General features: G+C 37.5%; 2 protein-coding genes and 1 pseudogene across 3 annotated transcripts; all 3 read right to left on the reverse strand.

The window, feature by feature from the left end:
• Positions 1 to 16,264: 16,264 nt before the first annotated feature.
• On the reverse strand, positions 16,265 to 47,650 carry HPRT1 (hypoxanthine phosphoribosyltransferase 1). The gene is made up of 9 exons (XM_024566785.4): positions 47,471 to 47,650; positions 34,734 to 34,840; positions 33,281 to 33,464; positions 24,579 to 24,644; positions 21,365 to 21,382; positions 19,250 to 19,332; positions 17,755 to 17,801; positions 17,525 to 17,601; positions 16,265 to 16,986 (listed from the first exon to the last, which is right to left on the reverse strand). Exons 1-9 carry the CDS (start codon positions 47,495 to 47,497, stop codon positions 16,939 to 16,941), a joined length of 657 nt encoding a protein of 218 aa, XP_024422553.2. The 5' UTR covers positions 47,498 to 47,650; the 3' UTR covers positions 16,265 to 16,938.
• LOC112310427 (ubiquinol-cytochrome c reductase complex assembly factor 6 pseudogene) lies at positions 38,577 to 38,830 on the reverse strand (annotated as a pseudogene).
• An 18,363-nt stretch (positions 47,651 to 66,013) lies between the features above and the next one.
• Positions 66,014 to 116,434, reverse strand: PHF6 (PHD finger protein 6). Of its 2 annotated transcripts, none has more exons than XM_024567030.3 (11): positions 116,274 to 116,434; positions 112,214 to 112,399; positions 111,881 to 111,982; positions 97,386 to 97,519; positions 97,068 to 97,111; positions 81,980 to 82,146; positions 81,669 to 81,812; positions 80,457 to 80,561; positions 77,593 to 77,726; positions 69,494 to 69,623; positions 66,014 to 69,169 (listed from the first exon to the last, which is right to left on the reverse strand). In XM_024567030.3, exons 2-10 carry the CDS (start codon positions 112,349 to 112,351, stop codon positions 69,494 to 69,496), a joined length of 1,098 nt encoding a protein of 365 aa, XP_024422798.1. In that variant the 5' UTR covers positions 112,352 to 112,399; positions 116,274 to 116,434; the 3' UTR covers positions 66,014 to 69,169. The 2 variants fall into 2 exon arrangements, with proteins under 2 accessions (XP_024422798.1, XP_045056841.1); XM_045200906.2 differs by having other exon boundaries at positions 81,980 to 82,149.
• Positions 116,435 to 144,179: the final 27,745 nt, after the last annotated feature.

The raw sequence follows: 144,179 nt of genomic DNA on the forward strand, positions 1-144,179 counted from the left end.
CAATAGTGATGAGAAGGAAACTGGGACTCAAATCAATGGTATGGACCAGAAGGAAGAAACAAACATCCAACCAGAAAAGAATGAAAAAACAAGAACTTGGAAAAATGAGGAGAGGCTTAGGAACCTCCAGGACACCTTGAAATGTTCCAACATCCGAATTATAGGGGTGCCAGAAGGAGAAGAGGAAGAACAAAAAACTGAAAACTTATTTGAACAAATAAGGGAGAACTTCCCCGATCTGGCAAAGGAAATAGACTTCCGGGAAGTCCAGGAAGCTCAGAGAGTCCCAAAGAAGCTGGACCCAAGGAGGAACACAACAAGGCACATCATAATTACATTACCCAAGATTAAACGCAAGGACCTACATCCAAGATTACTGTATCCAGCAAAGCTATCATTTAGAATGGAAGGGAGGGTAAAGTGCTTCTCAGATAAGGTCAAGTTGAAGAGGCTCATCATCACCAAGCCCTTATTATATGAAATGTTAAAGGGAGTTACCTAAGAAAAAGAAGATCAAAAAATAGGAACAGTAAAAATGACAGCAAACTCACAGTTATTAACGACCATACATAAAACAAAAACGAGAGCAAACTTGGCAAACAACTAGAACATGAGGGTTGTCAATAAGGGAGTGGGAGCGGGAGAGGGGGGTAAAGGTAGAGAGAATAAGTAGCATAGATGATAGGTGGAAAATAGACAGGGGGAGGGTAAAAATAGTGTAGGAAATGTAGAAGCCAAAGAACTTATAAGTATGACCCATGGACATGAACTATGGGGGGGGAATGTGGGAGGGAGGGGGGTGGGCAGGATGGAGTGGAGTGGGGGGGAAATGGGACAACTGTAATAGCATAATCAATAAATATATTAAAAAAAAAAAAAGAAGGTGAAGAAAATGATTTTAAAATATCTTTAAAAGCATAAAATACTTAAGACAATGAGAAAATAGTGGGAAAAAAAAAAAAATCCAGGAGAGGACAAAAACCCAGAGAGATGTGTCCAGATATTCAGGCCACTTTAGCTCAGGGAGATGTTTCCAATCAGGGAGAGGAAGCAGAGAGATCCAGGGCTTCTACTGGCCTCCCACTGATAGGGAGCAAAAGTCAGAGTCAGCTCAAAACAAAGACTCGTAAACCATTGCCTTCCTTGGGCTATTATCCTGAAAAGCTGTACCCTAGAAGAAACGATGGCACGGAAATCATCCAGCTCTCACACACATTGCGGCCTGCCTTCCATTCACCTGAGTAACTTAGAAAATGCCATACCCTAACATTTTATTAAGTTTCTTTCAGATAGCTAGTAGCCACAGGCATCTGGGGAAAATAAACCAAAATCTTGTTTGGAGGAATATAATATCCCAGGCTTCAATTATTTCTTTAAATTAAAATCTACTGTGCAACACATAATCAAAGATAATCAAATGCATAAAGATTTAAGACATAATGAGCAAGAAAGACTAGAAATGACAGCCCGTAGAAATAAGTACAGAGCTCCAAATATCAGAATTTTCCAGCATGACTGTGAAACAATATTGCTTATTCTTTTCAAGTAGAAAATGCCAAGTTTTACAAATGTGACAGGAAGCAGAAAACTACAAAATGAGACACAAGATTTTGCGGGGGGGAACCCAAAATGTTATGGTAAACCAATTAAGAGAAAGATATGGGATCCAACAAATAGGAAATACAACACAGGAAAGATACAAAGGAAATTCCCAAGATGATAGTGAAAGGAAGATGCCAGCATGAAACCAGTGCCCTAGACCTTGAGAGAGAGCTACCAGGACAGATTAGAGCAGGGGGTGGAAGGCCTCAAAAAGGTTGTTTTCCAGGAGGGAAAAAAAGTGAAACAGATAGATAAACTAATGTGTTGCCCAGATGAGAAACTCAGTCAGCCCTGGCTGGTGTGGCTCAGTGGTTGAGTGCTAGCCTGCGAATCAAAGGGTCACCAGTTCGATTCCCAGTGACGGCACATGCCTGGGTTGTGGGCCAGGTCCCCAGTAGAGGGTGAACCAGAGACAACCACACATTGATGTTTCTCTCCTTCTCTTTCTTCCTCCCTTCCCTTCTCTAAAAATAAATTAAAACCTTTAAGAAAAAGAAAAAATGGGTGAAAAGTTGTGTTACAAAGTTATTAGACATTGTGAATAAACTTAGGCAAGGATTTAAAGAAATCAGGAAGGGGGAGGGGCAAGAAAACAAAGAAAAACAAAACATTTCGCATAAAAGATATGCAACCACTCAGCAGTAAATAATATTTACATAGTCATAATAGTTAAAACAAATATGAATTAATCAAAATTTGTCAACGTGTCATTGACAGGATAGAGGGAGCTTAAATGTAATCCTCATCTTTATAGTAGATAGTCGATGGAAAATATTTAAAATTGTAAAATCAGGCCCTGGCTAGTGTGGCTCAGTGGATTGAGCACCGGACTGTGAAGCAAAGGGTCACCGGTTTGATTCCTAGTCAGGGCACAGGCCTGGGTTGCAGGCCAGGTCCCCAGTGGGGGGTGCATGAGGGGCAACCACACATTGATGTTTCTCTCCCTCTTTAAAAAAAAAAAAGAGAAAAAAAATTGTAAAATCAGGAAAGAGCAGCATAAGCACAGCATTTTATTGTTTACAAATCTAATTTCTCACATAATATCTCCTTTGATACATGGGTTATTTAAAAGTGTGTTAATTCACTAACATTTGGGAATGTCCTTCCTTCTTTAAGGTTAATACAATATTTTTAGTGAGACATGTTATTTCTTCTATTGTTTTCTTAGGTATACCTTTTTGTAAATTTTTTAGCAGTTGCTCTAGGGTTAACAATATGCATCCTGAACTTCTATAGAGTCTATTTAGAGTGAACATTGTATCTCTCACACTTCATGCCTGAAGCATCACACTTCCATTTATTGACTACCTACCCCATGTTGGAAATGGACTCCCAGCAGAAACTGGGTTCAGAGAGGTTAAGAGCCTTCCTCAGACTCCATGGGCAGGAAAGCAGTGAAGGTGAGGACAGGAATCCATTTCTGTCAGTAGATACATGTTGGCTTCTTGGGCAACGGCCTGGAAATGTGTGTAACACACAAAGCTAAGCAGAAAAAAATGTGCGATCATATATAAATTATGACTACAATTAGAGTAAGAAATACTGTACTTATGCTTGTGTTTGGATAACTTACTTCCTAGCTTCCTATATTTTCCACATTTTTAGAAATCAGAGAGCATTAAAAATCATAGGAGCACAAATTGGGAATTTCTTCTTGGTGCAATCAGAATGATTGAAAAAGAAGTAAAAAGAGAAAAAAAAGTCAGAGAACATTAGCTTCATTTTAAAATTACTTTCTTCTTTCTCTGTTTTGTACAATAAAGTTTCATTTTTCTCTGAATGTGGGTGTCTGTGTTCAAGAACCAACCAACCTTATTTAAAAATGGACTAATGACTTGCGTAGACATTTCTCCAGAGAAGATATACAAATAGCCACTAAGCACATGGAAAGTTGCTCAACACCGCTAATCGTTAAGGAAATATGAAGTAAAGCCACAATGAGATATCGAGAAAACAGACAGTAACAAGTGTTGGTGAGGATGGAGAAATATTGGAACCCTTGTGCGCTGCTGCTGGGAACATAAAATGGTGCACTCAGTGAGGAAAACAGTATGACAATACCTAAAAAAATTAAACTTGGAATTATCATATGTACCAGCATTTTCATTGATGAATATATACCCAAAATCATAGAAAGCAGGGATTCAAACAGATATTTGTATATCCATGTTCATAGAAGCATTATTCACAATAGCCAAAACGTGAAAGGAAGCAAACCAAGTCTTGTATGATTCAAGGTGCCCTAACAAAATACTGCAGGCTGGGTGGCTTAAATAACAGAAATTTTTCTCACAGTTCTGGAGGCTAGAAGTCCAAAGTCAAGGTTGGTCAAGCCAGCATGGTTGGTTTCTCCTGAGACCTCTCTTGGCTTGTAGATGGCCGCCTTTCTTGCTGGGTCCTCATTAGGCCTTTTCATACATCCTTGGTGTGTCTTCCTTTACTTATAAGGATACCAGTCCTGTTGGAGTAGGGCCCCATCCTTAGCACTTCATTTAAACTGAGTTACCTCTTCAAAGGTCCTGTCTCCAAATATAGTCACATTGGGGGTTAGGGTTTCACATATGAATTTGGGGGAGGACACAATTCAGTCCATAACAGCAAATGTCCATCAATGGATAAATAATTAAACAAAATGCAGCATATCCATATAATGGAATATTATTCAGTCTTAAATAAGGAGATTTTGACACATGCTACATAAGGATGAACCTTGCAAACATTATGCTAAGTGAAAGAAGCCAGTAACAGAAGGACAAATTTTGTATGATTCAACTTATATGAGGTGACTAGAGTAGTGAAATTTATAGAGACAGAAAGTAGACGGGTGGTTGCCAGGGGCTGTAGTGAAGGGTTACTGGAAAATTATTTTTAATGGCTACAGAGTTTCAGTTTTGGAAGATGAAAAAGTTTTAGAGACCGACAGTGCTGATGGTTGTACAACAGTGTGAATGTAATTAATGCAAATGAATTGCATATTTAAAAATGGTTAAATGTAATTTTTATGTATGTTACCACAATAAAAAAGTACAAGAACCTCCAAGAAATAATAATCACTAAAATTTTAGAGACTGATCTTCTCATGCATTTGTCTACATTTAGGTATACACATATTACATGCTTTTCTTTTTGTCCTAGTAGAAGTCCTATTCATTGTTTTAAAAATATTTTCATTATGATATTTCAAACAAAATATAATCACAATGCAGATGCCCATGTAATCAGCACGCAACTTCAACAAAATTTTAACATTTTGCCATGCTTGCTTGAGTCCTTATATAAAAGTTGTTTTTATTATATAATATTCAGTTCCTATAATAGTATATAATGAATGTGGATATAAATTAAAATGCATACTTGAAAACCCACCACAATACCCAGCATCAGAACTAGGCCATTATGGATACCTTTGACTCTACCCGTGTTCTTCCGCATCTCATCCCCCTGCCTGTACCTCCCTCTTCCCCCAAACACTATCCTGACTTTTGTGTTTATTATTCCTTGTTTAAAACAACAAGTTCTCACATATGTATATATACCTCTGTTCTTGCTGGCTGAAACACTACCTCAAAAGTTAGTGACTAAAAGCATCAATCATTATGTCTCATGATTCTGTGGGTCAGGAATTCAGGCAGGATTCAGCTGGGTGATTCTCCTATTTGTGTGGCAGAGGGGCCAGTCTAGAAGGTCCATGTGGGCCCCACTCAAGTCAGGAGCCTTGATGGTAATGAGTAGAACACTGAGTTAACTGGGACTGTTTACTGCAGCATAGCCACCAGAACGACAGACACTGGGTAGTCAAACTTCTCACATGGTAGCTTAGGACTTCCAGAGTGTCCCAAAAGAGCCAACAAAACTATAAGCCTTCCTATGACTCAGCCTCAGAAGTCCTGGAATGTCACTTCTGCTGCAGCCTATTGGTCAAGCAAGTCTCTAAGGCCAGACTGTATTCAAGAGGAGGGAAATTTGTTCTACATCTTAATGGCAGGATTGGAAAAGACGTTTTGGCTACCTTTAATGGAATTTTTGGCCATCACAGCCCCTAGAAAATATGGTTCTTAAGGCTTTCTTTTTTTAATGCCACATGGTAGCAGGGGCCCTGTACATGCTGAGCATTCCACAGCAAATGTCACCTTCTCAATAAGGCTTATCCTAATATCTTGTTTTTCATCCTTTCTTTAAAAAAACATGATGGAAAATTTCAAACATATAAAAAGGCGGAATATACCACCCAGCATCAATAATTATCAGCTCATGTCCAACTTTGCAGCCATATCCCCACCTATTTTCCCCCATTCCTGTATTATTTTGAAACAAATCCCAGACATTAGCCATTTTCATCTGCAAATAATTTAGTATATATTTTTAAAAGATAGGACTTTAGAAAACATAACCACTATGTTATATCACATTTTAAAAGCCACAATAATTCCTTGATGTCAATGTATATTCAAGTCAAATGTCCATGTCTCATAAGTATCAAAAAACATGTGTGTGTCTTAGTTTGTTTATTTGAATTGGGATACAAATGAGGTCCATCCATCACTACAGGTTGATATTTCTTGAAGTCTCTTTTAATCTATAGGTTCCGCCTTCATGCCTTTTTTCCTTGTAATTTTTAAATTGATTTGAGAGAGAGGCATCGATTTCTTGTCTCATTTATGCATTCACTGCTTGATTCTTGCACGTGTCGTGTCCGGGACCCAACCACAACCTGGGCATATTGGGACAACAATCTAACCAATTCAGCTACCCAGCCAGTGCCTTTTTTCCTTGTAATTTACTTGTTGAAGAAACCAGGCTGTTGTCTTGTAGACAAACAACTGAAAGCATCTTAGATGCAATGAAACAGGAATATCTTGGGTTTATTAAACCTAAAATTTTTTCATGTTGCCCATTTTTCACTTAACTAGCACAATACTGCACTTTCCTGGCACTTGAGGCCACAGAGGTCACTGTTGGCGCCTCCACTGCACCAATTCCCTGCTTCTTCTTTCTTCATTGAATCCAGATTTTATTCAATGTGTCTCAAGGGAAATTAACTCTAATCTCAGCTCGCACTGTGGGTCTGACTGGGTGAAGGGCAATCCCACCCCCAATTGCCAGTTACTGGTTAAGAATTGGACATCTCAGCCCATTCAGGCTAATGAAATTTAAAGAGATTTTTCACCACTTCTAAGAGAGAATTTACACAGAAAGCCTTTCTTGAGGAAGCCGGATGACTGTTGGCAGCCCTCACCTGACCACAAGAAGGACCAGCCTTAGGATGAAACTGGCACTGCAGGCAGCATAGTAGTGGGATGGAAACCACGTGGCAGAGATAATGGAGCAGAGGATCAAAAGGATCCGGCCTGAGCTATCTCTGGACTTTCCAATTATGTAGTTAATAAACCTTATTGAGCTGGGCAAACTGACTGGAAGCCTAAAACATCTTAACTGATACAGAGGCCCTTAAGATGACCCCAATCTACCTCTTTGGCTTTTCTCTAATCAGTGTCCTCTACATCCTCATTGCCACACCCAAAATAGACTAGTCATCATTTCCCATACTGCCCTGTGCTTGCTTTCTTTACCCACACCTTTGCCTAAGCGGACCTTTTGGCTGAAACGTTTTTTCCCCAGCCTTCCTTCCTCTATATCTACCTATGCAAACCTTTCCTATTCTCCAAGTTCCATTTTAAATGCTGCTTCTCTCTGAAGCTTCTCCCAGAATGTCCCCACCTTTCCCCTTCCCGCCCCCCACTTCTGAGTTTCCTCTCTGAATTCCCATTCCATTAGTTGTACCCCCCTCTTTTAGCACTTGCTTGCCTTGCATTGTAATCACTTGTATACTTGACCACTCTCCCCCACTAGACCTTAAGACCCTGGACAGCAGGGACAATTTTCATTCATCTTATCCTCCAAGCACCTAGAAGAGCCTACAACCCAGGAAGGCCTTATAATTCTGAATTGAACAGCAACAATGATGAATGTGACCCCAATTGTTTTCTTGAAGGCTCTGTGACCTTTCAAAGAAATTGTTATGTCTCCAAATTACAAGTAACACATGTACATAGTTTTGTAATAGGGTGGGCAGAATCTACTGAAGGTGACATCTTCCCCTGGGTTCTAACCAAAGGCCAGGTGGCCCCTTGTGGATCTTGTTTAATCACATCTGAATAACTAGAACAAGGGTCCCAACAGCTATGTATTCAGAAAGGTGACTTGGGAGGGCTGGGCTTCAGGAAGAGCCAGACTGAGGCAGAACCAGACAATTTTAAGAAAGGGGTGGTTCGAACACAGGCCCTGGCGTCACATTCTGGTTTGAGTATGGTTATGTTCCAGATATGTCATACTGGACAAATTCCTTAGGCTCTCTGGGGCTCTGCTCCCTCATCTAATAAAATGAGGATAATAATAGTACCTATCTCAAGGGGTTGTTGTGAACTCTGAATGAAGCAATGTGTGCAAAGTGCATATCTGTAGTATGCACTCGATAAAGATGTAACCTCCATTAAAAACAAGAAAGATGGCCCTGGCTGGTGTGGCTCAGTGGTTGAGTGCCGGCCTGTGAATCAAAGGGTCACTGGTTCGATTCCCAGTGTGGGGCACTTGGGAGGCAACCACATACTGATGTTTCTCTCCCTCTCTTTCTCTCTCCCTTCCCCTCTCTAAAAAATAAAATGAATGAAATCTTAAAAAAATAAAAAACAAGAAAGATGATGCTTACAGGGTAGGTGGGAAAAAAGTGGAAAGTAGGAGTAGTGGAAATAGGATAGTGAGAATGGGGAGGGAACAAAATATCTCAGAGCAGACCTTTTTATATACTGTATTTTTCGGACTATATGACACACCAGATCATAAGACGCACCTAGGTTTTAGAGGAAAATAGGAAAAAAAATTTTGAAGCAAAAAATGTAGTCCTGCTCCTGCCTCCTGTGACCCTGCTCCAGCACCCCCACCCCCAACGAGCCAGGTAAAGCTACATTTGGACTATAAGACGCACCCCCATTTTCCTACCAAATTTGGGGGAGGAAAGTGCGTCTTATAGTTCAAAAAATATGGTAGCTCTTTTAGTGTGTTTCACTATAATAATTAATTACAACTATGAAATGGAAACTGGAGTCTAAATGGAATACGAACACTAACAAACAAATCAAACTGCACTACAGATGAATAACACAGCCACACTGAAAGGGATGGAGAAGAAAATAACTAATAAAGTTTATGACAAAAAAAGATCTGTCCACAAACACTAGACTCTAGCTGATAAATCTGTTACAGGCATATGTAACTACTTTATGATACTAGGGTGAACAAATAAATGAATGAAGCCACATTCTTACTGTCAAAGAAAAAAGTTTAACAATAAGGAAAAGGGCCTCTGACTGGTGTGGCTCAGTGGATTGAGTGCCAGCCCATGAACCCAGGGTCAGTGGGTTTGATTCCCAGTCAGGGCACATGCCTGGGTTGCAGGCCAGATCCCCAGTATGCGCGGTTGCATGAGAGGCAACCACACACTGATGTTTCTATCCCTCTCTTTCTCTCTCCCTTCCCCTTCCCCTAAAAACAAGTAAATAAAATCTTTAAGAAAAATAAGGAAAAGGGGTCCTGGCCGGTGTGGCTCAATTGGTTGGGCATCTTCCTGCAAACCAACAGGTCTGGGCACATGCCTGGGTTGTGGGTTGTTTCTAGTTGTGGTATGCAAGAGGCAACAGATCGATGTTTCTCTCCCTCTCTTTCTCCCTCCCTTCTCCTCTCTTTAGAATCAATAAAAGAAAAAACATTTTAAATAAGGAAACAGGAAAGGCTAGTGAGGATCTTGTGGTGTGGATTAAAGTGGAAAATCATTGTTTATTTTTGTGTGTATACAGATAGATAGAAATAAAGGTGTGTGTGCGCATGGGTTAGTATGCTTGATTATATTGCATAGAGCTGTCCACTGGGAGGACCTAGAAGCAAACACCCCAATAATAAGCACACTTAGCTCCCAGATCCTGGTTTCTAATACCATTCTTCAAGAAAGGAACCAGGGCTCCGTGGAGTCACGGCTGTTTATGGGCCAGACCAGGGCAAATAGAAGGTGAACCTGTAGTATCTTGTGGTGCCAGAAAATTGTGAAGTGCTTGAAAAAGGATGGAGGCCTGACAAGAGGACATGGGAGCTACGGGAAGATGTGCGGGAAGTGCTTCAGAGGAAGCCACGCGCAATATAACTGAACCTTTGATGTATGTTCAGAGCCCTCAAAATATTGTCAAAATGAAAGGAATAGAAAAAAAGGTTGGGAAAGGAAGTTCTACTGAAAAATTACCAAGTTTGAAAGTCACTTCAGTCATTAATCATAACATGGAAGCTCATTATGAAGCACACCCATATTGTTTAAAGAGAAAACTTGAAACTTAATTTGGCAGTTTTTATCAGTTAGTGCTTGAAGTTACAAATAATAACGAAAAACCATTAGAAAATCATTACTCTTTCAAGTGGTTTGAAGTATCTATAAAATTCACATTTAAAAATGGCAAAGAGCACATACAATCCTTCACGCCAGAAAGATATTTTGTCTGAAGCTGCCCACAGAATCATAAAAAGAAGCCAGCAGAAAAATTTAAAGATCACATTGGAGGAACTTTGTAATTATCTTTGAAAATGTTTCCTAATGCCAAAGGCAGAGAGTTTACATTCTTAAAAATTATCTGTGACCTCAAAAAGCTGTTTTATGTACAAGTCATTTGGAAGTATTACCTTCAAAGAGCTTAGTATTTTCCTCTATGCTGTCAGTGTACTTGTTTCCACACAAGAGCTGGGAACTAAAGGTTAAGTGGCAATGAAATAAGAGGGTAGGTTCTGGAATAAGATTGCCTGGTTCAAGCACACCTACCACTTTCTAGCTATGTGACTCTGGGCAAATAATGCAACTTCTTTTGGACCAAATTTCCTCATGTATAATATTGGAATTTAAAACAACTCGACCTCACTGGAGTTATCATAAAAAGTTGAAAGTGCATAGTACAGTTCCATTGCATATGGTAATAATTGAACAAATGTTTGCTATTATTAATAAATAGGGGTTTCTTTGCTCAACCTGAAAAATATAAGCTTTGCTTCTAATAGTAGGTAATTCAGATATAATCTCAAAATCTTATTTTGTTTTAAACTATCATTTATCCAACAAGTATGTATTGAGCGCTATAATTTGCAGGCACTCTTGTAGGTGCTGGGGACATGGCAGTGAACAAGACCGGCAAGGTCCTGCCCTCCTGGAGCTGAGTCTACGAGGGGAGACAGACAAAAAGTAGAGAAATTAAAGGAAAAGGTCAATTTGGTGGGTGCTTTTAAGGGAACAACTCTCCCATGGATGTCTTCACATAAGGCCACACACACAAGGTCAACTGCAGTCTGACCCAGGTCTCAGAGGAATACCCTGTGACCCTCCCGGGAGCATGGCAACGTAAGCAGCCTTGCGAGGAGCTGTCCCAAAGCCACTTGTCACCCACCTCCCAAATTGTAGGAGCCACCATAAGGCAATTTCTCACCTGTCTCCCTGGTGCTGGTGAGGCATGAGACTTTCAAACTTGCCTCCCTGCTTAAGGTAGAGCTGCAGGCTGTAAAATCATTTAGCTGGAATATGGATCCAGCTCCTCCACAATAGGACAATCCACCACTTGCGTCATCTGTCCTTTCTGGTTTGGTGTCATCCTGTGGGACTGGGGATGAGGGGAGCTAACATCATGATCTTGCTTATACTAAGTAATAAACTATCTGTATTCACTTGGGCCCTTTCCTTCCCTGCACAATTGATGGCAAAGTAGCCAGTCCAACCTCGCCACTGTAGTAGTTGCCATTTAAGGACTGCTTGACCAGGAGGAAACTAAAACAGAGGTAATGTAATGAAGAGTAAGTTTGAGGCAGTTAAGAAAGGCAGATCAGAGAAACATTCACCAAGGTGATATGTGAGCCAGCCAGGCTGATCTGGGGTAATCGAGTGATAGGCAGGAGGAGCAGCAGTTACAGGAGGCTCTAAGGCAAGGGGGAGACGAAGGGCAGGCTTGAGGAACTGAAGGAACAGCAGTGTGGTTGAAGTGAGCAAGGCGGGGGATACATTTAGACACATGAGCAGTGGCCAGTTTACAGATGGGCCAAATGATAGAGTTTTCGAGTGTTAAGCAGGCAAGTGATATAATCTGAAATATATTTTTCAAATATCATCATCCAAAAAAAGGGAAGAGAAAAAAAGAACGATTTTTAAAAACCCTAACTGCAGGGTGGGGGCAAGAGCAGAGGCAGGGAGAGCAGCTGGGAGGGTTTGGCAGCAGTCTCAGCGCTCTCGCAAATAGTTAAGGTGGTGGCGCACACAGAAGGGGAGTGATTCTGGAGCTTGCTCAGCATGCTTGTGGTGCAGTGGCAGCCAGGGTGCTTGAAGCACTGAGGTGGGGAAGAGTAGATTATCCACCATTGTAAGGACTTTGGCTTTCACTCCAAAATAGGGAGCCAAAGAGTGACTCATTCTGACTAATGTTTTAGTTAGGATCACTTTGCCTGCTGCGTGTTAAGACTGTGTGTGTGTCAGGCAGGGGAAGGGGGGCAAGGATGGAACTGGAGATCTGGTCAGAGGCTACTGCAATAACCCAGAAAAGAAATGCTGGCCAATTTGTCCATAGTAGCCTTCCCTCCACTAATTTGGCCATTGAACCTCTAAAATGGTCTCTTCTGTGAAATGTGCTGCGAATCAATAAAAATAATGTATAGAAGTAAAATAATGTATATAAAGCACTTAGCACATCTGACACACATTAAAAGTATTAAATAGTGGCTACTTCTGGCATTGCCAGTTTTATTTCTGAAGCCCCTGCACCTACTTGTAGAACAGTTTAGAGGTTCTTATGCCTTTAAAAATGTAAATAAAATCTTTTCATTCCCTAATTTATTTTATTTCAATTTTAGTAAATTTATTTCCATAAATTCTGGTTTTCTTTTAATTTAGTATTTAAGGTTTTTTATTAAATTTAGGGGGGTGGCATGGGTTAATAAAATTGTATGTTTCAAGTATACGATTCCATCATGCATCTGCATTGCATCTGCTATATAACTGCATTGTGTGTTCACCACCCACAGGCAGATCTCCTTCTGTCACCAATCATTTGACTCCCTTTACTATCCCTCCAACACCCTTTCCTTCTGGTAACCACCATACTGTTGTCTGTGTCTATGAGGGTTGGGTTTTTTTTTGGGTATTGTTTGTTCATTTGTTGCTTTCAGTTTTATATCCCACATATGAGTGAAATCATATGGTTCTTGACTTTTTCCATCTGACTTATTCCACTTAGCATACCACCCTGAAAGTGCCCTATCTCCTCACTCCCTACACTAAGTCTCAGTGCCTTCCCATAGCAGAATGCTGAAAATCCATACACCTTGCCACAGCCTGCCAGATTGTCCATGGTTTGGCCCTGGCCTTCCTCTCCAATCTCAGGTCCTACTGCTCTCTTTAATTGCAGACACTGGCCTTCCTTCTTTCCCTCCAACACCTCACATATTTTGCCATGTCAAACACTAATAAAAAAAAGCCCTGGCTGGTGTGGCTCAGTGGATTGAGTGAGTGCCAGCCTGAGAACCAAAGGGTCACCAGTTCAATTCCCAGTCAGGGCACATGCCTGGGTTGCGGGTCAGGTTGGGCCTCCAGTAGACAACCACACATTGATGTTTCTCTCCCTTTCTCCCTCCCTTCCCCTCTCTCTCAAAATAAATAAATAAAATATTTAAAATAATAATAATAAGGAAAAAAAGACCACTGAAATGGAGCTGGGGTTGCCGTTGCAGAACTGCCTTGCACATCTCATTCTCAAACCTTTGGAATGTTAAAACAGGGCAAAATGACCTTAAGACTGGGCCTAAAGCAAGCTTGTGTCTCAAAGAACTGTTTGCAAAGATGGGCAGAAAGCAGGTATGACTACAGGACCCATGACTACCGTACTGAAAATTAAAAACAGTGTTTAGAATTAACATCACCATGTTCATGTTGTCTATGTCTATGGAAATACCTTCCTTCTATTGATATAATTGTTCCTTTTCATGAATATCCATTGTCTTTGTCTCCTGATTGGAACATTATTTGGGCTTCTGCCTAAATCAGTGCTTCCCAAATGGCTCTTATTTGATCTCAAATAAATGCTTGTTGCTTCCCACTTTGAACTGCCTTTTTATTTTTAGGTTAACAGTCACCATCTCAGCACCTTTGGATTTGCTATTCCTACTGGAAGAACTGTCTACACCGAGCCCTTCATGCGGCTGGTTTCTTTTCTATTTAGTTGAAGCTCTAACACACGGTACCCAGACCTCATTCCAGCCCCAGCACATTGCTGTTCCAGGTTCTTCACAGCCTGCCACTATTTGCAATTATCTTGTTTACTGTCCCCCTTTGCCCAGAAATGCCTAGAATGAAATCTTCATGAAATCAGGAATCTTGCCCTGTCTTCCCCAGTACCTGGTCCACAGAGGGTGCTCAGTGGACCAGTTTCCAAAACCTGAAATATAGGGAAGGACATTAATTGATTAACTTTCCAAGCTATTAGAGTAGTAGCCAAGTTATTTATAAATCTTTTATACATGGAATTAAAATGGAGACCTACCTATATTTATAGGTATGATACACAGATAATCTAAGCATTCACAACACAGGAAAACATGATGGGTTCAACACATGAATTTTCCGGGTCATTACCTCTTCTTTAAGTAAGTACCAACTCCACTTGGATGGTAATACTTGTATTCCTAAAACAGATCCCATGCTTCCCTATCTCCTGTAAACAAGCAAATAAAGTTTCATTTTCTTTTCCTTATGAAGGTCCCTTATTATACAGGGTTGTAATGAAAGTGCAGTCTTTAGGGATTACTGAGGTGTGACATTTATGACCATTTGCTCCTATACTAAATGACTAAATGACCCCAAGAGGCTACACCTTATGTCTTATTAATACTTTTTTTGACTTTGGACAGACTGTTAACCTAAAAATTACTGCTGCTCCTATCAGCATCACCCTTTCCCTATATTATAAATGGACTATGTCTAATCTGTTGAAAATCGATTAAATAAATTATTAGAATTGTATGCCCAAAAAGCAGGTTAAAGAAGGTCTGAGGAATATTCTTATCAGAAAAGTACATGAGCTTCAGGAGGTTCCTTCCTAGGTGTTACCTAGGTTTCTTGTTGGGTTTGCCAACCAGCTAAAACATTACTTAACTACAAACTGAAGACTTTTGGTGAGTCAGAAGGAGAAACAGTTCAGCTTCTTCATGATATTGTAGCAAGAATCAGTCAGATTTTGGGTTCAAGCTTTGCCTCTTACTAGCCATGCACCTAACTTCTCAAACCATTCACTGTTTGAAGTAGCAACTAATGTTTAAGGAGCACTCGGTATGTCCCAGGCCACTGTCCTATTTTACCTGTGCTATCGCATCTAGTTATTTCTTACAATAAGCCTATGAAGGAGACAGCATTATCCCCATTAGTCAGTTGGGTAAACAAGTTCCAAAGTTATGTAACTCAATGTCATATAGCTATATAAGCCAAGGTCAGGACAGTCTAACCCCAAGTTCTTAGCTATTCATTCATTCAACAACAATCTGAGCTCCTATTATCTTTGAGGCACTAAAAACACACATCAGTGAACAAGACAGATAAAAATTCTCGCCTTCCTTATGGAGCTTACGTTTTAAGATGTGGAGAGGAGAGTCAGTGAGCAATAAATCCAAATGTAAATTATACCACCTATTATTAGGTTACAACACTCAAAATTGCCAATAGCCAACTACTTTTACCTATAAAAAATGGTAGTTGCATAGGGGAGAGTAATGGAGGAGAAATGGGGACAACAGTTAATTGAACAATAAAAACAAGAAAAGAAATGGTGATTTCATATGGATCAACCTAATAAAATGGTTAAGTGCAACTGAAAAGAGATGGGTTAGGAGGGTCAGCAGTGGCAGAGAGGTTGCAGTTATAAATTACCTCAGTGAGGTGACATATTGGGGCGGGGGTGGGGAGGAATCAGGAGTTATCTTGGGCACTCAGGGTTATGAAGATCAGATAAGATTAAAAAAATGAAAATTTTTATAAACTAGACAGTTCTAGTACTATAACAAATTATTATTTAAAGTTCCCTACTTTGCTGCTGGGAATTGCAATAAATATTTAAGGCATAAATATAGCTAGATGGCTCACAAGATTGCTAGTTCACACCTTAGTTGGAACAAAGAAAGAATTAACAGGGCGGGGGTTTGGTTTAAAACTTTTCTTCCCGCTCCCAGAAAACAAAAGGTTTTGTTGTTGTTCTTTAGTCAATAAAGTATTATCTACACAAAGAAGGTAACAGTACATGTCTGGAAACAAATTGTTGTGACGCAGATGAGGTTGTAATCCAAACAATTTCCAACAGATTTCCAAGAGAAAGTCATGTTATTTTAGCATAGTAAAATGTCATAAAGTATACCATGTGTCTGAAATTTAACATGTCTGAAGAGGGTAAGAATTTCACTAGCTCCACCAATCCATTCTACCAGATAATCATTATTCGCCATGCTTGGGAAAGATTACAGTTAAACTAGCTACTAAAACTTAACAGACAAGGAAAAAGTAACCAAAAGAAAACTATACTAGGTTAATCTGTAGAGAAGTGATAGGTATGCATAGTTTCTTTTAAAGAGACAGCCTTTATTTTAAGGATTTTTACATTGAAGAATTCAAAAGGTGGTAAAGTTTTTTTTTTAATTTATTGATTTGTATTTAAAAGGAACTGTTGACAAAGAGTCACTGAAAATAATCTGAACAAGCAGGAAAATACAGTTAGTAATACTGAAACACTACTAAAATAACTCCAGAACATATGGTTTATCTGCTGTAACGATATCTCTTAGATGCTCTCATTGATACAAAACCTGACTGCTGTTTTACTTTTCTCAACACACAGTGGTATAATGAACAATATTCAATCACTTCTGTACTTTCCTGAATATATAAAAATTAAAATACCTATTAAAAACTAATATATCTTCTCTTTAAATTTTTCTTACAGATACAATTACAATATTTCCATTCAATAGTGGTGTGGTTTAAGAGATTTTTCATTCACAAGTCAAATAACAATCCACCCAAAGGGAACCGATAGTCTTTAGGCTCATAGTGCAAATAAAGAGCTCAAGAATGCAGCAACTGACATTTCTAAAATACAAAACAGATAAAATTCTTAGAAGATACATGCAACAAGCTCTACTAAGCAGCTGGCCACAGAACTAGAACATTTGATAACTTTACTGGTGATTTCAATAGGATTCCAGATGTTTCCAAACTCAACTTGAACTCTCATCTTAGGCTTTGTATTTTGCTTTTCCAGTTTCACTAATAACACAAACATGCTAAAAAATAAAAATCCAGAAATTCGCATTAGAAAAGTGTATTCTGAAATGGAAGGCAAGAACAGAACTTTGCATATCTTATGTGAATAGTATTAGGCTGCAGGGTTTGTTTATTTTTTTTTTACTAAACAAACTGAAGTTTGCGCAGTCTTCTCAATCTTCTTCACTTATGTTTATAAATGCATTCTCAGGACTCCTGCCTCCAGTGAAGGAGGCAGGCATTTGAAGGACAGTGAAATAAAAGACTTAAACTAGTTCATTTATTTCTTACTTATGACCACATCTATCATCTGAAATAATAATGGGACAGTTAGTGTATATGAAAGCTGTTCGACTATTTCAGCCAGCGAGAAGTGTCACCGTAGCCTGGCCAAGTTCCAGATCTAAGGACGTCTTTACTTGACTACAGCTTTATGTGACTAATGGGAACCATCAGTCTGCTCAAATTATGAGGTGCTGGAAAGAGAAAACAATTCTCTTTCATAAATTTTTATATGGGTTCTGAAAAATGAGAGTGAGAAAAATAAGTTTTACTTACATTCAAATCCCTGAAGTATTCATTATAGTCAAGGGCATATCCTACAACAAACTTGTCTGGAATTTCAAATCCAACAACTAAAAAGAATCATAATTCATCATTTAGATATGGAAAACATCACTTTCAAATCACATGTACCTTCTCTAAAGTAATTCTAAACCATTTCATTTATAAAACTTGTTTGGATTAAAGATGATGGTTAAATGATTGACGAGAAGTAATTCACTTACAGTCTGGTCTATATCCAACACTTCGAGGGGTCCTTTTTACCAGCAAGCTGTTAATTTAAAAATGTGATATGTGACATATTTAAACACTATAGGGCATTACAAAAGAGAACATAAATGTTCTGAAACCGGGTTTCATCTGCATTTAGCACACCATGGTCAGTTTTAACATACCCAAAGAAAGACCATGAAACCGTGTCTAAATAAATCACAGGGATCACTGGGCAAGGGCAGCAATGAGTTCACACTACAGATGAAGCCCTTGATTGATCTCCACCTGGAACATGATGGAGTGTTCTGAGAACTACACCCGACTACCCACGCACCCACTGAAGGACAGCTAATCAGGATACACAGGGGGGGAGTGCCAATGACCAAAGAAAAGAGCGCCCAGTCCAGAATCCCTGGAAATACTATCCCTTAGCCACAAAGGGTGTGGGAGAGGTGAGCATCACCTTTCAAGAGTTTTAATACTTTGCTTACAAAGAGGAACTTTAGGTTAAAAAGTAACTACCATGCTAAAGGAGCTAGTATTTATGTTTGAGAGGAAAAACTACAGGCGGGATGAGTGAATTCTAACAAAAGCTAATTTCATAACTCAAGTGCTGCCTGTTAAAATTTTTTAGCCATTAAAAAAGCTGTAGAGTGATGGTGCTTTGAAAGCCTTGCTATGTGTTAAAGGCAGTCCCAGTAAAACTTATGATTTCATACCTTCCTAGATAAATATACTTAAAGAGCTGGAAATGACCTAAAAGTGATTCTCAGCCTTAACTGCACATGAAGATCATCTGAGAACTTTAAAATAAATAAAACAACACTCAGATACCCAGGCCATACCCCTAACCAATGACATCAGAATCACTAGGGATGGGACACAGACAGAGATTTTTTTTAAAACTCTCAGGTAATTCCAATGTGCAGCTGAAGTTGAGAACCACTGGCCTAAGTCCTAGCCCCCAAGGGATCATCTGATCAAGTCCTTCATGATTCTCTCCCAGTAATTAAATAGATGATACACTTGGAGTGAATTTCCATTTAGAAAGAAAAACAACAAACTACTCACAGCAAAACCCATCCTTCTACCTTCACTCACTGAGGAACACTCCAGAAAAGATATCGTCAAACTCAGTGCAAGATTTAGTATGGGTTCAGGGGAACTCGGCACTTCACATGCCTATAGATCTGAATGTTTAATAAAGCTCCATCTGTAAGGCAAGATGGTAACTCATTTTCTAAGCAATTTCAATACTTTCAGTGGATAACCACTCCAAAGATATACAAATGGTCAATAAGCAGATGAAAAGAATCTCAAGATCACTGTGCATCAGAGAAATGCACAATCATTTACAAAGGATCCTACTAAGTTTTATTTGAGATCACATTGCTTTTTGAAGATAAAACAACCACTGAGAATATTTACCCTTACAAAGGAGTAATTACTTAATCCCCTTGCAAATGAAGAAAATATCCTGTGACAAAATGTTATATATATATATACCTTGCGACCTTCACCATCTTCGGATTATACTGCTTGACCAAGGCAAGCAAGGTTTGCATTGTTTTGCCAGTGTCAATTATATCCTTTAAAAGAAGACATTTAAATGGTAAATAAACCCATCAAAACTTTAAATTCAGAGTCATTATATGAGCACAAAATACCCAAGCCTCATGTATAACTGGAATAATGCCATTTTTTCTCAGTACATTTACCTCAGTACAGTAATCCTTATCACAATTCATACACTAGATATTCTAGAATCTGTAAATCATCTGGCTCTCAGCAAGCAGTAGGAATGCTGGTCCTCCAGACTGGATTTCAGTAGGCACCAAGAGGTCAATGACAGCTAATTTAAATATATGTTTATTTAAACATATAAAATATATTTAAGGCTTAAATATATGTTTATTATTTTTACATATATTTATTAAAATATATTTAAATACATAGCTATTGTATATTATATATTGCTTAATATATATTTATTAAATACTGTTTATTACCTAATATATTTATTGTTATTTATTATATATAATTATTAAATATATATTATTTAAATGTATTTATTCAGAACAAACCCATCTCTCATTGGGAAAATATTTCTTAAACCATAACCCTAATGCTCTTCAATGAAAATACTCTCTACAAATGGTATAAAGCAGTGCTTCACAAAGTGGGGTCTATGAGTCATCAGAAACAGCAGGACTGGAGACTTGTGAAAAATGTAGATTTTGGGGCCGTGGCAGACAGAATTCTGATGGCTTCCAAGACACTCCTGCCCTCTGGTGTACACACCAGGAAAAATTCTCTCCTGCTGAGGATGAAGACGGAACTGTGAAAAAGATGGGATGTTCACTCCTGTGACGATTAGGTTATATTGTGCAAGATAGTTGTAACAGACTGGAGAGAGATTCTCTGGCTGGTTTTGAAGAAGTCAGCTGCGATGTGCAATAGCCATGTGACACAGCATGAGGACAGCCTTTAGGAGCTGAGAGCAACTCCTGGCTCTCAGTCCTGCACCCACAAGAACTAAATTCTGCCAACAACCTGAATGAATTCGGAAGAGGCCCATGGGCCACAGGTGAGATTGGAGCCCCAGTTTTGAATCAGCGTGATGAGACCCAGAGCAGAGGACCCAGCTAACCTGTACTTGAGCTCTCGACCCATGGAAACTGAGATAATAAATCTGTTGTTTTAAGCTGCTAATTTAGGCATTACCCCAGGAAAAATGAATCAGTCTGAAGTGGAATTAATGAAGCTACATTTTAAGAAAGCAACACATTCCCAGGGATAGTCATATACATAAAACCTTTGAAAAGAGTATTATTTGTTTATTTTTTAAATCTACAAGCTAAAGTTTCTAAAAACAACAAAAATTAATTCAAGGTTACTGTTGCTCTTAAGCCTTAAACCATTTTACATAAGAGAATGAGAATTTATTCCATTGGTGGGAGTATAAAGTATACACCACTTTGGTAAGTCATTTGGCAATAATAGTAAAATTGAAAATGTACAAATTCTACAACCCAGTCATTCTACTTCTAAGTGCCGATATTTAGAAGGAATTCATATAAATGCACTTCAGGACATGAAAGGAAGGCTCTTAGCAGACCTGCTGTAGTAGGAAAAATTGTAAGCAAACTCCTTATTTGTAGGGTATAAATTGGTTGATTCATACACTGCAAAGCTATACGGCATTTTAAGGCCAACTGACTCTATATGTGTCAACAGGAATAACCTCAAAACCAATTTTGAGTGACAATAACAAGCTGCAAGAGAGAATATATATAGTGTGGCACTGTATCAATTTTTAAATCAAAATATATTGTGTATATGGATACATATATGCAACAGAACCAATAAAAACATGCATGTGAATAATACACATTAACTTTAAAAGAAAAAATTTCAAGCCAAAAAGAGGAGTAAGAAATGTTCCAAAATTTTTTCCATTATCCAATACAAATAAAGTACTTTTGACAACCTCACTCTCTTATAACACGAGCTCACCATTAAAATTGAGTAAGAGGAATTTCTTTTCCTAGCTTACCTCTATGACTGTGCATACTAAGTTAGAACATCATAAACACTATATTAAAAGTATGGAGAACTTACTTCAACAATCAAGACATTCTAGAAGAAAAAGAGAAATGAAAATCAGTACAATGAATCAGACAGTGTTTCTAATTATAACTCAAATCATAACATAACAAATTCCATCTGTTGGGATTTGGAACTCTTTAATATGAAATTTTCACTGCAATGGAATTTTTAAAAATAAAATTTGACCCATATGTTCATTTTTAAAAGTTTTTATTACTTAAACAGAGGTCTAATCTTGGACAAGACATAAAATTTCTCTGAGCCTCAGTTTCCCATGAGTAAAATGAGGGACTTGAATGAATATGTGTCCTCAACTCTAAAAGTCAATAACTATAATTTAGACAATAATTCCAAAATCATGCATTTAACGTACCATATGGAATCTAATTCAAAACCCATTTACTCATTAGACTGAAATTGTTCTGTATTTTCTGCACGTGTTCATATTCTTAGACTCAAGAAAGATACCAATCTTTGCTTCCTCCCACCATAAACCCTCACCCTAATTTCTACCTCTCAGAATTTTATAGCTGGAAGAACCCTTAGAGAAAATACTATTGAACTACCTTCAAAGTAGAGAAGAATCCTATTTATTCTTATATTAGTTATAGAAATAAAGTAGCATTTCACATACTGGTATAATCACTAGCGTGAGATTCATACTACATTGTTTATTTTAGATCTCATTTCTCTGTCATGTACACATAACATCAAAATTTTAATGTTCTATATATTCTTCTAAGTCAGTGGTTACCAACGGAGGGCACACAAGATCCATTTAGTTGTAAGAAAGGAAAATTAGAACTTTCTAAAAACCTCGATTTGCATAATCTATAATGTTGCATGTACTTTACAATATACATAATATTACTACCACAGTTCATATATAATTTACTCCTCTCTTCATATCACAACTAATTTATCTTTCAAGAGATACTGCAATCTAAATCTTTAGTAAAACTGAATATAGTAATTAACACACCAATAATTTTTTTCACCACTTACTATGTGGTTCTTTCTCAACGTTCTCTACCCTAGCTAGCACATCTGAAGGATAACATTTTGCTGTCAGTAACTGTGGCTCATTCCTGCAGCGATGTGCACCATGGGATGATGTTATAGTTTGAAAACACTGAATTAGTAGAAAGAAAAACTGGATTCTAGTCTTGGCTCTAATACAAGTACCTGCATAAGCTTGATTACCAGTAAGTCATAATCATAGACTTTTGGTGGTATGAGACAGTTTATACAAATCAAAGTCCAAAGACATTAATACTGTTTTAAAAAAATAAAAGAACGAGAATTGCTACCGTTGTTGAGAGCTTGTTTTTTGTCAAATAGCTATATCATTACTTAATAAATGAAAAAAATTGAAGCTCAGAGGTCTGTGACTTGCCTAAAGTCACAAAAATAGCCAAGCAATAAATAGAGATTTGAAGAGGTGTTTTTACATATTTTTATCCATTAACTTCAAAAAGAGTGAGGTGGGGGGGATATTTATATACAAACGTATATGCATACACAGTGTCCCAAAAAGATTAATATAAACTCTAAATAATCCATAATCTAACCAGCAAGAAATAACTTCATCCAATTTATGTCTTGATTTTTTTCCATAATAAATTGGGCTTTACTATGACTAACATGAAAAGAAAGTTATTTTAGAAACAGAGATCTTTTAAGATCATAGAGCTACATAAGGGAAAAGAGCCATTAGGTGAGAAAGGCAAGGTCAAATAAAATCATAGAAGGTGAAGTCTAGGCCCCCTCCAGCACTAAAAACTGACTGTAAGAATAAGATTTTCAAATGACTTCAAAATATGGGCAAAGCATGCTGAAAGGGAAGGAGGACAGGTCTGGCAGTGGTGTATAGGATGGACAGGGAGGGAAAAGAATCCATAGATTATAATTTCTCCTTTAAAACTTTTCCAGAGATGTTGAGGAGGACAACATTAGTTTAGCATGACTCTGATATGGGATCACAGAGTTTGACAGAAGCGATGCTAAAATGTCCTTACAGATACTAAGTCAAATAAGCTGTAAACATTAACATGTAAAAAGCCAGGTCTGGAGCCTGACGGACCTAGATTCACAAACAAGCTCTACCACTTACTGGCAGGATGACAGAGTAAGTCCTTCAACCTGGCTGAGTCTTACTTTACTGATCTATAAAATGGGAATAGTATCCACCTCACAGAACTCTTTTGAAAATTTAAAATTATGCCTTTATATTTTGGCACAGAGTCTATAAGTAAAAAAATAATGGGCCACTTAAAAATGTACCATTCTATCATTTATCATTGGTTACTCAAAAAACATTTCATTGTATCAGAAGAAAAATATTCAAACATCTTAATATCTATATTAGTTCAGCCAATTGTCTATACTGGAAGAATTTTGATGTTTTTTAAATTTTTGAAATCTCTTAAAATAATCATATGTTTGAATTTACTAAGTGTTCTAACTATCAAAAACTGTTGTAAGAACTCTACGTGGAGCCCTGGCTGGTGTGGCTCAGTGGATTGAGTGCTGGCCTGCGAACCAAAGGGTCACCAGTTCAATTCCCAGTCTAGGGCACATGCCTGCGTTGCAGGCCAGGTCCCCAGAGGGGGGCATGTGAGAGGCAACCACATATTGATATTTCCCTCCCTCTCTTCTCCTTTCTCTAAAAATATATAAAATCTTTTTCCTTTTTAAAAGAACTCTACATGCATCGTTTCACTTAATCTTCTCAACTGTATGAGGGGAATGTCATTATCACCCCCACCTTACATATGGGAGACAGAGAGGTTAAATAAACCGACCACGGTCACACATTAGGAAGTAATAAGCCAGGCTTTGAATCAAAGCTGTCCAGCTGCAGAACCCACACTTTCAGCCACTACACTATACTGTTTCTCTATCTTTTAAGAAATTATGTGTGATTCTATTTTTAAAAAGAAGACTGTCTTTCTCCCCACATATATACTTTTGAAGGATCTGAAATTAGGTCCCCACAGAGGCAGAGGGAACATGGACTTTTAAATTTAATATTGGATTCTGCTGCCTTGTGGCTATTTGGCCTAAAGAAAGATACCTAACCTAGATTGCTTCCAAGGGTTAAATAACCCTGATTTATGTGCATAAGTAACTATGTAAACTGCCTCTTAGTGACTGATTGACCACACAGTGTTACTAATTGACTCTTGGTAGAAAGGGCTATTTTCTTCCCCTTCAAGATACATACCTTTCCAGTTAAAGTTGAGAGATCATCTCCACCAATTACTTTTATGTCCCCTGTCGATTGATCATTCTAGTAAAAAAAAAGATATAAGTATATATGCACATCCTTGTGTATACACACACATTCACATTTCATATTATCAAACAGGACCTAGAAGATTTAAGAAGTTAGCTATCTAATGTCACAGCATTATGAACATGTAAGAATTATGTTTCTAGAAATGAATGACTAGGTAACTTTCAACTAGAGATTAGTAAAAATTAAAAAGTCCTAATTAGCTATTACTGACTTGATGCTTTAGGAGTCCTAAAAATAGGGTGCAACCATTTTCAAGTGGGCAGTATTATAGCAGCCACCCATTTTCATTCACAGTAATTTCTGAACCACGGCGGAAGTTATTAGTATGGTAGGTGTCTGGTTCTGGCCCTAGACCATTCTCATGAGTCAAGCAAGTTGAAGGGTCTGGTGTACAACACACTCAACCCCAAAGATATTTCCCTGAAAAGTCTAGCCCGGGTCCAGTTCATCTTTAGCAGAGTCTGGGAAAGGAGGTCTCATCAGTAGTCCTTTAAGGCATACCTCTTACGTTCCCAGTTTTCCGGTATCACAGAATCCAGTCGAAACTCTGATAGGAGTTTCAAAGGAGAATGCTCCACACCCACTGTAGCGGGTGATGATAATGATCATAATTTGGCTGCACTGGATTCAAGACAGAAAACTGGGGTGAAAGAACAGGTAAACAAAAGAGCCTGGACTTGCCCTTTCAGAGAAGAAACCATATCAAAGCTACAGCAATTACAATAGTGATGTACCAGCACAGTAACAGACAAAGAAATCGAGGAACAAAATAGAGCCCAGAAACAGATCCAGAAAAATCTATGAGGACTTAGTATATGATAAAGATGGTATTTCAAGTCAGTAAGTAGAAGATTAATTATTTAATAAATGATGTTTGATCAACTAGTTATCCACTTGGGAAAAAAGTAAAGTATGATCCCTACCTCACAGCATACACAAAAACAAATTCCAGATGGATTAAAATCTAAATGTAAAAAATAAAGCCATAAGCAGAATGTAAGAAAATAGAGTATTTTCACATTCTTAGAAAGGATGAAAACCTAGGCATGATATGAACCCAAACTGAAAGAAAAGATCTATAACAAATATTCCCATTGGGTTCTAAAAATAACAACCCAATAGGAAAACAAACACAAACAGGCAATTCACAGAAGAGAAGGCCATAACATATAAAATTAGATCTATCTGAGAAACAAATGCTGAAACAATGTGATTCTACTGCTCGCCTATTCACAGTGGCAAAACTTAAGCCTCATGATACATGTGGGCAAAAGTGAGAGAAAAAAAGCACTCCTGTTGCTGAGAGTACCAATTTATATTGGTACAACTTCTTTTGAAAACATTATAGCAATACCTATTAAAATTGTAAACATACATGCCATTTGCCCCAGCAATCCACTTTCAGGAACCGATGCTACAAAAACACTCATAAGTATGCAAATGTACATACAAGGAAGTTCACTGTATCAATTGTTTATAAAAAAGAAGTTCTGGAGACAACCATGTCTTTTAATAGACAACTGTTTAAATTAAGTCCATCCACGTAAGTAAATACCATGCACCTACTGCAAAGAATCTGAAAATCTATCCAAACTGACATGGAACAATGATAATTAAAAACATCTAACAGTACAGCAACATGTTGCCCATAAAGCCACTTTTGTTCAGCATTTTTAAAAAGTTTGTAACAGCAATTACGTCTAAATGGTGAGGATGGTAATAACAAAATTTTTTACTTTTATTTATTTTTATTTTTGTCATATGCTTCTATATACATGTTCAATTTTTATGGAATAGGTTTTTTTTTTTTGAAAAACACAAATGGGCCAAAACTGTTAAGTGTTACAAACTAAACAGAAGATGTAAGTATGGCTTCTGATATAAAAAATAGCTCATATTACTTCTAATTTTAAGGAAATTAAGGCCCTGGCTGGTGTAGCTCAGTGGATTGAGCACGGGCCTGTGAACCAAAGCGTTGCTGGTTTGATTCCCAGTCAGGGCACATGCCTGGGTTGCAGGCCAGGTCCCCAATACGGGGTAAACTAGAGACAACCATACATTGATGTTTCTCTCCCAGTCTTTCTCCCTCCCTTCCCTCTCTCTAAAAATAAATAAATAAAATCTTTTTAAAATTTATTTTATTTTTATATATTTTTTCTGGCCTGCAACCCGGTTGGTTTGCAGGCTGATATTCAATCCACTGAGCCACTAAATAAATAAAATCTTTTTTAAAAAAGGAAATTATGCATGCCCTTTATGCTAACTAACTTAGAACCTAGATTTTCAAATACAGAGAACTGATAAACAGAAAAAAAGTGTACAAAACCTGTAGCTTTCAATGAGAGTGACTCATACTAAATGATTTACACTGTAAATCAAGGTAAACAGTGACATCTTCTGTAGAAATTTGGTACTACAGTCCAACTTCAATTGACCCTCTTTTACAGAGAAAAGAAGTAGTAAAGATCTGAGAACTAAAAAGTATGGAGACAGAGAAAACCCCCAGTGATCCAAAGGCTATGGCAATAAGGTAAGAGACGAGGGAACTCTAAGCATTCAAGACACTGCTGATCCATTAGCCTCCCAAATCTCCATATTCCTGTTTGGCCAAAGGTTTTTAAGTTACACCAATTCTCTTCTGAGGCTTTTTTCATGGAAACAATGCCATCTTTTAAATGGAGGCTAATAAAGAAGATTCATTTAAGAAAAATGGGGCATCCCAATGTGCTAGAATACAGGTAGCAAGTGCCCAGATTGCGTATAAATGGCATCCATGGATCAATTACCCCACCAGAAGAATTTCCTTCTCTCCCTCCCTTCCTGTCTGGAACAAGCTTCCCACTGTACCCCTACTTCATTACATTAATGAGTGATCCTTTTGTGCCTCATCTTGAGATAATGGGACTGGCACAGTAGAGGGGAGGGATTCCCTCCCCTTCCCTCCCCTGCGAGTTGCCCTTCCTTCTCTATCATCCCACCTTTTTCCTCCCATCCGGAGAGCCCAATCTGTCAACTACTTAAAAATCATACCCTTAGCACTTGTGTTCCCATTTTGTCTACTTTTCTTGAGTCCAGGTGAAAAAAGTGAGAAATAAAATAGAAAGGAACTGTGTTTCTTTCTATTTGTCTATCACTAGACATTTTGAAAACCTCTAAGTACCAACAAGAGCTGCAGCTTGGTATAGGAAAAGAGGAAAAGCTGTGTAAAAACACATAATGAATGGGCTGCCAAAAGAATTACTGTATTTTTTGGACTATAAGACATACTCCCCCTCCCCAAATTTGGGAGGAAAATGGGGGCGTGTCTTATAGTCTTAATGTAGCTTACATTTACATTGGTGAAATATTATGTTATTATGTTATTAAATATTTTACCACATTTTTTGCTTCAAAATTTTTTTTCCTATTTTCCTCCTCTAAAACCTAGGTGTGTCTTATGGTCTGAAAAATACAGTACTGGAAGAAACAGGTTGAGACCATAAGCAGAAGATGCAGAGAGGCCAGTCACCAAGGCTGGGGTCCCAAGAGAGCAAGGCTAGGGGTATTAGTAAGGCCGAAGTGTGGCCTTAACATTTAGTGGCTTTGCACTATGTAGAGCTTACTTTTTGCTGTGAACTTCCGATCATTCTTTCAGGAGCCTACAATGGAGTTACTGGGGAAAAAGTCATTCCCTGAACATCCAGTGAGGCTTCAAGTTCAACACACCAAGTCCATAACATTTTCCCTTCACATAATAATTTCAACTATCCTCTCTCCTTTAACTGTTTTCCTATACCCTGGTTAAAAATCAACAGAAGTGAGAATATTAGAATCATATACTTTTAGAGGTAGACTGCACTTCAGATGAAAAATGGCAGATATCTGATTTTCTAAAATAGTATGCAGAAAAACGTAAATCTGGAGAGATATATGTCGAGATAATAATTTATTTACAGTATTTTATGAGGTCTTTTAAAGGAACAGATTCCCTTAAAAAAAGCTATTACAAGTTTTAAAATATGCGGATGTAGCTGGGCCCTTATAGATCATCCAGTCCTGCACTATTCAATACAGTAGCCACCAAGCACATGTGGCGATTACTTAAAATTAAATAAAGTTAAAAATTCAGTTCCTTTGTTGTACAAGACATATTTCAAGTGCTCAATGGCTACATGTGGCTAGTGGCTCTGTATTAGACAGCACATATAGACTATCTGTATCATTGCAGAAAGTTCTATTTGTCAGAACTGCTCTAATCAAATCAAAGATACCACTTAGCAATAAAAGAACACCAAGAAAAATTGAAGAGTTAGTACTGATATTTAATACCTAGCATTTTCAAGTATGCCGTTTTCGAACTTTCAGAAATTATTGCATTCTATCTTTATGCTTTTCATTCCATGCCTGATTTGGGACTAGTACCTAATATAATAAATAGTTCAATAGGACCACTTCTCAGGGCCTAAGATAGTACCTTGTATATAACACATGATCACTACATGTTTGCTAAGTGGATCAATCTACTTCCTTAATTTATCACAAAATCTGTAGTTTCACAGGCCCAAACTCTAACTCTGCTTTTATGTCCTAAGAATCAGAGTGCTTATACAAAACCTCACTTGTCCAACAAGGACCACATCAACGTGAAAATGCACAGGAAAGGGCTAGAAAGTGTGCTCTGACCCTGGTTCTGTTAAAGTTTCCTTATACCACAGATAGTATATATCCCTATTCCTGCCAATTTAAACTAAATAAAAAGTAGGAGAAAGGTATAAATCACTTCACTAGCTTTACATACATATAGATAGACATAGATTTATAGAAGAGCTTTACATTATGTAGTGTCAAATTTCAAAAGATACACATATTTAACTTCAACTGTTCTGAAGAAAGCACACCTCAAAAACAATTAACTAAATACAGAGAAAAAGGTCAGACTGAAAATACTGACCTCTTCTGAGACACATTAAGACACTACTGCAACAGTCCCGACTGGTGTGGCTCAGCTGGCTGGGTGCCATCCTACAAAGCGAAATGTCACTTCTTTGATTCCCTGTCAGGGCACAATGTTTGGTTCCCAGTTGGGGCCATCTGAGAGGCAACCGATCCAACGGATTGATGTTTCTCTCTCACATCAATGTTTCTCTCCCTCTGTTTTCTCCTCCCTCCCCCTCTCTCTAAAAATAAATAAATAAAACCTTTTAAAAAAGAAACTAATGCAATATTTGCTACATTTTCTTTAACAAGCTTATTCAAACAGCCATCTTCTTACAAATTACAATAAAGTAATTTGCATCTTTGATATATTAAACAGCCCAATTAAGCCATTAATCAAGCAACTTCTAAGATCAAGACTGAAAGTTATAGCTTTATATACCTTGACTGCAACTGAGGGAAAAACTCCGTAAGTGGTGAAATGAATTTTGGTTGCATGTAAAACTTCTGACTAGTAGAAAATGAAAATAATAGGAAGCCCATATTAGAGGATCCAATTCAGTTAAAAGTTTTCCCAAATACGACTCTGAGTTCTCCACAGAGTTAAAGGCTTGGGTTCAAATCAAAGACCTGTATGATCTTGGGCAAGGTATTAATCCCTTTTTACATCATTGTTCTCAAATGTATATGAAGATTAAAAAAATATGTGTATCAAAAAAACAGGCTAATTTTCCCTTTTCTTAAGGCCCACACAAAAATATTCCCACAAAAAACTTTTTTTGTCTGACAACTTTTCCTCCTGAAGCATCATTTCTTACTAAACTATTTCAGTAAAAAAAAAATTACTAAAAAATTGAACTGACAATAGAGAAAATCCATTTCCATACTTACCAGTTGCTTGATTTTTCTGAAAATCACAGAGCTTTAGGGATAGAAAAGGGCACTGACTATATAGTACTAACATTGCATTGTTCATTGCATTGCACATTCACATTTTAATACCTCTGAAATCGACATACTACAACTGATCACAATTTACTACCATAACTGACAGTGTGTTTTTTCTTAGCAGTAAAAAATAGCACTAAGACTTAAAATCAGTGGTATCTTAGAATTAATGGAAATGGTATTTGGAATCCCCAGTCAATTTCCCATCTAGGCACTAAGCAAATAAAATCCTGCCTAGCTTCTTTGATAAACAGTAGGTAAACTAATATACATGTGTGTGTATTCAAAGAAAAAATTCATTAAAGTATAAGAAATAAAAGTGCTGGTGAAATTTAGAGTAACTTATCTCCCTTATAATTTTTGTGGTTGTATGTTTTTATAATAAATGTGTTTTTTAATCAGAAAAATGCAATTTTTATTTTGAACAAAAACTAGATGGGGTGTGTTGACATTGCTAGGACTTTTTAAATAATCCAGTAATATTTAACAGCTCATGAAGCATTTCTTTAGGGTTAGTACAGACCAGTCAATGTGTAATTCACTATTTCAAACTGGTCAAGATCAGCATGCAAAACTACACTAACATCAATGTTACTGATACTGCAAACAATTTTAAATTTCCATTTTACAACTTTATCAAATTAAGTTGCCTAGATTTTTATATGGACATGTGAGTATCTTCCACAACAAATTGAAAAATTAAAGCACATGGATGGTTTTCTTAATTTCTGTTGCTTAGCAGCAAATCCACGTAGAATTTCACATAAAACAGAAGATATTATTTTCATCTTTGTGAAAATTCAGCTAAAAGTCTGCTCTGCTTATGTTTAAGATTTCACATTTTTTATCAGCTGAGGAGTTGAGCTTAATAATCCTCTAAGATCTAAAACTAATAAGAGAAGAAACTACAAGTAGAAAGTGGAATTAAAATGTCCAAATGTTCCTTTCCTTCAAATTGCTCTTACAGCTATAAAATACGTTTTAAAAACTTGTTTTTATGAGTTTTCTTTTCAAAGAAAGAACATTCTGCCCAATTTCCCAGAGGAATGAAGTATGGGTCATAAAGTAACAAGATTTGATTTTTATGTGTGTGTGGGTGGGGTGCTTAAGAAGATCAAAGAAAAGTCTTACCAAGGACTTTAAGTACATGTTTTGGCTCTAAGGAACAATATATTAAAAACTGGGCAGCTATACTGTGTAAAATTAAATCTCAGTTTAAATCAGCAAAATAAATAACTTATGTTGAGTAAAAATCCAAATTTTTTGCCCTGGCTGGTATGGTTCAGTGGATTGAGTGCCAGCCTGTGAAGCAAAGGGTCATCGGTTTGATTCCCAGTCAGGGCACATGCCTGGGTTGCTGGCCAGGTCCCCAGTACGGAGCATTGGAGAGGCAACCACACATTGATGTTTCTCTCCCTCTCTTTCTCCTTCCCCTCTCTCTAAAATAAATAAATAAATAATATATTTTTTTAAATCCAAATTTTGTATTTAAATAAGCCTTTAATTCAAACAAGACTCTGACAAGTTAAAAGGAGCTTAAAAATATGAACTAATGTCATGATATATGAGCATAAATGATTTTAATGGGATAGGGAAAATGTCTATAATACTTAAGTTATTATCTAATCATCCACTGGACTGATGAAAACATGAAAAAGATCAAAGATTCCAGCCAAATAAATGATTAACAAAGAGAATGAAGGTTGAAAGTTAAATGTACATAAGTGGTCTTATTCTCAATAAAAATGTAAACATAAGGTGATTTTCTACAAAGATGTACTAGAATACTGACTCATGAAAGAGCAAAGACTGAGCATTCATGCTAACCTTTCAAGAAGCCAGGAGAAATCCCATTTTTAAGGAAAAATAGTAACTCAGACACTACACTGCTAACTTGTAACCAGAAACAAAGCAACAGTACGAAGTAATAAAAATTAAACATGCATATGATTAAAAAATTGTGGATGATAAAACGTCATCTACATATGGATGTTCATGTGTAAACATCACACTGATCTTTGTTCATCCCAGTGTCAGTATTCTGAAGCATTTGAGTTTGTGTAACACAGGTAGAGTATCTGTGAATCAAAAGTGGTTTCTTCAATATGCCAATGGTCTCACTCCATTTGTGTTTTCTAGGAAATAATTGTTAACCCACCTTATTTATCAGAACTAACTAGGACAACATCCCCAAAAAGCAATCTAGTTCCAGAGAAGATATCTGCCACTGGTAAATATAGTTAAAAAAAAAACCCAAAAAACTATCACCCAAGTCCCAACAGCAACTCTTAAAAGGGGTTATAAAAAAATCCAAAAAAACAGGCCTGGCTGGTGTAGCTCAGTGGATTGAGCATGGGCCTGCAAACCAAAGGGTTGCTGGTTTGATTCCCAGTCAGGGCACATTCCTGGGTTGCAGGCCAGGTCCCCAGTTGGGGGCATGGGAAGGGCAACCACACATTGATATTTCTCTCCCTCTCTCCTTCCCTTCCCTTTTCTCTACATACATACATACATACATACATACATACATAAAATCTTTAAAAGAAAATCCAAAAAACAAAACAAAAAAATTCAAACCTTTAAAATAACTATATAACCTCTAATGTGACTCATTTGAAAAAGACAATATTCACTTAGATGTAAAGTACTGGTAAATATATTAGAAAATCTCACTCTAACCAATTGAAATGAACATTTAAGTATAGTTTGCAAAGCTTCAAAAACATACAGGAAACATACAGGAAACATATATTAAATACACTTACACAGTAGCTCTTCAGTCTGATAAAATCTACAGTCATAGGAATGGATCTGTCACTATTTCTGTTCAGTGCTTTGATGTAATCCAGCAGGTCAGCAAAGAATTTATAGCCTCCCTTGAGCACACAGAGGGCTACAATGTGATGGCCTCCCATCTCCTTCATCACATCTCGAGCAAGACGCTCAGTCCTATGGAAATAAAATTTGGAATTTAATAGAAATTTATTTATAATAAAAATGCACTTAGCCTTTATAACAAACATCCCTTAAACATTAAACTTCCATGAAATACATCTTTGGCCCACATAAAGTATATCCTTGCTTCATAATGCAAAGACAAAAATTTCAAGAACTTTCAAAAACCAGGTAAACTATAATACCTGTAATAAAATTTTAAAATGCAATTCAAAACAAGACACCATTTTCATTTATCAGACTGGCAAATTCTGATTGAATGAAATTTCCATGGTAATACACAATATTAGAAGATTTTGTGTGGAAAACAGGACTCATATACCAGTGGGAATGCAAATTAACATAACTGTCTGGAGGATGATTTGGCAGTATCCCAACATTCAAGAAACACCTTTCCCTTGACTCAGGATTTCCATGTGGATAAAGTTGAGCAAGTGCCCAAAGGTGTATAAAAGGATATTCCCTTCAAGTATGCTCTATAAAAGCAAAATAATGAAGAGATCTTGCATGTCCATCAATAGGGAACTAGTTAAATTAATTATGGTATAGCCAGACAATGGAATGCTATGTTATCTTTAAAATACATGGGTATATGGGATACCTCTGGATATACTAATACGAAAAAATGTCCAATAAATTTTAGACCTATATGACAGTACATACACATGTGTTAAAATATATGTGTACATTTGCATATAGTATATATGCACAGCCAGTAGGTAGAGAGGAATATGCACAGCAGGCTGAAAGTAGAGAAGTCTACTCTTATTTATAGCCTCTACTTTTAGAATATTTCACAACATAAATGTATTATTATAATTTTAAAATCAAAACCAAACTAACCTGACACATAAGGCAAGTATTTAAATACCAAGTAAACTTTCTCTGCAATTTATTTATGGGGAAAATTTCAAGCTAAACATGCATAACAATCAACGTCTGACCTCGCCTTCTTGTGATTCAGCCCCAGCCAATTACCCTACTCAGAGCTGAGAAATCAAAGACTGTGAGTAGAGTTCATTCTTCCAATCTCCTCTCAATGTTTACTTTATTCTACTCCCTACAGATTCCCAGTACACCATGACTGATGTTGGGTAATTAGTAAGCCCTCCCTGCCCTTACTGTAAAGAGAGCTTTTAAAATAGAAAACATCTATTATTTGACAAGCTGGTCTAGTTTATGATCAAATAACAATTACTTAAAACATCTGCTGATACCTAAAATTAATATAAGACAAAAACTTCAATTTAATATCTTACTAACCTGTCCATAATTAGTCCATGAGGAATAAACACCTTTTCCAAAACCTCGGTGTAATGCTTAGGTATACAGAATAAATCTAGGTCATAACCTGGTTCATCATCACCGATCTGAAAAAGAAATACCACTGTTTCAATGAAAGCATTACAGGATACAAATACTTGATTGGATTTAGATGTTAAAGACTTTAGCCTCCCAAGAGAAATTTAGGTATCAGATATCAAGAACTTTCATTAACTTTGTAAGTATAATGAATTATAGTTATATAAGAAATCAACCAAACTTCTGGTCAAGATGGTGGTATAGGGAGACATGGCTCACCTATTCCCACCACCACATCAATATTACAACTAAAATATGGAACAACCATCACTCAGAGCTGTCAGAAATTGAGTTGAATGGAAATCTGACAACTATGGAATTAAAGAAACCACATCCATCCAGAGAGGTAGGAGGGGCACAGAAGTGGAACAGGCTGGTCTCACTTCCCTGTGTGGTAGATAAAAATTAGGGAGGGACATCTAAAGAGCAAGGAGCCCCAGCCCCACACAGGCCCCCGAGCCCAGGGTTCCAGCGCCAGGAAGATAAGTCCCCACAATTTCTGGCTGCAAAAACCATCAGGAATTGAGTCTGTGGAAGAAACCTTTGGAGCCTCAGGCAGTTCCTCTTAAAGAACCCACACATAGACTCACTCACTCAGACTCACTCCCGCTGAGCTCCAGCACCCACGTAGAAGCTTGAAAGGCATCAGTGGCATGCAGAGGCCATTGTCCCTTTTCTAAACCCTCCCCCCTCAGAGCCAGCAAGCTTGTGCCATATCTGAGACTCCATCAACCTGGCTAACACTGTTTGACCTGCCTTGTAGATCCCCAGAGACTACATCTCACCCAATTTATGGGCCCACCCAAGCTGCTTTCCACAAGACTGTCTGGTCTTGGCTCATGATGCACAACTTACTAAATCCTATCAAACAAGCTACAGCCAGCCTCACTAAGCCCCATGCCCCGCACTAGCAACAGCCAGCACAGATTCACAGCGTGGCTTTTCCTGAGAATCTCCAAGACCAGCACAAGTGACAGCATCTCAGATTACTTTATAGCTCACCCAGGGTGCCTCAGGCAAAACACAGGTGGGGGCTGACCTTGGCCTGCACCACCCAGGAAACCCCAGGGCCAGAGCACCCAGTGGACAGCTACGGACCATGTTGAAGCACCACCACCCTGCCCCTGCACAGCTGATCCTCCACAGAGGGCAGAGGTTGGTAGGTAAGTGGTCATAGCCAGCCCTTGCAGCTCACTGGCCTGGATAAATCCCACCCATTGATCTGCCAACAGCAACCAAGGCTCAAATAGAAGAGGAGGGTGTACTCAGCCCACATGAAGTATCTCAAGTACCCAGCTTGGGTAATAGGGGAGGCTGTGCCACTGAACTCCACAGGACACCTACTATATTAGGCCACATTTCCAAGACAGAGTCAAAGCAGCTCTACCTAATACATAGGAATAAACACAGAGAGGCTGCCAAAACGAGGACACAAAGAAACATGGCCCAAATGAAAAAACAGAACACAACTCCAGAAAAAGAGCTAAACAAAATGGAGATAAGCAATCTATCAGATGCAGAGTTCAAAACATGGTTATGAGGATGCTCAAGGAACTTAGTGAGGACCTCAGCAGCATAAAAAAGATCCAGTCAGAAACAAAGGCGATACTAAGTGAAATAAAGAACAATTTATAGCCCTGGCTGGTGTAGCTCAGTGGATCAAGCACAGGCCTGCAAACCAAAGCGTTGCCAGTTCAATTCCCAGTCAGGGCACACGCCTGGGTTGCGGGCCAGATCCCCAGTAGGGGGCGCAGAAGACACAACTGCACATTGATGTTTCTCTTCCTCTCTTTCTCCTTCCCTTCCTCTCTCTCTATAAATAAATAAAATCTTTTTTTAAAAAGAACAATTTACAGGGAAACAACAGTAGAGTGGATGAAGCTGAGAATCAGATCAAGGATTTGGAACATAAGGAAGCAAAACACAACCAATGAGAACAACAAATCCCCCCCCCCCAAAAAAAAGAGGATAGTATATATAAGCAGCCTCTGGGACAACTTCAAGAGATCCAACATTCACATCACAGGGGTGCCAGAAGGAAAAGAGAAAGAGCAAGAAATTGGAAATCTATTTGAAAAAATAGTGAAAGAAAACTTCCCTAATTTGGTGAAGGAAATAGACATGCAAGTCCAGAAAGCACAGAGTCCCAAACTAGATGGATGCTGAGAGGCCCACTCCAAGACACATCATAATTAAAATGCCAAAGGTTAAAGATGAAGAGAGAATCTTAAAAGCAGCAAGAGAAAAGAAGTTAGTTCCCTACAGAGGAGTTCCCATTAGACTGTCAGCTGATGTCTCAAAAGAAACTTTGCAGGCTTGAAGGGATTAGCAAGACATATTCAAACTCATGAAAAGCAGGGACCTACAGTCAAGACTGCTCTACCCAGCAAAGCTATCATTTAGAATGGAAGGGCAGATAAAGAGCTTCCCAGACAAGGAAAAACTGAAGGAGTTCATCATCACCAAACAATTATTATATGAAATGTTATAGGGACTCAAATCAGGACAACTCTAATAGCATAATCAATAAAATATAATTAAAAAATAAATTAACTGTGTTTTAAAGATGAATGGTTGATTGTAGAAGTAAAATAATATGATATGAAATTTCCTTTAGCTAAGCAAAGAGAAAAATTTTAAAGAACTCAGACAAATGTGGCAAATCTTGATAATATTTTAAACATGGATGATGAGTCTATGGGGACACAATATTCTCTCCACTTTGAATATGCTGGGAAATTTAGTTTAAAAAAATCTTAATATACTATAATCTATCAAATTAAAATATCCCTCTGAACAAGAAAAACTGCTGTTCCCCACCCCAAATCCAAATACCCTCTCATCTCACAATGGGGAAAAAATGTTTATTTTAAAGCTAACTGATTTCTTAAAAACCCAAATTCCTAGAGGTCTGAGATTGTTATAATCCACTCATAATGTGCCTTCATTGTAGAAACTCCAAGATAGTTTGAGAAAAAACATACACTGGTTGTCATGGTATGCCTAGTCCCTGGCATACAAACTACTTTATAACATTAATGATGTGGTACCTGCAGTGGTGAAATGCACAATGATTACAGTTTTATAAATATTATATATGCATCTGTACACACAGAAATTATATAACAAAATCTTGACAACTATTATCTTGCAGAGGGGAGTTAGAGACTTTACTTAGTCCCTTACACCATATATTCCAAATTTTCTTCAGTGAGTATATATTGCCTTTTTAAAGATTCAACAGTCTTTTTTATAATCCATTTTTGGCAGTATACATACATGTAGAGTATAGGAAATTTTTAAAAATATACTAAAACAAAAACTGTAATACAAAAGGAAGAGAAGGAGGGAGGGAGGTAGAGTGGTAAGGAAGGAAGGGTAGGTGGGTATGGAGGAATATACCAAGCAATGGCCAAATAGAAGTAGGAACTTGCCACTTCCTACACTTTAATATTGACTTGGCTTTTTCTTCACTGTCGATTTCACTTTTTAAATTATAGTGGATTTATAATTCCCACTCACCATTATATTTAAAGCTGATTCAAATAAATAAACCAGAATTATAATACTCTATCTCACATGACACTCAAGACTAAATATCTTCCAAATAATATCCAAGAAGCTGATGTGATGAGCTCTAGCAGTTTTCAAGAAATATTGGTAAAACAATAATTAAATTTCAATGTATCTGTTAATATCTATTGAGCACCTCCACTTTCAGTCAGCGTTGTATTAGGTAGCTGCTTAAGGACAAGCAGCATGGCTTTTATATTTAAGATTTATAATATTATTTACAGAATTCATAATTACATTCTGAGAAATTTGAGGTTCATGTTTTCTCACTTTCAGTCTCAAAAGCTGTTCTGAGATCTCCAGACTTTGGGGAAATTGTAGGTACAGTGATGTCAGGCTGGTAGTACCTGCACACTGCTTCGGTCTGCACACAAGGCCAGGAGGCTGGCTGTGACCCAGGTAGACCAGGGCAAGCCCACGGGCATGGTCGGGCAGCAGCACATAGTGCACACGTGCTCTCTCGGAAGCTGGTCTGAGGGCAGTTGAAAGTCTGTATTGATTTGTTTTTAAACAAACATGTACTACTTCCATTTGGAGCAGGGGGAGATCATGCCAGATCCTCTAGGGCAAAGTGCGAATATATCATGCTTATTTCAAAACATTCCTGGGGAGTGGGAGGTCTAAGGGGGATAAATGGTAATGGAAAAATACAATAAAATGTAAAATAAAACAATAAGGACCCCCCAAAATTTTCACTACAAAAATAATGGAAATGGGACATTTCTGCCACCTACAGGAACATTTCAAGAGTACTTTATAACAAGCAAGTACTACTTTCATAAATTTTAGACACTGAAATTGAGTTCAAGTTTTAGAAAAAGAAGAAAGTAGTACTCTAGATCCTACTTGCTAGTATTTGCTAGATCCTACAGATGAAAGGATAAGCATTCATTTCAGCCTCATCAGAATATATTTGCTACTCCCTGACATGAATGAAATTGCACCATTTCATAGGGCTTTAAAATCAGTAACATCCAGAGGGCCGAAATGGCCTTCCTGAAGCTTACTCACCCTTTGTTCTCAGTGACTCACTGCTTCTGCCACAAACAAAAACCAGGACCTCCCCAAGACTCTTTGAAATATGCTATACTTGTAAAGACTACTGCTTCTGTGAAATGACTCAGTGCCTAGCTACAGGTTTTGTAAACAGCCTAAGAACTTCCAGAGTCTTATTCATCTCAATCAAAGCCAATGTGATTCTGCTCAAAGTTCACCCCAGATGTGAGTCTAATACAGACGGAACAGCAGGGATATACACCAAAATAGGAATTTTATGTTTGTCAACACACCAAATTAATTTCCTATTCAAAGTTTTTTAAATTTTCAATCAATACTATTAGACTTATATATCGCATTTAATGTCCAAGGGTTGATTTGTTAGATCAAGCATTAAAAAAATGTTCCTATAACTCTTTCCCAAAAGCCAAAAACAAGAATTTATAAAACTTGCATTACTTGAAGTACTTTAGGCATGAATTCACAAGTTCATTATAATTCACTATAAATAAATGGGGTATATTTATGGGGGCCCTAATTTAAGAAACATATGATTGTCCATGGATATACAGTTGTCCAAACTGGGCAATGGGTACATGAGCGTTCATTATAATATTGCCTACTTGTAGATGTTTCAAATGTAAAGTTAAAAAAGGACCAACTTATTTCAGTGATGACAAGGCACCAATTTCACATTTAATGAAGAATCCAAGTCTTTTATATTCATAGTTAATGATCAAATATTAGAACACTAATTTTAATGTAGTGAGAACCTTATTCAGAACTTGTATTATTACTAATACTAAAATATTTGAGTACCTACAATGTTGTACATACTAGAGGGAATTAGGTAAACAATGGCACAGCTACCCTCAAAGAGGATAGTAAAACACATGACACGTATTACATGAATAACCCTAAGATAGAGGGTTAAACTGCTAAGAAAAAGATATAGCTGAAGTATTGTGGGAGTTTAAATGGGCACTCAAACTCACTCAGAAGCCTCACTTCCACCTGGACCAAAGAGAAGACGTAAAATACAATCCAATAAACAGGTCATGTTTTAATCATCCCAAACACCACAGCTTCATATTAAACAGGCCCAATAACCTCAATCTCTACTTGGTGGCCTTTAATCTCATTAGCCTTTATTTGTCCCAACTCATATTGGTTAATACCTGATATTAATTAACCACATCTAATATGGATCAGTCAACAATGCATAGGCTGCTTTGATAGGAATGGATTGCGATATACTTAATTACATCAAAATGTATTCACTATCCACCTTAAGGCACTGTGCAATATTTTATAAGAGGAATACAAAGATTACAAATTTACAGTACTCAAAGAGCTTGCAATGTACTGGAAAAGGCATGCATGCATACATATATACATAGACTAATTATATGGTACAATAAAGCTTGTAAGTTGTACCTAGATCTAATTTGACAAGCCCATAAACTTTTACTTATCAAAAGAAGTTATATACACACAGCACCAGCGACTCCATCCCAAAACAATACAACTACTACCAAGCTCAAAGTAGTCATATTCCATTGCATAGGTTGTAAATTGAGTAAAGTAGACTGGCATATCTCTGATACCCAATTAATATATCCTTCTAAGTCACTTAGGCAACAGCAGGTTTCACTTTCTATATGAATGTAAGTCTTATCTGTTTTATTATTTGTGACTTGGCGTTACATGTCTAACCATGTGGTTATTACTGACACCTTCTAAAAGAACTTACACTAGTCTGCTTGGACTAATCATAGACTGGGTGGCTTAAACAACAGTAATGCATTTCTCACAGTTTCAGAGGCTGTGAAGTCCAAGATCGAGGTGCCAGCAAAAGAGGCTTCATTTCAAAGCCTCTTTTCTCAATTGTAAGTGGCTACCTTCCACCTTGGAAGCTACTTGATCCTAGTGGAGTGGAGGTTAGGGATGGGGGAAGAAGCTCTTTCTTTTCTTAAAAGATAAGGTCCCCAACCTCATGAATTTATCTAATCCTAATTACCTACCAAAGGCCCCATTACTGTCACATTGGGGATGTTAGGGCTTCAAGATATTTGGGGGTGGGGAGAAACAAACATTCAGTCCATAACAAGGACTTAACATAAAATGACTAGAAGTCACAAAAAGGGTCCTGGATGGCTTTGGGGAAGGCTCAACCCCAAAATGTATCAGGGGAAAGCTCTGGAGGAGCTGCAAGTGGTAACAAATGAAAATGCAGTTTCTCTCCAGATCTACCTTTCTCATCATGGCCATTTCTGGCTGAACTGGAAATCAAAGGATAGGTTATTAATAGTTCTGACTTACCATTTACCCAGACATTTCAGAAATCTGAATGTATCGCTTCAGAGCTTTAGAACACAGCTCTCAAATTTTAACCTACCAGTAATATACTTCTTAATGATAAAATCCAGAGAGGTACTTTTATTAACATGAAGACTGAAAAATATAACATTACTATCTACCTTTTCTCTAGGATCAAACTCAACACTTTTGCTATCATAAATTATCAGAATCATTTCACTTTCCAGTAAAACTGACATCCCATATTCTTAATAATTATGTGTGTCACATCTAAATAGTTTTTAAGCCCTGGATGGTGTAGCTCAGTGGATTGAGTGCCAACCTGCAAACCAAAAGGTTGCCAGTTCAATTCCCAGTCAGGGCACATGCCTGGGTTGTGGGCCAGGTCCCCAGTAGGGGACATGGAGGAGGTAACCACACACTGATGTTTGTCTCCCTTTCTCCCTCCCTTCCCCTCTCTCTAAAAATAAATAAATAATATTTTTAAAAATTGATTTTTTATGTAACAATGTTTGTGGTTTATACATAAAATTTCTAAGTACAAAGATATATTATCTAAAATTATACCTGGCTGATGTAGCTCAGTGGATTGAGCACCAGACTGTGAACCAAAGTATCACAGGTTCAATTCCTAGTCAGGGCACCTGCCTGGGCTGTGGGCCAGGTCCCCAACAGGGGGTATGGAGAGGCAACCACACATTGACGTTTCCCTCCCTCTCTTTCTTCCTCCCTTCCCCTCTCTCTAAAAATAAATAAATAAAATAAATTTTAAAATAAAATAAAATTACAGTAAGCAAAGAATTTAACTTGAGCTAAGACAACACCTGCAATATCAACTTACCATCTGTGACTAGCATTGTTTAAGTTTCTCTCTGGTCAAAAAAATGACAATGTTTGTGGGTCCAAACAAGACTAAATAGAATTGAGGAAATGAGTCTTAAAATGAGCTATGTGAATTACAAGATGTACGATAATAGATAAAAACAGACTTTATTTTATTCCTAGTAACCAACAATTCCAAGCTGCTAGAATGGGCAGAAGTTGCTAGGTGGCATATTTTTATATTTGTATCTTTTATATTTGGATACTTTAAAATTCTCAAAAAGCACCAAAGCAGATATGCTATCCCTTCAGATAATTTATGATAATGCAGGGTATCATAAAACCAAAATTATGAATTACTTACACACACATTCCAAAAAGTAAAAACAATTTAAGCTAGAAGTATATTCATCTTCCAATTTTATTTATTTATTTTTTTAGAGTAATATATTTTTATTAATTAGTAGCCTGACAGTACTCTATGTTACTTCTCCCCATACATTTTTTTGGCTTAGAAATCACCTCTTCTTGTGACATTTTTTTCCTATTGTTTATACTAAAAAGAATAATTTAGTAATTCATTTATCATGGTTATTTTTCTTATTCACTCATTTATTCATTATAGTTTCTTTTTCTACTTCACAATTCATTATTAGTGATATCATAAACATTTTTAGAATTCTTGTCAAATTTAGAAAAATGGCAATCAACTTCATTCACAGATGCGCTCTGAGAGTTTTGGGCATTTCAAGTTTTCTTCCAGTGAATAAATACTCTTAGGTGACATCTTCCAAGTTTATATCAGTCTTACAAATAAATTACATATACAACTTGCTTTCCCTCCCTTCTAAGCTTTAAGAATTAAAAGGTTCAAACCCTGGCTGGTGTGGCTCAGTGGACTGAGTGCCGGCCTGCAAACCCAGGGATTGCCAGCTGGGTTCTCAGTCAGGGTACATGCCTAGGTTGCAGGCCAGGTCCCCAGTAGGGGGCACACAACAGACAACCAGACTTTGGTGTTTCCCTCTCTTTGTCCCTCCCTTCCCCTCTCTAAAAATGAATAAATAAAAATTTTAAAAAATAATTAGAAGTTTCACAACAATGTAAGGATTATAAGAATTAAAATCATCATTCTTGCCTATTCAATCCAGGGATAAATTATTAGCTGCTCCTGGGTAAGTGGCCTCATTACTATATGTGCAAGGATACAAATTTATTCAACAATATGATCTTCCCTTTTATTAGTGTGCACAGTGGAATAATAAGTATGTTCGTTCTGGACAAAAAAAATAAATACCTATCAATTATGAGAAGCACAGTGATGAAGATACCAGTTTCATAACAATGTGAAGTATCTGTTTGAATTCTTATTAGTAGCAAATTATTCTAGATGTTAGTAATTTTATTACCACTGGCAGAAAAATATTGATATTAATGATGGTGGTCGATATTTTCAAAACATATAAATTTTACTGAATGCACATAACATATACTTACAGGAAGAAAAAAGAGTACACTAGTTCAACTTTACATCTCTTGACACAGGGGAAAATGACATGGCCCAGTTACTGCCTAATGAACTACAGAAAACTCCAAGGCCCCTCTTCTCTGCTATTGTGGTTGGTCCTTGTGTCTTTTTCCCCACCTCCTTACTATGAACTTTCTGCAATACCTAGATACAAACAATGGAAAACAATTAAGAAGGATCTAGACTGTATGTCTCATTACTTGATTTGCAAAATCAAACCCTCAGTTATCTGCTCCATTTCTTGGTGATCGCAAATAATTTTGGTCTATACTGACTATTGTCAGTCTAAACCCTGTTGGCAGTTGTGCCATGGCTCATGTGGCTCAGTGTATTGAGCACCAGCCTGCGAACCAAAGGGTCCTGGTCCGGGCACATGCCTGGGTTACAGGCCAGGTCCCCAGTTGGGGGTGTATGAAAGGCCACCAATCGATGTATCTCTCATACATTGATTTTTCTCTCCCTCTCTAACTCCCCCCTGCCTCTCTTTCGAAAAGTAGATAAATAAAATCCTTAAAAAATAAAAAATAAATAAAAATGACAGGGTTGTAGACCAATAAAATGTACTATTTTATCAATTCTGTGAAAATTATGGGCAGGGTAAGGTTTAAACCTAGTTACAGGATTACATTTCTAGCACTACCATCCTGAAATTTAGAAGATATAATATCCAAATAATATATATTTGATGTTTCACATTAATTTGCAAAAATCCAGAAGGTTGTTCTTAGTTCAAGTATGTCCAAATTTATACTGACATTTCAATGATAGTTACAAGCAGCATGGGTAATATCAGGCATATCTGGGGGACAACTCCATGTAAATGATGGTAGGCAAGTTACTTCACCCATATGTGCCTCCAAAGTCACATTAGTGTTTATTTACATCATAAGGTACCTATTATGTAACTTTCAGACAGTCATATTCAATAATGTCTGCAAAATATTTATCTCAATGCCTAAGACACAGTAAGTACTAAATAATTACCCACAATTGTCAGTAACCTAAAAGTGGAGATGTGAAGAGCAGACTCTGGGGCCAGATAACTTAGATTCAAATCCTAGCATTGCTGGGTGATCTTGGGCAAGTTACTCAACCTCTCTGAGCTCCCAAAATTAATTCCTAAATATCAAACCAGTTAATATACAGAAAGGGCTTAGAACACTAACCAGCATATAGTAAGCACTATTTACGTGTTTGTTATTGCCAACATGCAGACAATTTCTGGGAAGGAAATTTAAAAAGGAACAGGAATTTGCAAACCAGAAACACAAAATTAACACCAGCCAGTTCTAGCAATATTAATTCACCCTACGCTGGTGCAGGCATCATACCCCAAGGCTAAAAGCATCTAACTTCCTTGGCAACTGAATAAAAACAGTCCCCACCATTTTTTGAGTACCTACTACTAGCATAACATTTAAGTGCATGGGCTCTTAACATACGTAGGTTTGAGCCTGAGCTCCTCTAAATGTAAGTGTGACGTGGGTATGCTATGTTGACGTTAAATTACTTAAACTTTCTGAGGCTTCAAAGATTCCTCTTCTGTAAAATGGTAATAATCATACTACTGTTACAGGGTTGTTTTGAGGCCTAAATAACTATTATGTAGCTATTATTACTATTCCCACACAAAGGTTGTTGATTCACACAAACCATCTTATAATCCTTTCAATAACACCATGAAGTAGCTAACACTTCAGTTATACCTAAGGACACCAAAGGGAAGTAGAGTTTGCCAGCCCAAAATATGCCTTTTGGGATATTATTTTAAAACTGGTTATTTTCAAGGAACAAAAGCCTCAGGAAAAAAACTGTGACCTTTCTCCAAACTTCCTAAAAGAATTTAGGCAGAGGGGAGCTGTCATCATAGATAACTATAGTTTAATATGAACTAAGTGTGACAGACAGGGAGAAAGCTAACAAGGCCCCTTTGGTCAGTCTTCTGGGTCCCATCGTTAAAGATGGCTAGGCAAACATTTATTTACCAAACACTTCCTTTTCCGTCTCCCTGCAAATTGCCTTCCTGCTTTGAAGTCCCAAACCACAACTTCCCCCTTCTCCTTAACTCAAGATCACATAAAAGCCTCAACTGTTATGGAACCCCTACCTGTTCATAGGTAATAAACATGATCACTTTCTCCTATTACTGTCTCCTGTTAACTTGATTAATCCAGCCAGGAGAACTTAGAGGGGTAGAAGGAAAATTATTTTTCCTCTCTATAACACTTAATCCCCAAAAGGAGAAGTAAGTTGCCCAAGGCCACACAACAGAATTCCAGGGCAGATTCCATCTTAAGAACAGTGCTCTTTTACCTTAAATCACAATGACTAAAAAGAAATAGAATCCTTTCTCGTTTAGGGCTCAAGTGATTATTTAATTTATTAATTCAACAAACCATTACTGAGAATTTCTTACATGTCAGATACTGTACTATGAGCTAGGGTTACAGTGGTGATTCCTGCCCTTATAAAGTTTATGTTTTAGTGGGAAACAATCAACAGGTTATCAGGAAACTCCTTAAATAATGAAAATGATGACGCAGGCTAAGGCATTTAAGTGTTGATAGAGATTGACTATTTTAGCAAGCATGATCAGACAGGTGAGGGGGGAGGGGAGCAGCTTGGCTTGTTCTAGAAACAAGAAAAAGAACCAATGAGGTTGGAGACAATATGAGAGTCTGGTTAGGGGTATGAACGTCCTTGAAGGACCAGAGTAGCATTTTTTTGTCCCCGGCAGCATCAAAGAGCATGCGGTACAGTTTCAAGCGTATCTGAATTCGAGGTCTGCCACCTCTACGCCGGTAAAATCACCGAATATCGTTTCATTATTTCCTCTATGTGTACAAATCCATGTGTAAGAAAGGTAGGCATGGTTACTGCTACTAAGGCTGCGGTGCGGAATCGGTGAGGCGCAAATATTCATTATAATATTGGCAGAATTAGATGAAAGCACTGGTCCCCACGTGTCCTCCCACGTAGTCGTTTCCTTGCCTGGACCCTCTACACAGGTACCTGGAGGCCCTTACTTCCACCACCCCCCAAAATGTACAGAGAAGGGCCTCTCCTCCACCCCACCAAATCATTCCTGAATTGGCCCACAACCCCTCCCCCCCCCGGCGCTCTAGCAAGCGGCACACGTCGGCCAACACGCCATCCCCCCCAACACCCCAATCTTCCCACACGCTTTCCCAGGACTCTCCAGAGGAAGCACCCACTCCTGCCTCGCCATTCCGTCCTCAGCCTCCCTGGTGTGACAAAAAGCTGAACCCAGGGAGTTGACACCGCCCGCCGCCCATCGCCCCCCCCCACCCCCCGTCCCCGTGCCACCGCTGCCCAGGCCCGCACTGCGGGCCCCACGCCTCCGCCAGGTCTGGGGCGGGGGGGTGCGCGCCAAGCTGCTCACCACGACACTGGGACTGCAAGTCGCCATAACTGAACCCGTAGGCGCGCCAACTGAAGGCAGTCGAAGGAAGAAGCAGCAGCCGCCCGGCCGAAAAGTGGGCGGAGGCGCAGCCGGAGGAAGGGCCTGGCCGGAAAACGTAACGGTTTGCCGAGCGCTCTCCTCAGCCTTAGTCACCACTGCTCCGAGCGGAACAGCAAGTCCCGCCCCCTTCGCCCCGCCCCCCGCCCCAAGGCTCCGCCCACACACCAGCCCCGCGCTCCTTCCGCCAGTTTCCACGTTCACGAGGTGGCCGTGGGAATTTTCTTGGGAAGGAAGTGAAGATGGCTCCTTCGCAGCCTGTGTCCCTCTTTCCTTCAGCCTCCCATTTAGATGGCTCCCAAATTCCCAAACCTATCGCGCCATTTTCTTCCTACTGGCCCTAATGGCTCCACCTCTTCAAGGTTCAATCACCACGTGGTTCCACTTGCCTGGTGTCTCCATTCCAGCCCTTGAACTGCAGTGTGGACTCCATTTTCCTGACTTGTGGCCCAATTTTCAGAAAAATCTAACTGGTTGTCAGAGTCGAGGCTTAGAGCCCTATAGTCAACCAGATCAGGGTACAAATCTAAGGGGAAGGCTTAACTGCTCTGTGATCTTGTACAAATCAGACTCTAAGCCTGTATTTTTTCCCAGTAAAAATGGATATGTTAATAGGATTCTTGTGAGTAAAGGACATGATACGTGTGTGCATATATATGTATTGTATATGTGTATATATGTGTATATCTATACGAGGTCTGTCCAGAAAAAGTCCAGCAATTGTTAATATAATAAGAATGGTTTGTGTAACATCCATATAACTGGACAGCCAAGAAGAGTGGACTGGAATTCGATGCGTGAACAACGACAACTTCACTTTACTAGTCCATGGGGGCAGTAGACCTTGTTGAGTTAGCATCTGTACTGTGTGGTCGTCACATTCAAAATGACTGAGCAAGGAGAGCAATGAATCTGTATCAGATTTTGCGTTAAGCTTGAACATTCCTCCATGGAAACTATTCGGATGATTCTGAAGGCCACAGCTATGGGCAACGGCTGATTGGCAGCTTCATCAGGGCAGCACGCCCACTCATGCATCATGCCTCCTGCAGAGTGTTTTGGCAAAACATCAAATTATCCAGGTGACTCAGCCCCCATTAAAGTCCAGATTTGGCACGCTGCAACTTCTGGCTTTTCCAAAAACTAAAATCACCTTTGAAAGGGAAGAGATTTCAGACCATCGATGAGATTCAGGAAAATATGACAGGGCCACTGATGACGATTGGGAGAACTGTGTGAGGTCCCAAGGTGCCTACTTTTAAGGAGACTGAGGTGTGATTATCCTATGTACAATGTTTCTTGTATGTTGTGTCTTCAATAAATGTCTCTACTATTCATATTACATGCCTGAATACCTTCTGGACAGACCTTGCATATATGCATATATGTATATAGTTTTTTAAATTTTAAAAAATATTTTATCTATTTTTAGAGAGGAGAAGGAAAAAAGAGAGAGAAACCTCAATGTGTGACTGCCTCTGAGCACCCCCCCACCACCGGGGACCTGGCCTGCAACCCAGGGATGTGTCCTGACTGGGAATTGAACCAGTGACGCTTTGGTTCACAGTCCGGTGCTCAATCCACTGAGCCACAGCAGCCAGGCATATAGTTGAAGAAGAATATTCAACTGAGCAAATTGGAAGATCTAATTGGATTTGTTAAGTGATTCATGAAACAGGTAGCATTTCACTAGCAACTGCAAAGACACTCCAATGAGTTGTATAGAATGGAAGGTTTTTATAGGCAGAAAGAGAGTTGGACTAAGAAATTAGGAATGGATTATTTCAGACAAGGTTACCATCACTTATGAGAAGGCCAGGGGTCTAATCAGGCAGTTTATCTCCCTAGTGGCTAGGACTTTCTAGACTGATTGGTTTAAAATTTCATTTCTGAGAAAGGCTGAACTGAAATCATGTTAGTTATTAAGTTTTAATTATGTGGTGTGGCTTAGTGGCTTAGCAAAAGTGACTCCATTTTGGCCTGTTGTTTACAATTTATATTGTACAGCACCTTTTTAGAACAATTTTTATATATGGTACCGCATTTAGGACAATGCATGATTAATAAATGGGAACTATCACTATTACTGATCTTTAGTTTTGCCTCCGCAACTCCCTATATGGAACTGGAAAAAGTATCTTTTCCTACACTCAAATATGTCAAATAACTGTTGTTCCATTCCTAATGTACTCATTTATATAGCTCCAACACCCACCACAGTGCCCAGCACATAGTTGGTGGCCTCCATTAAGGCCACTGAGGGATATGGGATGGCAGAGACTTGTGAAACTGAGAGAGTCATTGAACTTCTCTGAGCCTCAGCCTCTTCATCTAAAAAATGAGAATAAATTTTGCTGTCAAGGGTTATTATGAGAATTATGAAACATCATGTATGTAAAGCACCTAGCAGAGCACATGCCACATAGTAGGTGCTCCAGAAATAGTAGCAATTAATTTCAGCATGTATGAATGTGAACTCCATACTTCCTTAGTTTTTCTGCCTTCCCTATATATCACAGAGAAGCAACAGACTATAATGGCAAAGGTACATGTGGGCTTTGAACTGAGATCTGAGTTCAAATTCTACGTTCATCACGAACTAGAGTTATGACCTTGGGCAGGATCCACTTCTGTGTGCCTCAGTTTCCTCATATGTCAAATAAGGATAATATCTCCATCACAGGTGAGGCTTAAATAAAAGAATGCAAAAGTGCCTAGCACAGTGCTCGCTTTAATAAATGATAATATCAATGTTATGTATTCCATATTTTTGCCTTAAACAATTCTTCACTCTACTTATCCTTCTGGCCTCTACTACTTCTTATCCATTCCCCTGTTGATGGATATATGGGCAGTATCCAGGTTTGGGTTATTACAAATAGTGCTGCTATAAACATATTTTACATATCTTTTGGTAAACATAGAAAATGCATTTCTATGAGGTATAGACTTTGAAGTTCATATCAGCACACTTTTATTCTTATCTTTTTAAGAAACATGTATTCCACCGAGAAGTTAATTCAGAGTACTTCTGGTTATACATTCGGCATGTGACACATGAGGTCTCAGCTACCCACATTTGTTACTAAATTAGGTAACCAGCACTTCAGAACCTCTCCAGCTTGCTTCTGGCTTGCAGTTTTCTCTCCAACCCAGTGGTACCACATACTTCTGCATTTTAAAAGAGATTTGAAACAAACAGTGATAGCTCTGTGATTATAAAGACAAAGAAGAATACTATTTTTTTCAATCCTGTCATACCGTGTGACAATTTGGGGCCTTTGTTTGTGTTTAAAACTTAAAACAGCAAAGATTGCAACCTGCAAGACATAATACTTTTGTTTGGTAAGTGAACATCTGGTTCATATATAAAATATTTTACTAAATATATTTAAAATTGAAGTGTATTCTTTTAAAAATTTGTTTTAAAACTAAAGACAAAAATCAAGATAATGGTTATTACTATTATAGAAAAATTATATAGACAAAATATTTTATTTTTTATTGTTGACACTATTACAGATGTCTCCCATTTCCTCCCTCTTTTGCCCCCCTCCACCCAACCGCCACCCCGCTTTGTCATTTTTTTTGTTTAAAAATGACCTACTTTGGTTGTGAAATAAATATGGTAGGTATGCCATTGTTCTGTACTGGAATATCTGCATGCAGGAAAAAATTAGGAAAGCATTGAGTATAATCCAAAATTCCCCTTCCTCATTCCTGCCTTTCTAGAAACAATTTCATAGTTTACTTGTTTGGACTCAAGAGGAGTTATTTGTGCAGCACAAAGAATTCCAAGTATATTTCTCCACATGTTTCTGCATTTAGTAAGAACCTTGTTTTTACCCAGGTCCTGTGCACCATCAAAATTTGTATTTCTATTAAAAAATTCTCACCACAAAAGTACTTATCCTAAATGTTAAATTTTAAAACTGAATTTACAGTAGCTTTCTCTATAATGTGGATGTCTCACCTCCATCGGAATGAATTTCCATAAGCTTTTCTTTTATTCTGTGAATTGGATTTTAAAAATCGAACCATTATTGAAATTAACTAATGTGATGGTTAATTTTATGTCAACTTGGCCCAGCCATGGTGCCCAAATATTTGATCAAACATTACTCTGGATGTTTCTGTGAAGGTGTTTTCTTTTGATGAGATTAATATTTAAATCAGTGGACTTTGAGTAAAACGGATTACCTCCCATAATGTGGGTGGACCTCCTTCAGTCATCTGAAGGGCTGAGTGGAAGAAAGGCTGACCTCCTCTGAAGAAAAAGGAACCCTGCCAGAACACTGCCTTTGGGCTCCAACTGCAGCTCCCTGATTCTCCAGCCTGCCAGCCTACCCCATCAGATTTTGGACTTGCCAAGCCTCCACAATCGAGTGAGCCAATTCCTTAAAATAAGTCAAATTTTCATTCTCTCTCGCTCTCTCTCTCCCCCTCCCCCTCTCCACACACACACACACACACACACACACACACACACACACCTGTTTTGTTTCTCTGGAAAACCCTAATACAACTGATTTTCTATTTTAAGCATCTAATGTTAATATAAAAGTGGTATCATCTAACTGTGTTTGTGAAGTTCTGCTAAAAGAGCGATGTATTAAAAGTTATTGCTTCACTTTCTGTTGTGTACAAGGAAACAAAGTAAAAAATGAGTAAATGAATTTTGAAGAAAAGTCTTTTGATCTAAACAGAAGTCACTCACAGAGCAATGTGCACATATACTCTCTGCAGCTGCACCTCGTTAAATCATCATCATCGGACACAGTCTTAAAATAAATACAAACCTTTGAGGTAGATGCTGATTCAGTCTCTCCACAGATTTACGTCTTCTGGTTTTCGTGTGGTCAGTGCTATCAGTATCCCCATGCATGTGGATGATACATGTCAACAGATGTTTTTGTTTATGTTATACACTCATGATCAATTTCCTTGAGTGGTAAATTCGTTGTTTAATTTTTTATTAATTATGCACTTTAGTTTTTGAACTCATATGTTCACAGGATGGGTTGCAATTAAAAAAATAAAGAGCTGTACATTTGTACCATAGAGTTAATATAATTAATGACATAACCACTGTACCAAGAACATTCAGACTGCTTGCTGAATACTCCTCCCCTTCACCCACCCCGGACAAGCATAAGTCTGTTGTCTCCAATTCCTAGCATCTGAGTGCACTTGCTTTATCAGTGAACGAATGCCCAGCATGCTGTCCTTGAGAGGGGGGTTGCTAAGTTATGTTGTAATGGAAAAGATTAGGAAAAGAGAGACTTATCACTGGTTGTATGTTCTGTGGCGTGACTCCTCAGCCTCTATTTCTTGAATACATTTTACATACACATAGATTTATGTATTTTCTTACATCCACTGGCATAGCGACTGATGGTCTGGCATCTTGATGGATCTTGCAGGCTTTGGCATGGGCAAACCCAGCTGGCAGACCCAGTGTCCAGCAAGGGACACAATGGTGAATACTCCTCCACTCCACCCACCCTGGACAAGAATGAGTCTGTTGTCTCTCATTCCTAGCATCTGAGTATACTTGCTTCATCAGTGAACTCCCAGCATGCTGTCCTTGAGAGGGAGTGTTGTTATGTTGTAATGGAAAAGATTAGGAAAAAGGAGAAGCCTTATCACTGGTTGTTGCTTAGGTTTAACCCCGTGTTAAAGTGAGAACTTGATTCTCTGTATGTGCGTCTCACAAGCTTGTGCAGGAGACCAAGGTAGAAGCAAGAATTAAAAAGTGATGTTTCAACAGACCCATCCTGGCTTATTTCTATTCAATTATTAATACTTCTAACAACTATTAATACACTTCATGGGAAAATGAAAAACCTAGGATAAATGCTAAATCGGACAAGACGCTGGGATAACAGACATAACTTGGGACTGACCTGGGCCAAGTGGAATGGAATGTACAGTCCCCCTACAATGGCATAGGGCTAGAGCAGGGGATGCTTTCCAATGCTGCTCATGGCAGCCCTTAAACTCCAGTACCCCAATCTCTGACCAAAATTTTCTTACTCTCCAGTTCTCTTTGGCCACCCTGCCTAGCATAATTGTGCTTCAGACTCAGGGGGGATCCTCCAATTCTCCAGTCTATCACCCTGCTCCTGGCTTCCTTTACTTCCCAGTTCTGTTTGGATCCCACCTGAACTACTCTCTCACCAACGGCCGGAAGTCCTTCGTTCCCTTGTAATTCTGCTCTGCCAAGAGGGCAAAACCTCACCGTGGCTCACACCCACAGCCTGTTTTGTCTATCCCTACCAGGCTCCAGAGTGCTGCTGGAGAAAATTCCCACAGCCATGGGGATTGGTTCCTCTGTAGACTCACACAGTCCCGACCTTACCTGGGCCCTAAATACCCTTCTATAATTCTTTATAAGTCCTTGGTAAATTTCCCCTCTTTATTCCCCTCAGGAGTGTCCTGAACATTTGTCCCCATTCAACGCCATCATCCTCACTCTAGAAAGATAGACTCAACTCATTAACTTATGAAGACGTGGAAGGAATCAGGCATCAACCACATCAGTATCCTTCCAATCTACATCCACACTGCTTCTTTCTCTCCAGGCTCAGAGGTGAGGAGTCCCTCCACACTCGCTGTCCATTTTATCACTCCAATTTTCTCCTCAACACACTCACTGCAGCCTGTCTTCTGTACCCACCATTGTACCGAAACAGCTTTGACAAAGACCACCACTGACTGCTATATTGCCAAATCCAATGAATACTATTTTTGGCCTCATATAACTGTCCTTTGTATTGCATCTGATTCTATTTATCACTTTGTTCTCAAATCTATTTCTTTGGCTTCTGGGATACCAGTCTCTTGATTCTCCTACTTCCCTCTTTCTTCTTGCTTTGTCCCTCAAAGTTTTCAGTAAACCCTCCCGTGGTGTGTAAATTCAATATAGCCACACCCTGTATAATGATCTAAATCAGGAAATTAACACTGATGCAACAGTATTAAATAATATAGAACTCATTTAAATTTGACCAACTTTCTCATTAATGTTCTTTTCCTGGGCCAGGATCCGATCCAGGAACGCGTGTTAAATTCCCATAAATCTCCTTCATTCTGGAACAGTTCCTCAGTCTTTGTTATGACCTTGACATTCTTGAAAGGCACTGGCCAGTTATTCTGTAGAATTTCCCTCAATTTTGCTTTGTCTCAAGTCATTAAATTTCAGGCATTCCATTTTGGCCCAGAAATACAATAATAGTGAGGCTGTGTCCTTCATAGTGCCTAGTATTAGGAGACACATGCTATTATTTGTCTCATTATAGATGTTAATTTGGATTCCGGTAGTTAAGGTAGTATCTGCCAGGTTTCTTCACTATAAAGATGTGATTTTCCCCTTTGTAGGTAATAAGGATTAGGAGGAATGATACTTTGAGACTATCTAAATATTCTGTTCCTCATCAAACTTTCACCCACTAATTTTAGCATCCATTGATGATTCTTGCCTGAAGTAACTTCTACTGGGCTGTTTGTCTAATGTTGATTTTTCCTTTAACATCATTCTTTCTTAATTTATTAAGTGAAAAGCCATTGCAATGATGAGCTTTTCCTTCTCCCCATTTTTATTAAGTTATTTCCATCAAGGACTGAGGGATTCCAATTTTATCCTAGGTAATGGACCATTAGCAGCAGTTATTACTTTGTTGCTCAAATTGCCCAAGATTAGGCTATTGGGAGGCTCCTTTGTCTTCTTTGTCTTTCCGTATCATTCTGTGAGCATTTTCTTAATTTCTGGCACCACACGATACTCTAGGCTCATCTCATACTTTCTCTGCCCTAGCCTTGGAATCTGCCATTTTTCCAAAGAGCTCTGGCTCCTTTCATTGGTAACTGGTATTAGAAACCAAGCTCTGCTCTGGGCACTAGGCTATAACATTTAAGTCACAATGGTATAAAACAAATGTCTTATAAGCTTTCTAAGAGTAATTGTGTTTTTTAAATTAATTTAAAATTTAAATAATCCCATCTATCATCATTTATTAGTGTATGTATGTTTAAATTTGTATACTTAGTCCTGGCTGGTGTGGCTCAGTGGATTGAGCACCAGCCTCAGAACCAAGGGGTCGTTGGTTCGATTCCCACTCAGGGCACATGCCTGGGTTTCGAGCCGGGTCCCAGGTGGGAGGCACGTGAGAGGCAACCGCACACTGATGTTTCTCTCCCTCTATTTCTCCCTCCCTTTCCCTAAAAATAAACAAACTTGCATAAATATTGAAATATGTATATATTAAGGTATGTTAAATTCTTTTTGAAAAGAGAACCCTGTGTATAATATTGTAGAATTAGTAGCTCATTAAAAACTATGCACTGAGTATAGTTTGTTCTCAATGTGAGGCAATACTTTCTATATAGAAAGCAGGGGTATTGCCTCATCCAACATAAACGTGTAGTATCAAAAAGGTCTGCTAGCTTTCCTGCTCATGTGCTGCATCTGAGTGTTTCTACTATATACAACTGTAGAAAAATCAGCAAATAAAACAAAGAGTACGAGTTCCTTGCTTCTAGAGCAGCTAAAATCCCTAGTTATCTCACCTTCTATTGTGGTTTTCGGAAAGCATTGGTACTCTGGTTATTAATATACGTGAGGCTGTGGCTCCTTGGGATTTTCTGTATGCTGACATCTCTTTGTAATAATTTTGCTCTTTTCAAGGATCAGGTCCCAACTTCAGAATAATAAAACTGACAATGTATCTTACACCCAAACCATCCGTAGACCTCTCTTAGATGGCCGCTAGCACCAATGGATTTCTCCCTCATCTCTTGACCCACAATGTGACATCACACACAAAAGGGGTGAGGGAGGAGTGTGTTAGAAATAATGAGGCATGATAGGTATGCTTCATATATTTTTTAAAGATTTTATATTTTTATTTAGAGATGGGGGAAAGGAAGGAGGAGAGGGAGAGAAACATCAATGTGTGGTTGCCTCTCACGCGCCCCTTGTTGGGGACCTGGCCCACAACCCAGGCATGTGCCCTGACTGGGAATCGAACTGGTGACCCTTTGGTCCGCAGGCCAGCACTCAATCCACTGAGCCACACCAGCCAGGGCTGCTTCATATATTTTTAATGAGCTCAATAGTAAACTGTCTTAAGTTACTTTAGATTAATTTTGTGTGGGTCAAGTATGCCTATTGGAAGTTGTATATCTTTTCAAGGAGGGTAGCAACATATTCATGTTCATTTGTAAGGGTTAACAAGGTGACTGTTAACAAAATGACTTCTGAAGATTTTATTGCTGAATTTAAAATAGCTGTGTTGCTTAACAGCGATTATAGCACACACTCTACAAGATAGATTTCAACACCCTGATGATTTAACAAGGTTTTCTCTGTTCATAATATGATCTTGCCTCAGGTTATCATACACCAAGTAAATAGTTACAAGTAAGTCCATAGACTTGTGTACTATTTCCTAATAAGATGTTCCACTTACCTCCATTCGGATACTTTGGTTACTGTAAAAAGTGAAACAGAACTGTTCCGTCTTTCAACAGGTGGTCTCTGCTCCCCACTCACACTTACCTAAAGGTCTCTGCTATAAATTAGATAGAGCTGTGCTGTCCAATATAATAGCCACTAACACACATGACTATTTAAATCTAAGTTTAAATGAATTAAAATGAAATGAAATACAAAATTTTGTTCTTCAGTCCCACTAACCACATTGCAAATGCTCAATAGCCACTTGTAGCTAATGGCTACTGTGGTAGATAACACACACGTAGAATATTTCCATCACTGTACACAGTTCCATAGGACAGCTTGGGACTACAGTGGGTCTCCTGGAAGGAAATACAGAGCCTTGGTGGGAGGGACTGTTAGAAGCAGGCTTCCTGGTGAGACTTGATACTGCTATCAGGTGCACAGAACTGACGGGCTGTTCCAGTGCAAGTAAGAGTCAGGACTTCCAGGACCATTTTGGCTCAAAGGCAGATGACTTCATGAAACTGCAGCGCTACTCGAAGTGGAAAATGCAAAAGGACTGAGTAAAATTGTTGAGCAATCTAGTTGCAGTTGTCTTAGAATCTTACAGAAGTTGTTTTTAATGTTCTGTTTTCTGACACGCATTGACAAAGCCCTCTTTCTTTCTCCACTCGAACCCTCAGTTGAGTAAGCTGTATCAGTGCCACTGGGATATACACATTTGCTCCAAAATTCATTAGCAGTGGACTGCCAACCGAAACCTAAATGTCAAAACAAAAACCATAACTCTTTCCCTTCTTACTGGGAGGTTATTTCAATGATCAGACTTGTGAAGAGGAGGATGCTCTTAAAGAAAAACTTGTAAGGGAGGAATTGAAGCAGGATAGGGAAAGGGAGAGAGCTCGAGCAAGCATATGGCCTTGAGTAAAGTGTAGCCCTGGCCTGCCCCTCTAGGGCAGGGGTGTCAAACTCATTTTCACCAGGGGCCACATCAGCCTTGCGGTTGCCTTCACAGGGCTGAAATAATTTTAGGACTGTATACATGGAACTGCTCCTTAACTGTTAGGGAGTTGAAATTACACTCAACCCTTTGAAGGCAACCGTGAGACTGATGTGGCCCCTGGTGAAAATGAGTTTGACACCCCTGCTCCAGGGGAGAGAACTGCAATAGTCCTGCCCAGACACAGGAAACAACGATTATGTTCCTTGTTTCTAGTATCAGTGGCTACCTGGTAAGACAGGAAGTGTAGCCTCCCAGGCTTCCATCAGGCAAGGGCAAGAAGCCAGAGGTCACAGGTATAAGCGGTGACCTTTTTTTTACTGGTTCAGGAGGAAAAAAAAACAAGAATTTTTTTTCCAGTATCCAATTCACAATTGTCCATTGTTTTTAGTTGTCGTGACTCTTTAGTTACCTTTACTCTGGCACAGTTCTTCGCCCTTTTTAAAAAATTCTCACCCAAGGACACTTTTTCATTTCTTTCAAAAGGGAGAGAGAGAAACATCGATGCAAGAGGGAAGCATCGACTGGTGGCCTCCCATATGCTCCCAGAAAGGGATCATACATGCTACATGGGATCAGGGATCGGGGACTGAACCGGCAACCTAGGCTTATACCCTGACCAGGAAGCAAACCCCGCACCTTTTGGCTATGGGTCGACACTCCAACCAAGCCACACCAGCCAGGGCAGCCTTTCTTTGTTTTATAAGACACCGACTTTTTTGAAGCATACAGGCCAGTTGTTTTGTGGAATAGTCTCCAATCTGGGGTTCTATGCTGTATATTCACGATGTGGAGCAGAACCATTTGCAATAGCAAACAGCAACAACAAACCCTGGAAATAGCTAACTGTCAAATGATACAGAAATGGTTAAAGAAACTATAGTACAGCCACAAAATGGACCATTATGCAACCAGTAAGAATGATAGAGTATATTTATTGCCTTGTAGATAGTTCTAATTATTCCATGAAAAAAAATACAATTTAGTCATATATGAGCCATGTTATATAATTTACATATATGCATAGAAAACTTTGAAGAGTTTACAAAAACATTTAATAGTGACCAACAGTAGGATTATGGGAGATTTAAAATTTTTATTTTTAGCCCTGGCAGGTGTGGCTCAGTGGATTGAGGGCCGGTCTGTGAACCAAAGGGTTACTGGTTCGATTCCAAGTCAGGGCACATGCCTGGGTTGCGGGCCAGGTCCTCAACGAGGGGCACATGAGAGGCAACCGCACATTGATGTTTCTCTCCCTCTCTTTCTCCTTCCCTTCCCCTCTCTAAAATAAATAAATAAAATCTTAAAAAAACCAAATCTTAAAATTTTTATTTTTACTTACCTAGACTTTCTAATTTTGGTATTATGGGAATCAATTCTGTGAATAATAAATATATAAAAACCTTTTAGAAGTGACAGTGTAGTTTTGTTTTTATATCTGAAGGATCACTGTGTGGAAAAGGGAATAGATACTACTTTTCTGTTTTAAAAAAGAAACAAAAAGCAGTTATCTACCACAAACCAGCTAATTGCACTTAAAACCACTTTATCTCATTTGCTCTTTAAGAAAAACACAGTGGTTTAAGAGATATTATCCTCATTTTCACAGATGGAGTGGGGGCTGAGGCCAAGTTGGAGGGAAACTTGCTCAGAGCTAACCGCTTACTGGTGGCAAAACTAGGAATCAAACCCAGATCTTTCAGACCACAAAGCCTTGCTTTCTCCATCTCACATTGTTCCCATGTGGCCCCTATTCAGCTGTCTTCTGCCTGACTCCATCTGGAAATGGGGCTTGAAATTTTGACAATTCCCCAGCTTTTGCTCTCACCATTGTACCTCTGGTGATTTTCATAGGTTTTAGAAGTAGGCATATACCTTAAGTTTTACTTTTTTTCTACTAAAGAATTGTAAGTGTATATATGTATGTACACAATCGCATTTTGCTTTCTGATGTAAAGCTTTGAGTTGCATTTTTCACAAGCAAGTTGGTTAATCAACTCTATTTCCTCCTCACACCAGTGGCCTCAGCTTCCTACTTCTCCCCTTCCTCTTTCCACCCTTTCACCTACAGTTCACCCTATCCTTCTGAGTCATTCCTTTCCTAGACAAGACTAGACAAGGAAAGACTAGATTTTGCATAGATCCCTATTAAGTCTCTGCTAGTGGGGCAAGGGTAGGTAGATTATCCTGTAGAGTCCCAGCTGACAGAAGGACTTTTCGGTCTTCGTCCTGTCATCTGATGTTTTACTCTTATTCTTAAATCATTTGTGAAAGCAGATTGGCAGAGGTTCACGTGAAGGTGCCTGGACTATCCGGGATATTAGAGCCTAGGAGTCAAGTGAGAACTAAAAAACACCCATTGGCTTTAGCAGCAGTAACCGGTGAACTTTGCTGGAGGGGTTTTAGTGCAGTTGAGAGAAGCAGAGGTGTAGCTAAAAGTGATTTGACTTTTAAGAAAACCGTGAGAGAAATAGGGTAAAACTAGAACATAAGAACTGTACACTATCAGGGGATGGGAGAGTCTTAAATCTGTTTCCTCCTTTAACCCTTACCAGTCTACGTGTGAGCACTATTTTAACCTGCACTTTAAAGATGAGATCATGGACGTGGAGATTCAGTAACTTATTCAAGGTTACATGGAATACAAACCAAGGTCACCAAAATCTAGAGTCCATATGCTATTTTTTTTAATTTAATGGTACTTTTTCCATTACCATTTAGTCCCCCTTATACTCCCCTCCCCCCATATGCTTATGTTTTCATCGTTTCTAAATATACTGGGAAGTACAAGTAAAAAGGATTGAAGATTGATTGGAGAGCTCGAGACTAAACATCAGTGTATGTGGTGGCACCAATCTGCACTGTTGCGGCTTCCTCTAGCAGGCCATCTTCCTCAGGTTTAAGTGTGGGGTGAACTATAGGCACAAGGGAGGTAAGAGGTAGAAGAGATTTAAGTGGTATGTTGAGGCCAGTTGTGTCAAGAGGTAACGGAGGTGATTAACCCATCTTATCCAACCCGAGTAGACAGCAAGGCCAAGAACTGCCCACTAAAGAAAATGAAGGGACTAAGAGTCTGACAAACACGGGTACAGAGTGAATCTGGGCAGAATGTTAAAGAAAATCAAACAAACAGTTGAATCCAAACTAGTTTATCAGTCGTAAGAATAGAGAGGATGGATCTAAAAGGCAGAATAATACATTCTGAGGAACTCAGCGAGTAGATGTCGAGATCTAAGCAGACCAATTGTAGCCCTGTTGACTGATGGTGTCATTAATAAATAGATAAAATTCAGGTCAGGACAATTTATTTTTATTTCTTATTGTGTTTTTTTCCTTTACCAGTTAGTCCTGTTATACCCCCTCCGCCTAGATCAGGACAATTTAGTTTGACACTCAAGCCTGAGATCCAGCAGTTTGGGTAAAAATATCCAGGAGAGTAGTAGAGACTCAGCATGGAGCCTCAGTGGGCAGGCCAGACTGCGGACAGGGACCGGGGCTCTCAGTAGGGCACACATGCGACAGCTGTAGCAGTAGACCGTGGAGACAAGTGAGAGCAATATAGGGCGGCAGATAACTATCAGCCTGATGGTCATTATAGTCATACATGTGTATACATCGATGAATATGGAATTAGGGTTGCATAAATAAATATATTAACACAGCTTTCATGTGAAATAGTAAACATGTAACTAATGATTTATATACAAAAATTAAACTAAATAAGATAAAAACTTAACATATAGTCACTGATATTGGAAAATTATTCTTTTCCTCTTTTAGAAACAAAAAATTACTTATATTTTAGATTTTTAAGGTGACTGAATAATACCAATGAAAGTTTTGTTTCAAATACAAAAATTAAAAACAAAAACAAAAACAACATGGCAAAGACCAGAACACTGTGGAATATTTACGTCAGGGTGAGGAGAAGAGTCAGGAAAGGTGTGGTCTTAAAGAGGCAGTACAGATCATGGAAATCGCGGTAGGAGTTTCGGGAAGGGGCATCAAAGGAAAAAAGAAGAATAAAGATGTGAATGTATCAAGGTTTGTGTCAATCTTTCTAGGAAGTGGTCTAGAAACAGTTGGTTGCATTTCCAAGTTCCATGGAATGGAGTGACCCCAGTTACTAAATGTTGTAAACGCTGCCTAAATCTCTCTCCTACCCTTCCTCTTCCCAAGGGAAAGAAAATCTGTCAAGCCTTTTTCTTAAGCAGCATGTTTTCTTTAACCGCTCTCCCCGGGCCCCAGCCCCCACCCCGAGCGTACTGAGAGCCTCCTAAGCTGTCTGGGCGAATGGGATAGGTTGAAATGCTTAAAAACAACTCCTCTATGGGAGGTCCGGAAAGATGTTTGTATCTGAAGATAACGCCAAAATTCCAGCTCTTGGACCTGCGAACTTTTAAGAAAGTGCTTATCTTTTGTGCTTGCTCTCTGAGAACATGAGACCAGGGTCCAAAGAATTATCGCTTCCTGGTAATACTAAATCAATACTAAACATAGAACATAAGCCTATTGGGCTTAAGGATCAGGAATGTTTGAAAATAAGCCCTTGTTAAATAATCTGGCTAACCTCTGAAATGAAAAAAGCAGCAGTCTCCACGACCCCCGTAGTTTGAAGTTACCAAAAGAACTCTCTAATGTAGTCATCCTGTTTTGTTGCCCTTCCTTAAAGACTTAATTATTTCAGAAACATGAAAAAAGAGTGCAAGGAAACATGATTAAAGGTTGAGTTACCGGCCCATTAAAATTATTTTTTAATGTTATACAACTGACAAAACCTTTTAAATAAAACAGTTGTTTGACTAATGTTACAAATACATAATTAGCACCAAATGTGATTTTGAGGATCTGAAAAAGCTAATTTTCATGTGGCAAACATTTATCCTTGACTACATTCTCTTTACTCTTTATTTAGAAACTTTCATGTTGACTGACCAGCCTAACTGCATATTTGCGTCATTTTACCAACGATTTATTTTCAGACATGCAGGTAATTGTTGCTTGAGATTCTTGAATGAAAAAAAAAAAAAAAACCCTCATTTTCTACCAGACAAGCAAAAAGCATAAAGTGTATATCAACTCAATTTTTCTGGTTAGTCTTAGATTTTATTCATGTAAGGATGAAACAACTAGTTGAAAAGTGCAAAGTTCAAATGGTTTTTATCTTGTTTTCATGTATTCGACTAGTTGTTAGACACAGCCATGATTTGGGAAGAACCATGACGACAATTAAAGGTCATAGGAACTCTTCAACAAAAACAGTACATGACCCCTTCAAGTGCACTGAATATATGACCTTGGATACTTGGAGAAGCAGATTTATCTGGAAACAATGAATAGCTACGAGCAATCTGTTACCTTTCAGAAAGCAGAAGTAAGAGAAATGATTCACCATTACTACTGTTATTAATACATATGAAACAGAACCTTTTGACTTAACCTTTTCACACATGCAATAAAACCTCTAGTTTCTCAATTCATATTCCACTTTGACATGAAGCCTATATGGTCTTTATAACAAGACCAAAACCCCATCGAATTTTCTATAGAACGTGTATGATTTTTTTTGTTGTTATTTTTAAAGATACCGTACCTCTTTTCATTCAAAAGCACACCTTTGGGGTGGGGAAGCAGAGAGGTTTAATTCCTATAGATGGGACTTATTTAAATTGGTACAATTTTTTGGATCAAAACTTTAAATGTACATACTCTGCATTTCCAGAACTTTAGCCTTAGAAATTACATAAGAACATGAGGATATATGTAAGACATAGAACAATTCCAGGTAATCCATACACTGTGATACCATGGAGCTGCTAAACAGAATGTGAGAAATCTACCTTGTACTGACACCCTGTAGAGCCGTTCAAGTAAAAAAAAATAAAAAAAAAAAGAAGGTACAGGACTGTAGGTACAGCATGATCCTATTTATGCTAAAACAGTGTTTAAGTTATATATGTATACACGCATTTAGAAGGACATGCATGAACTACTGAGGAGTAGGGTTGTGGAGAAGGGGGAAATTTTCATATTTTGCTTTATATGTCTTCGCATATTTTAATTTTGTACAAGGAACACATATTCCTTCTTTATAAATGAAGGTAAAACCCATCCTTTTAAATTGTATAATTTATGGGTTTTAGAATATTCATGAAGTTGTATAACCATCACCACTATCTAATTCCAGATGTTTTCATCACCTCAAACAGAAGCACCATACCTGTTAACAGTCCCTTTTCATTCCCCACCCTGCAGCCCCTGGAAACTACTCATCTGCATTCTGTCACTATGGACTTACCTATTCTGGACATTTGACTGAAATGGAATCATACAGTATGTGACCCTTTGTGCCTGGCTTCTTAGGATAACGTTTCCAAGGTTCATCCATGTTGTAGCAGTATCAGTACTTCACTTCCTTTTATGGCTATATATGACTTTTACCAATACCAAAATCTGTAAATAGCTCTGATCTTACAGGTACTCAAACAGAAAAACCTTACCCCTTTGTACAAATCACTTTGTAGAAAGTCAACAGCTCAAAATCCAGTGTCCACATTATACTAGTTTATTTCTATCTGCATGTCAACACTCTCTTGAATATCCACCCTCCCAGGTCCCATTTTAAAGCTTGCTTCTTGAAACAGTATTTTTGTTTTCACATGTCTATTTGTTAGACTGTTCAACATTCACAGAGCAGATCTAGCTAGCTCTTTGCCCAGCTGCATCTTCCCTGTCTCCTGGCCACTGCTCCCACCTCCAACATAAAACCACATTTATATCCGCAGACAGCTACAGACAAAGGTATAATTGGGATGTTTATGGATCTCCTATATTTTGACAAGGACCCAGGTTTGACTGACTTGACTTCAGTACACTGACGATATGCAGAACATTAACTTTCTTAGTAACTGGTATTATATAGTTTTCATATTCTGAATAAAAGTCAAGAATAATTTTTTTCCTTACATCCTTAATGTATACTTATGTCTGTTATAGTATAGTTATAGTTATGTCATTACCTGAACAAGGCAAAATTATGTGACATTGGTTGAGAGGTAAATCAGCACTGTGTGTAAGGCTCTAATATATAAATATAAGATGGACTGGGGTTTTCTCTTAAAAAGATGGACTAACCATTTGCTGGACATAGAATTATCCTAGGAAATTCTACCGGTTTATGCTTTAGAATGATCTGAGCAATTGTTGATGACTGCAGCTGAAAAACAGAACACAACAAAACACCGAAACAACCCCCCCACCCAGCTGTCAACAGTTTCAATTACCTAAAGAAAACCACATAACTCCTTTCTCCATATTTTTATGGTGGAAATTAAAATGAAACTAAATAATGGATTTTACAAACACACACACACGCCAAGCACTATTGGGTAACATTGGCAGGAAGGCACACCATCCTATAGTTGCAGCATTAATCAGAACCTAGTGCTTGATTTTCACCCCCCTCTTGAGTGGGAAGGCAGGTTACAAAATGTGTGTATGGGATGAGCACATTGCACTAATGAAAACTTTGATTTTGGCCCCGGAAATGAGCCCTGTACACGAAGCAAGCTGTCCATGGGAAAGGGAGTAAATTTAAATCTATAAGGTGAAATGCCTTTATGACAAAGATATTAACCATGCATCCTTATTACCAATCAGATTAACTGTACTAGGTGTTTTGGTTTCTTTGAAGATGACCTTTTAAGTTCTAGAGGCTGCAATTTAGGCCATAGGGATCTGAATCACGTAAGCGAACCAAGATGTAATGCAGCTCTACTGTACTTGGAATATTGCTGTTTCTCTCCATGATAAAACCTTTTATGTTGTGAAACTTTTAAGTAAACTCAAATTCACATTTTTCCTTTCTCTCATACTTGTTTAACAAGTTATGAAACAAACTAAGCATCTCACCTTGAAATAAAGCAAGACTAAAAGGAGCACAATGCTATTGCTGTTACGAATAAGCTTCATTATACCCTTTCACAAAAACACATACATACAAACATGAAAGTCATAACTCATTTATTGAATGAATAGTATATGCAATACCAATAAAAGGAAACTAATACTACAAACTACAATTTTGAAAATAAAGCCAATATAACAGGAACAAAATATACATAACATGAGAGGAATGTTTGATTTTGACCCATAATGCATTCCTTATCTTTACAATTAACCTAAATGTCTGTTAGAACAAAACTGTATACCTTGGTCTAACTTTAGCGCTTTTTAAAAAAGCAACATTCTAGAACAACACTTTTCTTTTGCTTTGAGATATTTAAGGTTCATACATTTGTTCAAGTACATAGATTCTGATTCAACAGTAGATCTACATAGCTTGTTATTCTCTGAATATCTTGAGTAGCATGTACTCCTGAGCAAGTACTGCCTGAAATTCTAAAATTGCTGATTTTTGAAATAAAATGTATTTCAGTTATGGGTTTTTAATAAATTGAGATGAAAGTAAAATTCACCTTCCCCCCTCCCCCCCCAGGAACAAAGAGCTCTTATTAAAGTATAGAAACTCAAGTCTATCTTTCTACTCTAAAGAACATTTCTTACTAACATTTCTGGTAAGGCAATAAATGCTCCAGAATAATCTTCAATATACGCTTGCAAAGATTACACTGTTTAATATCAATAACAAAAACAAAACAAAAATAGGAAAAAAGAAAAAAGGAAAAAAGAAAAGATGCTTCAAAACTTCAAGCTAAAATATGCATAAAACACAGTCATGGCAGTACTTTTTGAAATGATGTAAATGTTATATACTTATCAAATAATGTCATGCTTATTAAAACTACAGTTAAGGACTTAAGAGATGAACAGTAAATATACTGCTGAGGTCCATTTTTCTAAATATTCATACCACAATGTAATTACTACCCAGAAGATGATGATGCTACTTGGGAACATAAGTACTGTACAATTTTTACATTGTAAGGCACTTTTACTCAGCATGTGACAAACATGGACAGAAAATAAAAATATTGGAGGTTTACAATCAAAGGTGATTTTTCATGTGACTTCAATTTACATTTCAATTTTGTAATGAAAGACTATGTAGCCAATCACACCACAGTGAGAAAAATAGGTAGCCAGCCACTTACCTAGCCAACCAAAAGGTAAAGTGCTATTCTGGTTGCTAGTGGCAGAGAAAGGGTTGAAGAAACCCATACAAAATCATACACTTGATTACATAACAAATCTATCAACTGAAAGCTATAGTATTTGAAGTCTATTATGTGATTATTGACTGGCCATTATTACCCCCCGGCACCTTCCATTTTTCCTAAAAACATCGTTACAGTAGTTGTCCAAAAATGAAGGTGCTCCACTGTTTCCCGGGTAAATCGATGGCATATAAAGTAAAAGTGATCTAGACACAGTGATTCAAAGGTTTAAAATAACAGGTTTCAAGCTGTTGTAAGGGAATAAAGTACAGATCCTTTGGGAAAAGTCACATAGCTTGGTAAACAAACATCTAGATCTGTCGTTGCACTTCAAGTCATGGTGAATTTTGAAAATTCATCACATACACACAAAGAAACCCAATAGCATATTTAGAGCAAGAAGAGAAGAACATAGAGGGAGAGCAACCAACTACTAAAGCTAGTTTCCTTCTAAAAAAAAGATGGTTAAAATAAAGCAATCATCAAGTCCCTTGACTTATGTAAATGTATGAATACACACTTGACAACTCTGTCTTTAAGGGACTAGCAGTTAAAAAAAATCAGTCATTAAGCACAGTGTAATTTTCCACCTGTTACATTTAAAAAATGCGTTTCCATAAGATAAAAAATACCTTGATGTACAATCAAGTTAACATGATTACTTCTTGTTTGCTAATTTGCTTAAATGTGGTAGGTTAACTAATAATTCAGATATCAGAACCCCTACCCTTAATAATGAGGTGCTATGGTAATATTAGGCAGACCACAACAAAAGTTTTTTTTTTTGGTTTTACTATAAAGAAATATATAAATGTGCTTCAGAAGATAAATGGAAGAAAATTTCACTAGCTAGAAATGCCAGTGAGAAAAATCCTTTCTAAAAAGCTGGATTCTTAGGCTTTGAGAAACAACTCTGGTGATCCATAAAACAACACTGGGCCCTACCAGAGGAAAAGTAGGGCACAAAAGCCTATTTAATAGATAAGCAAAGCACTGCATGAAAACATTAAAAAAAATTAAATAGAGTTTTAAAAATAGTGGTCACAAAATTAAAAATAAATACTGTTTTATGCAAAGACTGTTTTTTACTCCTAGAGCACATGAGACCTCCTTACATACTTTGGGCCAATATATGAAGTGTTCCGCACAACACGGCACTTGAGAGGAACGGGTTTCAGACATGGTGGCTAAAGTCCTTAGTGAGTGGTAACCCTTTAAATCTTAGAAAGGTTTAATTTGCTGTTTCCAAATGTTAGTTTAAACTTGAAAGGATCCAATCGTTTTGTGAGAAGCTCTTTGTATAACATGAAAAGAGAAGAGGTTTACTGTCAAGAGAATTTTGGCATAAGCACTAGCGCTCATAGCTTACAATCACCAGTTGCCTGAGTCCATGCTGGTCAGTGAGAACAACTTCAACAGGAACTAAATGAAATGTTTTAGCACACTTCTTGCAAGAAATTTTTAGCATTTGCTGTCAAAGCCAAGAGAAAAATAAAGTTCTCTTCATTTCTAGCCTCCATTACTTGAGCATGAACAAAAAAAAAAATCACAAATTCCCATGTGTTGCGACCAGAGGCGTGTTTGTACTGTGAAGTAAAATTTGCTTATGCTTTCCCTTGAGTATGAATCCACTAAACAAACTTAGACACTCTAAACAGAACTTTGTTCAGTCCAAGTGAAAAATGAAGCTGACTTCATTTCAATGTCTGCTTTAACTGTTGACACTATACACAGGGTTAATAGTGTTTCAATTGCTTCCCAGAAACTGCAAACTACGGCTATGTATTATCAACATGTGAAACTCTGCCATCTAGTGAAGAAGGCTCATAAAACAAACAAGACGTTTTTAAGCAGTTCAATGAAGGATCTAAGACTTGGGCAGTAAAAAGTTACAAACCCTTTTTGATTTTAGAAAACAGTGAAAAAAAGAATAGTAGTTATGGATGTCTTATTCATTCCCAGTTTTCTAACTCTGTCCCATGAACCTGTTTAAAAGATGATAAAAAAATGTAAAATATGATGCTTGACGGGAACACAATAAAAATAATGTTATTGAGGAGTGAGAATATCTTACTGATTTGACATTACAACTACATTTATAGATAAAGTAGATAGCTTGTTTTTACTCTTACAAAATCAGCTAGTTTAAAAAACTATGCAAGCTTACACAACCCTTAGCATTCTAGTAACATGCTCAACTAAACATAATAACATTTAAAAAATCATACTGCACACCATTACTTCAACATGTTTTTTTATCAGTGTGTATTATATTGTGACAACAGATCCGATATAATTAACTTTCATACCTAGTTTCCATTAAGTTGCTGCTGAGTTAGTTGTTGCTGATCAAGTTCTAATTTTCCCCGGCTTTTACTCTCCCGTTCCTCATCTTCTTCATCTCTCTCATCATTTCCACTATGATTTTTACAATATAGTCTACAATGATGAAAGATAAAAATCTCAAAATGTTTTGCCACTATTCATGCAAATATATTTATGTCATTAGTGATGAGGTTGGTGCCCATTTAAAAAGTGGGTTTCCTCATTCACCCTTAAAAACACTTCATAATTAGTTACAGGTACACGTCTATCTAAAAGATAGAAAAGCACTGTATTAATGAGATATTAAAAGTTCATCTGAAATTAAACCTTTGGTTTAGCATGAAAGTCACCACATATACTCACTCAAATACAAAGCAATACCGAATTTTGCCCAATAACATTAAAAACAAAGTTTTTCATATAAAATAATATTGAGTGTCAACTGCAATTGAAAAATAAAATTTTAAAAATGCTTTAAGGCTAAAACAATAAAATCCAAGTTTTTGGCCAACTTGAAAATATCAATGTTAAGGTACAGAAATGAAAGATTCCAATTCTGTAATGTTTCACATACATTATTTAAAAGTACATTTCAGGAAATTATACTATGTATGTAATCTGCTCACACTGCACATTGGGAATCACATCTTTTTGCAATCATGAGTTCAAATATCAGGAGTGAGACTCCTGTCCTGGCTGGTGTGGCTCAGTGGATTGAGTGCCAGCTTGCAAACTGGAAAGTTGCCAATTCGGTTCGCAGTCAGGACACATGCCTAGGTTGCAGGCCAAGTCCTCAGTTGGGGGCATGCAACGGGCAATCGATCAATGTTTCTCTCACACATCAATGTTTCTCTCCCTCTCCCTCCCTTCCCCTTTCTCTAAAAACAAATAAATAAAATCTTTAAAAAAGAGACTCCTGGGTCTTGGCTGGTGTAGCTCAGCGGATTGAGCACGGGCCTGTGAAGTAAAAGATTGCTGGTTCAATTCCCAGTCAGGGCACATGCCTGGGCTGCAGGCCAGGTCCCCAGTAGGGGGTGCATGACAGGCAACCACACATTAGTGTTTCCCTCTCTTTCTCTTTCCCTTACCCTCTCTCTAAAAACAAATAAATAAAATATTTTTTAAAAAAGAGATTCCTACATAGTGCAGCTATTAGGTAGCTTCCCCAAAATATAACCTGAATATAATTAAGCTTTTGAACCAACTTATAGTTTATGGAAAATATGGAGGGGTAGAGAAATGAGGTAAATGGCCTCATGAAAAATCAAATAGATAAATCTAGCATGTAAGACTTTTAGAGGACAACTTATTGAAGTGCTTCAACAAGTAGGGGTAAAAGATGGGATGGAGTGGAGTAGATTGTTCTATATAGAGACTTAAAAGACACAGACATCAAATGCAATTTACAGACCTTGTATGTATCGAGATTTGAGCAAATTAAGTTTAGAAGGACATTTTCAAGACAGCTGGGGAAATGTGAACTGAATATGAGATGATGCGAAGTTAAAAAGTATGATAATGGCATAGTGATTAGATAAGGAACACCCATACTTTTCAGAGCTGCATACTGAAGTATGTAGGGGTAAAATGACCAAAGAATCTGGGGTTCTGTTTTAATATACCCCAGGAAAAAAGTAAAATAGATGAAACAACTATGGCAGTAACTTAGTGCCCACTGAAATGGGCAGTTGTTATATTATTTTTTTTTTTTATACTTTGAAAATTTTTATAAGAGTTTCATCTAAAAGGATAAGCCCTTTGTTAGCAGAACAAATTTTAATCTTTTAAGGGATTATTTTTCACTCAAGGACTATTTCCCACAGGCCCATTACACGTCTTTCACCAGTCTAGACATCAAGGCCACAGGTGCCAACTGGTCAAACAAGACTACGGCTGTCACAGAACTTACTTTTCTATGGTGGGAGACTGACATTTTAAAAATACATATTTAAATACTTGAAATATATAATAAAGATAATTAAAACAGGATAAAAGGAACCAGTACATAATCTTCCCTTGCCCTTTTATTATGAATATATTCAGGATCCAGAAAGGCTGCCAAAAACCCAGATAGGAAGAAGCCACTTCATTCGGAAACATTCCTCCCTGTATTTTGTATTTGTCTATTCTTTCCATAAACTACTACATGCATATGGACTGTTATTTTAACTCAATGATCTCTATGATAACATAATCTGGAATCCATATTATATGTTGATTTTAGAAAAAATTATTTTATTATTTTAAAGAGTTTATTTTAATTAATTTATTTATTTTTAAGATTTTATTTATTTTTAGAGAGAGGGGAAGGGAGGAAGAGAGGGAGAGAAACATCAATGTGTGGGTGCCTCTCCCATGCCCCCTACCGAGGACCTGGCCTGCAACCCAGTCATGTGCCCTGACTGGGAATCGAACCAGCAACCCTTTGTTTCACAGGCCCATGCTCAATCCACTGAGCTACAACAGCCAGGGATTTATTTATCTATTTTTAGAAAGAGGGGAAGAGAGGGAGAAAGAGAGGGAGAGAAACATTAATATGTGGTCGTCTGTCACATGCCCTTCACTGAGGATCTGGCCCGCAACCCAATCATGGGCCCTTGACTGGGAATTGAACCTTTTAGCTCGCAGACCCCTGCTCAATCCACTGAGCCACACCAGCCAGGGCCAAATATTTTTGTTTGGAGACGGCCACTGCAACATGGTTTTCTAATAGTTAAAAAGTAAAAAAAAACCCTACCTAAATGTCTAAGAAAGGAATTGATTAACCAATCTCATATACCCACACAATGGAATACTATAAAACCATTAACATCGTGATATAAAACTAATGTCACAGAAAAAATGTCTTCAGGGTAGTAAGTGGAAAACAGTTTATAAAACTATATATAATAAAATCTAGTTTTTGTAAATATACTCATATATAAAATCACACAAATGTCTGAAGAAAGTATTCCAAGATTTAAAATTGTTATGTCTGGTGACAGAATTAAAGTTGACATTGTCTTCTGTCCTTATCTATATTTTCCATTTTCCCAAAATAAAAATGAATAACTGTTATACTAAAAATACTTAAATAAAATTAAAATTTAAATATAACAATTCTCCATATATCTGATTTTAGATGTTTAAAACAGGCCTGGTATTTTCGAATATTAATGGTTACTATAAATACTGATGCTTTACTCATAAAAATATCCAAACACCACAGTATAAAGAATAGAAAATTGCCTCTTTGCCTCCATTTCTCTGCAACGAATCAGAGGTAACAACTCTTTACTGAATATGTTCCTAATAATTTTATGTATACAAAACATACAAATATCTTGTACCCATGTACACATATACAACTTAATTTTCCCCCTATCACAAAAATACCTCCTCACCACTCTACACATGAATCTACTTCATTCCTTAACTGTTGCACAGTACTCCACTAAGTGCATGAACTAAAATTTATTAAATATCCCGATGAACATTCTGGTTTACTTTTATTTTGCTATTGTAGATAAAAGGTTAACATAAATCTTTTCCCGTTCTTCATGACAATTTCACCTTTGGTTAACTCTGGCAACTTTGAAAAATGGCTGTGTCAACTATTTTACTAAGCTATGTTACCCTTCAATTGGCAGACTCAATCTTGACTGGGACAATTATAAATATTCTCATATGAAGCCACCTTTGATCTTCTTTGTGGTATAACCTGAAAATTATCTATGCCTATATAACATATAAGAGAGGCTGGTTCTGATGGAATACGAGGCTTTTAAGCCAGAGTGGATCCCACGCCCACTCCATGTGGTTCCCGTCTTATTGGACCTGAGCTGTACTATACTGACCACTGCAAGGACACCCACAGAAGACGAGTATTTGATGCTGTCCTGCTGGCAAGATTCAGTTCCTGTCTTGAGGAGAGTGATGCCATCTATGGTAATTTGGTCAGTCCTTATTATAGTTCTAAGATGCCCTTGTGGATATAGCAGCAATCATTAACAATAATACAATGATACTTCTTGCAGCTACATCCTTGTGCTGTTGTCTGCTTATTTCTCTAAGTCCCTACAAATAGACTGATAAATTGCTCTCCTTAAAAGTTGTACCAATTTACATTCTGCCTGAACCTCCAATGAGAATGCCTGCCTCTAGAACCTAGCTAACATTAGATAGGGTAAATTCTACTAATCTTTGCCCACCTGATAGGCAAAAATTGCTAGGACTTTGTTTTAATTTGCATTACCTTCTTCACTAACAAGGTTGAACAGTTTTTCACAGGCTTATAACCAACCCATGATTGTTTGTTCTATTAATCACCTGTTCATCTACTTTGCCCATTTTTTAATTGGGTTGTGTTTTTCTTAATGATTTGGAATTCTCTTTATGTAGTCTAATTTTAATGTAGTCCAATAAAATTTGGGTTTCCTATCATACTTACAAAGGACTTATTTCCTTGAGTATAGAAAAATTCTCCTTTATTTCCTGCTGAGTTTTTTTATGATTACCATTTTTCTAAAATGTCTTTTATAAAGTTTTCATTTATTTATTTTTAGAGAGAGAGGAAGGGAAGGAGAAAGAGAGGGAGAGAAACATCCATGTGTGGTTGCCTCTCACATGCCCCCTATTGGGGACCTGGCCTGCAACCCAGCCATGTGCCCTGACTGGGAATCGAACCGGCAACCCCTTGGTTTACAGGCCCATACTCAGTGCACTGAGCTATACCAACCAGGGCCGTGATTAAGATTTTTAATCCATCTGGAATCTGTTTTGGGTGTACAGTCTGAGACAAGGATTCAAATTACGTTTTCTAAATGGAGAGCCAATTGTATAAATGTCAGGTAGTGAATAATTCATCCAGTCTTCACAGATACAAAATGCTACCATAATTATTTATAAGTTGCCAACAAAGACATGGATCTGTTTCTTATGGTCTCTGTCACTATGCCAGTACCATACTGTTTTAATTACTGTATGATTGGTTTTAATATCTAATAGGAGACTGCATTAAAAATTTCCTGGCTCGTTGTGATAAAAGACTAGTTCACTATCCCAATATCCTTTTTCTATCCCTTCCCCTGTAATATTAAACTAGATTTTATTTGGGTAGCCATGTTCGTACTAAGAGTACATGTTCTCAGCCTCCTTTGGACATGTGACAAATGAGATGCGTAGCAGAAGTGTGTGTATAGAACTTCCAAGAAGGCTGATTAAAGTTAGATTTAGCTAGAGAAATAGCCACTTTGTTCTTCCATTTTTCTTTGTTCCTGATTCTTCCTACTTCCTATGGAAGGAGGCCCCAAAGATGAGAGAGGCAAAAGGATGGTAATCTGGGTCCCCAATAACAATGAAAAGCTGCCTACCACATCTGGACAGCTTTCTTCTGAATGTGTTTTAGGAGAGAGACAAACTTCTACCTTATTCAAGCTTCTATGTTTTCTTGCTATATAAGGTAACATAATTACCAACAAAAAATAATACTACATTTATGAACATTTTGTTCTTATAAACAAAACTGTCCAAAGTCCAGATTTCATTTAAGTTGTGTTAAATATATAAATTAATTTGGGGAGAACAGCTGTCTTTCAAAGTCGAGTCTGTCCATCAAGGAACGTAGTGTGTTTTACCTGTGTAAAATGCTAATTTTTAAAAACAAGAAAAGGATCACCTTTAGTATGTGTGTAGGGTGGGAGGCAGACATTTTCTTTTACATTTCTAACTAGTTATTACTGGAATTGTTTTAAAAAAAATTCATCTCATATGCATCAACCTTACTGAGCAATTACTAAGTTAAATTCAGAGGTGATTCCTTTGGATTTTCTTGGTAGACAATGATATTAATAACACTGACAATTTTTTTCCCTCACAGTATTATTATACATCTTTTTTTTTTCTTGTTGCACTGACTTAACCCTCCAAGAGGACACCAAGAGCAATGTTGGTAGCGGGCACCCTTATCTTGATCCTGATCCAAACTGAAAGTATGTTAGTAGGTGGTTTTCAATTAGAGAGGAACATGAGAATCACCTGGAAAGTCATCACATTACATGGTTTGGGCCTCAACCTACTGAATCTAAATCTCTGAGGATGGGGAACAAAGAACATTCTAAAGAGGGCCCTATCCACCCCCAGGTGATTTTGAGGTTTAGCCCTTCTTAAGGCCCTTGGTCCCTTTTACACTAAATAAGGTATTTGCTGTTGTTTTCTCATAAACACTTTATTAAGAATCCTAAGTTACCAAAGGCACTCTTGTTAACTTTAAAATTCATGGGTGTTGGGTGTGGCTCAGTGGATTGAGTGCTAGCTTATGAACCAAAGGGTCACCAGTTTGATTCTCAGTCAGGGCACATGCCTGGGTTGTGGGCCAACTGCCCAGTAGGGAACGTGCGAAAGGCAACCACACATTGCTGTTTCTCTCCCTCTCTTTCTCCTTCCCTTCCTCTCTCTCTAAAAATAAACAAATAAAATCTTAAATAAAATAAAATTCATGGCTGTTAGATGGTATCAAATGTATTTTCACCATCCACCAGGAGATATGATTTTCTTTATTAATTATAATGCGTCACATCAATATATTGCCTAATTTTGAACAGCCTTTCAATTGTTAGAATAGAGGTGGATTTGATTTCATAATATTTTATTTAGGATTTTGGTATATATATTTATAAAGTAAGATTGGTTTGTAAGTTTTTAGTTTTTGCTGTAAATGCTATCGTTGTCAATTTTGGTGCCACAACTATGCAAGTTTTACAGAACGAATAAAGAGGTTTGCTAAGTGCTGGATGGACCTCTTTAAATAACATTGGAATTATCTGTTCCTTAAAGGTTTTCTGGAACTCATATGAAAATCATCTGTACCTTTCTTATTAAAGTTTTGCAAATTTTATACTATAGCATTAGCACCTCATGGAGACACCCAAATGATGGTGTGACTGTTTATGCACTCTGCTTTGTACACAGAAGAGTAGACCCTGAGTCACTGGTTCAGTGCATACTGAGAATGTGAGAGTAAGAAAGTACTTTATAGTTCGCACAGGCAAATAAAAAATTCAGGGATCCCTCCCAACTTATTCTCCATTTGATTAAATAAATAGAACCATGATAGAGGCACACTGATAACATTTGTTCAATGCAGCTCAGTGGAAGACTCATAAAAATGGGGACAACATGTGCCTTGGTTGGTGTGGCTCAGTGGATCGAGTGCTGGCCTATGGAACGAAAGGTTGCCGGCTCGAATCCCAGTCAACACACATGCCTGGGTTGTGGGCCAGGTCCCCAGTTGGGGGTATAGGAGAGACAACTGATCCCTGTATCTCTCACACACTGATGTTTCCCTCCCTTCCCCTCTCTCTAAAAATAAATAAAATCTTTTAAAAAGTCGGGGGGAATAACATGTAATCCCAAATCTCCAAAGTTTACTCTTTCATCATTCTTCCATGAGCATCTTTTGACTTCTAGCTTCATCATAACCGTATCCTAGTCTAAGCTCCTAACAATTCTCACCTGGCCCCTCAGCAGCAGCCTCCTAACTCACTCCCCATTTGCACCCTTGTTTCTGTCCCATTCTCTGCCTAGAATGCTTCCCCAACACCCACATTCATCTTCGCCCTTCATATCTCATCTCAAGCACTATTTCCATAAGGAAATTCCTAAACCCTCTCCCATTATGGACTAGGTTATGTCTTCCTTGTTATATGGCATCATAGCACTTGGTAATGTATCCTTTATAGCACTTATGTAGTTTGTAATTCTATACGTAGTTCTGTGACCATTTCATTAATATGTCTCTCCCACTAGACTTTAAGCTTCATGAGGGCACAATCTATGTCTGTTTTGATCACTACAGTATGCCTAGATACTGGTACCATGCCTGACACACAGCAAGCATAATAAATACTAGTCGAATGACTGCTTATCCATGGACGTATAGTCAGGGGAAGATGTTAATGGCAGTACTCATTCTTCTATAGATTCCTGAGTATTCTATACTTTGCTAAATACCATGTAAAAATGGTGATCAAGTAAACTAACATCATCCACATTTAAGGCAGTTACTTACTGACAATTTTAGGAAAATGGACAATTGTTCTCTTACTTGTAAATTCCTCGTGACATATTTTCAATGTATTTAGCTTTGTCTTGTACTCCACAGTGGTAATGGTAAGTCTTAACACAGGCTTTTATTTCACATCCAATAGTAGCACCGGGCTGACTGCAAAGTGTGCATTTCTGTTTAAGGGAAGAGAAAGAACAATCATAAGCAGTATTTCAAAGCTTTTTTTTTTCTATTTTAGTCATATTTCAGCCAAGCATTCCAGTTTACAAAGAAAACAGCCAATTTACTATCGAAAAAGAATGCACTGAACTTATTATATAGCAATATATTAAATTATGCAGCAATTTAAACCATACTGTGATAGATTTTCTAATATTAAGTCATCTCCTGATGTTTCCATTATTTAACTGTACTAACCATTAGAAATCTGACATCTAAACATAAATAAGGCATTTCTTAATACTGCCAAACACACAAAAAATGATACACTATATTTCCGTGGAATCAGTTCCTTTCCTATTATGGAATGAGAAGACAGGAGAGCAATTTCCCCAACAGAGGGATTGCTACCAAATAGGCAAAAGGGCAGAGGGAGACTAAAGAGGCTGAAATCTTTTCAAGACTCATCAATGTGGACTAGATCAGTTTTGCCTCAAGAATGTTCTCAGATTAAAAGGTGAATGTTGACAAAAGGGTCTCATGGACAAATGAAGAAGTTTGAGAAATGCTAGTTTTATACAGATTGCTTGATGGGAGAACTTCTCACAACCTTTTCTCCAGGAAGGCAGGTATAGTAAAGAGTTCCCAAGTTTATTGAAATCCAGATTCCATTTTATGTTTGGAGGGCTGGTGGAACATCTTGATGAACGAATGTCCTTTGGAGAACACTTGGGGAAATGCTAGGTTAGTGCTTACCCTAACACTCAACAATGCGGCAGAGGTAAATAAGTTGATCAAAAGAACTAAATTGTGCCCTGGCTGGTGTGGTTCAGTGGACTGAGTGCCAACCTGTGAACCTCAAGGTCACTGGTTCGATTCCCAGTCAGAGCACATGCCTGGGTTGCAGGCCAGGTGCCCCGTAGGGGGTGCACAAAAAACAAGCACACATTGATATTTCTCTCCCTCTCTTTCTCCCTCCCTTTCCCTCTCTAAAAATAAATACATAAAATCTTAAAACAAAGAAGTGAACTGTTATCCCAGTCACCTATTTGGACTTCAGCTATATGATACAACACTATTCTGTATGATACAATGAAGTGATTTTCCTCCCTTTTTTAGTCTATACATTGTTTTAAAAGGAGTTTCCTTTTTAAATTGCAATTAAAGCATCAATAAACTGAAATGGATTTAAATGGAACAGAGAATATCAATAATCTTCATACCTTCAAAAGTGCAGTTACACAAAGAATCGGCTATTTCTAATGGATTCAGACAAAGATCATCAGTGCCTGAAACCACTAGGTGAAAGAATGAAGGGGGATTTCACAACAGAGAGGTCAGACTCACCACCTGAATCGAAGGGTCAGACATCATGAGTTGTCTGATGTGATAAAATTTGGATGATATACTCCCACCTGTGAAGTATTCTTACCCCTCAAAATGTTGAAACTGAATCTAATCAAGATTTTACACCTAACAACACTTTAAAAGAAAATCTGGAGAATTGAGGGAGAAGTTAAATGGCATCATGAAAAAAGCAAACAGACAAATAAAAGCATGTGGGATAGTGAATAGGACAATCAATCGATTTCCTCCAACAAGCCAATGGCATACAACAGGACAAAACCAGAAACAACAAAGACAGGGAGGAGGGCATGCCCCGGACCACTGAAGGTGTACACAACAAGCACAGGTAATGTATGAACCTCCTATGGGTTCTGATTCACACAAATCAAGTTTAAAAAGATGGTTTTGAGACAACTGAGGAAATGCAAATACAAACTGGGTAGTAAATGATACTGAGGACTCATTGTTAATTTATAAAGTGTAATGACACTGTGGTTAGGTAAGATATGTCCAACTTTTAAGAGATACATACTGAAATATGTAGAGGTGAAATGATATGAAGTCTCAGCTCTGCTTTAAAAAACTTCAAGCAACAAGATTAAAATGCATAGATGAAACAAGGGCTGCAAAGTCTTGGTAAATGATGAGTCACGGTGATGGATAGATGTGTGTTACTAGTCTTTCTTATTTTGATACGTTTGGAAATTTTCACAATAAAAAATTCAAAAATTAAAGTCATTTCTAGAGATAACTGTTATCTTAAAGAAAAGATTTTGCATTCCATTGACATCTTATAATCCTCATAAACTGTAAAGGGGTAAGTGATCAATAAAGATGCTGATATTACTTAAAGCTATTTATTAGTAATTCAGCATGCTTAAAAACATGAGACTTAAGGCACATTTTAATGAAAACTTTAAAGCTATGATAAACATTTAAAGAAATATAACTGTGTATGTGAACTTTAACTAAACAGAAAGCTCTGAAAAAAAAATCCTTTCATTAAAAAAAAGAACGAATAACAACATGGGGAGGTTCTCAATGCTCTGCTGGGGTTCAGGAATTTTTCTTTAGGCTCAAACAACATTAACATTTTAAACTTTGTAAGTTGCATTACACTCACATCTTCATTTTTTATTAAAAGACTCTCAAATACCCTAAAATATAAAGCTCAGTATAACTCTCTTAAGTAATGAAGTTACATAAAAAATGGAATAAGTTTCAGTCACGTCAGCATCCTTTATTATATTACAAATAAGTCAAATAGATACTGTGTTTTAACATGTAAACCATTTTATATTAAATTTTTGATGACTAGATCAATCTGAGCTGTGTTCTATATTAAAGCAGAAAGTCAGAAGAGAAACATTGCATAGCATAAATATAAAACCACAGACCATTCTTTTTCCTCGCTTAATCTCCTGAAGAACAGTTTTAATATCAAAATCTCCAAATTCTGCTCTTGATGTTGTTGTGAGCTGGACTGTGCCAGAAGAAAATAACTAGAGAAGAAAAAAAATGCAAGAACATTTAAAATTCAGAATCCTTTTGAGAAAATGGTTAAACATAACAACAAATGTGTTATATTACTTAAATATCCTAAGAGGACTTTTCCTTAATAATCAAGTACTGATTCAAATGTTTTTAATCTTTTCCCATATCTGATTAAAATATAACCCCAAATAAAAAGAATGAAATAAAACTAATGTTGCCAGCGTTGAACCAAGATCAAATACTTTTTATTAAACAATGTAGATTTCAACAGTGTCATGCTGTCATCTCAAACGTTTCACATTTCCACAAAGTTTTAAAAAATAGTTTCAAGTGGCAAATTTTATCCATAGATGCAGATCCATATTACCTGGGGATTTCAGGTAACAAGACATGTTTGGTATTTATTCCCAGGGTACAAATTTTGGAAAAAGCCCCCCAGCGAAATTTAACACCCCTCCCCAGGTAAATATACACTTAATCTCTGGTTAAGAACCTCTGGTATGAGTAATACATATTTTAAAACCTAATCATAAATGGGATGAGTAATTCAATACAGTCTAATTCAAAAAAGTTTATGTATACTATATGTTAAGGATGCAACAATAAGATACAATTCTTATCCTCAAGGAATTTAAGTCTATTAGGGAAGGGATGCTCATAATTAACTGTAATACGGTGTGTGACGTACAATGAGAGACATTTACTAGCTTATAGTGCGTACCGAACACATGTTTTATGTTTCATGATGTGTTTACAAAGTGGAAATAGTTACAGTTTTGAGTTAATTATAGGTTATCTAGAATGTGGTGAGTATAATTAGAATTTAAATCCTACTAAATTATAAAGACTATATTTTTAAAATCTAAAGTTTATGAAGATTTGGGATTATAGGATATACTATTCATAATTGTAGAACAGTAACGCTGGGGAGGAAAGTACCAAATTTGCTTACTAGCTAAATGCTTCTCAAAAAACTTGTGTTTAAAAGCGCATAAAATGGGGAGGGGGGTTTGGCTGGGGTGGGGTGGAGGGCTGGGGAGAAAAGGCACACAACTGTAATTGAATAACAATAAAAATTTTTTTTTACAAAAGCACATAAAATGAACCACGCTTACCATACACTTATAATGCGCAGCCGCCTTCTTGGCATTAAATATATGCAGTTTTCCTCTTGCTTCATTTTCTTCCTCCCCTACATGACAAAATCCACATTTAGGCCTGGTGTCGCTAGGGCTGCTTCTGTGTGGAGACCTATCTCTCTGCAAATGTAAAAGAGAAAAAAAACTTTTTAAGAAATCCTTTAAAATAGGCTATTAGTACCGATCAAGCTTAGTCAACATTTCAAATGAAGAATTTTACTGATAAGCACAGTTTAAATGAAATATTCATAGTGCAACAAGTAAGAATACAACATTTTCCTACTTACATAGGAACTACTTTCCATTTCATCTGTTCCATGGGAGGATGTGGACCGGGTATCTTCCGACAGCCCTTTAAAATTGGTTTTTCGTGGCCTTCCTTTGCGACTTTTCTTTTTACTTTTAGGTGACGCGGGCTCCAGTTCATGCTCGTTAAAGCTTTCTTCTAAATCAGCTGCTTAAAAATGAACATAAGCTTTACAGGGACCAATCTTAAAATGAGCGTTAGTTCATGATCTTTAGACTACAGATTTCTCCTAAGGATGAAATTGCCTTCAGAAACGAGGAGAAATAGTCTGTGGTATGTTCAACACAGCAACCTAACATTTCTCATAAATGCAAAAACAAAATCAAATAAAAATACTTTTATTACAATCACTGAAAAATTATTCCCATTGAATTTCTAATTCTACCGAAATGAGTTCTGCAATCTTGACTGTGCACATAATTCAGGAAACATTTCTAAACTCTAATAAGTTAATTTTAGAATTAGCTCTTGTATTTTTTTTTACCATAGGTTTTACAGCTTTACCTCATACTGTTGGTGAAATCAAAAGACTTACCTAGAAAATAAACTTAGAACAACTCAGAAAACTAAATGAAAATAAAGTATATCTGTGCTGTCTAATATAGCAGCCACTAGCAACATGAGGCTTTTAAAATTTGAAGTCACTTATAAATAACTAAAATTAAACCTTCAGTTCTTCCGTTGCCCTGAGCACATTTCAAGTGCTTATTAGTCACATGCGGCTAGATGTGTCTCCACTGGACATTGCAGACAGAATGTTTCTATCACGGAAAAGCCTACTCAACAGCACTACATTAGGCAGACAGCTCTGTAAACTATCACGAAAATCAAATGATAAAATTCAACAAGAAAGTCATCTTCAAATGAACTAACTGATCAACTAATTAAAGAAATACTAAGTATAAAAGGAATTTCTAACGTAAGTGGTAGAAAAGCTATGTTATAAGTTTGCAGTACGTACTTTAATGGATTAAATAAAATACGTAGAAATTTTAGAGTTGCATTTCCAAGCATTTTTACAATAATTTCTACCATTAATGGAAGGTGTTTCATTTAGTTATTCACTACAAATATTTTATTTATTAAGAGCCTACTGTATGTAAGACAATGTATTTAGTACTCAAAAAGTATAAAAACAAAATGTTCACTTGACTAAGGTCAAACTATAGAAAGTTTTACACACATCTCTAATACCTTCTTCATTTCTTTTTGTACTATAAGTTATTGATTATAATTCCAGGGACTAGTTTCTCAGTGAGAAAGCATATCAACTCTTATGTTGGCCTTTCCTAATAAATACTGTGAAAAAAATTTTTTTTAGAAATAGAAGCAGATTCATTAAGATAAGAAAAGGGTAATTTCATTAGTACACTTAAATATATAAACTTCAGGAACTCAGAACCTTAGATTGTTTGCAAAACAGTTAATACGAATTTGTGTCAATACAATGTCACATACTATTGTAGGATTTGAGGAAAGAAACAAGGGGAAAAGGGAAAAGTTAGAGGATAGTGTTTTAGAGGCAATAAAACAACTTCATGTGAATTAATCTTGTGAAGACACACAAGGCGATTAAAGATATCTTCTAATCGTAACCTTATAGCAAATTTCATATCACAACACACCACCTACTTTAAACATTCAAACTGACAATTTTCAATACAGAATTTCATTAAAGCTGTTGGAACAATTACTTACACTTACCAAAAATTAAAATTTCTTAAAATAAAAAATCATAAACAGATGTTTCATTCTGATAATTATATTATCTGTAATATTCTGTTATTTATAATGAAGACAATGACATTATAATAACACTGTATCATTAAACATCTATAAAGAAATTATTTAATTGATTCCATTATCAGGCCAACATGATTAGGTTTCCCCAGAGCATATTTGTCTGTCTTTTTTAAAAGATTTTATTTATTTATTTTTCGAGAGAGGGGAAGGGAGGGAGAAAGAGAGGGAGAGAAACACGGATAAGCAATCAGTTGCCTCTCATGCAACCCCTTACTGGGGACCTGGCCCACAACCCAGGCACGTGCCCTGACTGGGAATTGAACTGGTGACCTTTCAGTTCACAGGCTGGCACTCAATCCACTGAACCACACCAGCCAGGGCACTGTCCGTCTTAAATATGGAATCATTCAGTATAAAATTTTAGAGGACTTCATAACAGCAACATTAAGAAAAATCACAAAAAATTGATGGATTTAACTATATTAAACTTTCAAACTTCTGAAAGTAAAAAAAGGGATTAAATTACAAGGCGACTGAAAAAATATCTTTTGTACCTATGACAAAGGATTAGTATCCTTATGATATAAGCTCATAAAGATTAAGACTGCAATAGATAAATGGATCAAATGTATGATCAAATAACTCACAGAAGATAAATAAATATGCTTTTAGAAAGTTTGGCTTCTCTAGAATCAAAGAAGTGTAAATTAAGTGATATATCATTTCACCTATCAAAACAGCAGACTTAATATAGTTATATAAAACTACAATTAACTCAACAAAAAATGTGTTAAAAATAAAAATATAAAAGAAGTCCCACAAAAATGTTCAGATAGACTATGCTTCTGGATAAACAGAATTAACATTAGAATGACGTCAGTTGTCACTAACCTAATTTAACAAAACTCCAATAAAGTGAAACTTAAAAGTTGATTTCATGGTTTTCTGGAAGAGTAAAAAGTACAATACAGAATATCTTTTTTTAAAGATCTAAACATACTATAAACACCAGCAGTTAAAACACTGGCGCAAGAATAGATATATGAGGTCTGCCCCAAAAGTATCCAGCCATACACTATGAACAAGAGACACTTATTGAAGATACAAGACACTTTATACATAGGACAATGACGCCTCAGTCCCCTTCAAAGGAGGCACTTTGGGACTTCACACAGTTCTCCCAATTGCCATCAGCTGCCCTGTCATATTTTCCTGAATCAAGGGCCTGAAATCTCTTCCCTTTTAAAGGTGATTTTAGTTTGGGGAAAAGCTAGAAGCCACAGGATGCCAATTCTGTGCTGCAGTGGGGCTGAGTCACCTGGGTGATTTGATGTTTTGCCAAAACACTCAGCAGGAGGTGTGATGCATGAGCGGGCCCTGATGAAGCTGCCTGCCAATCAGCAGTTGCCCATAGCTGTGGCCTTCTGAATCATTCAAATAGTTTCCAGGGAGGAATGTTCAAGCTTAATGCAAAATCTGATGCAGATTCGTTGCTTTGCTCACTCAGTCATTTTGAATGTCATGGCCACACAGTACAGATGCTCACTCAACAGCGTCTGCCACCCCCACGGACCAGTACAGTGAAGTTGTTATTGTTCACACATGCACATTCCAGCCCACTCTCCTTGGCTGCCCAGTTATATGGATGTTGGGCAAACCATTCTTGCTGTATTAACAGTAACTGATTTTTTTCCAGACAGACCTCTTATATCAGCAGAAGAGAAAACAAGGTTGAAAATAGACCCAGCCCTGGCTGGTGTGGTTCAGTGGGTTGAGCACCAGCCTGTGAACCAAAAGGTAGCCTATTCGATTCCCAGTAAGGGCACATGCCTGGGTTGCAGGCCAGGTCCCTGGTTGGGGTGTGTGAGAAGCAACTGATTGATGTTTCTGTCCCTCTTTTCTCCCTCCTTTCCCTCTCTCTAAAAAAATGAATAAAATCTGGAAAAAAAGGAAAATAGACCTACAGAAATTACATTTGAACTAAAATCTAAAGATAAACCTAATCTTTTCAAGCATTCTTTCTTTCCTTCCACTCTTATGGTCTTTTTAGACCCCAGTAAATCTTACCATATACTGAAGTAAAAGAAATTTGATAATAAAAAAAGAAAACAGACCCATATGTATAAGAGGGGATCCAGAGTATTATAATGGTGGCATTTCAAATGAAGAAGGGAAAGACTAATGGCACAGCTGGCTACCCATTTAGAAAACACACGAGATTCATTTCCTGAGACCATATGAAAAATTAGAGATGGATAAAAATCCAATCATAAAATAAACTATAAATGTAACAAAAGAAAATGAAGGAGAACATTCTTTATAATATTGGAGTCAGGACACCTAAGAAGCCATAAAAGGAAAGATCAAGAGACCTGACTAAACTTTTCTGTGGCACAAGCATCATAAAACAAATGAAAAGACAAATGATAAATTGAAAAATCATTTGCATTTAGTAATAGAATTAATATCTATATTACACAGAGCATTACAATCAACTTTAAAAAGACAAACTTCAAGAAAATAAAGCACAAAGGATTAGGAACTGGCAATTTGCAGAAGAAATACAGATGACTAAAAAAAAACCTAGCAGGCCCTGGCTGGTATAGCTCAGTGGATTGAGCATGGGCCTGGGAACCAAGGGGCCGCTGGTTTGATTCCCAGTCAGGGCACATGCCTAGGTTGTGGGTTGGATACCCAGTGGCTGGGGGCGCGTGAGAGGCAACTACACACTGATGTTTAGCTACCTCTTTTCCTCCCTCCCTTCCCCTCTCTCTATAAATAAATAAATAAATCTTTTTAAAAAAAACTAGCAGAAGCCCAACCCTACTAGTGATAAAACAAATGGAAGTTAAATAAAATAACTAGTCAACAATGAAAGACTGATAATATCCAGCACAGGAGTGGGGAACTGGACACTCATCCACTGGTTGTGGGAGCATAAACTGGACATATATGACAGTGCTTGTTCCACTAAATGCACAAACTCTCTCAGGGGGCAACCTCATTTCTAAGACTCTACCCTACAGTACTGCTTGTACACATACCGAAGCACATATGTACAAGGAAGATCGATGCACTTTTTTACGTACTTGTGGAAAAATAGATATAACTGATTTTTATTATTACAGAAATCCTTAAACTACAGTTATACTTATTTTAGGTGATGTAATTGTTAAAAAGAATGAGTCCTATCTGCGTGCACTGGCAGGAAAGGATGTCTGTGATATACCACACAATAAAAAAAGCAACATTTTCTAACAGTATTATATACACTATGAACCCACTGTGTTTTTTAAAAAGTATACATATGTATTTTTTAAAGATTTTATTTATTTATTTTTAGACAGAGGGGAAAGGAGGGAGAGAAACATCAATGTGTGGTTGCCCCTCGTGTGCCCCCTACTGGGGACCTGGCCCGCAACCCAGGCATGTGCCTTGACTGGGAATCCAAGCGGTAACCCTTTGGTTCACAGACGGGGGCTCAATCCACTGAGCCACACCAGTCAGGGCTACAGTGTATACTCTATACCGCTGATTGTTTTATAATGTTCATATGCTTAGTCAAACAAATGAATATAAAAAATAAAACCTTACCCCCTTCCATTCACAGCTACAAATGCTGAAAATCCAGGCTGATAAGGCAAGTAACAAAATAAGGTTGTCCTTGTGTGCCACACAAAGCACTCTCAACTTTTATGAGCACAGTCCCCATATGTCTGTCACTTTTAAGTATATATGGATTATGCTATTACAGTTGTCCCATTTTTTCTCCCCTTTATTCCCATCTGCCCTGCACACCCCCACGAGCACCCACCTCCTTAGTTCATACACATTGTTCTTTGGCTTCTCCATTTCCTCTATTATTTTTAGCCTCCCCTTGCCTATTTTGAACCTACCACTTACTCTTCTTATTCCCGGTACCATTTCCCCTATTTGGCCCCCTCCGTCTCCCTGATGCAAACCCTCCATGTGATTCTGTTCCTGTTCTAGTAGTTTGCTTAGTTTTTTTGTTTTTTAGGTTCAGTTGTGGATAGTTGTGAGTTTGTTGTCATTTTACTCTTCAGGTTTGATCTTCTTCTTTTTCTTAGATAAGTCCCTTTACCATTTCATATTATAATGGCTTGGTGATGATGAACTCCTTTAACTGGACCTTATCTGGGAAGCACTTTATCTTCCCTTCCATTCTAAATGATAGCTTTGCTGGATACAGTAATCTTGGATGTAGGTCCTTGTGTTTAATCTTGGGTAAATGTAATTATGATGTGCCTTGGTGTGTTACTCCTTGGGTCCAGCTTTTTTGGGACTCTCTGAGCTTCCTGGACTTCCTGGAAGTCTATATCCTTTGCCAGATGAAGGAAGTTCTCCTTCATTATTTGTTCAAGTAAGTTTTCAATTTCTTGCTCTTCCTCTTCTCGTTCTGGCACCCCTATGATTCGGATACTGGAATGTTTAGTTATCCCGGAGGATAACTTTATTTGAATTCTTGTTTCTTCATTTTTTTCCGGGTGAATTCTTATTTCTTCCTTCTGCTCCAGATGATTGATTTGAGTCCCAGTTTCCTTCCCTGCACTGACGGTTCCCTGTATATTTTCCTTTATTTCACTTTGTGTAGCCTTCAGTTCTTCCTTTATTTTGCAGCTGTACTAAATAATTTCTGTGAGCATCCTGACTACCAGTGTTTTCAACTCTGTAGCTGATAGGTTCGCTATGTCTTTGTCACTTAGTTCTATTTTTGAACATTTGATCTGTTCTTTCATTGGGCCATATTTCTTTGTCTCGGAACACCTGTTACATAGTAAGTGGTGCAGCCTTAGGTATTTGCCAGGGTGGGACAACCCACTTTGCTGAGTTGTGGTGCTATATGTGGGGGGGGGGGGGGGTCAAGAGGGAACACTGTCACTTACTAGGCTCTCAGCTAGCTTTCAGTCATTTCTCCCGGTAGCCAAAGAAAATTGGGCCTCCGTGGTGCTGATTCTCGGGTGAGTGGGTTTGAGTATATTCCAGGACCCTGTGGGTCTCTCCAACGAGCTTTCCTGTGAGACTGGGAGTTTGTCCCACCGCCATAACCCCCACGTTTTTACAGCCAGAGGTTTTGAGGCTTTATTTCCCCACGTTGGAATCCTAGGTTGCGCGGTCTGTCTCACTCCCCAGTTGTGCCTTCCCATTTATGCGCACAGAAATGTGGGCCCACCCAGTCCTCCTGCTGCTGCCCCACCAGGCATCCTCTCCACCCTGGCTGTTCATCTTGCTGCTCCTACCGGTTTGGATGAATGTTTCTTCATTAACTCCTTGGTTGTTGGACTTTCATACAGTTTGATTTTCTGGCAGATCTGGTTGTTTTTGTTTTTAAATTTGTTCTCCTTGTTTTGGTTGTGCAAGGAGGCAAATTATATCTACCTACGCCTCCATCTTGGCACGAAGTGCCCTGTCTGTCACTTTAAAATGGCCAGGTTACCCTTCTGATTGTCCCTATGATGCACAGGAGTGACCAATTTGCCAGGAAACTAACTCTCCTCCTCCTAGTATTGTAAAGTCCTATCTGCCATTTACCAACTCATTCTCCTTCCTAATCAGTGTTTTCTTACCTCCTTCCTTCCTGGTTTAAGCTACATATCCTTTCCCACCCTAAATTTTCACATCAGTTAAGAGCAGAAGTAGAAAGAACTCCTGGACAGAAAGTCTGGAGACTACTTGTTACTTAATGTTCTTAAGGCAAAGCCTCTTGGTATATCAAATAGCTATAATGACTGACAACTTACTGAAAGGCTGCTTTAAAACAATGTTTCTGTTACCCTGGTTGGTGTGGCTCAGTGGATAGAGTACTGGCCTGTGAAACAAAGGGTCACAAGTTTGAATCCCAGTGAGAGCACTTGTGGGCCAGGTCCCCAGTAGGGGGTGTGCAAGAGTCAACTACACATCCATGTTTCTCTCCCTCTCTCTCTCCCTTCCCCTCTCTTCTAAAAATAAATAAATCTTTTTTAAAAAGATAATGTTTGTGAAAAATACTTTGTAAAATATAAAATTGTATTCCATTGTTAATTATTGCTGTTGTCAAGCTGTAAGCTCTTTGTCCACAGGGGCTATTTCTAAATACCCCAATGTGTCCACAACTAGCAGGCATTCAATAAACGTTTGATGAAATTTTTTAAAAGAAAAAGTGGGGGGAGGCCAATCATTAAAGCGAGGGCAAGAATCACCACATCTGCTTTGATTCTTTAGGGCTGCTACAGAAGGAAGACTGGAGGCCACTCGCCCTGCCTTCTCCAGTGGAAACGTGGTGTGCATTTGCTCTGCAGGCTCCATGGCACTAGCAAACTCTGCATTCTGCCTTGTCAGTAAAGGTATCAGGTACGATTATTTATGTTATGCATATGAATATATAAATACATAGCACAGATAAAAAATATTATTCTTAACAAAGTACGCTAATATGAAATATGATATCTGGTATTTAAATCAAAATAATCCAGATAGAGCAAGTGGGTGAGGGGTACTGACGAAACAACTGAACTAACAAGGAAAACGGGGACAGGCTCATTGATGGAGAGCAGATGACAGCTAAGGGGGGTGGTTAGGGGTGGAGGGATTGAGAGAAAAGGAAAAGGGACTCACGGACATGAACAACAGGGTGGAGATTGCTGGGGGGAGGGGGATAGAGGGGACTAAAGGGTAATGAAAAAGAATACAATAAATATTTTTTAAACATTAAAGGTTCCACTGCTGGTGGGAGTGCAGACTGGTATATCCACTGTGGAAAGCAGTACAGAGATACCTCAAAAAATTAAAAGTGGATCTGCCTTTTGACTCAGCAACCCCACTTCTGGGAATATATCCAATGGAACCAAAAACACTAATTTGAAAGAACATAAGCACCCCTATGTTCATTGCAGCATTATTTACAATTGCCAAGAAATGGAAGCCATCCAAGTGTGCATCAGTAGATGAGTAGATAAAACAACTATGGCACATTTACACAATGGAATTCTACTCAGCTCTAAAAAAAAAGAAGAAAATTTTATGCTTTGCGACAGCATGGATGTACTTGGAGAACATTATGCTAAGTGAAATAAGCCATTCAGAGAAAGACAAATACCATATGATTTCATTCCTATGTGGAATCTAATGAACAAGCTGAATGAACAAGCAAAATAGAGACAGACTCATAGACGGAGAGCAGGCTGACAGCTAACTAAAGCTGGGTGATGGGCTTTGTTTCAAACACACTCTTATATATGTTAGAAACTTCTTATAGTTACAGTTTGTGTGCTAAATCAAAGAGGGGCATCAATAATGCCCAGCACAGTACTTTGCACATAGGTAGTCAATAAATCTGGTGAATCAATGCAATAATATGGAGTCAGCCCTAGTGAAGAGCACAGTATGAATATATTACTTAAGTTTTCCAAGTAAAATCACAAATATAATTTAAATTCTATTATCTTCTGAGGACGAGCACATGAAAAGGTGAGTAGCAATAAAGGTAGGTTTTCAAGGAGTAATGCCAAGAACATTGCTCCGAGTTTTACATGTATTAGGTCATTTAATCCTTATAATAATCCCATGAGGTAGGTTTTAAAAAAAATTCCCATTTTACTGATGCAGTATGTATGGCTCTAAGGCACACTAAATAACTTGCCTAAGATCATGTAACTAATAATTAGGAGAGTTAAAGAGTTAAGATTACCTAAATATAGATCTGATTTCAAAGCCTATATTCAACCAGTGTACGAAACTACCTTTCCAGTACTTCATAAATCCATTCAGTGCTATCTAACTTAAAAGGTTTTGTCCTGGCTGGTGTGGCTCAGTGGACTGAGTGCCCACCTGCAAACCAAAAGGTCACTGGTTCAATTCCCAGTCAGCGCCTGTGTCGTGGGCAAGGTCCCCAGTAGGGGGCGCATGAGAGACAGCCACACACTGATGTTTCTCTCCCTCTCTCCCTCTTTCCCCTCTCTAAAAATAAATAAGTAAAATATTTTCAAAAAGGGTTTTGAAAAACTTTGATGCCCTATTAAAATCTCACCATAACTTCTACTTAATGAAGATTAAAAACTGTAGCATGTTTTAGAGAAAATGAACGAGGGAAAGAATACTAAGGAAACATTAAAACAGGCAAAGACTTTGAATCGACACAAATGATAACATACTTTCAATCTACGGCTAGGCTTAATCTAACTGTGGTGACCCTTTTTCCTGAAACATAAATTGAATTACATAATTTGACAAGCAAGCTCTAATACAAAGTTTCTGAACTGTCTGTTAGGTCATCCACCTAACAGAAAATCAAGTCTAGAGACTCCAAGGTTAGGCAGAAAAGATTCCCTTAAACCCAAAACACCTGGGATTTTATGGTCACTGTAACTGTGGCGCTTATCACTACATACCTTTTAAGGTAATTTCAGACACATAAAAATTTGTCAAAAAATCCTGTATGTCCTTTGTCCAAATATTAATATATTATCACATTTCATTTCTCATTCATTTTCTCTAAATCTTCATATACTTTTTTTCTGAAAAGTGTTAGAGTTAGATGCAAATGTGGGGTGCCCCTTTATCTAAGTACTTCCATGTGTCACCCCTACACTTTAATCAGTTGGTCACATACCTGTCACTAAATTGTGTCTTCCCCCACCCCCCAAAAACTGAAACCCCATTGGTGTTTTTTCATCTTGCTCAACTAACACTCAGTGCAAGACAAGATACAGGACAAGGAAGTATCGCCCAAAATAAGTGACATATTAAATACCGTGCTTAGATTCAAGCCAAGAAAATAAAGAGGTTATAAACATTTCTTGAGCACTCATCCCATGCAAAACATTCTATTTTAGGTAATTTAAGAGAAATAATAAACCACAAGTTTGGCTCCTTACAATTTCAAGTACCTAAACTGAGCTGAGGTTAGGTTTGTGATAATGACAAATTCTACACATGATTGCTGTGAATGGCTAACACTCAGCAGCATTTACTCTTCATGCCATTTACCTCGTCACAGATTACTTCGCTCCATATAAATTATTAAATACGAAGGCCTTAACCCCTTAATGAAAATTGTTTTAAAAGAACCATTATTCATATGTCATCATAGTGCCTTGTAGAAACTCAAATGCTTAGTGGTAACATATTAAAGTGCTGTCATACTAAAGCAATTCTACAAAACAGACACTTCCATCAGTCACAAGCTAGATCTGTTTGCTATTGCCAATGTTTGACATTTCTGGAATAATGCTTAAAAAAAGGTAGGGAATGTAATTATTATCTAAACATTCAGGCCAACAAAGGAAAAACACATAAGGTGTAGGATTTAATTCTGGCTATGCCTGTACCTTTTTAATGTATAAGTTTCTGTTAAGAATAGGAAGGCACTACACTATTTTAAATGGCTCAATAACCGCACGTGGTTAGTGGCTACCATATTGTAAGGTGCAAATATAGAACATTTCTATCGCCAGAGGAAGTTCTACTAGACAGCACTGTTGAGCCATTAGTTCTTTATCCCTTTGTAGAAAACCCTGCATCATTGAGGTCCTTGCCATTCAGTGAAATCACTGATTAAATACAAACCACTTGGGATCTTGTTAAAATGGCCCTTCCTACTCAGTAGACCAGAGGTAGAGGTTGAGATCACGCATTTCTAACAAACTCCCAAATGATGCCAATTCTGCTGGTCCACAGGCTATGCTATCTTCTTCTCCTTCTTGTTGCTAAGAATTACCAACTGCCAATCATTCCATTTCATCAATTACACTTTCTTTAGCACACAACTTGCAGTCCCTTTTACCCAGTCCATCCCTTGCCATCACCCTGGGTGATTTTTTTAAATTGTATTTATTTATTTTTCAGAGAGTGGAGAAAGGAGGGAGAAAGAGAAGGAGAGCAACATTAATGTGTAGTTGCCTCTCACAGGCCCCCTACTGGGGAACTGACCTGCAACCCAGGGATGTGCCCTCACTGGGAATCGAACTGGCCATCTTTTGGTTAGCAGGCTGGCACTCAATCCACTGGGACATACCAGCCAGGGCATCCTGGGTGATTTCAACTGTCCACATGGACAACCCAAGCAACACCTAGCCAGTCAGTTCACTGATCTTCAATAATGTCCATCAACTACCCAATTCCAATAACCACATTTTATAATCATCTAAAATGGTTCTACCTCTGAAATAACTATATCACACTTTCGGACCACAAATGACTGCTTTCCCAAGTACTTTCATTTTCATTGTTCTTCAACTTTATCAGGACCTCCGGACTATAATTCTTTTCCATTTTTCTTTTCCTGCCTCCACATCCCTATCTTAGATTTGTCTCTTTCAAATATCCTAAGTTCCCTTACCCCTTTACTTCTTTGTTGAGTCCACTTGGCAAAATCCCAATTCTGAATTAACCAAGTAGCCAGAATCCTGAATTGCTGCAGGAAAGTCACACAATCTGACTGAAGGTATCACTTCATAAATTCACAGTTACCAAGCTCAACTGGGCCCTCAACCGTCCAGAAACTTTACATTTTTCTAAGCAAAATTCCTCCCCCAGTCTTTACTATTCTTTCAAACCTTCTCCTCTCTCCTTCAACTTCCAACCCTCACGCCCCTCCCCACACTCTCATTCACAGAGAAAACAGACTAGATAGGAACCACCTATCCTCCTCTTTATCTCCTATTACAGTGGAAATATCCTCCTATTACAGGGCAATTGTTCCGCTCCTGCAATGAATCCTCCTTCCTGTACCTTCAATCTCTTCTTGCATATAGGATCTTTTCTCATAACTATTTATATATCGATTAACCACCCCCACTCAGAAAAGGTCAACCAAGAGAAACAACCCAATCTGAAAAGGCTACATACTGTAGGATTCTAACTATCTGACATTCTGAAATAGTCAAAACTATGGAGGCAGTAAAGGGATTCTCTAATTTGATATTTGAAAACTCAGTTTATGTTCTGCCAGACTAACTTTGCATACTGAGATATATAGTATTTATCATTTTAAGTATTAGCAAAGTAGTATTGAGCCACAGGTGGCAAATAATAAAGAAAATGCCACAGGTATCAATTCCTCTTTGCTGTACAGACTACTGCAATACAATTTCCAAACAAAGACAGTCCCTAAAATGTGATCCTATAAACCCCCATCCTAAATTACAATAATGAAGTAGAACATATGTTTCCATTAGAAAAATGAATTGGAAGTTCTGCTTCTAGCAAATATCAAATAAATAAAATAAACTCAATAACATAAATTATAAGTAGATGAATGTTATAAAAGTCAAAATTCAATATGAACTCTGCAATACTTTTAAACTATGAAATTATGCTTCAAGTTCCACAATGTGAGTATAAATACATTACAGTATATTACCAATACAAGAGGCCCCAATGTGCTACAAAAGTTACACAGAACTCGAAATTCAAATCAATTGTATCACAAATTTGAATTGTAGTAACCCTGCCAGTTGCACGAAAAGAAAAGTCATCATGAAAAGTATGAATTTAGATCTTTCTCATTAATAAGTTTCTCAAAGCAAAAAGGTGGTCAAAATCGTTCTACTTTACGTAGTCTGCAGTAACTTTTCTCTACCACTAGATGGTACTATCAGCTTTAGAAACGTGAAGAATAAAAGGGAAGATGTCTAAATCAATCATCCTTGCCATCCTGAAACTCCCTGCACCTCAGAATGCTCAGATACTTGTATTCATGAGGTCATAAGTCTGAATCTTTGGCTTACCATAAATGGCCATTACAATCTCAAAGAGAATCACCTAAATACAGTGTTAAAATCTGAAGTAAGGTAAGGTGGGAAAGCTTACTCTTAAGCTTTCACAACAATTTCTCCAATTCAATTATAGAATTAAATAAGCAAAAACACTGAAGGAAAACACTTATAAAGGTTTATCAGTTACATTTTACCACTTCAGCACTTCAAAAACAGTCTGTTCTGTTCTTATTATCTATCCAATGCATTTATCTTAAAAATAAGTTTTGCTAAACACTGTATTTTTAACCAGCACCTTTAAACTATTTGGATGAATCTGGAGTCCAAAATTGAAACAGTACTATTTTTTAAAGATGTTATTTATTTATTTTTAGATAGAGGGGACAGGAGGGAGAAAGAGAGGGAGAGAAACATCCATGTGTGGCTGCCTCCCATGCACCCCCCACTGGGGGACCCAGCCAGCAACCCAGGCATGTGCCATGACTGGGAATTGAACCAAGGATCCTTTGGTTCACAGGCTGGCGCTCAATGCACTAAGCCACACCAGCCAGGGCAAAACACTACTATTTTATATTATAAAGTCAAGATCCAAAAGATCAAAAAGGGCCAAAAATTTTAATATGCTAACACTGGTAATTAGGTCTTTATAAAAGAAACAACTTCCTAAAATAATAGGCTTGAACTATTCTAATTCTAAACAACACATTCTAGGAAGCTAAAAAAATGTTAAGAATCACTAATCTAAATGGAAGAATAGAACAATCTCAGATTAAATCTAAGCCTTTTTACATTGCTAGTAAAAGTATCAAAACCACCTGTTGGAAAAGGTTTAAAACAAGAAGGAATTCAATTTGAGAAATTTCCCATACCTTTTAATGACCAAGTACAACTTGGCTAACTATATATAAACATGACTAACCTGGTTTAGGTTTACATTTTAAAATTGATTACTTCCTATGAACATGTCTGTATTAAAAAAAAAAGAAGTACTACAATGTGAATAAAAATTTAACAGAAAGCCTGGTGATCACAAGATGTACTAGTATCCCCAGTTCACATTTCCATATCAGACAGTAGCCCGATTAGTTAATAACTAATTGCCCTACTAACACACTCCCATAAACACAGAAATCCCTAACCATTAGCATCATTTCTTTTTAAAGATAAAGACTTTTTAAGACATTTTATTTTTTTTAGAAAAAGGGGAAGGGAGGGAGAGAGAGGGAGAGAAACATCAATGTGTGGTTGCCCCTTGCATACCCCCTACTGGGGATCTGACCCACAACCCAGGCATGTGGCCTGACTGGGAATTGAACAGGTGACCCTTTGGTTCGCAGTCCAGCTCTCAATCCACTGAGACACACCAGCCAGGGCAAGATAAAGACATTCTTGATTAACTCTTTACAAGAAAAAAAAGAACTTAAGATATAAAAGTATTTTTAAAAATTCAGATCTTCTTCATTATTGTGCATTAGTTTATCCTAATGCTTTTCTTAACTCCTTAAAATGTATTTAATATTGAGATATATCTTGTGGTAAAAATTAATATAGTATAATTCACTCATATTTTACTCAAATTTCTTCTTGAAATTGAAAATTGGCTGATTGACGTACCTTCGGAGTTATGTGCAGTTTTCTTGTGTTTCCGGCAATAAACCCTATAAAAAATGAAGAAATTAAAAATTATCAAGTAAACAAACTAAACCCATTTTTCAGATTAAGAGGACGTGCAGTACACTTCACCACCATCGCAAACTGGATTCCAAACACCTCACTATTAAACTTCTTACGCCATTTCTGTAAACATTAAATTCTTTACCAAAAATACCCTTTACAAGGATGATGAACTCTTCTGAAATGGGAAAAAAAATTTACAGAAGTCTAAAGAAAGTATGACTGTTAAAAAAAATTAAAGAGAAGTCGAATAATTACATGTAAATTCCTTGTGAAGGTTTCTCTCGTATTTGAGCTTTATCATGCAATGCACAGTGGTAGTGGTACGTCCTGTGACATGTTTTCACATCACAACCAATTGTTGCTCCAGGACAATGGCACAAAGAACACATCTACAGCAAAACAATAAAATAATATTATTAGTGTGCGGTTTTGCTAAGGGAGAGCTATTAGACTAGAGACATATCAATCTCTGTCAAGGAAAACAAATTGGTTATTGAAAAGTTTTGTAACTAATAATGTTGTTTTTCTTGTCTTCTTGCCAAGAAGTAATTTGAATAATTCCTCTGGGGATATTTTTCCCATGTTAAACATTAACAAATTTAATGGAGTATTTTAAATGTCTATTGTTTCACTTGTGGTCAAGAGAACATTTGAAATGTTGCAGATCAGGAATGTGAAATGTATGGAACTTAGACCTTTTCACAACTCAGATCTTCCTAGAAACGTGTAACTGGGCAAAATACCTCATACCAGAAAACATTCTCCCTTCACATTTCCACGTAATCAATGAGAATCTTTGGGGGGAAACTCACATACTATTTGGAAACCTGGTAAAATCAGTTTTAAGAGATCGAAGGAAAGAAGACAAAAGAATTAGGTAGATTTCTCTTTTTTAAGATTTTATTTACTTTTTAGAGAGAGTGGGAGGGAGGAAGCCAGGGAGAGAAACACCCCCCTGTGTGAAAGAAACAATCGTCAACAAGTTGCCTCTCACTTGCCCCCTCCTGGGAACCTGGCCCAACCAGGCGGGCACTCAAACACACTGAACCACACACACCAGCCAGGGCACATTAGGCAGATTTCTAAATACCTCAAACTCTAAAAATATTTTGTGATGTCAGGTTGGTTGTGAAAATACATGCATCTGTTTTAATTTGTTACTTACCACCTGCATTATGAATTCAGGCAAATAGATAAAAGAACAGACCCTTTCAACATAATATACCTTACCTTATGATTTTATTAATTCATATTGTTTAACTAGCTTATAATCTAAATTTAGAAACATTCTTTTAAAAAGGTAACAACAATTACATAACAATGATTGTTAGTGGTTTAATTAACATATCACAGTATACTGTGCTGGGGGGACTTTTAATGAGGCTTTCTCCCGAGCCATAAAGGCCACGCCAAAATAAACTAACAATGAGGTAAATCTTAAAAACTGCTTATTTGTTTTTAGATTGCTAGATACCTCATTTTAAACTGCTCTCATTCCTCTTTATTAATTTTAACATAAAGAATATTTACCATCCTAATTTTGGCTTAGTTTGCCCCTAAGCAATTTAATAAAATTTCTTACATTTCTCTAATCAAGTTGAACACTAAAGCTCTAATTCAAGGTATCATTCCAAAAATGCTCATATACATGTCAGAAACAGAAACATTCTCTCAATATAGGTACTTCCAAGAAAACATGAGGGCCAGTGTCCATTATTAATAGCAGTGAAATACTCAACTTCCTTAAATAAATAGAGAAACTTCAAACTCTTAACTGTAAAAAGAAATGCTACGCCAAATTACCTGGCAGGAAAATCTGTTAAATACCTTTAGGTGGCTTATAAATTCTTGAGAAGATGGAACATGTGCACTGCCGCTTAATTATCAATTACTTTAAAAAATTACATTTCTAATCAAAACATACTTATTATAGAAATTTTGGAAAACACAGAAGAACAAAAAAATTTAAAAATCACTCATACCCACCACACAGAGCCACCCTTATAGTGTTACAATGCTTATGTAAAAGTATTTTCCATGTAATTCTGTTATGCACCATTTTTCAACTTGGTTTTTAACTTAATAAACTGAACATTATGCCACTTCATTAAAAGCTCTACTGCAAGTAGTCCATCCTGAAATTACATCTCAAATGGGTTTGCGTAAGTACATTTTGAAAAACATTATTAAATTAAATTAGCAAGCAAAAGTGAAAGGAGCGGTACTACTAATAATAGTGTACTGGGGAAAATCCTCAGCACTAGCAAACATAAAGTGAGGTGGACACTCTCAAATGCTACCAGAAATTGGTACACGGTCTCTGCACAGTAACTTGCCTTAATTATCAAAGAGCTTGTAAAAACATTATCTTCTCTGATCAGTAATTTTAATTCTATAAATCTAGTCTAAACAATCAGACTCAAACAATGTATATACAATAATGTTCACTGCAGAATTACTTAGAATAGCCTGAAATGTAAAACCACCTATGGAAAACTACTGAAAATCGTTTAAATAAAGTATCGTTCCCCTTATGTTGAAATATTCTTTTTAAAGGAATTTTAATGGTACGGGAAACGGTTTATGTGTAATGTTAAGTGAGAAATGAAGCAGGATACAAAACTATGTGAATTATGATCCCAATGATAACATTCTTTGAAAACAGGTGGAAGTAAATATAGCAAAATGCTGAGTGGTTACCATGGGGTGGTTAGTTTTCTTCCTAATTTCCCATGTTTTCTGATTTTTCTACAATGGGCAAAAATACTTTCATATATGAAAAATTGTTTAAGAACCCTGGGGGTACCCTGGCAAATGCTTTCAATATCCCATCGTTCAGTTTATTGAGAATGAGAAGCAAACCAAATGTCTAAAATATACCAAAATACGTTTTGTCTGGTTATAAATTCTAATCTGCCCAAGAATAATCAGTTAACTGCAGCAATTTAGGACAGATACTTTTGTGTTTCAAACAGAAAGAGAGCCCTGGCTGGTGTGGCTCAATGGATTCCCAGTCAGGGCACATGCCTGGGTCGCAGACCAGGCCCCCAGTAGGAGGCGCATGAGAAGCAACCACACATTGATGTTTCTCTCCTCCCTCTCTTTCTCCCTCCCTTACCCTCTGTTTAAAAATAAATAAATAAAATCTTAAAAAAAAAACATAAAGATTCTCACTTTTGTCAATTTCTCTCAAGGAAGAAAAGGAGACATACCACTAAAAATGTTTTCAGAGAGTAAAAATTCTTTTCAAAGTTAGGAGCAGGAATTTTTCTCAATTAGAATTTACAAGATCTGCTTTATACAACATTCATATCCAAGCAGAAATACCTTCTTGTATATGAAATTCTGGCAAGGTACTAACAAAATAGCAAAAATTATCCATAATAAAACTAAATATAAAATTTAAATCTGCTTGTGTACCCCTGAATACAAAACAAGAACATAACTGTTACATTTAAGTCTTCTATGCTATATTCCAACCCCCGAAATAATTTTTCCCCAAACTCCAATAGGATTTAAGATATTCATTTTGGCTCTTACCATTTTACTCCCATGTATGGCTGATTATCTTTATAAATGTAGAGATTCCATCCATCAATTGCTTCTAGACTGAGTTTTTTGGATGAATAGCACTGTGCCTTACAAAACAGTTGACTCTAAGTTTACTATTATTGAAGATTTTAATATCTTAAGGCATATTTTCCCCATTCATGTTTCTAACACATGCAGATTTAACATAATTATCTTCAGGTATTTCTATAAATATTTAAACAATCTGATCTACGATCTAGAAAGATGAAACGGAGAAGAAAAATCCAGCTGAAGGGGCACAAAATGAGTAGAGGCAAGAATATTGGGGGAAAAGATTAACTCTGTTAATAAACAAGGTCAAAAATAAGGAAGAGATGAAAAGAAAAATTAAAGAATTTTGGAAACCAGATAGGTGGAATGTTATGGAAAATAAAGCAAAGGAACCCTGGCCGGGTAGCTTAGTTGGTTAGAGTGTCATCCCCATACACCAAGGTTGCAGGTTTGATCCCTGCTCTGGGCACATACAAGAATCAACCAATAAATGCATAAATAGGTAGACAGCATATCAGTGTCTCTCCGAAATCAGTATATATATATTTTACTTAAAAGAAAATGAAACAAACTTCTCTTGAAAAAAGTGGAATAGGAAGATAGGACCCATACCACAACAAGGCAGCAGTTGGTAGGGCCTGAGTAATATTCTGTGTTCATTTGCCCTCTAATCATCACAGTCCCTACTGGGGCCTCAGCAGAATGACCGTCAGCTGCCATTTAATGTCATGCTTGCACTTTACCTAAAGCTCCCTCAAATATGGGCAAATGAAAGGTAACCTGACAGGAACATGTTTTTCAAGAACAATGGTGGACCCTTCCCCCCGAGAAAAGGTCTGTTCCACATATCAAATATTCTGTTGAGGACTAATACCCTGTCCCCAACATAGGTACGTGAGTTCCTAGCTTACCCTGCTTGTATCCTGATTTCAAGTTCTTGACTTAAATAGAGGTAAAATTTTATATGTTGAAAAATTTTCTTTTACTCTTACTCCTGTATTCAGTTTGCTATTTAGTAGCCCTAGTAAACCTCAATAATCAAGTACCTCTTCCAAAATGGGGAGAGTGGAATAGGCCCCATCCTATTTCAGACATTTACATGTTATCTTTATTAAGTATGGTTAGAAGCTATACTATCTTTAACTTTTAAATAAAATTATATATATTTAAGATGCACATGTTTTAATGTACACATACATAGTGAAATGATTATTACAGTGAAGCTAATTAATACATCCATTTGTTTATGCTGTTACCACTCTTTGGTGCATGCGTTGAGAGCACCTGAAATCTACTCTCAGCAAATTTCCAGTATATAATACAGTATCATTAACTACAGTCGTCATTCTCTACATCAGACCTCTAGACTTACTCATCCTACATAACTGCAACTTTGTAGTCCTTGACCAACATCTCCTATGCTCCCCCCTCCCCATCCCTGGTAACCACTGCTCTGTTTTCTGTGAAGCTATACAAAGTTCAGTTGTGGCACATAAACAGTCTCAAGGAGCTGAGCCACGCATGAAAGAGGAACTGAGCCACGCATGAGAGGAGACAACAGAAACTGAAAGGACCATGACTTAGCTTAAGTCTCACAGGAGCCCAGAGGCTGGGACATACCTGCTTCTCAGTCAACTGAACTAGGCCAGGGCTGAGATTCGGTCTGCAAAAGTAAGAAGTCTTAAGGAATCTTTCTCAGTAGCTATGGGGGAATCTCAAGGAAAAATCAACTAAGACTGCAGGTAGTTGTAATGTAAAACTAAGACTGACAACTTCTAGGACAGGGAAAAAGAGAAGGCTCTTAGGGAAAAGCTGAAATCTGATGGCTAGATAGAGCCAAGGGAGAGAGGGCTTTCTAAGACTGAGGCTTGCCCAGCTTAATTGCTGTGTATTTGCTATACACATCAGTAACTGACCACAGTGTATAGATACGAATTCTCATAGCCGCCCAGTTACTACCCTCAAGATACCTGCTCCAAGAAAATGGCTACAAACGTTCAGAGAATGTTTTTAGTCCAGAGGCAAAGAAAAAATGCCCAAAGTACTTGGAGTTGGGAACAGGGTACCTAGGATATTTTCACAGGAGATGAGACAAAAAGTGAGAGCAGTTAACCTCACACTGGTGTTTGTTTTTAATACAAGCAGTACATTGCAGTCAGGGCAAGTTTTCAGAGCTCCCTAAAAAGTGCTTAACTCCAGGTTCATTGTTTTGTTTATAGTAGTAACTCACAGATCCAACACAGAGAGTGAGCTATGAATTATCTGGTTAACTGACAACTGTCCCATGTACTTGTTTTAAAAAATTCCTGGGGTGGGGTGGAGGGATGGGGAGAAAAGGCATACAACTGTAATTGAATAACAATAAAATTTTTAAAAAAATTCCTAAAAGTGCCAAGAGAGTGGAACATGATCTTATAACCGTTCCTGGTTTATTGTTATAATATATATTAAATATATTATATATACACAGTCTATAAAATATAATAACTAAGTCTAAATTGAAAGCTAGAAATCAAAGATAAAATCTGAAAACTGTCAAAGCCATTGAAAAGTGACGAACCTGACAGATTAGGACCTTAAATTTCAAGTGCTTCTAAAAAAACAGGGCCACTAAAAATTACCTGTTTTTACTACAGTAAAGGACTAAATCTAAGTAGTTACTGAAGAAATCATTTCAGAAGTCTTTTGGAAATTGGAGGGTAATGAACTAAGCCTATCAACTTTTTACTTCACCTAGTCTCCTGACCTTGCTCTGAACACCACAAATTCCAGCTCCATCCAAATTTATGAATCATCATTGACGAGGATTATAAATTCTCTTATTGGAGCTTTTGAAGTTTCTTTTTTCATCTGAAATGTTCAGACAGACTTTGTCTGAGTTCAAATCATCAGGTTTAGGCTCTTCTCGGGTGCAGGTCTCTCAGGCTGAGGGTACTCTAAACTGTCACGCTGCTGCTATATTTAATCTGTGAAGAACACCAAATGCACATCCATGCTTGAGTAAGTACTGAGACGCCCCTCAAAACCAGACATGGATTATGTTTTATTATCGATTTGAGTTCTCCTCCATTAGCACAAATAAATGAGAATTATATAATGCAATAAATGGACACTATTCCCAATTACAAAGAAGTATTCAATGAAGGCAAAGAAAAAATATTTGAATGTTTTTAAACATTAACTGATTCAGTAACAAAGACCTGATTTTCTCCAGCAGGAGAGGTGAAGTTTGTTTTTGGCATTACAGTCACTCTCCTTAATCACCTCCAAAGTAAAGCCAAGTTCATTTTAATATAAGTGATTTAAAATATCTGCACACATTAAGATTAACCTACATGTCCTAATCAGAGCCTTTAAAAAAATTCACATTTATATGAACACATTCATGATTCACACACACTTAGTTACACAGATGATAATATAGTCATCTTCTAGAAGAAAATTTACCTGCCTCCCCCCAAAATACCCTAAGGCCGAGTCCTGAAAGCCCAACCCAGCCTACCTTTTGTTTCTGTAAATAAGGTCTATTGCACCACAGCCTCACTCTTTTTGTGTGTATTGTCTGTGGCTGCAACTGAGCCCACATGGATGGCAAAACCTTACATATTTACCTGGTCCTTTACACAAAGTTTGCCAACCCCTGGCCCAAGGCAATGGTCCATGACCAAGAGTGTTCATTAAAAATCACTTGGGCCCTGGCTGGTGTAGCTCAGTGGACTGAGTGTGGGCCTGAGAACCAGAGGGTCATCAGTTCGATTCCCAGCCAGGGCACATGCCTGGGTTGCAGGCGAGGTGCCCAGTAGGGGGCACACAAGAAGCAACTGCACACTGATGTTTCTCTCCCTCTCTTTCTCCTTCCCTTCCCCTCTCTCTAAAAATAAAATATTTTTAAAAATCACTTGGGAATCTTTTTCAAAAGATACCTGTCTATAATCTCCTATCCGCCCTTTCCGACTTCCTGGTTGGTTAGGTACCACCGCTCGATTAGTAGCGCAGTAGTCAGTCACCTGACATTTTCTGCTCCTTTCTGCAGGTAGCAGTGCTAGCATTCTGCACACTGTGGGGGCTCCATTTTGTCCTTACTGAATGCTAAATGAGCCACACATTCTACTTTAAATAGCGCTGGCATTTAATACTTAATGCTTTAACCACTTCCTCCTCCTTGAAATTCTTCCCCCTTTGACTTCTATAGCATCGCTTTCCCAGTGGAACACATTTCAAACGTCACTTTCTACGAAGCCTTCTGCCTTCTCGGGTAGAATTAATGAATTATGGCCCCCTTTGCCAGCTCTCCTGTGTCATTCTTTACATACTTCTAAAGCTAAACTATATTTATTCATAGTTGCACCCAAAGTATTCCCATTTGTGCTTGGTACAACGTAGACAGTCAACCAAGTATCTGATAAACTGACAGGTAGATGAATTCCAGACTCTAGATGGAGGCCTTGACAAATATATGTAATACCTATGTAAATACAAAGAATAACATCATACTGGGTGAGTGAAAGCTGAAGAAACAAAACCACTCCTGTCTGAAGCATACACGGCTCTCCACCATCCTGAACAAATGACCCACCTGATTTTCCCCTCTAGATCTCTCTCCGTCCTTTTCAAACTGCTGGAGCTGCAAACAACACTATAACACTGATGAACCAAAACGGGAATTTTAGGCTATCCCACCACTTCCCTGGTCAATTTACACCTGGCTCATTAAGGCTTCCTACCATTGTCCAATTGAAGTTCTTCTCTTTTTCAAATTCAACCAACAATTAATGAGTGCCCACTTATTAGAACACTACTGAACAAATTAGGCATCAAGAACTGTGCCAAGTGTTTTCCATGCATTATCCCCAGTTAATCCTATGCTAAGCAAACAGAATATAGTCTCTGCTCCCCTAGAGTTCACAATAGAGTGGGGAAGAAAGGCTTGCACATGTGTAACAAATACAATTCATAGTGTGTTAAACTTCATGACAAGAGGTGAAGGCTGGGTAGGACTCGAGAACAAATAAAACTGAGAGGCAGCTAGCAGATGAGTAAAATCAGTACATTTGCAGCAGGAGAGACAAGTAAAGGATGCTTGGGAAACTGAGAGGAGGGGGAATGAGATAAGGAATGGAAAAGGCGAGTTCAGATACAACTTCTGATCCCTGACCAGTGTGGCTCAGCTGGTTGTGCATCATCCTGCAAGGAAAAAGGTCACCAATTTGATTCCTAGTCAGGGAACACGCCTGGCTTGCAGGTTTGGTGCCTGGTCGGAGTGCATATGAGAGACAACTGATCAGTTTCTCTCCCTCTCTCTCAAAATAAAATCTTTTAAAAAACAGATATGACTTCTGAAAGCAGGCTGAGGCCTCTGGATATTGTGTTGTATGTAGTAAGGAATTAGTAAAATTTTTTAAAGATTTTATTTATTTACCTTTAGAGAGAGGGGAAGGGAGGGAGACAGACAGAAAGAGAAACATCAATGTGTGGTTGCCTCTCACATGCCCCCCCTCCGGGTACCTGGCCCACCACCCAGGCATGTGCCCTGGCTGGGAATAGAACAGGTGACCCCTTGGTTCACAGCCGACGCTCAATCCACTGAGCTACACCAGCCAGGGCTTAGTAAATGTTTTGAGTCAGAGAATGACATTAGGTTTTAAAAGTGGAGATCAGATCATTGCCAGCAGCATTTTGGAAGAATGGGAAGAGGAAGAATGGATATAGGATACCATTAAAAAAGAAAAGACATCCTAGAAATATAATCAAGTGACTGATGTGGAAGTAGAAAGCAATGAAGGTAAAGGATTCAGAAAGAATCAGGTTTCAGGGTGGGACAAAGTGAGTATCAGTTTCGACAGACTGAGTTTAAGATGCCTGCAGGACAACTATGCATACCAGACAAACATGCTGCCGTTACATTTCATCCTCCACAGTGACTACTGTGTATCACTTACCTCCTGAAAAATCATGCACTGCCATGCCCATCCCCTCTTAGTCAAGCTGAAATTCCTGTTTAATGTTTAAAGACCCTGCAATCACCCTACATTACTCAATACAAATCCACTACTGCCAGTCTCTCAATGACCCACTCTAGTAAAACTAATGTTGTTTCCTGGGCTCATTCCCTTTTTAACCTTGCCGTCTCCAGGAGGCAGTCTTAACTACCTAAATAGGCAAGACTCTTCACCCACAGAATTAAAAAAGTGTATACTATAAATTGTCATATATGCAGATTCACGGCATGCCCAGTATCTACAACACCAACTCTCAAAATCAGACATCCTTTTGCTCTGGGGTGCCAAGCACTCCATTGGTAGTAACAGTAAAGACTATATAATTGGCCTTGCTATTTTCAGAGACTACAAAAAGTATCTTGAGGGTAACGGAGAACCATAATGTTCTTATTTAGTATGAATACAGGAATTTTACCCTAAAAACAGCAAGATAATGCTAATAACAGGATATATTAATAGGAGTCTGATTATATCCTAAATGAGATACTATGTCCACCTTTATTTGAAAACTACTAATCTCTAATCATGACATTTTTAAATGTGATTTTTGGTTAGGTAGCTTTAAGGGCAGTCTAGTATAACCTAATAATTAAGAACTCTGACTTTGCACTTAACTGGCTCTGGATTCAAATTCCAGCCCTGCCACTTACTAGCTATGTAACCAGTCAGGTTACTTAACTTCTCTGAACCTCAGTTTCCTCCTCTATAAATTAAGAACGAATACCTTCCTGTCTCATGGTATGATTATGAGATTAAATAGGGTCATGTATTTAAAGTGCTATCCCAGTCCTGACACATATGAAGTGTCAATAAATGTTAGCTATTTCTAATATTGAAAAAAGCAGGAAAACTATTCAGAGGATTTCTTAATACATGTGAGCAAAATTTAATTTAAAAAGGGGAAAGTTTAGGAGTGACCTGAGGATAGTCATGAGATATATTAAGTATTTTTCAATAAGAAGAAACCAAACGCTTCCTTGAATGGAAAGACAGACCTAAAATAAATGGCTTTAAATTAAGCAAGATACTTGAGTTAGACAGAAGGATGAAGTTTTCGACTCTGACTTGTTTTCTATAATACAGGTCTTGTTTCAGATTGCTTGGGTTAGAGTCACAATTTCTTGATATATTTAAGAATAGGACAGACAAAAATCTTATGTTGGATGGCTTGTATGTAGCCTTAACTAAGGGTAAGGAAAGTCAAAAAAATGGCCTTTTGAACTCCTCCTGTTCTTGGAGTCTGTGACATGTCTGACACAGGTACCAATCAGAATAGTAACTATCTGCCCTGGCTGCTGTGGCTCAGTGGATTGGGTGCCAGACAGCAAACCAAACTGTCATCAGTTCAATTCCCAGTCAGGGCACATGCCTGAGTTGCGGGCCATGTCCCCAGTAGGGGGCACTAGAAAGGTAGTCACACACTGATGTTTCTCTCCCTCTATTTGTCCCTACCTTCCCCTCTGTCTAAAAATAAATACATAAAATCTTTTAAAAAAATAGTAACTATCCAATGTAGATACTTTTCTTGATCTCACCACGATCTTCATCCAGAAAGAGTATATTCTTCAAATACATTCCTTTCAAGTGTCTCCTTAAACAAAATGAAAATAGCAGTAACTCATAATTTTACTTGGAAATTTGCATTTCTTGGCTAGGTGGTTGGAGAATAAGAGTAGTTGGTATAGATGTGGTGTCTCCATATGGCTTCAACAGGAACTGGAAACCATTCTGGAAATATATGTCTTAACTGCAAAAACAGTCTCAATTATAAAAACCTTAGTACTCCAGCAAATTTCTCCTGGTCCACCTTGGTGCTATATACCGTATTTTGCCATGTATAATGACTGCACACCATGGGCATAAGAACTCTGTGTATAAAGCACACAAAAATGTGGGTGCGCATTATACACGGGAGTGCATTATACCCCACAACAGACGGGTAAAGATGATGTAAAAGAGATGAATATATTCATCTGAAATGGCTTTTCCTTCTCAGATCCTTGTGGCTGACATGAAAACCTTGGAAAACTGCCTGTGGCAACAAGAACATAGAAACTACACATTGGTACATCCCCCCTCCCCGCTCTACTGCAACCTCCCATCCTCTCAAGACTGACCCATCTGGACACCTATTAGCTTCCACACCTCATGCCCCAGCCTTTTCTCTCTATGCTTTTCTTTGGGGCAAGTGAGAATCTCTGGAGCCAACACCAGATACAGACTAGAACCTGTCTTGAAAGCAGCCAGGGACTAGCACTCCTGTTTTTGATTATTTTCAGTGGGTATTCATGATCTGCTTTTCACCCAGAAATCTAGATAAACAGGAGCCAACGCAAACAGGTTCACAGAATAAAATGCGTTAAAACTCGATTCGGGAAAGTGATTATCTAGTTTATATGTAGTTTATCTACCTACATGAAGCTCTTCACTTTTCTCTCCTTTCCTATTTGATTTATGGCCCTTTTATTACTTAAGACATATCTATACAGGGAGAAGTAAAAAAGAAAACTAAAATCTGATATTTTGGTTACCTAATAGTACTTCATATAAAAATGATATAATAGAAGGGGCAAAACTAAAGGGTAAAAGATTTCAAAATTATTTCAATGTTAAACATATAAATGCTACTCTAATCCTATCCGTTATGTAAGTTATTTAAATTCTGACATTTTGGGAGAAGGAAAAGGAGCAAAATTATATACCCAGGCTCAAAATTCTGCCACTATTCTTCAATACCAGATGCCCGCAGCCTCAACACGTCTTCAAAACACCTTTCCTAAGGTAACGTTTTGTATATTTTACAGCACTTTTTAGTCACACAACACCAGTATTTAATAAGCGATGATACAGCATTGTTTACTAGTGGCGAAAAGACAAATAAGTTAGTGACTTGTCTAAAATTACATAATATGTCAGTGGCACAGTTATTTAATAAACAGGCTCCATGACTTCCCAGCCCAGCACTCTTTTCATTAGCTTCCAGTAATATTAGCAGGATCTGATTAATATTTGCAAGTCATACCTACAATGGTGACTACCATTTATCAAGGCCTAACTGCATGCCAGGCACTATGCTCAGTCCTGTATGGTCTTTCTTGAAATTCTCACAATATCCCTGTGAGGCAAGAACTGTTATCTCCTTTTGGCAGGTGATGAAAACATGGCGTAGAGAAGTAAATAAGTTGCCCAGGGTCACCAAGCTAGTAAGTGACAAAGCTGGGATTCAAATCCAAGTCTGTTACTATAGTTCGCAGCCTTCACCTTCAATATTGCTCCATTCCCTAGATCAGGGAACAAGTTGCTATGTATAACTCAATACACTTGAGGGGGGAAAGTCAACTCCCCACACTAGACCATTAAAAATTAATCAAAAAAACTTATAATAGTGAAATCTGTAAAAAAAGTTCTAATGCATTCTTCATGTAGAGTCCAGATAGATTAAGTCTCCACTGAATTTAGCAATACTGCCAGATGCATATGGCTGCTTCACGCAAAACGAGGCTCTTCATTTGTTAATAATATTGTAGCATTAGGGACTAAAACTGCTCCTGTTCTGACTAGAGCAGCATGTCAAGTGACAAAAATTCTAACAAGTCGGGATGTAGAAGCACTTTCTAGGCATACTCATAGTGCCAAGGAAAAAAAAAATAATGGGGTGATAAGGCTTACAGTATAACCACTTTCAAGTAAATAGCATTCTTTCTTTATATCTGAATTTGTTTTAAAGGATGAGGAAATAAAAACATGCTGTTCTGGTTCTGAAGTCAGCAAGCCACAGGAACATGAAATCTAAAGCCACATTTAAACAAATAAAAATCACATTAAACATGGAGCATTCTATTGCTACCTACAATTTTGGGGGTGGGGAAGATAAACATTTTCAGTTAAGGTTTCATTACAACAAAACAGTCCGGCTTCTAAATTCCCAGTTGTGCCAATACTGAGTTTAGGGTTTGAGACTATTTATCTTAAAGCAAATCTCAAATGGTATCCTTGAGTTTCTTCATACTGTTTTTTCCCGAATACTAGAAGACTGAGTACTTTTCAAAACAGGTTATTTCTTGATCATCAAAATGACAGCCCCCTCTTCCCATCTGACTCTTTGCAAAATGAGACTACTCGGTGCCTAAGAACACAAGATAAATGTTTCGTCAAACCCATCTTTAAAATAATGTAACACCTCACAGTGAAGCTACTTAAGGTCCATTTACAGATGTAATTCAATAAGGAACTCAAAGGAGAAAAATAACCAAATGAAAAAAACTGTTTCAATGTAAACCATAATGTATTATAATTACCAACTGAGATGACACTACTTTTCTAATAGAGCAATAACATAGTATCTCGTGAACTAGTTTCTGGTAGTAAATACAGCTCTAGGAACATGACTCTAGCATATAGCTTCAGGTAAACTGTAAAACTAACCTAAAGTCATCCAAAGTCATAAATGCTGTGCTATATACCCGAACCACAGTACAATACTTTGCTCAGCAACTGCTAACATTTTCCTGTTGAAAGGGTAACATCATCTTCATTTGTAATGGCAACTGCTTTAATTGTGAACATATACTTAAAGACTTTAACACATGATATATTCAAATTAAGCAAATTGCTTGTTTTCTAAGTCCACGCAGCCTCCAAGATTTTAATTCTTTTGGGGAAGAAATAGATTTGAATAATATAAATGTTGATTCACTTTTGAAATTTTTATTTATTAATGAGAGAGAAAAAGAGAGAGAGAGAGAGAGAGAGAGAGAGAGATTGATTTGTTGTTCCACTTATTTATGTATTCACTGTATGTGCCCTGACTGGGGATTAAACCCACAACCTTGGCATATAGGGATGATGCTCTAAGCAAGTGAGCTACCTGGCCAGGGCTGATTTGCTCTTTTTTTGCATTTGCTATTTTTAATTAAATTTATTAGGGTGACACTGGTTAACAACATTATATACTTTCAAGTGATTACTCTTCTTTTGTTGCTGCTGTTGTTTTTGTTGATTGGTAAAGTTAAATCCAACCTTGGAATTTGCTGATTTGGCGTGAAAAAAAAAAGACTGCAATTTAAAATTATATTCAGTTAATAAGGTTGTATACCCTAAAACAAGAAATTGATTCCTTAATGAGCTTAAAATAAATTTTATTCTCAAGAGGCAGAAATACCAACTTACCAGCTTTGTGCCTCTTTTAATTTCCTTTTGGACATCTTCAATAGAAAATCCACCAAGACTTTCATTATCAGAGTGTGATGATACCAAAGCAGATGAAAAGAGCTATAAATTACATTTAAAAAAAAATTAAGGTTCATACATAAAGAAATTACAGTGAAACAGTGAGTAAGATGTTAAATTTAAAAGAAAATATTCTTGTAAAGATGGCATAGTATTAGTGAAAAACCGTTTCTCAAAATTTAAGTGATTCTTTTTTCTTCTTTTTTTTAGGGTTCGGGACTGTTCATTAGTATTGTCCCGGTTTCGGGTCTCTCAGTTGCTGGGTGTACTTACCATGCACTTATGGTGTGCTGCCACCTTCTGGTTTTCAGATATTAGTAACTGTCCACATTCCTTGTCTCTATTTGACTTACAAAAGCCACATTTGCGCTGTCTTGTAGGACCTTTTTTCTGTTCAACTGAGCTTGACATGATTTTTAAATTACCTTTAGAATGCCACTTTATAAGCCTCAAGAAATGCTACAGAGAATAAGAAAGGCAACAAAATGGTTAATTTCACGTAAAATCAGTTTACACATAGTCATATAAGTTGTTTGATAGCTGAGTTAAGTTTTAACATGTGCACATTAATGGCTTTTTAGTGGAGACAAATCAATATTAAAACTTAAGATGACTTCATAACTTAAAAATATGCATTCATGTATAACCTAATGAAGTAATTGAGAAAAATCAACCTACTCTCAAATTAGGGAATATGTGAAATAATGAGAAATTATTCTGCATGGGTAGGTAAAAAATGCACAATGTGTGATATTAAATTCATCATCTGTTAACATAAATTAATGCAACATATTTTTCATGTTCAGCTAGGTTCCCTTCAAGGTAACAAAGAATTATTTATGTAAGAAAAGAGCAAAAACTACTAAGAAAAGTACACAATATCCAGAATGAACAGAATTCTATAATTGTATGATTCCTTAAAGTTTACATTTGATAAACCAAAAAAAGAGAATTTACTTAACTATGACTTTAAAACACTTACTTTTAAACTAGAATTATTTTCAAGTTAAAAAAGTAACATGTGTTTAATAAATTAATTTTTGCTACTGTATTCTGTTTTCAAATAGAGAAAAAATTAGGCTTGTAACAGTCTACTCAAAAACACAAACTTTAGGAACCAATTATTTTTAAAAACAAGTGTATTATCTGACTTAGATTTACTCCAAAAATCTGTTTATTAAGTTAAAGTTACTAACTAACAGTACTGTTCAAAATACAATAACTTTCATACTTAAATTAGTAATATTGTATAAGGTAGGAAATTTTTCTGAATGAGTCTTAAACTCAGTCAAACTGTAATTATAGGTAGGATAGCGAAACAAAAAAGGGAAGAAAGCTCTAACATGGAAGATTTCAGATGTAGATTTTCAAGCTCAACCCGGATTCTTCAGAAGTATCTAAACAAATGTAAAATCAGTTATTTGATTTGTGTAGTTTTTCCAAATCAACAGAACTAAGCAGTTCAGGACCCAGGCTGTCACAAAATGAATCAACATGAATAAATTCTCAAAGTTTTGTCTTAAAATTTACTATTTTTTCAATATTTCTATATATTTTAACATTTTCATAATACTATGTTGAAAAAAATAGACTCACTAACACTATGTTGTAGCTTTTTGAGAAGCACTTGCTCGCCAAAAACAGTAGCAATTGGATGCCAGCAAGGTGGTGCCTACAAACCATTCAGCCCTTGATAATGTAACAATACAGACACTTAATCAGAATTTAAAGTGAAGCCACAAAGAAACAGTTCTTTGCAATTTATATCTAGATTTTTCTTTTGAAGAAAACTTCACCGCCGACAGTCTCTGCATTGATGGCTTTAACAAACTTTTAGTGCTATCTACAATTTTAAATACCCCAGTGTTCCAAATGGCATCAAATGGTAGTGTATTCATAGCACTGGCTATAAACCCTGAAACTGATTGAAAACAGGCAGCAAATACTTTTAGGATTAAAGAAAAAAAGGATGTAACAGAGAAACAAAAGAAACAAAAGGGGAAGTGTGTTTGCATTTGCTCAGGCAAATGTGTTCAGTTGCTTTATTAAGAATATAGCTGGCAAACTATTTAGAATTAAGTATGCAAAACATCAAAATTCATAAATAGCACGTAAATTTGTTATCTGTGTTCTAAATTATCTTTCTTTATTCCTATGCAATAGCAGGCACTATGAAACAACTGTACTATATTCAGCATTTCTCCCAGTCATCCTTGTCCAGTTGAAAGGATGGCACATTATCCGTCTCATCTGTACAGACATCTCCAATGTGTAATTTCTATACAATGCTAGCTAGCGTAGGCTATAAAATTGGATTAAAATAAAGAAAATTCCTAAAGTAGAAAATCTAATTAATTCTGAAAATGGTACCCCCCTAAATTTTATCGATATTGAATTCTGCCTCTTTCAATTCATAAACAGGTAAATTGCTCATCCTAATTTTGAGAATCTGCTTTTTTAGGTATCAAAGACCCCAAAATCTAAAAGAGAAAAAAGGTACACTTTATTCTGCACTCCAAGATATTTTAGTGTATTTTTCCCTGCAATCTGTTTAAATATAATTTGTAAAGTGAAGAGAAAGACAGAAAAGTGCACAAAACCAATTAAAAACTTTCCCCAATGTGAAATGACTAAATGGATTTTTCCACTAAAATTCAAATAATGCATCTGTGCACATGTTGCTAATTTTTTTTACAGCCTCCTTGTAAAACATGAAGTGGAGAACATCATGGAAACAATGAGTCCTAGCAAAACTGTCTTTATCATAAAAATACAGATTTTTATCTAATGCTGTCACATATGTGGTTTCTAGTTAAGGAGAGGAAGAGCATTCCAGGAGCAATGTTAAGGGGTTCATCATAATGCACATAACTATATGGCATTTTGATTTTAGTGTAAAAGGTTTTTCAGGGCATGCACAGATCAAAGTTTGATGCTTTCAGCTAATAATGAAACCTTTTGCACAAAAGAAACATAACATTACAGCTGTTATAAAGCAGAAATAAAGATGCAAAGATAACAGCGGTGAAAAACCATTTAAATGTCTGAAAAATATAAAAGCTCGCTTAGTTAAGCTGAAACAATTCATGCGTTTCTGATTTTCCAAGATGCTGTGAGGCAGCAATGTAGAAATAACCTGAAACATCAAGGAGAGCATTCAAGAGCCAACTCGAGAGCTCATTCAATGCCTGGTATCTTGAAAGACCATTTTCACAGAAAAACAAAACAAAAACTGCAGTTCCGGAAGATCAAACATTTCCACACGCAAGCAAGTTGAAATATACAGATCAAAATATATGTGATCCCGAAAGAAGCAGTATTTATGTCAGGAAAGTTACAGTGGAGAGAAATAAACGAATAAGAGATGAACCGGAAGGGCACCTGAATTTGGTTGCACGATATTACATGCTTCGCACTGCTTTTTTGCGGTTATTCAAAAGGAAACTGAAGGAATTTTCCAGTTGTTTCAAACCCAAGGGTAGAGAAAGAATCTGATCTGTATGAATAAGACCTGATATTAAGCCCGTAAGCTAATGAGAAGGAAGGGTTTTTCAATTACTAAAGGATTTTTCAACTTCCACGCAGAATATCGAAAGGAAGAAATTTCAAAAGAATGCCGTGCTCTTCGTCCACATAATAAAGGATAGTACACATAGCGTACCGGATCTTCTCCGTTATTTATTCAATACACACTGGACTCCAAGATCTGCCTGTAATCTAGCGGTAGATAAACTCGCAAAACTATCTTCCTGTAAAGCACTTTAGCAGGTTCCTCTCGGTCGTAAAGTCAGGGTCCCGTAATTGTCCTATTCCAATCCTCCGGAATGCAGCAAAATATCATTCTACCACTTTTTTTAAACCTCCTCCCCTAGGAGTTCGCCCTCTAAGTCTTCGTTTCATATCTGTTTCACCCCTACGTACCCCAACCCTGGAGGTTTTCCTCTTTCCATAAGGCTAACCCTTCTGCCATCTGAACAATTCTTCGTCTTACTCGTCCCAAACTGGGAGTCTCCTTCCTTCCCAAATATGTACTAAGCAATGGCAAAGACTAAAAATTCCCAGTAATTTTTCCTCCCTAAATGTTGCGCCCCCTCCCCCGAAGTCCAGGCTTAAGCCTAACGTCTTCCTTGGGTTCTCTAAAGCACTTTTCTCAGCAGCCTCTTATCCAAGCGCCTTCAATGAGCGGCGCTTCTGGGGTCCCCGACAATAAAGGGAGACCACCAAGAGTCCCCCTTAACAACGGGCAGGGGCGGCGGCCTGGCCACCGCCATCCTCCTTGTCTTCTCCCGCCAGACAGAGAATGGGGGGGCCCCAGGGTACTGTGGGGACTCACCAGTGGGGCCCGGAGGCAAACGGCAGGAGAGAAGCGCCAATGAGGCGAAAGAGAAAGAAGTCGGTCTCGGTTCTCCAGCAGCGCCTGAGAGCGGGGCTCTGTCGCCGGAGGTTGTTTCCTTTCATTCGAGGAGACGGGCTCGCGGAGCGCCCTTACGTCGCCCCCCCTCTCACGCAACGACTCACAGGGCGTTAATACGCCCGAATGCGCCGCAGGTCCTGATTGGCTGCAAAGAAGGGACTGCTGAAGCTGGGGAGCCAGGGCGCCTGTGCAAATGCCGCCCCCAGTTTGGATCGGGGCGATGGGCTCCGCCTCCTGCTCGCGCGTGTACCTTCTATTCTCCGGTCCGTCGCTCAGCCAAGTGTTTGCAGGCAGGATCCGAACGAGACACAGAAAGATTCAAAGCTATAGCTGTGGGTTGGACTGAGAAGAATCAGGGTTGGGACTAGAAACCGTTGTATAGGGGTGCTGGGTAACCAGTTTTCAACAGTGATTTACATGGGTAGGCCTTATCCCTTACACTTGTTCACTGAGGCCTTTTCACATCCATTATTTCATTGTACTCTCGTGGCATCCTCTTGAGATCCTCCGTTCTCTCATTTTACTGCCGGGAAGGACTGACGAGATCGTAGTGGACTCACTCAGCCTGGATCTCAGCCCCTGGGCAAATCATTTTAATCTCTGTACCTTAATTTTTTGTCCTTAAAATGGGGACAAAAATAGTAACTAACAGGTTTATTGTGCAGAAGAAATGAGATGATGCAAATGCATACTTGCGTCCCTCGCATATACCCCTCTATAAATGCTAAGATTATCACAATCAGAAAAGATAACTGATTTTCTTTATAACTCACACAGGTAAACCAGGCACCTAAATGATGTATGAAGCCAATATGCTTGGATTAGAATCCCAGCTCCTGACTTCTAGTTCTATGACCTTGAGCAGGGTGCATTACCTCCTCCTCAGTTTCAACACGTCCAAATCTCCTAAGGTTGTTAAGAGACATGAGTTAATATATGTAAATCGCATAGAAGAATACTTGGCCAGACACTATGCCCTATGTAAGGGTCACCTTTTATGATTTTCAACTCGGCTCACAGAGTACAAGCTCTGGTTTAAGGGGGGAAAAAAAAACCCTAACAAACAAATGAAAATTAAACATGTCCTTCAAGTATCTACTTTTCTTGTAAACAGGGTATGTGTGGGAGGAGCAGTGCATTTCCATTGTTCTGATACAGTCCTCTTTCATTTGCTACATTTTCCCCTGCAATCTCAACCTTAAATTGTAATCCTCAAGAATACAGTAACCATGTTGATGTAAACTTGTATCCCATACAAATACTACCTAATAAAAGTGGACACATCAGTCATTTACCTGCACGGGACCCTTAGTCCTTTCACTCAAGCCCTGTACGATGAAAGGGAGTGCCTGGAGATTTACTAAAAACCCAGAACGTGTATTCTAAACGCTTACACTGTATTTGAAAACAGCATCATTTTCCACCAGCTTTGCACACTTACTGATGTGAAAATGAGACTGATGATTGTGTAAGTGATAAAATATACTGCCTATGCACTGTCATTGTTTTACATTCCCCCCACATGCCCACATTTTCCTATTTTTCATTCATTCTATCATCCATGCATTCTTTTCAACAAAATTTTATTAAATAAACATCTGCAAAACTACTAATGTCCAAACACAAGAGAGACGTGTATTGACTCAATTCCTGACCTTAATCTCATGTTCTATAAAGAGACACAAGCAAGCAAACAAATACAGTATGGTTTCCGCTGGGTAGTTCAGTTGGTTGGAGCATTGCCCTGATACACCAAGGTTTCAGGTTCAATACCCAGCCAGGGCACATACAAGAATCAACCAGTGACAGCATAAATAAGTGACACAACAAATCTCTCTCTCTCTCTCTCTCTCTCTCTCTCTCTCTCTCTCTCTCACTGTCTCTCTCTCTCTCACTGTCTCTCACACTCTCATCAATTTTTAAAAATTTAAAATACCCAGATACAGTAGGTTGTGATAAATGCAATACTAGAGTTATTTTCTTGAAACAGACATCCTCTGCCTATTATGTACAAAGCACTATGCTAAGGTACATCACACACTGAATAAGACACAGCCTTTGCCCTCACCTCTTTACAGTCTAACAAAGAAAAGACAAATAGCTATCATAGGAGATGGACTGTCATAAGTGCCTTGAAAGTTTGAAAGGAAGTGCACAGAGTTCAGAGGAGGAAGAGAAGAGTAACTCCAGTTAGTTTCAGTCCCCAAGTCTGGTAGCCAGTTCCAATTAGCACAACTGATAAGATGCAGCCTGTTATTTCAAGGGCTACAGAATGGAGTCAGATTGAGATAACAGCCTCTTATCAATGCCTGAGGAGAGAAAAAAAAAAGATAATCCTGAGGATGTAGCACAGGATCTCTTAATCTCTTATTGAGTGACCAGTACACTCCCACCAACACTCTTCCAGTCTTTTTCTTCAAGCTCTAGATCCCACTTTTTGTACCTCGTTCTCAGCAAACACCTTAACTTCCTGGATTATTTAGAGTAGGGCTCTCTGAACTAAGCTATATGACGTCTGCCTAGAAAGCATCCAGGCATGTAATGTGAAAAATAGAGACATTTACTGAAGAAGATACAACTTACAGGAAACATTGTACATAGGACAATGACACCGCAGTCCCCTTCAAAGTAGGCACTTTGGCACCTCACACAGTTACCCGAATCACCTCACACAGTTCTCCCCATCACCATCAGCAGCCCCATCATATTTTCCTGAATCTCGTCAATGGTCTGAAATCTCTTCCTTTTCAAAGGTGATTTTACTTTTGGGAAAAGCCAGAAGTCACAGGGCACCAAATCTGGGCTGTACGGGGGCTGAGTCACCAGGGTGATTTGATGTTTTGCCAAAACACTCTCCATGAGGCGTGATGAATGAGCAGGCACATTGTCATAATGAAGCTGCCGATCACCAGTTGCCCATAGCTTCAGCCTTCTGAATCATCTAAATAGCTTCTGCAGAGGGAATGTTCAAGCTTAACGCAAAATTTGATGCAGATTTGTTGCTCTACTTGCTCAGTCATTTTGAATGCAACAGCCACACAGTACACATGCTCACTGACGGGTGTCTACCGCCTCCACTAGTACAGTGAACTTGTCATTGCTCATGCATGCACATTGCAGCCTACTCTCCTTGGTTGCCAGGTTACATTGATGTCACACAAACTGTTCTCGTTATATGAACAATGGCTGGACTTTTTCTGGACACACCTTGTATATTGTATACCTATCTTCTTTTGCTTCCTTCAAGACACAGGGAAATAATTGTTCTTCTGCTCTTTAAAGCCAGAGCTGTGGTTTTAATCACATTTTTTTTTTCTGTACTTTGGAAGAACCAATTTCCTACTTGTTCCCAGCTCCGGTAGCACAAATTGCCCAGCTCTTATTTGCCTTTAAGCACATAGGATTCCTCTACCTTCACTGCCAGACTGTATTCTTTGCTTCCAATTGCTCTCCCATCACTCATTCAACAGGCATTTGCAGATATTTTCTGTATGCCAGGTATTATGCCAGACATTGGTGATTTGAAAAGGAATGAGACACATTTTCTGCCTTCAAGAAATTCTCAGTCTGAGGAAGAAAATCAGGTATTTCTAATGAGGAAGAAAACAGAATTTCATTACAGTAGGTAAAATGGTGTGATAGAATTACATACCACAAAGATTGATGAACTCTGTCCAGCAGAGGAGGAAATGCATTCTTGGAAAGGAAATGTTTTGAGTTGGGTCTTGCAGGACAGGTCCAGACCCCCCAAAATCTGAATTCCATCCTGGTAACTTTTCTCCACTTTCATTATTGATATGTCTGTTGCACTGAACACTTTTTGGCTGTTTACTTGTTCTTAAACTTTCACCTTCCTCAGTTTGTAACAAAGACTCTAACTCTGGCTCTCTCTAGTTGTTATTTCAGTCTCTTTTGTAGGTTTCCCTTCTTCTCATTTTATAATGCTGGCCTTACTGTAGACCTAGTTTTAGACCCTCTGCTGCTCTATTGTTATTTCACCCCAGGAATTCTTAAACTGTGGAAGTGACAATTACTTGAGAAGCTTATTAAACATGCAGATTTCGCCGCCCCCCATTCTAAATGTTTGGGTGCAGAAATCTGCATTCTTAAACTGGCTAGCTATTCTGATGCATACTGTTCAGGACCATATTAAGCAGCTGCCCTCCATTCTTTTTCGTAGAATTGATACAATCTCTTGACTACACTGAATCCTGCAGACAACTGCTTAGCAACTGCATCTGCTCTTCTTAGATCAGCCTGTCCTTGAGCTTAAATCACTAAGTCTAGTACAAGCAAATTCATCCTCTCCAGCAACTAAAAAGTAATTCCTTTTTCCATCTTCAGTGTTTCTGTGTAAAATGCCGCTAGCATTTCTGCTCCTTCTTAGAGCAAAGGCTAAATCTACCTACAGGCCTATGACCTCCCTTCTGGCACTAATCAACACCAGTGCATCATTTATTCATTCATCAAGCATGTGTTAGATAAAAACAAGCAGGGTTCATCTTGGTGTAGTGGCAGAGACAAATCTTAATCAAGTCATCACATAAACAAATGAAAATTACACTGTCACTAGTTGAAAAACAAGTACTGTAAATGGCACTTAAATGGAACTGAAGTCTATTTGCATTTTGCACGTTGGATACAGTTTATATTTCTTATTCTTTATTTTTAAAGTGGGTGTATTAAGCATTTTAAATGTTTTTGTGACAAAATAAAATTTTTGTGTGTGTAAGATGCTGCATAAGAATCAGAAGGCCTGGGCTTGAGGCACTGGCCTTCCACTAACTAGCGGAATGACCTTGTGCTATTCATTTGATTTCTCTGAGCCTTAGTTTACACATCAGTCAAATGAGATTAATATTAGCCGTAAATTTGTTTGCGGGCACAAGAACAGATAATGACATATGTAAATATTTTTGCCCCAACAAATATAAGGCCAGATTTTTTTGTATCCCTTAACTGCCATAACATCTGATGGATGGACCTGCTGATGTTGGCTCCCAGCATTTGGCCCCTATGCTCTTCTACTTAGTTTTTGTGGTTGTTGTTTATTTTAACTTTCACTTAGTATATTAGTGAGGTTTCATAACGTTCTTAACTCTGTGCAGCCTATAGAGTTACTCAGATACCTAACTGAGGAGCTGGGGGCTCTGGGAAACTTTGTTGCTGATGTATTTCCCTTGTTTAGCAATTTGAGGCTGGGTATGGTACAAAAACTGCCCAGAATATATACAACCGTGGCAGAGGAAATGCTTTAGAGACACGTGGACATCTCTAAAATGTTGTTTGTTGAATGTCCAATAAACCCAGAAACTGAACTCCATATTGATGGCAATACGGGAGAACTAATTAAACTTTATAGTGCGGGTGCTTGCAAAATAATAAGAGTTAACTGTCTTTGGACAATATGCTAAGCACCGTGCTAAGCACTGTGCTAAGTACCTTATGTGCATTATCTTATTCAATCTCTACAACAGCCTCTTGAGGCAGGGAATATTATTAGCCTGATTTTTGCAGAGGAAGAGAGACTGTTGAGCAATTAAGTAACTTGCCCAAGGTCACACTGCTAGGAAGAGGAAGAACCTTGTATCAAGTGTATATTTGTTTTGACCCCATTAGTCAAGCTCTTTGTTACTATGCTAACTGACTCTTATTCTTATGTTTATGTGTTTTTTATCTGTCTCCATCAGCGCAAGAGCTTTGTTTTGTCCTGTTCACCGCTCTCTTCCCAGCCCATAGAATTCTGTGCCTGGACTAGAGTAGGTATGCAATAAATATTTTTAAAAATCGTGGACAATGGAGAAGAGAATGTAATGAAGAATGGGAGAAGTGGAATTGGAATGGAATTAAGTCATCTCAGGAATTTGTTAAGAACACAGCAGCTGAGCTCTACTGCAGTGATTCTGGCCTACGTGTGAAATGGGGCCCAACGACTATATTTTAAGCTCCCCAGGTCAGACTGGGATATATAAAACAAAGTTTGAAAACCACTAGCCTGCAGCCATTAAGTTGAAAACAAGGGGAAAAAAGTGTACCACGTGGGCATTTCATCCATCACATCTGAGTGCTTGAGAGATTTTATTCTGATCAATATTATTCTTAGTCATATGTTTTAGGAAGACACTTGCTTTAATAACTGACTTTGCCATTGGGTCCTGGATGATCCCGAGCATCTTTGCTCTCTAATTGCAAAAGTTATAATAATAAATCTAAAAGTTAGAGGAATTATACATAGATAAAATTTGTAGGGTGCTAATGTTCACAAGCAGATGTAATCCATACTGGAAGGCAAAAACCAAATGGCCTAGACACAACTGGTTTCAGATTAACCTCTCCGTGCCTTAATTTCCTCATTTGTAAACTAAAGATAATGGAAGTAACTTTTTCAAGGGTTTGTTGTTGTTGTTACTGTTTATTTTTTCCTTCTTGCTCCAGATTCTAAGTTCCTCAAAGGCAAAAATTGTCTTTTTTCTCCTTTTCATTATTTACTACAGTATACTTAACACACAATATAGCACTAGTTCCGGGTGTAAAACACGTGATTTGACATTTATTCCATTTAAGAGTAGCTATTAAGTATTTCCAGTTTTTCTGATATGTGGGATAAAGACAAAAGGCCTTCGTTTCTTTAATCAAGCTGTCCTTGCTTCCTAAAACCCTTTTACAACTCTTTTGAACTAACTAGGACCTAGCAGCCTTCAAGACTCAGCTCAGGTCAGAAGCTTTACTTTACCCTTTGATTGGGTGAAGCTCACCTCTGCTTTCATATAGCCTGACCAGACCTGTCTCATCATTTACCACGATTATATTGAAATTATATGTACATCCCTGGCTGGTGTGGCTCAGTGGATTGAGTGTGGGCCTGTGAAGGAAGGGGCTGCCAGTTCCATTCCCAGTCCGGGAACACGCCCTGGTTGCAGGTCGGGTCCCTGGTGGTGGGCACATGGGAGGAGGTCACACATTGATGTTTCTCTGTCTCTCTCTTTGCCTCCCTTCTCTTGTCTCTAAAAATAAATAAATAAAATCTTTTAAAAAAGAAATCATATTCGCTTTTGTCTCTCCCAACAGACAGTGAGCTTTGGGGGAAAAAGAGACCATGTCTTATTTTTTTCATACCCCAGGCACCTAGCACAGTGCCTGCCCAATAAACATCTGCTGAACTTACTCAAAGGAACATGTCAGAAACATGTTACTACTGTTAGAAGGCTTTTTCCTCTCTAAGATTGCTGTCTTGTACCGCGCCTTGGCTCCCGTACCTTTCAGTTGCATTTAGAGACACGCAATGCAATTCAGCACTTAATTATATACTCTATGATGTATATCATTCTCTAATTGCTTCATATATTAGTCTACCACTTATTTCCTCTCCCCTCAGGCACTAGGAAAATAAATGATTATAAATTGAAAGTGGATGGTCCAGCTGTAAGCCACACCCAGTTGTCCATCAACTCTGTTTATTGAATGCTGAGAGGATTCTGAATCTTACTATTATTCTCCAGAGGCAAATACAGATGAAAAAGTAGCATGATTTACTATGAGTGCCTACAACAGTACCTTCACATAGTAGGCACTCAGTTAAAATTTGTTGAATGAATAAATGACTTAGTGAAAAAGAGTAGTGTACTTGGTTAAGCTAGAAATCAAGAACTCTGGCTTCTAAAACGAAATCTCTCATCTCATTTTGAAATTGAAAAGTCACTTCATCTTTCTGGAACATACTTTTATGTTCTGAATAACATGATGGAATCAGGCTAGATGATCTTTACAGTCTCTTCCAATTTAAAATGCAGTTCTTCCTTCCAATAGTTTGAAATTTTCTCAAGAGTAAGTATGTACAATAAACATCTTTTCCGGACAGCACCCAGCACAGTGCTGAGATGAGTAGTCAGGGGGACTTGATAAATACTTTAAAAGTCAGGACCATGATCCCCCATAATCACTGCAAGCCAATTTTTAAACATTTTTTTTAATCCTCACCCGAGGATATATTTATTGATTTTAGAGACAGACAGGAAGAGGGGAGAAGGAGGGAGGGAGGGAAGGAGGGAGAGAGAGAGAGATAGAATGTGAGACAGAAACATCCATCGGTTGCATCCTGGACATGCCCCAATGGGGGGCTGAGCCCACAACCTAGGTATGTGCCATGACTGAACCAAACCCGCAAACTTCTGCTGTATGGGGCGACACTGCAGTTAACTGAGCCACGCACCAGGGCTGAATCATTTTTTTAGAGCACAACCAATGGACACCAAACTCTGCCATGAGACATGCCTTATCTCTAAAAGTGGGATGTGAAAGAAAATTAGGTGAAAACCTGAAAAATCTTTTTGAATTGTTGCATTTCAAAATCTTTAAAAAATTATGATTTGATATCTTCATTTAGGCTCCAGTTGACAATCAAGTACTTTTGTTAATACAAGTGAAAACTTGAGGGCATGCAAAGTACAATTGATATCAGGCCCTGTTCTCTCTCTTCTCTGGTAATCATCCACATCAATCACTTCATTTACCACCTACTGGGATTGATAACACACTCATTTTTGTCTCTAGTCAACATACCTCTTCTGAATCCTAGGACTGTGTATCGAACTGCCTATTTAAAGTTTCTTTTTCATCTCAAAGGTATCTCAAATTCACCATGTCTTAAACAGAACTCAGGATCTTCTCCGTATAAACGTGATACTAGCCCCCTACCACATTTTCCTGTGTATAACACACATATTTTGCCCAAGTTTTTGAGGGAAAGATAAGGATGTGTATTATAGATGGGTAGTGCTAATTCCCTGTCTATATAAATGTTTTTAATTCTTTTATTTATGCTCATGCATTGAAAGTGTAACTCTAGAAAGCAATAATAATATCTGTATGTGAAATAATACCCTGCAATACAATAATCAGTTTTGTTTCTAAATATAAATAAATAAATAATTGAATTAAAAAATTAAAACCAAAGTTTTTTTCCTGAAAGTTTGGGCCAAAAATGTGGGTGCGCACTATATATGGTAACACATTCTATGTGGCAAAATACGGTATTTGCCTACTCACTGAATGGCACCTCTGTGACCCAGTTCTGCAGGCCAGTGATCATGGAGTCATCCTTGACATCACTCTCTGTTTCACTCCACCCAATCATCTTCACTCTATCATTAATCACAGCAATTTTGCCTCCTAATTATTTCTAAAATCAGTCCATTTTTATATTTGTATCTCCACCATCTCTACCATCTCTAATCTAGAGCTTCTACTAGCTTAGTGGCTCGCCTATCTGATTCAATTACCCCCCCCCTTTCCAATCTAGACTCCACACTTTTGCAAGTGTCATCAATTCATTTATTCATCAAAAGTATTTATTGAGTGTCTATGAAGTGCCCAACACAGGGATACAGCAGTGAACAAAACAAACAAAAATCCCTATTTCATGGAGTTTACATTTTAGTGAGAGAGACACACTAAAAGTAATATGTAAAATACAGAGTATGGGAGATTTACTTCCAGCATGATGAATTAAGGAAGTTAACACATCTGCTCCCCCAAACACAACTGGAAAGCTGGACAAAACTGTCAAAAACAATCTTGTCAATGCCCTGGAAAGGTACTAAAGGCATAACGGGGTGACCAATTATCCTTATTTCCTTGGTGCTGTTCCAATTTTAGCACTGGAAGTCCTGCATCTCAGGAAATTCCCTCCCAGGTTTGGAAAAAACAGTTTTCAGCAATAGCTGTTCATGTTTGTGGAAAAGGTACCAAACCCATAATGTGTTCCAAAAATAGGGGCTGAACGCAATGCTGTTTTTAGTGTCCAATGGATATAGTATTGCTTATCCATCTATCCTCACTGTTGTTGTTTTTAATCCTGACCACTGATGTTGACAACTATGATTTGCAGCTCACAATAACAGATCATCTATTGTTGCATCACTAGGTGGGGGCGGGCAACTTTACGTTTGCCACTTAAGTGCATTGCAATCACGATTTGTAACATTCTACCTCTAACTTTGCCTGCGGATTAGTTGTTGTGATTTGTATGAAGATAGTGCTACATTAGTTTTTAACATAATGAATATGGTGACTAGATGCTCTAAGTGTTTAAAGAAAATGAGAAGGGTTGCAATAATAACCACAGCCTGACCCAGAAATCACCAAAAAAGAAAGCTGTAAGATCTTGTTATTTCGATGACAGATGGAAGGACACATATAACTGGATTAGGGAAGTAACAACCAAATCAGAACATACTGGACAATAAACTGAAAAGAAATTGGGACTGGGCCTGACAGAGAAGAGGTTGCATAAGCACTTATGGAGGTTGGCTCTCACGAGCCCAGGATGGGCAGATAACTGTTTATAAATGAATCAAAAGTTTTTGATCTTCCAAAAAGACACTAATGTTCAGATGAATTTGGTGGCCACTGATTTAGCCTAGACATATCACATGAACAAACATGTATTTCTGTATGATTCTTTTGAATGCCCTTTGAAAATTTCCATTTCCTGATTCAGACTTTGCATCTGAAATGTCCTGTGGGTGAACAAAAGGGGAAATTTGGGTGCAAAATGTGTTGGCCTCTGACAGTGCAGAGCTGATTCTATCAGATCGCAGCAAGGATCATACTTTCTACAGAATATCAAGTGATATGTCGAATCACAGCACCTGAAAAAGGTTGCTTTTAGGTACTTTGATTTGAAAAGTACAATTTCAAATCAACCTCCCAATTTCTATGAAGATCACAATGAAACTAAAAAATATAAAAGATTGTTGATATTTATCTAACTCTGCTATCTGCACATTCAGCAGACGGTGCCAATGCAAATGTTGGAAATCGGACAGCTTTAGAACTCAAAACAAAATGTCACCAGAAAAAGGCAGTCAAATTAAACATGACTTTCTCAAATTCTTATGAAAACTCTAGCTTATTTAGAATCTAATTTTGATTTCACAATTTCAAGTTACCTCTATGCTTGAACCATTTTCCATGACAAAAAGAGGGTTAGCACAATGGTATCTAATATGTTTCATGGTGTTTAGAAATTATGGACATTTTAGACACGGATAAGCCTTTATGATGAATTTATAGATGCAAAGGACCTGATTGTAACACTTGATCTACGAAAAGTAACATGAAGATACAAAGCGAATACACATGTTTGGAGAGATGGAAAGTAATTCCTGCAACTCTGAAAAACTGATGTTTTTTACTTAGTAAAATCTAGGTAATCTATTCCCATCAGTTTTGTTGAGAGGATATTTTAGATCTTAGATTTAAGTTTTGATCAATTTTTGGCTAATTTATGTATATGGTGGGAGGTAGGGTTCCAATTTTATTCTTTTGCATGTGGATATCTATTTCTACCAGCACCATTTGTTGAAAAGACTATTCTTCCCCCACTCTAGGCACTCTTTTTGAATATCAATTAACCATAAGGGTGAGATTTTATTTGTGGACTCTCAGTCGATCACTATGTTTTTCAATGATTAATCAAGATCTATAGCTTTTGTAGTAAGTTTGACATTAGCAAATATGAACCCTCAATATTTGTCCATCCTTTGTAAAGTTGTTTGGTTGTTCTAGATCCTTTGAATTTACAGATACATTTTAGGATTAGCTTGTCAAATCTGGTAACAAAGTCAGCTGGGATTTTGATAAAGGATTGTGTTGAATCTGTAGATCAATTTTGGAAGTATTGCCACCTTAACAATACTAAGTCTCCTGGTCTATGAATATAAGATGATTTTTAATATTTTAGGTCTTTAACTTCTTTCAACAATATTTTGTACTTTTCAGTGTATAAGTCAGCTCTTCTTTTGTTAAATTTATTTGTATGCATTTTACTCTTCTTGATGCTATTATAAATGGAATCATTTTCTTAATTTCATTTTTGACTTGTTCATTGCTAGAATATAGAAATATAAATAATTTTTATATGTTGGCCCTGTGTCAACAACTTTGCTGAATTCAGTTATTAGTTTTAGTAGATTATCAGTGTAGTCCTTAGGAGTTTCAACATACAACATCACAGGAACTGCAAATAGAAAGAGTCTTATTTACTTCTTCATTTCCCATCTGAATCCCCCTTTTTTCTTGCCAAAGTCCTGGTTAGAACTGTCAGTACAATGTTGAATAAAAGAGATATGGTTTGAGGGTACAAACTTGCAACTGGTAGACAAATAAGTCCTGGAGTTCTAATACACAGTACAGTGAATATAGACAACAATTTTGTATTATTATTGTCTAATTTGCTAAGAGACTAGATCTTAATTATTCTCACCACAAAAGAGAAATGACAAATATGTGATGTGATAGAAATGTTAACTATTGCTTATACTGGCAATCATATTACAGTATATAAATGAATCAAATCAACATGTTGTACACCTTAAATTTACACAATGTTATATGTCCATATATTTCAATTAAAAATGTCGAGTAAAAGTGATGAGAGCTGACATTCATATTACATTTCTGATCTTGGGGCAAAAGCTTTCAATCTTTCACTATTAAATATGATGTTAGTTGTGGGTTTTTCACAGATTATCCTTCATCAGGTTGAGAAAGTTTCCTTCAATTGCTACTTTGTTGAATGTTTTTATCTTTAAGGGATGAGCGAATTTTGTCAAAAACTTTTTCTCTGTCTACTAAGACGATCATGTGAGTTTTTCCTTTATTGATGTGATTTGGAAATTTGAAAACATTCTTGTAATCCTGGGATGAATTCCACTTAGTTGTGGTATATACTTTTTTTTTTTTTGCATTTCTATACTAATATTTCTTATTTTTAAAGTTTTTCCTGTCACCATTTATCCCTCATACCCTCTTCTGCCTCCACATACCTTCCTTCCCCCTCCCCTCACAACCATCACACTGTTGTCTGTGTCCATGACTTTTTTCTCTTTTTTTTTGCTTAATCCCTATACCCCCAGACCCCCCCCCCACTCAAAGCTGTCAGCCTGCTCTCTATGAGTCTGTCTCTATTTTTCATGTTAATTCGGTTTATTCATTAGATTCAACATATGAGTGAAATCATATGGTATTTGTCTTTCTCTGACTGATTTATTTCACTTAGCACAATGTTCTGCAGGTCCATCCATGCTGTTACAAAGGGTAAAACTTTATTCTTTTGTATGGCCAAGTGGTACTCTATTGTGTAAATGTACCACTGCGTTTTTATCCACTCATGTACTGAGGGACACTTGGGATGCTTCCAAATATTGACTATTGTAAATAAAGCAGCAATGAACACAGGGGTGCATATATTCTTTCAAATTAGTGTTTAAGGTTTCTTTGGATACATTCCAAGAAGTAATATTGCTGGGTCATAAGGCAGTTCCATTTTTAATTTTGGGGGGGAAACTCCATACTGCTTTCCACAGTGGCTGCACCCGTCTGCATTCCTACTAACTGCATGAGAGTTTCCCTCTCCACCAACACTTACCAACACTTGTTCTTTGTAGACTTATTGACGATAGCTATTCTGACAGGAGTGAGGTGATGTCTCATTGTGGTTTTAGTTTGCATTTCTCTGATTATTAGGGATTATCGAGCAGTTTTTTATCTGTCTATGTGTCATATGTATGAACTCTTTGGAGAACTGTCTATTCAGGTGTTTTACCCATTTTTTAAATATTTATTGATTTTATTTTATTGTTAATGTTATCACAGTTGTCCCACTTTTTCCCCTTTTGCTCCCCTTTACCCAGCCAGCCTCCCACTTCCATAATCAGTCCTCTCACTCTTGTTCATGTCCATGGGTCTTTCATACATGCCCATTTCTTAATTGGATTATTTGGTGTTATATTTTATAAGAGCTTTATAATGTTTTAAATATTTTTATAAGGTGTAAAGGATATTTACACCTTATCAGATGTATCAGCAAATATATTCTCTCATTCAGGGGGCTGTCTTTTCATTTTACTCATGGTTTCCTTTGCTGTGTGAACCCTTTTTAATTTGATGTAGTCCCATTTGTTTATGTTTTTTCTTTTTTTATCCTTGCTCAAGGAGATATATCAGAAAAAACATTGCTATGAGAAATGTCCTGGGCCTTACTGCTTGTGTTTTCTTCTAGGATTTTTCTGGTTTGACATATAAGTCTTTAATCCATTTTGAGCTTATTCTTGCTTGTGGTGTAAAAGTTGGTCTAGTTTTACTTTTTGCATGTATCTGTCCAATTTTCCCAACACTGTTTATTGAATAGACTATCTTTAGCCCATTGTATTTTGGGGTTTTTTTTTTGCCTTCTTTGTCAAATATTAATTGACTGCAAAGGCATGGGTTTATTTCTGGGCTCTCTATTCTGTTCCATTGATCCATACGTCTGTTTTTATGCCAGTACCAGACTGTCTTAATTACTATAGCCTTGTAATATAGTTTGATGTTAGGTAGTGTGATTCCTCCATCTTTGCTCTGCTTTCTGAAGATTGTTGTTGCTATTCAGGGTCTTTTGCTTTTCCGTATAAATTTGTTGTTTGTTTGTTTGTTTTTTTATTATTTTATTTTATTTTTTAAAATTATTTTATTGTTTAACTGTTCAATTACAGTTAAACTTTTGGAATGCTTGTTCTGGGTCTGTGAAATACACCATTGGTATATTGATAGGAATTACATTGAATCTGTAGATTGCTTGATAGTATGACATTTTAACGATGTTAATTTATCCTATTCATAGACATGGTATATACTTCCACTTATTTGTATATTCTTTAATTTCTTTCTTCAGTGTCTTATGATTTTCCAAAAACAGGTGTTTTACATACTTGGTTAAATTTATTCCTGGCTATTTTGCTCTTTTTGAATAAATTGTAAATGGGATTGTTTTCTTAGTTTCCCTTTTTGATAGTTCATTATTGATGTATAAAAATGCAACTGATTTCTGGATATTTATTTTGTATCCTGCTACTTTACTGAATTCATTTAACAGTAGTTTTTTTTGTAGAATCTTTACAGTTCTCTATATACAGTATCATGTCATCTGCAGATAATGACAATTTACTTCTTCCTTTCCAATTTGGATACCTTTTATTTTTTCTTTTTGTCTGATTGCTGTGGCTAGGACTTCCAGGACTACATTGAATAAGAGAGGTGAGAGCAGACATCCCTGTCTTGTTCCTAATCTTAAGGGGAATGCTTGTAGTTTTTGCTCATTGACTATGATGTTGGTTGTGGGTTTGTCACATATGGCCTCTATTACATTGATATATGCTCCCTCTATTTCCACTTTGCTGAGAGGTTTTTTTTTTTATCATAACTGGGTGATGAATTTTATCAAATGCTTTTTTTTGCATCTATTGACATGATCATGGGGTTTTTAATCATTTTTATGGTTATTCTATTACAGTTGTCCCAATTTTTCCCCTTTGCCCTTCTCCGCCCATCCCACCCCCTGCTCCCGCGGTCAATTCCCACAATGTTGTCCATGTCTGTGGGTCATTCATACATGTTATTTGACTAGTCCCTTCCCCTTCTTTCCACCATTATCCCCCTCCACCCTATCCTTGGTCACTGTTTGTCTGTTCCATGTTTCCACACCTCTGGTACTATTTTGTTCATTAGATTCCTCTTACAGGTGAGATCATATGGTATTTGTCTTTCACTGACTGACTTATTTCACTTAGCATAATATTCTCCAGTTCCATTCATGCTGATCAATGTGTTTTTATCCTTCAGTTTTCCTTATGTGATGTATCACATTTATTGATTTGCGGATATTGTGCCAACCTTGCATTTCTGGAATAAATCCCAGTTGATCATGGTGTATGATTTTTTAAAATATGTTGCTAGATCCAGTTTGCTAATACTTTGTTGAGGATTTTAGCATGTATGTTTATCAGAGATACTCACCTATAATTTTCTCTGTAGTGTCTTTATCTGGCTTTGGAATTAGGATAATGCTGGCCTTGTAAAATGAGCTTGGGAGTCTGCCCTCCTCTTGAGTTTTTGGAATAGTTTGAGAAGGTTAGGTATTATATAATCCATTTTATGTGTTTGGTTTTTATTTAGATTGCTGATATTTGTTGGGGAGTTTTTGTTTCTATTTACTTAAGACATATTGGTCTTTAGTTTTGTTTATTTGCTATGTTTTTGTCTGATTTTGGTGTCAGATAAAACTGGCCTCATAAAATGACTTAGAAAGTGTTCCCTTCTCTTCTAGTTTTTGGAATAGTTTGTGAAAAATAGTTATAAACTCTTTTAAAAATATTTGGTAGAATCCACCAGTGAAGTCTTTTGGTTTTGAGCTTTTCTTTGTGTGTAGGTTTAACATTAATAATTCAGTGTCTTTCCTTATCGTAAGTCTATTCAGATTTTTCTATTTTCTCTTCTGTCAAGGATGGTAGTTTGTGTCTTTATAGTAATTCATCAATTTTATCTAAGTTATCTAATATGTTGGTATACAGTTGTTCACAGCATATGCTTACATTTTTTCTACTTGAATAACCTAATATTGTAAAATTTTTAAAGTATTTTTTATTGATTATGCTATTACAGTTTTCCCAATTTTTCCTCCTTTGTCCCCCCATGCCCTGTCCCCGCAAACCTCCAGCATTCCCCAACCTTAGTTCATGTCCATGGGTTGTACATGTAAGTTCTTTGAGTTCTCTGTTTCCCACACCATTTTTTGTCTCTCCCTGTCTATTTTATGCCTACTTATTAAGTTTCTTCTTCCCTGTACCTTTCCCCCCTATTCCTTCCTTCTCCTTCCCCACTGAAATCCCTCCATGTGATGTACATTTCTCTGATTCTGTTCCTGTTCTAGTTGTTTGCTTAGTTTTTATTTCCGTTGTTTTTCTTTTCTTTTAGGTTCATTTGTTGATAGTTGTGAATTTGTTGTAATTTTACTGTTCATATTTTTTTATCTTCTTTTTCTTAGATAAATCCCTTTAACATTTCATATAATAAGGGCTTGGTGATGATAAACTTGTTTAACTTGGCCTTATCTGGGAAGCACTTCATTTGCCCTTCCATTCTAAATGACAGCTTTGCTGGATAGAGTAATCTTGGCTGTAGGTCCTTGCCTTTCATAACTTTGAATACTTCTTTCCAGATCCTTCTTGCCTGCCAGGTTTCTTTTGAGAAATCAGCTGATAGCCTTGTGGGAACTCCTTTGTAGGTAACTGTCTCCTTTTCTCTTGCTGCTTTTGAGATTCTCTCCTTATCTTTAATCTTGGGTAACTTAATGAGGATGTGCCTTGGTGTGTTCCTCCTTGGGTCCAACTTCTTTGGGACTCTCTGGGCTTCCAGGACTTCCTGGAAGTCTATTTCCTTCGTCAGATTGGGGAAGTTCTCCTTCATTATTTGTTCAAATAAGTTTTCAATTTCTTGCTGTTGTTCTAATCCTTCTGGCACCCCTATAAATCAGATTTTGGAACATTTCAGGTTGTCCCAGAGGTTCATAAGACTCTCTTTATTTTTTTGAATTCTTGTTTCTTCATTCTGTTCTGGTTGGATGTTTATTTTTCCCCTTTGTTCCGAATCATTGCGTTGAGTCCTGGTTTCCTTCCTGTCACTATTGGTTCCCTGAATATTTTGCTTTACTTCATTTTGGGTATCTTTCATTTGTTTTTTCATTTTTGAACCAAGCTCAATCAGTTCTGTGAGCATTCTGATTACCAGGGCTTTGAACTGTCCATCAGATAGGTTGTCTATCTCCTCATCGCTTAGCTCTCTTTCTGGAGTTTTGCTCTTTTCTTTCATTTGGGCGATATTTCTTTGTCTTGGCACATCGGTCTGGTTGTTCTGGTTAATTTTCTTTTTAATTCCTTAGTTGTCAGAGTTCCATGCAGTTTGATTTTTTGGCAGTTCTGGTTGCTTATTGATTTTAGATTGGTTATTATCCTCCTTTTGGTTATGTGAGGAAGAGAAGGGTTTCTATCTATTCCTCCATCTTGGCTGGAACTCCTAGTGTTTTAATATTTATTTTTCTTCTTTAAATTTTCCCTTCAATCTGATGAAGCAGTCACAGCCATGCCCGTTTGCCATCATCTCCCATCCATAGGGCACAACCTGGTTTAAGCCCCAGGTTCCAGAGGGAGGCGGCCAGCGTGAAGACTTCATCCACAGCTCCTTAGGCAGTTTCCAGAGGTTTTCAGCATAGCAGGCAACTCCTCCCCAAATTCAGCTCTACTCACTTATAATGTTTTTTATTTCTGCAAAGTTGGTAGTAATGTTCTCTCTTTCATTTTTATTTTTAGTAAATTAAGTCTTCTCTCTTTTTTCTTGGTCAGTCTATTTAAATGGATTTCAGTTTTCTTGACCTTTACAAAGAACCATCCTTGGTTTCATTGATTTTTCTCTATTCTTTTTCTATTCTCTTCTTCACTAATTTTCACTCTAATCTCTTTCCTAGTTGCTTTGGGTTTAATTTGTTCTTCTTTTTTAGTTTCTGAAGGTGAAAGTTTAGGTTGTTTATTTGAATTTTCTTATTTAATGTGGGTGTTTACAGCTATAAATTGTCCTGTAAACAAATCTATTTTATCTGCCTCCTATAAGTTTTGGTGTGTTCTGTCTACATTTTTATTCACCTGAAAGTATTCTGCAATTTCCTTTGTGATTTCTTCTTTGGCCTATCATTTTTTTAATCTTACCTTTATTTTATTTTTTTATATATTTATTGATTATGCTACTACAGTTGTCCCTTTTCCGCCCCTTCACTCAACTCCATCCTGCCCACCCCCTCCCTCCCACATTCCCCCCCATAGTTCATGTCCATGGGTCATACTTATAAGTTCTTTGGCTTCTACATTTCCTACACTATTCTTACCCTCCCCTTGTCTATTTTCCACCTATCATTTATGCTATTTATTCTCTGTACCTTTCCCCCCTCTCTCCCCCTCCCAATCCCCTATTGATAACCCTCCATGTGATCTCCATTTCTGTGGTTCTGTTTCTGTTCTAGTTGTTTGCTTAGTTTTCTTTTGTTTTGGTTTTAGGTGTGGTTGTTAATAACTGTGAGTTTGCTGTCATTTTTACTGTTCCTATTTTTGATCTTCTTTTTCTTAGATAAGTCCCTTTAACATTTCATATAATAAGGGCTTGGTGATGATGAACTCCTCTAACTTGACCTTATCTGAGAAGCACTTTATCTGTCCTTTCATTCTAAATGGCCTATCATTTATTTAGGAAATTGTGGTTTAATTTCCACATATTTGTGAATTTATAAATTGCTTTATGTTATTATTTTCTAATTTCACTTCATTGTGATCACAGAACATAATTTGTGTAGTTTCAATTTTTTTTAATGTGTTGAGCTTGCTTTATTGCCTACTATATAGTCTATACTGGAGAATGTTCCATGTGCACTTGAGAAGAATACATTTTCTGGTTTTGTTTTTTGAAGTGTTCTATCTATCTACCTATCTATCTCTTTTTGATTTCCTGCATAGTTTTTATTCTTTATCAGAGTTGAGATATTGAAGTCTTTAACTATTATTGTTGAATTGTTCAACTTCTCCCTTCATTTATGTTAGTTTTTGCTTCATGTATTTTAGGGCTCTATTGTGAATGTGTACTTGTTTATAATTGGTAAGTATCTTGGTAGATCAACACTTGTTATATATAATATTCTTCTTTGTGTCTAGTAATGATTTTTGTCTTCATGTTTATACTGTCTGATATTAGGGTAGTCAATATATACTATATATTAGTATATATCTTTCTTATTTCTTTATTTTTAGAGAGAGTGGAAGGGAGGGAGAAAGAGAGGGAGAGAAACACCAATGTGTGGTTGCCTGTCATGTGCCTCCAACTGGGGACCAGGCCTGCAACCCAGGCATGTGCCCTGGCTGGGAATCGAACCAGTGACCTTTTGGTTCACCGGCCAGCACTCAACCCATTGAACCACACCAGCCAGGGCATATATCTTATGGTAGCTATTCCAATGATGTAACTTTTCCCATCCTTTGACTTTTAACATATTTGCATCTTGAATCTAAAGTGTGACTCCTCCAGTAGACAACATATTCAGTAATCCCTCCTGCCCATGGTTTCACTTTCCACAGTATGTTACCCTTGGTCAACTTTGGTCTAAAGATATTAAATGAAAAATTCCAAAAATAACTCATAAGTTTTAAATTGCATGCTTTTATGAGTAGCATCCCACTTTGGATGTGAATTATCCCTTTGACCAGTATATCCACACTGTATATACTACATTCCCCTTAGTCAGTAGATGTCTCAATTACCAGATTGGCTGTTGCAGTATTACAGTACTTGTGATCAAGTAACCGCTATTTCACTTAATAATGGCCCCAAAGCTCAAGAGTAGTCATGCTGGCAATTCAGATAGGCCGAAGAGAAGCTATAAAGCATATGTATGTATGTTTTGGAAAACATAGTATATATAAGGTTTATATTGATATGTAGGATTCAGTACTATCTACAGTCTAATGCCTTAGAACACATTTCCCTTGGATAAGGGGGGACTATTGTAGTTGAGCCAGTTTTTTTTTTTATTTTTAAAGAGGATTTTATTTATTTATTTTTAGATGGGAAGGGAGGGAGAAAAAGAAGGAGGGAAACATCAATGTGTGGTTGCACTCATGTGCCCCTCAGTGGGGACCTGGCTCACAACCCAGGCATGTGACTTTACTAAGAATCGAACTGGTGACCCTTTGGTTTGCATGCTGGCACTCAATCCACATTCTGTGCCTTTTGATTGGATTGTTTAATCCATTCACCTCTAGTTTTATTCTTGATATAGTTGGATGTATATTGTTATTTTCCTCTTTGTTTTCCATATAATCTCATGTCTTTTATATGCCTCTTTTCCTCCTTTACTGCTTTCTTTTGCATTAAGTGAATATTATCTAGTGTAGCAATATAATACTTTTAATGATCTTTCTATTCTAATAATTATTCTATTTTAAGTTATTGTCTTAGTGGTTGCCCTAGGGCTTCTCGTATACATCTGAGGCTATCATAATCTACTTTACACTTATAGTAACTTATTTCCAGTGACATAGAAGTACTCCTAGATGGTTCTATTCTTTCTTCCCCATTTTGTGCTATTGTTATATATATTACATCTATATATGTTACAAACCCAAATGTACAATGATATAATTATTACTGTATATAATTTTATGTCTAATAAAGAATCTGGGGCAAAATAGACCATGTTTACATTTATAGAGTTTGTTACATTTACCTTCTTAGTAACAATGCTTAGTTCTCTTCATTTTATACAGTGGATTTGAGTAACCATCTGGTATCATTTCCTTACTCCAATACAACTTGCTCTCACCCACCTCCTTTGTGTTCTTATTGTCAAAGATATTACATTTTTATATGTAGTTGGCACAAAAATACAATTTTACACATATTTTAATACAATTGTTTTTAAATTAAGAGAAAGGAAATGAAATATGGATTTGCACTATCTTTTACAGTTACCAAATTACCTTACTTGTGTTCTTTGTTTTTTTTTCATGTAGATTTCAATTACCATCTGGAGTCACCTGCTTTTATCCCAAAGAACTCTCTCTGGAGTATTTCTTGTAAGGTAGGCCTACTAGACCATCCCCTTAGTCATAAAACAAAACTTAAGAAATTTGACAGAATTGAAATTTTCTCAGACAATAGCAGAATTAAACTAGAAATCAGTTCCAGAAAGAAAATAACAAGAAGAACAACAAAAACTCTCAATGGTCTTAGACATTTAACAACTGATTTCCATATAATCCATGGGTCAAAACAGAAACATGAAGGTAAATTAGAAAATATTTTGAATAAGTTAAAATGAAAATATAATATATCAAAATCTGTGAGATGTAACTAAGGCAGTGATAAAAGGCAAAAATGACTGCTTAAGTCCTTTGCCCATTTTTCTATATAGTAGTCTCCCTTTTTCTTAACTATTTGTAGAAATTCTCTATATATTTTGGATAAAGCAAGCCCTTTGTCATTTATATAATATACAAATATCATTTCCCACTGTGCCTCACTTTTTACTTTCTTAATAGTGTTTCTTGCCCTGGGTGGTGTGGCTCAGTGGATTGAATGCTAGCCTGCGAATCAAAGAGTCGCCAGTTTGATTCTCAGTCAGAGCACATGGCTGGGTTGCAGGCCTGGTCCCCAGTAGGGGATGCATGAAAGGCAACCACACATTGATGTTTCTCTCCCTCCCTTGCCTTCTCTAAAAATAAATAACATCTTTAAAAAACATAGTGTCTCTTTTTTCCTTTTTATTTTTTTATTGTTTATGCTACTACAGTTGTTCCTATATTTATTCCTTTTCCCCACCTCCACCCAACCCCACTCTCTCCCTTCCTTCAGTCAATGCCTATATTGTTGTCAGTGTCCATGGGATTTGCATAAATGTTATTTGGTTAATCTGTTCACCATCTTTAATCTTGCCCCCCCCTTCCCTCCAGCAACTGTCATTCTGTTCTCTATATCTATGCTCTGTTTCTATTTTGTTTGTTAGTTTATTGTGTTCATTAGATTCCACATATAAGTGAGATCACATGGTATTTGTCTTTCACTGACTGGCTTAATTTATTTAGCATGGTATCTGCAGGTCCATCCATGCTATCAGAAAATGTAAGTAAGAGCTTCTTTTTTTACTCCTATGTAGTATTCCATCATGTAAATGTACCACAGCTTTTTTATCCACTCATCTACTAATGCATATTTAGCTATTTCCAGATCTTGGTTATTGTACATAGAGCTGCTATGAACATAGGGTGCATATATTTTTTTGTATTGGTGTTTCGGGATCCTTAGGGTATATTCCAAGAAGTGGAATCACTGGATCAAAAGGTAGTTCCATTTTTAGTTTTTTGAGGATAGTCCATATTGCTTTCCACAGAGGCTACAGCAGTCTGCATTCCCACCAACAGTGCAGGAGGATTCCCTTTTCTCCACAACCTCACCAGCACTTGTTTTTGTTGATTTATTGATGGTAGTCATTCTAGGTGTGAGATGATATCTCATTGTGGTTTTAATTTGCATTTCTCTGATGATTAGTGATGTTGAGCTTTTTTTCATGTGTTTATGGGCCATCTGTTTGTTCTTCTTTGAAGGCATGTCTATTCAGGTATTTTGCCTATTTCTTACTTGGAATGTTCTCCCACACAGGGGGTTCCCTATTCATCTTGCTGATGGTTTCTTTAGCTGTTCAGAAACTTTTTAATTTGATGTAGTCCTATTTGTTTATTTTCCACTTTGTTTCCAATGCCCTAGAAGATGATATATCAGCAAAAATATCACTACGTGAGAGATCTGAGATTTTTCTGCCTATGTGATCTTCTAGGATTTTTATGCTTTTGCAATTTACATTTTAAGTCTTTTATCCATTTTGAATTTATTCTTGTGTATGGTTTAAATTGGTGATCTAGTTTCATTTTTTTAAATGTATCTGTCTAATTTTCCCAACACCATTTATTGAAGAGGCTATCTTTGCTCCATTGTATGTTCTTGGAACTTCCTGGGCTCTCCATTCAGTTCCATTGATCTATATGTCTGTTCTTATACCAGTACCAGGTTGTTTTTATTACAGTGGCCTTACAGTATAGTTTGATGTTAGGAGTTGTGATACCTCTGTTACGGTAGAATGAGCAGCCAGAGAGGAAATAAAGGCAGGGCCTACACCATTGCAATCTAATAAAGAACTTAATACAGGAGGCAAAAAGCAAAGGCTCACCTGTTGACCCAGTAATCCTGAGCTTGGTCCGATAAGGCTGCCAGGTATTCCAAACAACATAAGCAAAACTTTGATAGTGCAAGGGAGGAGCCCTTGAAAGTCTGTGTGCATCATCTCCACTAGCTATGAAAAGGAAAACCTTGAGACTGTGTCTTCATTCCAAGGCCTGGAAGGGAGAAAGGGAGGGGACTACAGTGCGCAAAGGAAAAAAGTCCCATAAAACATCTTTGTTTAACTGCCTGCCTCCTGTCACATATGCAAAATGAAGAAATAGAATCTGGAACAAGATAAGGATTCGGGCTAACCAACCCTCACACACACCTACGTCTGAGTAGTCACATCTCCCTGGGGGAAGCTGGCACCACCTTTACCAGTCAATCAAAATGTAACTTCTTCACCCCCACCCCGCCAAGTATATAAATCCTCAGAAAAAAATTTAAAAAAAAACTTGCTTCTTGCCCTCTTGGCCCTTTTTGGCCATCCGGCCTCTGGCCACCTGGCCTCTGGCCACCTGGGTGCTGGTGACCTGACCTCCAGCCACTCTGCTTTTACAAACCCTGCTCTAACCATCCTTGCTTTTTGCTTTCCCATTAGAACTTAGCGCTAATAAACTTTGCTTGCACATTAATAGGCTTCCTGATCTGTAATTCTTTACTGTGTCATTGAGGAGAACTGAGTTCCTGGGAATTTCTTCTGTAACACTCCAGCCTTGTTCTTCTTTTGCAAGATTGTGGAGGCTATTCAGGGTCTTTTTTGATTTCATATAAATTTTTGGAAAATTTGTTCTAGTTCTGTGAAATATGCCATTGGTATTTTAACAGGAATTGCATTGACTCCATAGACTGCTTTGGGTAGTATGGACATTTTAATGATGCTAATTCTGCCTGTCCATGAACACGGTGTGTGCTTCCACTTATTTGTATCTTCCTCAATTTCTTTCTTCAGTCAGATTTCTTAAATGTAATGTAGTCCCATTTATCGACTTTTTCTTTCATGGTTAGATTCTTTTGGCCTTTTAAAATAAATCATTGCTTTTGCCCAGGTCATAAAAATCTTGAATACTTTGCTTTCTTGTAGTTTTGCTGATCTACTAATTTCATTTAGATCCATGATACATCTCAATTATTCTTGACTCTTTGCATTTCCATATAAATATTAAAATCAATTTGTCAATTTCTGAAGTATAATAGGCTACTGAAAGAGATGTATCCAAACATTCTACTGTGGTTGGGGATTTATCTGTTTCCCCTTTTAGTTCCAGCAAATTTTTGCTTTATACATGTTGTGGGCAAATATAGCTTTAGAATTTATTATATTTTCCTGGTCAATTTACCCTTTTATTATTATGAAACATTCTTTATATGTAGTCATGCTTTGCCTGATATTAGTACAGCTGCATGGGCTTTCTTCTGGTTAGCGTTTTTAGGATTTATCTGTTTTCACTTTTTTACTTTCAACTTATATTTAAGGTGCATCCTTTGTAAGCTACATATAATTGGGTTTTACATTTATCCAATCTGACAGTTTTGATCTTTTGATTGGTATATTTAGTCCATTCACTTTTTAAAAATAGCTTTATTAAGATAGAATGCAGATACCACAAAATTAACTCATTTGAAGTGTAAAATTCAATGGCTTTTAGTATATTCACAGAGTAGTACAACCATTACCGCAATCAATTTTGAACATTTTCATCACTGGTCCATTTATTTTTTATTATTGAAGTTATTGGGGATGACATTGTTTAATAAAATTATATAAGTTTCAAGTGTACTATTCTATAATACATCATCAGTATATTGTATTGTGTGTTCACTACCCCCAGGCAAGTCTCCTTAATCACCATCGATCCCCCTTTACCCTTTTCTGCCTCTCCCCACCCTCCCCATTCCCTCTGGTAATCACCATATTTTTGTCTGTATTAATGAGGTTTCTCTTTCTTTGCTTAATCCCTTCATCTTTTTCACCCAGCCCCCAGCCCACTTCCCCTCTGACAGCTGTCAGTCTGTTCTCTGTATCTATGAGTCTGTTTCTATTTTGTTGTTAGTTTATTTTACTTATTAGATTCCACATATACATGAAATCACATGGTACTTATCTTTCTTTTACTGACTTATTTCACTTAACATAATACTCTCCAGGTCTATCCATGCAGTCACAAAGGGGGATTTCCTTCTTTTTTTATGGTGGAGTAGTATTCTATTGTATAAATGTACCATAGCTTTTTTATTCACTCATGTACTGATGGACACTTGGGCTGCTTCCAGATCTGGGCTATTGTAAATAATGCTGCTATGAACATTGGGGTGCATATATTTTTTCAAATTAGTGTTTCATGTTTTTTTGGATATATTCCCAGAAGTGGAATCGCTGGGTCATAAGGCAGCTCCATTTTTAATTTTTTGAAGTAATTCCATACTGCTTTCCACAGTGGCTGCACCAATCTGTATCCTCAGCAACACTTAGTCTTTGTTGATTTAGTGATGATGGCCATTCTGACAGGTGTGGAGTGATATCAAATTTTGGTTGTAATTTCCATTTCTCTGATGAGTAGTGACATTGAGCGTCTTTTCACATGTCTATTGACCATCTGTATGTCCTCTTTGGAGAAGTGTCTATTGAGGTTGTTTGCCCGTTTTTTAATTGGTTTGGGTTTTTCTGGTGCTGAGTTTTATATGTTCTTTATAAATTTTGGATAGTAACACCTTATCAGATGTATTATTGTTGAATATGTTGTCCCATTCAATGGGTTGTGTTATCATTTAGCTGGTGGTTTCCTTTGCTGTGCAAAAACTTATTAGTTTGATATAGTCACATTTGTTTATTTTTTCTTTTGTTTTCCTCGCCTGAGGACATATATCAGAAAAAATATTGCTATGAGAAATTGAGAAATGTCCCAGATTTTACTATGTTTTCTTCTAGGATTTTGCTGGTTTCTTGTATGACATATAAGTCTTTAATCCATTTCGAGCTTATTCTTACGTGTGGTGTAAGAAGGTGGTCTAGTTTCATTTTTTGCACATATCTGTCTAATTTTTCTAACAACACTTACTGAATAGACTATCTGTAACCCATTGTATGTTTTGCCTCCTTTGTCAAGTATTAATTGACTATGAAGACGTGGATTTATTTCTGGGTTCTCAATTCTGTTCCATTGATCTATGTGTCTGTTTTTATGCCAGTATCTTTCTATTTTGATTACTGTGGCCTTATTGTATAGTTTGATATTAGGTAGTGTGATTCCTATAACTTTGTTCTTCTTTCTCAGCGTTGCTGTGGCTACTCAGGGTCTTTTGTGGTTCCATATAAATTTTGGAAAATTTGTTCTAGTTCTGTGAAATACACATTGGTATCTTGATAGGAATTTCAATGAATCTATAGATTATTTGGGTAGTATTGTTACTGGACAGGGGCTGGCTAGGAGCGGGTCTGCCTCAGGTCAGCCTGTAGTGTGTTAGTTCTTGACTTCATCCAGGAAAGCTTTCACAACACAAGTCCAGGTGATTTTTGAGGGTACATTTATTAAGGTTGAGTACAATGAAACAAAGGAAGGATTTAGGGTAGAAGAAGTAACAGGAAAGAGCCTAGGTGTGCTCTGTTTTGGCTCCCTAGAAAAGTTACAAGAAAGGAGTGAGCCAAGGTGGGGCTGTTGTTAGCTCACTGGGAAGTGAAGGTCACAGAGACAGAAATGAGCCAAGGCAGGGCTGCTTTTAGTTCGCTGGGAAGTTAGAGAAAAAGGCAGCCTTGGAGACAGGACTAGGGAGTGAGCCCAGGTCAAGGTGCTGCTGTCTGATGCTCCCCTGGCTGTAAGTCCCATGCAGACCCTTAGAGTTTAGTAGGAAGCAAAAAGTTCATCCCTGGGAAGGTGCATGGGTGAGCTCTAGAGTTGAGCCTGCACTGACTCTTTGTCCTGAGGGCCTTTTATCTTTTTTTTTTTGGTGTGAGAGAATCTTAGGGAAAAGTTTCAGCACACTTCATCAGCTTTCCAGGAGCATTTTTAATATGCTGATGTGTCAAATGAGTGTTTGCTGGTCGGGGGGGCAGGAATATTCTTTGGTCTGCTTTACTGTTTTACTTTTATCTTGGGTCTGTTTGGGTTTTAATGTTTTTTTGTTGTTGTTGTTGTTGTTATTTGTTCCCCTGACTTCATCTGTCCTTGGGTTTAGCTGGCACAAATGGCATAAACTGGGTCT

This window comes from Desmodus rotundus, chromosome X (assembly GCF_022682495.2).
Source record: "Desmodus rotundus isolate HL8 chromosome X, HLdesRot8A.1, whole genome shotgun sequence".
Classification (NCBI taxonomy): Eukaryota; Metazoa; Chordata; class Mammalia; order Chiroptera; family Phyllostomidae; genus Desmodus; species Desmodus rotundus.

Coding starts and splice junctions, on each gene's coding strand:
- PHF6 (XM_045200906.2), bottom strand. CDS start 112,351: ATGTCAAGCTCAGTTGAACAGAAAAAAGGTCCTACAAGACAGCGCAAA. Junction 97,112..97,385: donor CCTTCACAAGGAATTTACAT/GTAATTATTCGA, acceptor CATTTTTTATAG/GGTTTATTGCCGGAAACACA. Junction 82,150..97,067: donor AACTGCACATAACTCCGAAG/GTACGTCAATCA, acceptor TTCATTTTTAAG/CAGCTGATTTAGAAGAAAGC.
- HPRT1 (XM_024566785.4), bottom strand. CDS start 47,497: ATGGCGACTTGCAGTCCCAGTGTCGTG. Junction 33,465..34,733: donor CATGGACTAATTATGGACAG/GTTAGTAAGATA, acceptor TTATTTCCATAG/GACTGAGCGTCTTGCTCGAG. Junction 16,987..17,524: donor AATACTTCAGGGATTTGAAT/GTAAGTAAAACT, acceptor TTTATTTTTTAG/CATGTTTGTGTTATTAGTGA.